Source organism: Phocoena sinus, chromosome 5 (assembly GCF_008692025.1).
Source record: "Phocoena sinus isolate mPhoSin1 chromosome 5, mPhoSin1.pri, whole genome shotgun sequence".
NCBI lineage: Eukaryota > Metazoa > Chordata > Mammalia > Artiodactyla > Phocoenidae > Phocoena > Phocoena sinus.
The window spans coordinates 5,096,391-5,240,569 of NC_045767.1; the positions used below are offsets into that span (position 1 = coordinate 5,096,391).

General features: G+C 42.2%; 1 protein-coding gene across 1 annotated transcript; it reads left to right on the top strand.

Annotated features, from left to right (window-relative positions):
- The first annotated feature begins 27,993 nt into the window (after positions 1 to 27,993).
- LOC116754535 (60S ribosomal protein L32-like) lies at positions 27,994 to 97,092 on the top strand. Its single transcript, XM_032633248.1, has 3 exons — positions 27,994 to 28,073; positions 67,833 to 68,056; positions 96,701 to 97,092. The coding sequence occupies exons 1-3, from the start codon at positions 27,994 to 27,996 to the stop codon at positions 97,090 to 97,092; spliced, it is 696 nt and encodes a 231-aa protein (XP_032489139.1).
- The last annotated feature ends 47,087 nt before the right edge of the window (positions 97,093 to 144,179 follow it).

Consider the following 144,179-nt stretch of genomic DNA (forward strand, 5'->3'; position numbering starts at 1 on the left):
GGAGAAAAATGCGGAGTTGTGATACTTGAAACATTTCTCAGCCTCTCTTGCCAGTGCTGGTACTGATGTTCTGAAGAACATTTCTGAAATGAACTCTGCTAAGGCTAGGTCAGTGACACCATAAAAAAGAATTTTGCAATTAAAAAGGCTTAGAGGGTTCACTGGCAAGATGGCTTTTTCTTTTCTTTTTTAAAAAACACGTCACTTAAAGAAGTGAACTCAATAGAAGTCTTTCCTTACATCAGTTTTACTATCAGTCAAAATGAAGGCATCCAGGCTGAGAAGAGCCATTTTAGAAACTCTAAAGGGCAGTGTTTTAGAACTCAGCCTTTGCTTGGGAAGCCATTTTTAATGTAATGAAGGCATCTGTATGGTGACTTCAGTGGTCCTTAAAGTTTGACAATCTATGGAGAAAGATAATAGGATTAGGAAATAAGATATAGATAAAACAGCTCATTGGAAAAGTCCTACCTTTTATGAACATCTATAAGCTTTACTATTTTAATGTACCAGATGGGTGGAAGTGATTTCACATATTACAATGAAGGAAAACAATCACTTCCACCAAATCACATAGTATTCAATGTACATTTACTACTTTTGACACATCTGGGTCTCAGGATTTAGATCTTGCTAGCTGTTTTTTTTTTTTTTTAAGATTTGTTTACTTATTTGGCTGCACTGGGTCTTAGTTGCGGCACGTGGGATCTTTAGTTGTGGCACGTGGGATCTTTAGTTGCAGCACGTGGGATCTTTAGTTGTGGCATGCGAACTCTTAGTTGTGGCTTGTGGGATCTAGTTCCCCAACCAGGGATCAAACCCGGGCCCCCTGCATTGGGAGTGTGGAGTCTTAGCCACTGGACCACCAGGGAAGTCCCACTAGCTGTTTAATAAGTTAGCCAAAATACCCCAAATCAGCGACAATGAAATGAATGAAAAAGGAGCAGGAGGGTCATTCGTGTCTGGGGTCCCCTTGGTGCTCTAAGGGGAAGCAGCTATTTTCCTGAGCTACCCCGTGATGATAAGTGATCATAGGCGTTGATGTCAGTTCAGCCTCTCTCTTGAATGGAAAGCAATTAAGATCCATAATGAGAGATTATCCCAAGGGAGGAGTTTTAAATCAGACAGTTGACGGGTTCTTTCCGACAGTTTGCCATTACCAGGACCACACACACACACACACACACACACACACACAGAGCAAAAATGACCACAGAACTCTGTGAGGGGACAAAACGGGAAGTTTAGAGAGTATCTGAGCTGGAAGATCTCAGAGAGCGTCCAGCCTGAACTCCCTATTATGCCAACAAGGGAACTGAGACCTCAAAGGGTTAAACGATGTGCCAAGTGCCACACAGATAATGACGAAGTGAGGGCTGGTACCTGAGTGTGGTGAACCGTAGTCTTTCTAGACAGAATGGAAAATTAGAAAAAAGCCCCATTATTTCTAATGCCGGTTATTATACGGTGTCTCCATATGTTTGAAGGAGCTATGACGTCTGCGTTTGAACGCAGGATCTCTTAGTCTTAGCTGTCTGATCTTAGGTAAATTATTTAACCACTCTGGGTTCCTGTTCCCTGATCTTTGGAAAGCGGTGAACTTTCCAGTTGAGAGAGTGGGCACTGGAGTCAGGCTGACAGGCTTCGATTCTCCCTCCACTTCCTAGTTCTGGGACCTCCTTAGTTCTTTAAGCTTTGAGTCCTTTCACTTTTTAATTTTTATGTGGTTGCTCTGGGTCTTAGTTTCGGCAGGTGGGTCTTAGTTGCGGTAGGCGGGCTCCTTAGTTGCGGCACGTGGGATCTAGTTCCCTGACCGGGGATTGAACCCCGGCCCCCTGCGTTGGGAGCACGGAGACTTAACCCCTGCACCATCAGGGAGGTCCCAAGTCCTTCACTTTTAACATGGAGAAAACAAAATACTTACTTGATAGAACTGTTGTGGAGAATTAATAATATACTTCATGGTATGTGTGTAACTGCATTGCATGTTGTAAAGTTTGATAAACATTGGCCATTACGATAATTATCTTAAATTTTGCCACAAAGGATGTAGGCCAGAGTCAGTAGACTTTATAAAGGATCAAATAATTAATATCTTGGGCTTTGCATGCCATTTAAGGGCTCTGTTGCAAATACTCAACTCTGCCCTTTGTAGCAAGAAAGGAGCCATAGACAACATGGAAATGAATATGCACGGCTGTGTTCCGATAAAACTTTATTTACAAAAACAGGCAGCGGGCTGGACTTGGCTTGTGGGCCATACTTTGCTAACTCCTGATAAAGGGCAATTAAGAACTCCTGCTCTATGGCTTCCGGAGGAAGGCATCTGTTGATACAGGTAAAGGAGCAGATATAGTTTTTCATGGAAAGGAGAACTAGATAAGTCCCCTTTAGACACGCTTCCTATCTTCAGACCCTGTTCATGGCAGAATTTACACATAGTAGGGCAAGAGTCTCTTTTTTGCCCTCTGCCCGAAGCTTGCTTTCTCCCAGCAGACACGGCCAGTCAGGCTCATAAAGAGACAAAGAACCTAAGAATCACCTCACAGTCAGAGCCACAATCCACCCAGTTTCTATGCGGTCCTTAGATTTCATGTCATGATGTCAGCATACAAGATGATGGATATTGCTTCCAAATGCTGTGTGGTTCTGATACTGGCATGATTTGCACAGTTCACTAGGGGTTTTCAATTTTTCTTCCCCTGCTATTTGTGGTAGAGCAGGTGGTCTCTGCTTTGCTTTGAGTCCTAGGACCCTTCATGAGAAGGTCTTCAGAGACAAGGTACTTTTGGCTTTGACCCCACGCTGTGATCTTTCTCCGGTTGTTCCTGAACCCAGCAAGCGGAAGGTCAGTTGCTCCCTTTCTGGAGATGATTAAAGGTGGCACTTTGCTCCAGAGTGGAGGTGTAATCTTATTAATCTGGTACCAGAGTACATCTTTCAGGCAGAAAAAAAGAGAAATTTAATCTTGGCTACTTTCACATGCAGTATCAAGACAATTTATTTCCTATCTACTGATCTAGGTTCTGGGACTGTAGGAAAGAAGCATCTTGGGCAGCGGCAAAAATTAGGGAATGAACTCTGCTAAATAAACATTCAGTGGCTTTATATAATACAAAGCACAGTGATTGCCAACAGCAGTCTAAATAGTCGTGAGCTAATCATTAGGGTGAGGCTCCAAGACTTTCTCAATGATCCAGGGTTAAGTGTTCCCCACAGAGCATGTGTGCAGAGGAAGCTATTTATGGGAAAAAAGATCGGGTCCTTGTGGTCTCAACAGAAACCAGTGACCAATATTTCCTGGTTAGTGTTGGGGGAAGGCAGTTAAAAAAAATACCACGACGTTTAGGAGAAAAGGAAAGTTCTCTCATATTTCTTTTCTTTCTTTTCCATTATGGTTTATTACAGGATATTGAATGTAATTCCCTGTGTTCTCTCATTTTTTTTTTTTTTTTTTGCGGTACACGGGCCTCTCACTGTTGTGGCCTCTCCCATTGCAGAGCACAGGCTATGGACGCGCAGGCTCAGCGGCCATGGCTCACGGGCGCAGCTGCTCTGCGTCATGTGGGATCTTCCCGGACCGGGGCACAAACCCGTGTCCCTTGCATCGGCAGGTGGACTCTCAACCACTGCACCACCAGGGAAGCCCTCTCATATTTCTTAAAAAATTAAAAAAAAAAAAAATTTATTTATTTATTTTTGGCTGCATTGGGTCTTCGTTGCCGTGCACAGGCTTTCTCTAGTTGTGGTGAACGGGGGCTACTCTTCATCGCGGTGCACGGGCTTCTCATTGTGGTGACTTCTCTTGTTGCAGAGCACGGGCCCTAGGCGTGCGGGCTTCAGTAGTTGTGGCACGTGGGCTCAGTAGTCGTGGCTCATGGGCTCCAGAGCACAGGCTCAGTAGTTGTGGCACACGGGCTTAGTTGCTCCGCGGCATGTGGGATCTTCCCGGACCAGGGCTCGAACCCGTGTCCCCTGCATTGGCAGGAGGATTCTTAACCACTGTTAAGGGAAGCCCACCAGGGAAGCCCTCTCTCATATTTCTGACATTAAAACATATTATTTCAGGACGTTCATAGACAGATATTGATAATTAATTTTCCCAGAATCCTCCTTACTGTAGACCTTTGACTCTCTTGGGGGCGGGGCATCAAATTTGTCATCTCTAATCAGAGTTCTGGGGAGTTAGTAGGATATTACCTTGCCAGTTCTCGATTACGGAAATTTTTATATTGTTTTCATTATGTGGCCAGTGTTTCTATAGGTAGTTTTTAAATTTTTAAATTTTTTATTTATTTGATTGTGCCAGGTCTTAGTTGTAGCAGGCAGTCTCCTTAGTTGCGGCTCACTGGTTCCTTAGTTGCGGCACACAGGCTCCTCCATTGTGGCATGCGAACTCAGTTGCGGCATGCACATGGGATCTAGTTCCCTGACCAGGGATTGAACCTGGGCCACCTGCATTGGGAGCGTGGAGTCTTAACCACTGCACCACCAGGGAAAGTCTCTCTACAGGTATTAAAATATATTTATTTTCTTGGGCATGATTTTATTTATTTATTTATTTTTTTTTTTTTATGCGTTACGCGGGCCTCTCACTGCTGTGGCCCCTCCCGTTGCGGAGGACAGGCTCCGGACGCGCATGCCCAGCGGCCATGGCTCACGGGCCCAGCCGCTCCGCGGCATGTGGGATCCTCCCAGACCGGGGCACGAACCCGTGTCCCCTGCATCGGCAGGCAGACTCTCAACCACTGCGCCACCAGGGAAGCCCATGATTTTATTTTTGTCTGTCCAGACAACAGAGTTGTCATGCCTTCAAAATGGACTCATTTTATATTCTTCAATGTGCTTTCTGAGGTAACGTCTAATTATCTATTAAATTAATTTCGTATTAATGGTGATGAATTAAAGTGCAATCTTTTCAAAAGACATTTACTTTTCAAACAGAGGATTCTGTGAGATACAGGACTTTAACCCAGAGAGCTGACTCTTCAATCACATATTTGGTGTGGAGGAGCTCTCTGTTTAGGGAGGTGGTGAAGACAGAGAGGGTGGAGAGCTCTACCTCAACTTCTCTGAAGCCCTCAGACACATTGCTGCTGCTCAGCTTTGAATAAAGCCAAGTGCTGCAATGCAGACAGGGTGGAGGCAGAGGGGAACAGACAATGTTGGAGAGCTCAGAAAAAGGGCTTCCTCCATCACGTCAGACATATCCAAAAAGTCCAAAGGATTAGGAGCCCTTATAGACTATTAGACTTGGCAAAAAGGTTGGATTTGATGATCCTGAAGAGTCGTTTCAGTGGTGTGCTGGGTGGGAAAGCTGTCTTTTAGATGTCTGAAGAGACAATGTATGAAGGTAAGGGAGATTTGGCGGTTAAAGACTGGATGAAACTAAGGCAGTATTTACAGGCAGTAGCAAGGCCAAGTCATGGAAACAGCGTGAGGAGAAATGATGCTCCTGGCAGCCTTGCTGGTGGCACCACAGATTCATGGAGGAGCAGGCACTGGAACCCGCAGCACCTGTTACCCAGCCTTGGGACGACTTTCCACACGACAGGAACACGAGCATGTTTGATGACAGAAGGAAAGGACCAGTGGAGGCTTGTTGAGGTTGCTGGAGGGGCAGTGGTTTGTTTTTTATTTTTTAAATAAATTTATTTATTTATTTAGGGCTGCGTTGGGTCTTTGTTGCTGCACACAGGCTTTCTCTAGTTGCGGCGAGCGGGGGCTACTCTTCGTTGCGGTGCGCGGGCTTCTCATTGTCGTGGCTTCTCTTGTTGCGGAGCACGGGCTCTAGGCGCGCGGGCTTCAGTAGTTGTGGCACGTGGGCTCAGTAGTTGTGGCACGTGGGTTCAGTAGTTGTGGCTCACGGGCTCTAGAGCTCAGTCTCAGTAGTTGTGGCGCACGGGCTTAGTTGCTCCGCAGCATGTGGGATCTTCCCGGACCAGGGCTCGAACCCGTGTCCCCTGCATTGGCAGGTGGATTCTTAACCACTGCGCCACCAGGGAAGCCCTGGGGCAGTGGTTTTTGAGCAAAAGACACTTCTTCTCTCTGAAGGCTGAGAGGGAAGCCCAAAAGGTGGATAAAGAAACAAGGGAGGTGGATGGACGACCAGTGCCAGGCTGTCATGCTCCTCAGGAGAATTCATATTAATGGGAAATGAAACCTCTCTCTTCACACACACACACACGCACACGCACACACACACACACGCTAACAAATAGTGAACAATGGAAATTTAATGATTCTTACTTGGGCTGATTCTTCCCCTTTTCAAGGAGTAAATCTTCAAATGATTGTTATGACTCACCAATCGTGGATTTAGGTAGGGAGAGGAAATTGTTCCCATTTTCCTGTTTCAGTCTCTTTTAAATTAGGACTATTCTGATACAATTCTTTGCCTCTAGAATGTAGATTATGGTGGAGCTAGCTATAGTTCATGGAGAGGTGAGATCACCATCCTCCTTCCCTTCCTTTCTTTCTCTTACAAACTGATTTCTAAGTGTTGGCCACATCCCAGGACTAGGATCTATAAAATAGCCTTAACGATTTTACCAGACTAGTAACCATTACAAGATACCTCTTGAAGGTAGGATAATACAAATAATAGAAAATCTACCAGCTCTATGTTAGAATCAAGCTTGGGGGCCCAGTGCACAGCATGTACACTTTGTAAATTTTCTTCCAATGCTCTTTGGGTTCAGCTTGTTAGGAAATGCTAGGGGAAAAATAATGGGTGCTTTACAATCACCATAAAAAGACCCAGATTCCTTTAATCGCACATTTCTTGTGATGACAAGCCTTCATTCCTGCTCTACCGGCTGATTCCCATCTGCGGTTCAGGACTGAGAGCTAAGAGCTAAGACGATCCTCCTTCTGTATTTATAATCTCAGGATAAGCCACAGACGCTAGAAATGAATGCGTAAGTTCACGTTTATCCAAAATTCGAACCTCCAGAGATCTCCTATTAGCAACGTGTATTTCTAAAAGCGCTGGGCAGTGATGAACAATTTTCATAATTGTCACCCAAGGCTTAGAATAATCCTGAGAGGCCGTCTGGATTATCAAAGAGAGGTGCCTTTTTGTTCAGTTTTAGTATTCGATTGCTTTCATTTGATTTTCTAATTTGCTGAAAACAGAGGATGGTTTATGAAACCTCAGCCAGAATATTTGATTAGCAGGGGCCACTGAACGTCTAGCCATTTTTTTCTGAATGGGAACAAAGGGAAAGCAAATCCTGCTTTATTTTCTTCCCCCGAAGAGGCCACAGGGATGGTGAGAAAGTCCCTTCTTTAAAGTAAAGCTGCTTGTGAAAAGAGAAAGGACTTGTCTCGCCTACCTTGCTAGCCACCTGCGTTCAATCACAAAAGGAGACATCGCCACACAAGGGTTAATTCCTAACACCTGACTGCTCCAGGAGACACTGCCAGCGAGTCTAGCCAGCGAGTCTAGCCGCTTCCCTGGTCTAATTATCCACTGAACGCTGGGGTGGGAGCCCGCTCGGCAGGAGGCCCTGCCCTACCTGCTTGAGTGCTTAGGTTGGAACACGCCTGGTTTTTAATCCTATACACGGCCCAGTCTTCTGCTAGTTGTTATTTTCCTGCCTCACCTCTGGACACTTCGGCGCATTCACTGGCAATACCATCACAGGAGAACTCGGCTTTGACGGAAACCTCTTTGAAATGATTTTTTTTTTCCTGTTCTGGCTTGTACTTGAATAATTCTCCATCAGCAGCACGTCTGATTGAGTTGGCATCACAAACCCTTTTGTATGCTATTTTTTTTCTTCGAGAAATATTAAAGCCTGAATAAAATTGGAATAGCTGCCTGGTAATGATCTCATTATATATAAATACAAAAGTGCTCGCGGCGGGGGGGTGGGGGACATAAGGACTCCCAGGCTCAGGTATGCGGCGAATACGTATTACCTTGCAGGTGTCCGCCCACGGCAGCCCTCCTCCACGCCGCCGCCACCACGCGTCCCTTTCAGCCTCAGGTTCAAGTTGCAGAGAACGAATGGCTGATTGAAGGTGGGAATAGGGTTTTTTTCTTTTCCCCTTCGTGACATATGTTAGGAGACGAAAGGAACCCGGGCCGTGTGTTTACTTCTCATTTGGGAGCTTCACATGTTCTGATTGGTCGGGAAGCCAAAAAAGGGCAGAAGGAGAGACATTTGGTCCTGGCTGCAAACCACATCCATTCTCAGTGTGAAGCTGCCTCGTTTGGTGAGGATAATTGTGACGAGGTAGGGACGGACGCTGCTCAGAGATGGTTACAAATCCCAGGCCCGCCACTCAGTTTGAGTTCTTAGGTAGCAAAGCACACACACACATGGCGGCAGTCGGAGTGGGGCGTGGGGTGGGAGAGACCCTCTTAACGTGGGAGTTGATTAGTGCGCAGCCCCAGTCATGTTTTCTGGCAGCCAAGGCGTAAGCGCCATGAGTTTAGCGCATCACAGAGGGCCACGTGTAGGGTTCCGATCCCGATATGGGCTCAGCAACGCTGGACAATTTTTACCCCCTGTGATTAGCATCAGGAAAAGCCATTGGATGGGGGAGATGGTAGACCCCATTGCTCTCAACGTCCGTCTTGGCTTCTAAAGGGGCATTCGTCTAAAGGAGGATTGCCATCTGCCATCTTAGACCAGAAAGAGAGTGGTGGTGGTGGTGGAGAAGTACCAGGCTCTTTCCTCTGGCATGAGGTTATAAGGCTGATTTTCTCTTTCTGACACCCATGTTGGGAGCTATCAAAAATACAGAATAATACTATGAACATAAGTCCTTGGCAAAAGGATGGCATGAATGGCAAAGATATTTTGCCCATAGTTAAAAGTCTTTCGTGCAATGCACGTGGTATGTTGTAGAGCAGTGACAACAAATTCCTGTTGACTGAGGGTTATGGCCATAACATCTAAAGAAGGGAGTGTTAGGTGGATTACACAGGGGCCTGTGTGGCCGGAGGGGAGCCCCTGGCATCGGGTGGGATCATTCTCACTGTGCAGAGGTTCAGGAAAAACGTTCTTGGCCACGATGGGATCCATACTGTACACATGCCGTTTGATACACTTCTAAGTTTTTCCTTGGTTCATTGTGTGTTGACATTTGTAATGTCTTAGCCTCAGGGGAAGAATCTTCCTTCTCTCCTTCCAGTGCCACAGCTACTGTTGGGATCTGAGAGAACGTTCCCCCACTTGTGCTCTGATCTCCTTGGGTGATGGCAATGGAGGGTGAATTCCATTGTTTGCAGAAATTGAGCACTGGGACCCCAACTTCTCGTAGTTTTCCTGTTCCTTGTGGAAGGATCTAAGAGAAATAAATCCCCATTTCAGTAATTACGTATCCCCTCCAGTACCCAGGCGTATCTCGGGATGCCTCCATTTTGATGATGATGGTGATAAAGAAACGACCGTTCTTTGAGAGTTTAACACATGCCAAGCACAGGGCTGCCTGCTTTACACACTTGGTCTCATTTCTGGGAGGTGGATACTATTACGTCATTTGCAAGATGATCTCACGGATAATAGTTTGATGTCTAACTGGAGAAGGACTGGTTTGTGGCGACACATACTTGGAGGCTGTGGAGGCCTCCTGTGGAAGCAGGAGGGGAGATGGGTTACACAGAAGAGAAATCTCTGAACGAATCCCTTGTTTCCTCAATCCCTTTGCACTTAGTTGACCAGTTTCAGCCTCCGTCGTTTGCGATACCACAGAAATATGAGGCACAATCCCTGCCTACAGGGCACCTATAATCTAGCAGGTGGATGAGAGGAGATTGTGAAAACACCACCACGTGGAACAGATCTGGGTTTGGCCTCTCATCTCCTATTAGCCTTTCTGGGCCTAAGCTGCTGCCCCTTCTTCCCTTTTTTTTTTTTTTTTTTTTGGTCAATGCCATGCGGCTTGTGGTATTTTAGTTCCCTGACCAAGGATGGAACCCAGGCCCTGGCAAGAGGAAGAGCCAGGTCCTAACCTGACCTATGCTTCCTTCTAAAAACTAAATGATTGGACTAGATAAGAAGTTTGCAAACTTTTTTTCTATAAAAGGCCAGATATAAATATTTTAGCGTTTTGGGGCCCTACAGTCTTTGTCTGACTACTCAACGCTGTTGTCATAGCATGCAAGTGGCTGAGGACAGTATGTAACAAATAGGCATGGCTGTATTCAGACAAGTTTTGTTTACAAGAACACCTGTAAATAAAAATCAGGTGTGCTGAATTTAGCCCCTGTCCGACCCCTGGACCAGTTGATGGCTATCAGCCCTTTCTGGCTAGAAAATGCAATCGTTTCTTCACCTTCCACGTTGATTTCAGCCTTGGAGTGTGGAGACATTTCTTTGGCTTTTCTCTTCTTGAGGAGGAGTATATAAAAAATGGCAATAGAAGTGGTCCTGGAGAGGCACCAGGAGGGATTCCCAGCAATGTTTTGATTGAAATCGCAATGGGAGGGAGCCATTAAAAGGGGGGGTGGGGAGAAAGGCCCCATTAATCAGAGATGGGCACTGCTGTTTTAGTTGGAGATCTGGCTATGAGCTCAGCAGGAACCCAAGGAAGACAAGACGGGGTAGGCTGGAAAATTGGCTTTTCCAGAGGGAGAAGGCTAAAGAATTCTTTTCAGAACAAAATTTCCATGCAATTTCTTATATAAAGCTTAAAATCCAAGGCATCGTCAATAATGAAATTTTGCTTGTGTTGGGAAACACAATCTAGCATAGCAACGTAACAGTCTTACCAAAGGACTCTAACAGTCCTAACAGTCTAACACAGTCTAAACGTAGATTTCATTTCTGTTGCAAATACCTATATCTCTCCATTTGAAAACTCTCTCATGTGGTTTTGCCATATATTTGAATAACCGGGGTTTCCAAGACATTTAAACAGATGCATAGTCATAGGACTCTTCCCGTTGCAAGTGACGGAAAACCTTGTTCAGTTTGACCTAAAACACGGGATGTGTGGGCTCAGAATACAGCACAGTCCAGAGGGATGCTGGCTTCCTCTGGGGGAAGTGTCTGATCCAGAATGTCACACGAGGTCATTCGTTTCCTGGCTCTTTCATTTCTTCTTTCCTTGTGTATCAGCCTCATGTACAGGTGGGCTCCTTTCTGGGTAATAGGATGCTATCCCAAGACTCACTTTCTTATATGACGAAATACAGCAAAGGAGCAAGGGCTTCTTTTTTGTCGAAAGCGATGGCACAGTCTCCTTGGCCCTGATTGGGCCATGTGCCCATTTCTAAACCAACTCCTGTGGCCTTAGCCAGTTAGGGCCCACTACACAGCTAAGAATGGTAAAGGGGAGGTTCCCCAAAGGAGAGTTGGATTACATCTATTGGACAGAGGTGGATGATTTTGGGTAACTACCAGCAGATGTCCAGTGTAGTGATACATTATAATTTTCAAAACACTCTCGTGGAAACGGTCTCATTTGATTTTACAACAGTCTCATGGGAATACGTGTGTCAGGTATTATTATTTCCATTTTCAGATGAGAACACTAGGGCTTAAATCACATGACTTGTTCAGAGTCACATAGGTGTTGTATTACATTTTTTCCTTCATGCTGTGATGTTTGACCACTGGACAACAGAACTGTTACCTCTCTTGTTTTGGACTAGATACCTATTAACATCACCTAAAATAGAATTAGCATTTACCATATCACACTGGCTTATACTGATTCTATAGCAAAGTAAGAATCTCACTGGTTTTTCCACATGATCGCTGGTAAAATGTACCTCAAATGGCTTTTTGAACCCAAGTGCAGGGCTACCTTTACTCCTGTGATATTTTATATTAAATGTCCCCCATTGCCAGCCTGGCAAGGATTTTTGAGTCATGTGGAATCCAAAACATTAACTGTCTCTTCCAGCTTTGTACCATCTTCAAGTTTAACAAATAGCCACTTCTATTTCATCTTTTAAGTAATTGCTGAAGTGAACAATATATGTAACGTTGACTAATGACTGACTTTAATCTGGAATGAAATCTCCAGGTGACACGTCACAGGACCCTACCTTTGGATTTGTTCAACATTTTTATAACTGATATGGCTGGAGGCTTAACTGATACGTTAGAAAGGTCAGTCACATCACAGATGGAATATATCTTCTCATTTGACCTCCCGTCCCATATTTCTGACATGAGCAACATTTCGATTGAGGACATCACCGTTTGAAATGAAAAGCCGAATGATTGACATGGAGTCAGCGATAACGACGATGTCGTGAAACCCCCGTATCATTTATCCTGGATAGAGTCAGGAAAATTGTGGCCATTCGGTCAACGTTACAATTACAGAAATGAAAATAAGAAGGGAATCACAGTGGTGCTCAAGCATCACCATCTGAGAAAATTTAGGAAGAAACAGACAGTACGTGTTCCCCTAGTGACCTAATTTTCTTCTTTCAGATTAGAAAATTGAAATTCTAGAACTCACGTGGAAGTGATACCAAGAATTCGGCCAGAAATATTATCTAGGACTCAGCTTCTCAGGCATGCACGTGGCAGGTGGGTTGAAGGCTCATCTGGTGGCAGGGATGGCAGTGAGGATTTTACCCATACGTGCTCCCGTCTTGTAGCTTTGGCTGGGGGTTAGTTCGAAGCACTTTGAAGGAGGATGAGAGATTTTTATGAAGACTAGAAATAATTTTATCCATTATCATCATCATTTAAACAGGTTTGAGAAACATCACTGGGCAGCTTAATTTCTCTAAAAGGACCTGTTTTAGGACTGGGCTCAGCCCTAGAGCGGGAGGTGTGCTTCTTGAGGTCCCCTCGGAAGGTCCGGGGGAGGCGCCCTCGTCACTTTCGCCCTGGTCACTTTCTCCCCGAGGACGGATTCCACCGCCAAAATCTTTGCAGCCCCTGGGTCCCAGCTGATGACCATGTTCTCCCAGACAATGACCGGAACACAGCTGTTCCTGCACTGCCTTCTCCCATCTCTGCTCCCTCTTCCCCACCCCGAGAGCTTGTAGAAACGCCACCCTCACGTAGGTATTTCCTAGAGAAATTTTGCTTTCAAACTAATGGATGGGTTTCACGGAAGATGAACAAAAGCAATTCTCTTCTTTCCCATTAAGTGATTAGCCTTGAGATCTGGAAAATACCGTTTCTGTTTAAAAGGAGAAATATTTAGAGAGCAAGCTTCACCTTTTCCCAGCTGCTCTCAGAAAACGAGAAAACAGTCGCTTGTTCTCTTGTTCAGGGCTCTCACCCGCCCTCTCCCCTCCCAGCGGCCCCCTTTCCCCATCACAGTCCTTCCTCAGCTACAAGCACAGAATATCGAGGTGCTAATAAGCTCAAAAATGTTCCAGCCTTGTGTTAAGCGTCAGCCACATTGCACTGCTCAAAAGAGGTTAAATGCTTGTGTGAACCTGTGTTTTCCACCCCCGGCCAGGCAGCCCTAAGCCGGGCTGATCCGACCTCGCCTGGACCTCTCCCCACAAGAGACTCGTGGCGTGGCGGGACGACTGAGGTGACCTCAGCCTCCCCAGCAGCTGCTGACTTGCACTTGGAAATTCAATCCTCTCAAGGTAATTCCTCAGCTTAGGAGAAACTTCCAGCAATGAATTCTGACTTTGATGCAGGGCAAAGGCAGGCTCCCTGGCTTCCACAGACGCCAGGCCTGGGGTGGGTGAGAAGCGGCGTGTTATCAAAGCAGTTTTACAAGTAGGACTTTTGTGGTCTCATTAGGAGGTTCCTAGCAATTTCTAGAACACCGTTCTGAATCTTCTTTCCCTTCGGAGGTTTTCTGCATCCCAAATGCCTCGGGCCCGTCTGGCCACCCCATAGGCTACAAGGTGGCCTGGCTTCGAGTGTCGGAGTAAAACTATGCTTCTGTCTCTTCTCGGCTGGAGCATCTCTCACTGCTTAGAGTGGCACTTTGGCACTAACATCGGAGGCCGAACTAATTGTAGAAGGAGATATGGGGGAACCATTTGCTATGGTACCTCGGTCACCTCCTGCAAGCTGGTGGAAGTGGACATCTTGGCATAAACAGATGGGGTACCAGGTTCGGAGAAATTCTCAACGCAGGGAAGTGGCCCAGAGATTCTGCAATAACCATCAGCTTTTAAGATTTTGGGGATCATTTTTCTCAGGCGGTAACCATTTCCCTTTCTTTTCCTTCCTCACTCCCCAAAGCCGCTCCCATCCCCAAGAGCAGGAAGTCCCCAGTGGTGGATGCAGGGACTGCCATGACATTCCTCTGCCTCCTCACGGGGACGGCTTTGTTGCGGGAAGATCTGAATGTCCTTGTTGTCCCCTAGAGCTTCAGCTCCGAGTTTCAGGATGTGATTTGGCACCTGCCAAATCCAATCGTCACTGAGCCCTTGATCATCTTTTATGCCCCGTAGAAGTATGTTTTTATTCATCCATTTCTTCAGGAGGTAAGAAATAAAGCTGTTCCATTCTAGGCATAAATTAGCATTTATAACAATGCAGTGCAAAAAATGTAATTTAAATAGAACTGATTAGAATTTTGATAGGCACCTAGGAGCCTCTAAACAAATGCTGATCAGGTAATGAGTGGAACAAGCCATTTATTTCAGTGCTACACTTCTCCGTTCGATGATTGGGTCACAGTTTCCCGAGCATCTACGGCGACTGTTCATTAATTATTCACTTCTCGCTCAGTAATTGTCCAATTTAACTACACACCGTGAGCTTATAGGCAAAGCCACAGAAGACAGCAGAGGGGAAAAAGGAACAACCTAGATAACAGTATATTTTCTTTTTGTAATAACATTCGCTAGTTCAAGGACTCAGAGAGAGGGTTAGCTATTGTTAGACCTTGGCCTTTGTCTCATCTACATGCAGTGGACAAAATTGCTCACCATTTGTTAAGCGGGGACGTTTAAGCTCCAGAGTGCCGAGCTTTGCAGATGAGGCTGTACAAGTTGGCATTCAGCCTGTCTCTGTGGGTAGAGCCTCACCTTTGGGTCAGCGAGCAACGTGCCGTAAGTGGGACAGAGAAGTTTCAGGATGCTATCATCCTGAATCACATGTTTTTCTTCAGGTGCCTCATCTTGGAAAATGTTCTGAATCAATCTGGAAGGTTCGTTTGCAGGGTTTTTCTCCTTTGATATTTTGGAGGTTCTTCTTTTATTAAGAAGATGAAAATGTTTCCCTCTTATTTCGTGAGTTCGACACACGTTCAGGAAATTCTGGGTGCGGTGGCTTCCCCAGGATATCATTACATTCCATGTTCTGCTTTACTTATTGATGATCTTCACTGGTAGTTAAAGTTAGTTTATCGTCCCTCTTGTCTTGATATAATCTTGGTATTAGTAGGATGTCATTTGCTAGAATGCAGGTTAGAAATGAAATCCCATGAAAGGCAATAAGTTAAACAATTGTTCCTCCCCCCCCGAGTCAGAACAAAGCATTGTTTTAAAGGAAGAATCTTCAGTTTATTATAGTTTTTTTTAAAATGTTTATTTATTTATTTGTCTGTATAAGGTCTTAGTTGCAGCACGCGAGACCTTCATTGCAGCGCGCAGGCCACTCTCTAGTTGTGGTGCGTGGGCTCTCGAGTGTGCGGGCTCCGTAGTTGCAGCACGCGGGCTCTAGAGCATGCAGGCTTAGCTGCCCCGCGGCATGTGGGATCTTAGTTCCACGACCAGGGATCGAACCGGCGTCCCCTGCATTGGAAGGTGGATTCTTAACCGCCGGACCACCAGGGAAGCCCCTTTATTATAGTTTTAATGTTGCCCTCCTTGTCCTGGGTGTTTTGTGGGTGAAGAACCTCCAGGGATGAGGCTCTACAAAGTGGAGCGTGCTTTGAACGAGCACCTGATATCTGGGGCAGGTGGGAGAACAGGGCTAGCGTGATCCTATGGTCTGGCGGGTTAATGGTTGGCATAGCGATTTGTGTGAGTGGCACTTGTCTTTCTTCCTGCTGCAGCCTGAAAAGAGAATGTCTTCCTTCCTTTGGGTCATGACTGGGTACAAAGCAAGCATCTAAGGCGGTACCTGGTGGAGGAGGCATCTACGCTGCTCATCCTTACAGAGTTCATAAAGCTGGGGTCTAGGTGAAACCCACATGCTGGCAGTGGAGTGACAAGCATATGTAGAGAATTTCTGTTGACGAAACAACAGTAAATATCTCTGGGACAGAGTCTTTGTTGCCCAAACTTACCGTATCCTTGGGGAAGAAAAAGTAAAAGTTTGTTATTGCCGCAAGAAGTGATAGCAGCCTGGCTCTATGTTTGCAGAATTCAACCGTCCTCTAGAATACCTGTTTCTTCGAATAGGTGTCAGGCCATTTTACAGCCGAGTAAACTAAGGCAAAGAGAGGTGAAGAGATTTGCCATACTCACAAAATAATTCTGAGGCCTAGGAGAAATGAGGACCAATGGTCCACCGCAAAGCGATTTAAAACCGCCTAGGCCTATGTGTATCCCTGTGCTTTTCTCTCAAAATAAAGTAAAAAGGAATTAGGTGTACTCTTAGAGATGGCTGGTACTGTTTTCGACAGTGATGATTTTGGTTCTCATGAACTTTGCTATTTAGAGATATGCTAAGAGATCTTACTACCTTGGAACAAGCAGATGGCAAACAGATAAAATATTGTGTTTGGGGTAATTTATTTTCTATGGCTTTGTTAACTGAGCAATTAACTGGATTACTTCCCTAGTGTGAACAGGGACTCTATTCATATTAAAACAATTAATTGGACAATTGTTGTAGGGTGAACGTTTACTCTCTTATTTTCTTCTCCTCCTCCTGTCACCTCTCCTTCCCCACATGTCTGGCTCTCTCAGAGAGAGCAATTTCCACCGCACAATGTCTACATGAAGGTTGGAAGCTCTCAAAAATCATAGCAAGGAACTATAGCCGCACATTTATTTTCAGCTGATCTTTGCATATCTTTGGATTTTTATGTTTTGCTTACTTTCCAATGACTGAGTTCCATGCTATAACATCTCCGTTATTTTGGTGGGTGAATTAGAGCTTATTGTCTCTCACGGCAGCCTTCGGCTGCCCTGGGTGAGACCTCCACAGCCTTACTTACCTTATCATAATATTGGAAAGCAATTTCTCTTGACTGCTGTGAACCAACACTAGAATTCTGAAATGCTGCCACAGTCATTAAGTGATTTCCAATTAGTTAATTGGTTTCACAGGCTGCTTCTTTCTAAACTGTACCTTAAATGAAAAGCGAAACCATTCATTTTTGAAAGGAAAAAGTATCCTGGGGCCTTTGGGTTTTAAGATCCTAAAACGAAGCATACTTTGGAAGAAACGTCACTGAAAACACCAGTCCTGCAAACAGAAAATATTATTATTACGGAAAAGAACGGACGGTCTCTCCTGGCCTTGCCAAATGGTCGAGGGTTTATGTTGCCCCCTTTAACTTTGAATCAAAGGAAGTGAGGTCGATTATCAGAGAGCAGCACAGAACATGGAGAGTTTCGAGATCAACATGGATTCTTCTCTAGGGAAGCTTCCTGGGCCTCTGTGTTGGGTCTTCAGGGCCATATCTGCCTGCCTGCTCTAGGATGTACTAACCCTCACTGAGCAATAGGGCAAAGTCCTTGTGCTTGGTTTATCAAGAAGCTGCTTTTTGGAAAGGGAACTCTATATGGTTAGGTATGTGGACTGACAGAAGGAATGGGGTGAAAGAAGGTGAGAGGTTTACATAGAATATCTCTAGTCAACACATGTTGTTAATGGTGGGGGCCATAAACAGGATTTTTGAGCAGTAACTGATTTGCACAGTAGAATAAATATTTATTCAATAGGGTAGATACGGTAATAATTACCCACTAGGGTAAATTAATCATCTGTTTTCCCTGATAGAAAACTTGGCTTTAATAGTAGGTAGGATGCATAAAATATGAACGCAAAATTTCCTCTCTGTTAATTAGACCAAAATGCAGCCAATCAAATAAGCATCGGAGTCTAGCGGTTAAAAGCATGGACTCTGGAGACATACTACCTGGGTGGAAATCCTGATCGTCACTTTCTAGCTGTGTGACTTGGGGCAAGTTGCTTGACCTCTCTGTGCTTGTCTCCGGGGAAATGGAGGACAGGGGTAATACCATCCTCACAGGGTTGTTATGAAGGGTGAACATAAAGGGTTAAAATTCATCAATCCCTCAGAATCGAGTTTGAAACATAGTTTGTTAAAGAAACCAAATTTTATCGTATGCCGTGTTTTGAAAGATCCATCTTTTGATTTCTCCATTGAAAAAACCCTCTCCTCTTCTGGGTAATCAGCCATGAGATCCAGTACTCAAAGGAGGGCGAGAGCTGAGATGCTGGTCCCTTGGGTTGGTCAGTCCATCTGTCGGTCAGCTATGTTCCCTGCCATTAGCTCTTTAAGACAATTTCTTTCCCCAAAATTGGTCAGCCTGACCTTTTTGTTAAAGAAGAATGTTTATGTCAGAGAAGTAGATTAAATTGGAATAGCAAAGGGGGCAGTGGCTGGAATACTGGGTCAGAAAGAGGCAAACAACTTCAGTGTGCGCGCAAGTGTATATGTGTGTGTGTGCGTGTGTGTCTGTATGAAAGACAGAGACAGAGAGACATGGTGTCAGAGAAAGACAGAGAGGGACACACAGACACATTCACACAGACAGAGAGACACAGGGACACAGACAGAGACAGAGAGAACACGCGGAGAGCAACAGAAAATCTTCGGTGAGTGGGAGACCGTGCACAGGGAAAGTCAGCATTTTGCTGAGATGGAATTGAGAGACGTGAGGAATACTGAAGGCCAGGAAGGGAGCTGAGGACAGAAAGCCCTGACTGGCGATTGTGCCTTTCCATCTGCTTTAGAGGTAGCTGGTTCATCATTTCAGCAGCCTGGAGTCCTTTAGTAATGACCTTATGGATTAAAATTTAAAACCAAATTAGATGTGTTCACGAAACAGCACTCACACTGAATTGATAACAAGATGCTGAAGTTGGGTTCACAGTTATCCCAGAGCCCGGGGTATGCTGTTCTGCTAGATGGTCCTGGTGCTTGTTGAAGCGGGTAAGACCACAGCCCCGCTTTCTTCTGTGTCACTTCCCGCCCTGCCTAAAGATAGCACTTTCAGGTGATACGCTGGCAGGCACAGGTAGCGCATTTACGGGCACACGTTGCCTGGCCTCGACAGTAACCCTGGTAGAAACTTGTCTGCTTTTTAAAAAATTTATTTTTAAGTTTCCTCGTGCAGCCTGTTCATTCCAGTCGAAACGATGGTTTGAGAAATACTAAGTCCAGAATCTCATAATGATACAGGAGTTTTGAGACCGTGTGTTTTTTTTTTTTTTTGAATTCTATTTAATTTATTTTTTTATACAGCAGGTTCTTATCCATTTTATACACATCAGTGTATACATGTCAATCCCAACAGTCCAATTCATCACACCACCACCCACACCCCCCACCGCTTTCCCCCCTTGGTGTCCATACGTTTGTTCTCTACATCTGTGTCTCAATTTCTGCCCTGCAAACCAGTTCATCTGTACCATTTTTCTAGGTTCCGCATATATGTGTTAACATACAGTATTTGTTTTCCTCTTTCTGACTTACTTCACTCTGTATGACAGTCTCTAGATCCATCCACGTCTCGACAAATGACCCAATTTTGTTCCTTTTAATGGCTGAGTAATATTCCATTGTATATATGTACCACATCTTCTTTATCCATTTGTCTGTTGATGGGCATTTAGGTTGCTTCCGTGACCTGGCTGTTGAAATAGTGCTGCAATGAACATTGGGGTGCATGTATCTTTTTTTTTTTTTTTTTTTTTTTTCCGCGGTACGCGGGCCTCTCACTGTTGCGGAGCACAGGCTCCGGACGCGCAGGCTCAGCCGCTCCGCGGTATGTGGGATCCTCCCAGACCGGGGCACGAACCCACGTCCCCAGCATCGGCAGGCAGACTCTCAACCACTGTGCCACCAGGGAAGCCCTCTTTTTGAATTATAGTTTTCTCTGGGTATATGCCCAGTAGTGGGATTGCTGGGTCATATGGTAATTCTATTTTTTAAGGAACCTCCATACTGTTCTCCATAGTGGCTGTGTCAATTTACACTCCCACCAACAGTGCAAGAGGGTTCCCTTTTCTCCACACCCTCTCCAGCATTTGTTGTTTGTAGATTTTCTAATGATGCCCATTCTGACTGGTGTGAGGTGATACCTCATCGTGGTTTTGATTTGCATTTCTCTAATAATTAGTCACATTGAGCAGCTTTTCATGTGCTTCTTGGCCATCTGTATGTCTTCTTTGGAGAAATGTCTATTTAGGTCTTCTGCCCATATTTGAATTGGGTTGTTTGTTTTTTTAATATTGAGCTGCACAAGCTGTTTATATATTTTGTAGATTAATCCTTTGTCCGTTGATTCGTTTGCAAATATTTTCTCCCATTCTGAGGGTTGTCTTTTCGTCTTGTTTATGGTTTCCTTTGCTGTGCAAAAGCTTTGAAGTTTCATTAGGTCCCATTTGTTTATTTTTGTTTTTATTTCCATTACTCTAGGAGGTGGATCAAAAAAGATCTTGCTGTGATTTATGTCAAAGAGTGTTCTTCCTATGTTTTCCTCTAAGAGTTTTATAGTGTCTGGTTTTACATTTAGGTCTTTAATCCATTTTGAGTTTATTTTTGTGTATGGTGTTAGGGAGTGTTCTAATTTCGCTCTTTTACATGTAGCTGTCCAGTTTTCCCAGCACCACTTATTGAAGAGACTGTCTTTTCTCCATTGTATACCCTTGCCTCCTTTGTCATAGATTAGCTGACCATAGGTGCATGGGTTTATCTCTGGGCTTTCTATCTTGTTCCATTGATCTATATTCCTGTTTTTGTGCCAGTACCATAATGTCTTGATTACTATAGCTTTGTAGTATAGTCTGAAGTCAGGGAGTCTAATTCCTCCAGCTCCACTTTTTCCCCTCAAGACTGCTTTGACTTTTCAGGGTCTTTTGTGTCTCCATAGAAATTTTAAGATTTTTTGTTCTAGCTCTGTAAAACATGCCATTGGTAATTTGATAGGGATTGCATTGAATCTGCAGATTGCTTTGGGTAGTATAGTCATTTTCACAATACTGATTCTTCCAATCCAAGAACATGGTATATCTCTCCATCTGTTGGTGTCATCTTTAACTTCTTTCATCAGTGTCTTATAGTTTTCTCATACAGGTCTTTTGTCTCCCTAGGGAGGTTTATTCCTAGGTATCTTATTCTTTTTGTTGCAATGGTAAATGGGATTGTTTCCTTAATTTCTCTTTCAGATGTTTCATCATTAGTGTATAGGAATGCAAGAGATTTCTGTGCACTAACTTTGTATCCTGCAGCTTTACCAAATTCATTGATTAGCTCTAGTAGTTTTCTGGTAGCATCTTAAGGATTCTCTATGTATAGTATCATGTCATCTGCAAACAGTGACAGCTTTACTTCTTTTCCGATTTGGATTCCTCTTATTTCTTTTTCTTCTCTGATTGCTGTGGCTAAAACTTCCAGAACTATGTTGAATAAGAGTGGTGAGAGTGGGCAACCTTGTCTCGTTCCTTATCTTAGTGGAAATGCTGTCAGTTTTTCACCATTGAGGACGATGTTGGCTGTGGGTTTGTCATATATGGCCTTTATTACGTTGAGGAAATTTCCCTCTATGCCTGCTTTCTGCAGGGTTTTTATCATAAATGGGTGTTGAATTTTGTCGAAAGCTTTCTCTGCATCTATTGAGATGATCATATGGTTTTTCTCCTTCAGTTTGTTAATATGGTGTATCACATTGATTGATTTGTGTATATTGAAGAATCCTTGCATCCCTGGGATAAATCCCACTTGATCATGGTGTATGATCCCTTTAATGTGTTGTTGGATTCTGTTTGCTAGTATTTTGTTGAGAATTTTTGCATCTATATTCATCAGTGATATTGGTCTGTAATTTTCTTTTTTTGTAGTATCTTTATCTGGTTTTGGTATCAGGGTGATGGTGGCCTCATAGAATGAGTTTGGGAGTGTTTCTTCCTCTGCAATTTTTTGGAAGAGTTTGAGAAGGATGGATGTTAGCTCCTCTCTAAATGTTTGATAGAATTCACCTGTGAAGCCATCTGGTCCTGGACTTTTGTTTGTTGGAAGATTTTTAGTCACAGTTTCAATTTCATTACTTGTGATTGGTCTCTTCATATTTTCTGTTTCTTCCTGGTTCAGTCTTGGAAGGTTATACCTCTCTAAGAATTTGTCCATTTCTTCCAGGTTGTCCATTTTATTGGCATAGAGTTGCTTGTAGTAGTCTCTTAGGATGCTTTGTATTTCTGTGGTGTCTTTTGTAACTTCTCCTTTTTCATTTTTAATTTTATTGATTTGAGTCCTCTCCCTCTTTTTCTTGATGAGTCTGGCGATTGGTTTATCAATTTTGTTTATCTTCTCAAAGAACCAGCTTTTAGTTTTATTGATCTTTGCTATTGTTTTCTTTGTTTCTGTTTCATTTATTTCTGCTATGATCTTTATGATTTCTTTCCTTCTGCTACCTTTGCCTTTTGTTTGTTCTTCTTTCTCTAGTCCCTTTAGGTGTAAGGTTGGATTGTTTATTTGAGATTTTTCTTGTTTCTTGAGGTAGGAATGTATAGCTATAAACTTCCTTCTTAGAACTGCTTTTGCTGCATCCCATAGGTTTTGGATCGTCGTGTTTTCATTGTCATTTGTCTCTAGGTATTTATTGATTTCCTCTTTGATTTCTTCAGTGATCTCTTGGTTGTTTAGTAACGTATTGTTTAGCCCCCATGTGTTTCTGTTTTTTACGTTTTTTCCCCTGTAATTGATTTCTAATCTCATAGTGTTGTGGTCAGAAAAGATGCTTGATATGATTTCAGTTTTCTTAAATTTACTGAGGCTTGATTTGTGACCCAAGATGTGATCTATCCTGGAGAATGTTCCATGTGCACTTGAGAACAAAGTGTAATCTGCTGTTTTTGGATGGAATGTCCTATAAATATCGATTAAATCTATTTGGTCTATTGTGTCATTCAAAGCTTCTGTTTCTGTATTTATTTTCATTTTGGATGATCTGTCCATTGGTGTAAGTGACGTTTTAAAGTCCCCCACTATTATTGTGTTACTGTTGATTTCCTCTTTTATAGGTGTTAGCAGTTGCCTTATGTATTGAGGTGCTCCTATGTTGGGTGCATATATATTTATAATTGTTATATCTTCTTCTTGGATTGATCCCTTGATCATTATGTAGTGTCCTTCCTTGTCTCTTGTAACATTCTTCATTTTAAAGTCTATTTTATTTGATATGAGTATTGCTACTCCAGCTTTCTTTTGATTTCCATTTGCATGGAATATCGTTTTCTATCCCCTCACTTTCAGTCTGTATGTGTCCCTAGGTCTGAAGTGGGTCTCTTGTAGACAGCATATATATGAGTCTTGTTTTTGGATCCATTCAGCAAACCTGTGTCTTTTGGTTGGAGCATTCAATCCGTTCATGGTTAAGGTAATTATCGATATGTATGTTCCTATGACCATTTTCTTAATTGTTTTGGGTTTGTTTTTGCAGGTCCTTTTCTTTTCTTGTGTTTCCCACTTAGAGAAGTTCCTCTAGCATTTGTTGTAGAGCTGGTTTGGTGGTGCTGAATTCTCTTAGCTTTTGCTTGTCTGTAAAGCTTTTAATTTCTCCATGGAATCTGAATGAGATCCTTGCTGGGTACAGTAATCTTGGTTGTAGGTTCTTCCCTTTCATCACTTTAAGTATATCTTCTGGCTTGTAGAGTTTCTGCTGAGAAGTCAGCTGTTAACCTTATGGGAGTTCCCTTGTATGTTATTGGTCGTTTTTCCCTTGCTGCTTTCAATAATTTTTCTTTGTCTTTAATTTTTGCCAGTTTGATTATTATGTGTCTTGGTGTGCTTCTCTTTGAGTTTATCCTGTATGGGACTCTCTGCACTTCCTGGACTTGGGTGGCTATTTCCTTTCCCATGTTAGGGAAATTTTCGACTGTAATCTCTTCAAATATTTTCATAGGTTTTTTCTCTCTCTCCTCTCCTTTTGGGACCCCTATAATGCGAATGTTGTTGCGTTTAATGCTGTCCCAGAGGTCTCTTAGGCTATCTTCGTTTCTTTTCATTCTTTTTTCTTTATTCTGTTCTGCAGCAGTGAATTCCACCATTCTGTTTTCCAGGTCACTTATCCGTTCTTCTGCCTCAGTTATTCTGCTATTGATTCCTTCTAGTGCATTTTTCATTTCAGTTATTGTAATGTTCATCTCTGTTTGTTTGTTCTTTAGTTCTTCTAGGTCTTTGTTAAACATTTCTTGCATCTTCTCAATCTTTGCCTGTATTCTTCTTCCGAGGTCCTGGATCATCTTCACTATCATTATTCTGAACTCTTTTTCTGGAAGGTTGCCTATCTCCACTTCAGTTAGTTGTTTTTCTGGGATTTTATCTTGTTCCTTCATCGGGTACATAACCCTCTCCCTTTTCATCTTGATATCTTTCTGTGAATGTGGTTTTTGTTCCACAGGCTGCAGGATTGTAGTTCTTGCTTCTGCTGTCTGCCCTCTGGTGGATGAGGCTATCTCGAGACCGTGTCTTTTGAAAGCGAAATGTTTTCAGGAACGATGAGTTCCTCTGCTACCTTCTCCAGCAGCAAACCCTGTTTCCTACTGCATAGTTGTTCCAGAGAGAGGGAGAATCTTTTATTTCAGTTTTCTGCAATAGAATGTAGTTTTTTCTCCTCATATACTTTTTAGAACAGGAACTGCTCTTTCAAGTTTGCTAATCAGTATAAAGGCAAGAAGACATCAAAGGGAACGCTTCTTGGTTTGAAGACACAGCAGGTCTTTTTCTTGTAATGAAGTGCATTGATAGATTTATTTCTGTGGTCCATGAAGGTAGTTATGACTCAATAAATATCAAATCAATCAATCAGCCACATAACCTCTCCCTGCCCTCAAGGAACTTATGATCTGCTGAAACACGATGAGTATCATGTACCTGTATCTTTTAATATTTTTCTGACTTTCACTTAATGGGAATAAAATCTCACGAATTCCCAACCAGGGAGCCTGAAGAGGTTTGGGCTCCTAAATTCATTTACAAGCCAATGAGAAGATTTGGTTGGAGTTGTTACCTGAGCCTGAATAATGCTTGTGAAATGGCTCCTTTATGAAAGAGAGCTAAGTGCTAAAATAACACGGGGGCTGAAGAAAGTGTGGCTGCTTGTGACGGTCCAGAGGAGTGTGTGCTGTGTCTCCAAGGGTAGGGAGAGTGGGGCAAGCACACTGGGACAAGACTGTGCCATCTATTAATCACAAGATTTAAAACCACATTTCACTTACATGGGATTCCATGCTAACACGGGTGGCTTTTCCATTTCAGAAGGCAGCAGGAGCCCGCCACAGAGTCAGTGGGCATCTGAAAGCCTGATTAAATGTGGTGAGGGTACGCACGGAATATTTTAGTCTCTGGATGCTATTTAGATTGAGACAGGAGCATCTTGGGGGAACAGAGATGCATTAAAGCTGCACGCGTAACGGACCATCTCTTACTTCCAGAGAGGCTGCATGTTGCTGTGTGGGCTCCAGCGGCCCCCGGTAAAGCTCTTGGCTTCTTCCTGACCTGTGCTAAACCTGCTCTCTGGGCTCAAGACGCATTAGAGATAAACGAAATGCACTTGTTTGAATCGATGGCGGACATTAAGCGGCTCCTGGGCTTTACATCAGGGTCTCTGGTAGGCGTGGTTATCCGGGTCTCTGGTAGGCATGGTTATCCTCTGGCTGCGTGCTCTGGGGTTTGGGTGACAGGATATTTATTTATTTATATTGGAGGATGGTTCCTTTACAATGTTGTGTTAGTTTCTGCTGTACAGAAAAGTGAATCGGTTATACATATACATACAACCACTCTATTTTAGATTTCCTTCTCATTTAGGTCAACACAGAGCATTGCGTGAAGTTCCCTGTGCTATACGATAGGTTCTTATTAGTTATCTATTTTATGCCTAATAGTGTGTATGTGTCAATCCCAATCTCTCAATTCATCCCATCCCCCCATCCCCCCTTGGTAACCGTAAGCTTGTTCTCTACATCTGTGACTCTATTTCTGCTTTGCAGATAAGTTCATCTGTACCATTTTTCTAGATTCCACATATAAGCGATATTACATATTTGTCTTTCTCTGTGTGACTTCACTCTGTATGGCAGTCTCTAGGTTCGTCCACGTCTCTGTAAATGGTACCATTTTGTTCCTTTTTTATGGCTGAGTAATATTCCATTGTATATATGTACCACATCTTTATGCATTCCTCTGTAGGTGACAGGAAATTTAAAACTAAATGGGCCAGACGTTTAACACCTGGAGGCACTTGGTCTTGTGACTGTTCCTAGGTTCTCGAGCCTTTAGGAAGCTCCCGATCGAATAGGAAGGAGGGTGCCATCCTCCCTCAATGTTTTATGCCTTCTCGCTGCTCTGCCTCTTACCTTGTCCCTTACTTAACCCTTAGGGTTTGTAGGGGCTTCAAATGATGCTACCAAGTACAAGGCCAGGTAGAGAATATTCCATTGATCTTAGCTCCTTCATCCTTCATAGTTTGTCCGGCCAACTGTAATTCTTAATCGTTTGGTCATGGATCTGTTGGAGAATCTGATGAAAGTGATGGTCTCTGCTCCCAGGGAAAAAAAAAAAGATACATGCACAAAATTTCATACAATTTAAGGAAATTCAGGGATCCCTAGAGCCCAAACGAGAGCCCCTTAAGGATGGTGAAACCTGGGGCTTCCCTGGTGGTCCAGTGGTTAGGACTCCGTGCTTCCATTGCGGGGGGGCACGGGTTTTATCCCTGGTCAGGGAACAAAGACCCTGCAAGCCGCGAGGCATGGCCAAAAAAAAGGGTGGTGATCCCTTGGTTAAACCCCTCCTCTACAAATAGCCACATTTGTAAGACATTGGCGAGGCTGAAAAGAGACCTGGCACTTAGGAGGGGCTGAACAAACACTGGTTAATCTCGCCTCTGTCTAAATTGCAATCACAATATACACCATGCCTGGTGGAAATCTAGCTGTAATTTTCCCCTCTGTTTAGTTTTGAGAAGCTGTCATGGACAAGTGACAGAAATACCTCTGAGCAGAGAGTCTGGTCCTTGACTGACATGTCTTCCAGCTGGCCTGCCCTGCCTGTTTTCAACAAATTTGGCCTTTTCAAAGACCTTCCCTTTCTTATCCCACTCTACCCTGCAGTCCTGTGCGGGCTGCTCCCCAGCCAGGCGATGTGTTTTGCTGACATCTCTGTCTTTGCTCTCTGTACGGAATGTAGAGCAATTATCCTTTGGTTGGTCCCCGTGTCTGTATTCTGGCAGGCTGCCCTGCCTTCCATGTGATAAGTGTTTTGCAGACGGTGCAGCCTGACCTCTGCCAAGCCTAATGTCACCCTCATCGATGCCCCCTGGGTCCAGGGGTTACCTCCACCTGCCCCTTCCCTTCTGAGTCTGCCGGTGCAGCTTCCCCTGGCACTACGTTTAAAAGCACAAAACACTGTGCAAGTCTGACTGTGATCCAGTGCCTTGGAACAATGTTAGCAGTGAAAGTGAACCTGGATAATTCAGGCACCTCCGAATGTTTTTCTTACAGCCTGCATTGGTTTGTCTGACTGTGTACAGCAAGTAAATGAACTGGATAATCGCTACATTTCGATTCCACTCCGTGCTGTGTAGCCTGCGCCTCTGGAAACAAAAGTTTTCTCTACAACAAAGTCAATCCTCAAGAACAACGATGGCCCCCGGGAGGGGGATGAATCCCTTTGTCAGTGTGTGCCAAGGTATGGCTAATCCAGTTGACTCAGAAAACACCTTTCTCCCATTTGATTTTCACTGGATAAGAGCAAGCAAACAACAGGGACAACAGCAACAGAAAACTATAAAAACAACCAACCAAACAAAACCCAAACCACCATCACCTCCCTCCCAACCACCTCTCATTGATGTGCCCCTTCCAACTGTGCATTCAGATCACCTGGAGGTCTTGGTAAAATGCAGATTCCGGTTCAGTGGGTCTGGGGAGGGATCAGAGATTCCGCATGTCTAACAAGCTCCCGGGGCTGCTGGTGCCGCTGGTCCATGGGCGAACCTCGAAGAATCGAGACAGTAGCCTCATCCTGTAAGGCACATGCACTCAAAAGTCAAGTCCGTCCCAACACGTGCCAACCTACGTGGCCCGTTAGGCCCTCGGCTTGGCGTGCTCTTCATCACAGCCTGCGTCTATTTCTTACAGCAAATGCAAGTAGCAAGGCTCTGGTCTTGAGAGAAGGGCAAACAAATTTTCATGAAATCAAGGCAGAAAGCACCTAAATATAACACATGGCCCTCACAGACACCTCCTTGCCTGTAAGTCCTCATTGGCTTCTCGGTAGTTATTTAAAGTTCTCGGTAGGAAATTGTTCATCACTCAAAATTTAGGACAGCTTAGAAAAGTGCAATGACTGTAAAATTTCAGACTCTGGAGTACTTGTCGCAGCAAAGAGCAAATTCTTGGAGTTTGAGTTTAAGACAAGGAAAACTCTAATCACAGCCACTCGTTTTTGTTTTTTTTTTTTCCTCACTCCTATTAAATACCATTCTCTTTTGGTTTTATGTCTCTTAGAAAACCACCTGAACTCTTTGCTGGAAGGAATCAGATACATTATGTAAACATTTATTCTTTAAACGCGGAATGTCTCCTATGTGTGAAAAAACTGTGGTAGTGACTTGCTTCTGAGTTAATAAAACAAGCCATTAACCTCTGTGAGTTTCCATTTTCACATCTGAATGATGAAGGGCTGGCCTGCACAATTCCGGTTGTCTGGGATCGTGAATTCTAAGTGCTGGGATACACTGAAGCAGAACATTCTGCCTGTTTTGTGGCTTTTTACTGTCCAACACGAAGGCTTTTCTTAGCTCTTTCTGTTTCATGGCAGATTGGGGAAGGCACACGTCCTTCTCTGTGTATCTCTCATGGTTTATAGGGTGATAAGTGAGGAAAGGAATACGGTTCCTTGTAGGCATGTTGCTTTTTTCTTTCTCTTTTGCGTGGAAGAGTATTCCTATCAAAGAAAAATCCCACATAGAATTCCTATATACAAAAGTTAGAAAGGTGAAGGGGTCCAAAGTCCATCTGGGGGCCGATGCTTTGGCCCTTGAGGAGGTTCCAGAGATACCCTAGGTCCCTGTAGGAGACGGATGGAAAACCGTTGCTCTAAACTGAGTTCTCTAAGGTCCAAATTCCAAACCACTCAGCTGTTCCTATGTAAATAAAGCTGGTGATGGGAAATCTAATTTAGGAAAAAAATGTGTAAGGAACAGTGTGGAAATCTGAGTGGGCCTCGGTAAATAGAAATAAGGAGGATAGAGAGGCTGTCCTTCTTCTTTTTTTTTTTTTTTAAATATTTATTTGGCTGTGCCGGGTCTTAGTTGCAGCACTCAGGATCTTCGTTGCTGCCCATGGGATCCCCGTTGCGGCATGTGGGCTCTTGGTTGCGGCACGTGGGATCTAGTTCCCTGACCAGGGATCGAACCCAGGCCCCCTGCACTGGGAGTGCGGAGTCTTAGCCACTGGACCACCAGGGAAGTCCCTAGGCTGTGTCCTTCTGAGGATGGTGAGGGAAAGAGGTGCGACCTGGCCACTGTATGTAAAGCTGACCAGACCAGGTCTTAACAGCTCATGGTTCTTTCCATGCAAGGGGTGGATGTGAGTTTTTTAACGGAGAGGCTGGCTTTTGGACTTGTTCTTGAAACAGGAATGAGGGGCAGGCAGGGACTGAGAGAGAGAGAGAGAGAGAGAGAGAGAGAGAGAGAGAGAGAGAGAGAATCTGAACAAGAGAGAGAATGAATGAGAGAGAGAGAGAAATGTAGCTAGCCTACACTCCCTGGGTCTGGTGGGCAGAAAATTAAGCAGAGCCGCTGGGAGCCCATGATGGATGGCGTGGAGGGGACTTTCCTGTCCAATGTAAGTCTGTCCATTTACATTGAGTTGGTTTGAAAGTCCCAGTGTGCAAACCACAGGGGCTGAGTTTAGACTCTCAGTCAAGTATCTGCCTTCATTGCCTTTGGTGTCTGCGAAACGCTTAACCACTGAGTGAGAAGAGGAATCCTAGTTTTGACTTAGGCCAGTGGAGCGTAAGTCCTGCTATAGCCTTCGGGCAAATGGCTTTTTATTTCATCTGTATATAAGGTAAAAAACCTCATATATATATGTGTGTGTGTATATATATGTATGTATGTGTGTGTGTATGTATTTTTTTTTCCTTTTCTTACAGGATGACTAGAAGTGAAGTGTTCCTTTCCTGTTGTTGCGAAGGCTGCTGTCCAGTTGAGTTGCTTCTCCAGCAGAAACTCGGTGTCATTAACCTTTTCTCCATACTGTGTGAGCTGTGGAACACGAAACTGCCTGGATTGATCACATTGCCACTTCAAAACGGAGGCGGGTAGGTGTGTGGGTTGATGAACCACTTTGGATGTTTGCGTAGTTATCACAGCATTGCCCCTCGGTGGCTGGATTACATTTTGGATCGGCCTGTTTGTGAGGGGCTGGGTAAAATCAGGATGGAAGGAGAGAGATGGGGCGAGACTAAAGGGAGAAGGTGACTCTACCTCAGCCACGCGGCAGCCATAATTGCGAGATGGGCTATGTTTCTGTGCTTGTCGGAAGGTGGGGCATGATGTGTGCCTGGGGGCAGAACCAGGATGGAAAAGGGATTGAAAATCCTGTTACATAAGGAAGAGATCAAAGACCGAGTGTATTTAATGGCAAAAGAGAAATTCTACTTTCGGGTGTGTCCTATTTTTTGTCTTCAATTCTTAAAAGGCTGTTGAAGGGAGGGGTATGGAATCTCCTGTATGGCTTCCGAGGAAAAATTGGAGCCTCTTTGACTCCATTTGAGGTGAAATGTTTAAATGGAATGGGTAGCTGCTAATGGAAGTGGATTTCTCCTCAGGCCGCCATTCAAGCCAATGCCTTAAGGGAAGTGCGTGACCTGGGACGAAGTTGGCTTGGTTGACCTCTAGAGGTGCTTAGAAGGCTGTCAGACAAAGAATCCATCCCATTTCATAATTTTCTCCCCGTCTCCAATAACAACTCATGAACAATTTCTGGCCTTGCTGAAACTAGATACCCTGCTGTGGATAGAATCTAGTTTGCTGTGGAAGTGGAGTTGTACAGAATTGGCTTTTTTTCCCTTTAAGAAATAAGAAGATTAAAAGTCTCAGTTTCTGGGGGCTTCCCTGGTGGTGCAGTGGTTAAGAATCCTCCTGCCAATGCAGGGGACACGGGTTCGAGCCCCAGTCTGGGAAGATCCCACATGCCGCAAAGCAGCTAAGCCCGTGCGCCACAACTGCTGAGCCTGCGCTCTAGAGCCCGTGCTCTGCCACGAGAGAAGCCCGTGCACTGCTACAAAGAGCAGCCCCCGCTCGCCACAACTAGGAAAGCTTGTGCACAGCAACGAAGACCCAACGCAGCCAAAAAAAAAAAAAATCTCGGTTTCTGTGTCCTTGTGGTACAGGAGAAGGAACAGAACTTGGAATCTAGAGTGGGATCCTAACTTAAACATTTTCTTGTTGTGTGATCTTGGGCAAAGTTTCAGATTTGTAAATCGGAGCTAATGCTATTACCTTTGCATGGTTGTTAGAAGCATTAAGTGAGATGATGTTGGTACAGTACCCGAGACAGGGCTTGGTACACAGTAGTCACTCAATAAATGGATTTATTTCCATTTATTTCCTTTAGTCTCCCAGACAACTAAAATAGAACAGTTGGACTGTAAGAAAAGGAAACTACAGGCCAATATCCCTGATGAATATGGATGCAAAAATTCTCAACAAAACTGCATTCAGCAACACATTAAAGGGATTATACACCATGGTCAAGTGGGGTTCACCCTTGAGATGCAGAGACGGTTCCACACATGCAACTCAGTAAACGTGATTCATCACATTAATAGGATGAAAGATGAAAGTCATATGATCACCTTTGTGAGATAAGTGGCCATGAGGCTGCTCGGCGTGTGACTCACTTAGGGTGGATGCAGGTCATGGGTCCAAGACCCACGGGAGGGACGGATGAATGGTGGGGTGGAGGGATGGGATGGCAGAGCGCTGGATGCCAGTGTGTCGGTAGTTCAGACTAGAGCAGGGATCTCCTTTTGCGGTCCCATTTTCTTCAGAGCAGCATGTGTGTGTGTGTGTGTGTGTGTGTGTGTGTGTGTGTGTGCGTGCGTGTGCGTGAGCGCACATATGTTTTTCTTCTGCTTCTCCTAGGCTCAAGCCGTCTATTGCATAATTCCTCTAGTCCAGTGTTCCTCAAACTCCAATGTGCGTACAAACCTCCTGGGGATCTTGAGAAAACGCAGACGCCAGTTCAGCATATCGGTGGAGGGGCGTGAGATTTTGCATTCCTAACAAGCTCCCGGGCAGTGCTGAAACTGCTGGTGTATGGACTGCACTTTGGGTGGAAAGGTTTTAGTTTGTGACACTGCTGCCTGTAGAAAGCCTCTGAAGCCATCTCTAGTTGGGTGATGACTTTGGAGCCTGCCTCTCCGATCCTGCTGGGATTCCTGGAGAATGCTTCCTTATCATTGTCTTTTTTTTTTTTTCTGCTAAGACCTATTATTTATGAGTACTATCTAGGTATCTCTTTTTCTCCAAAGATGAGGTCTACCCGCAATCTATAAAGCCCATATTTGGGCTTCTTATAGTAACACATCTTTTTCTCAGAGTGGTGCTAACACCGCTGGTGGTGAAGCCCTGGGTACAAACCTGTTTTAGGAAAGAAATTCATCTTGTTAGAGGGAGCCGAGTACTTACAAGGCAGATAACGTTCTGCAGCTTGCTGAATCGATGAAGAGAAGCACCGAGATTCAGACTTAACCTATCTTTCATTCTTTTTTTTTTTTTTTTTTTTTTTTTGCGGTACGCGGGCCTCTCACTGTTGTGGCCTCTCCCATTGCGGAGCACAGGCTCCGGACGCACAGGCTCAGTGTTCACGGCTCACGGGCCCAGCCGCTCCGCGGCATGTGGGATCCTCCCGGACCGGGGCACGAACCCGCGTCCCCTGCATCGGCAGGCGGACTCTCAACCACTGCGCCACCAGGGAAGCCCCCTATCTTTCATTCTTTGAATGAAGTCTATCTTCTGAATTACATGAGCCGTGTGAAGCAGAGAAAGAGAGCGATGGTTCTAGAAACAAAGACAGAGTTCTTATCTTTTAATACAGGAGACAATGCCTCGGGATATTATTATTTGTGATGTATGGGGTGCATAGCAATATGACCGGTGTCTCACCACAGCAGACAGACGACTCTGAACCTCTGCCTTTGATGAACTCTTGTAGCTTCCCAGGGGCAATTTTCCACTGTAGAATAGCTGCTGCACCACACAGTTTTGGCTTAAAAAAATCATACTGAATGAGCTGCTAGGAAACTTGGTTTCTGTTTTCAGTCTTACTGCTGACTTATTCTGACTTTGTCCAAACTCCTTCAGTCTTCTGACCTGTTAGTAAATATTGCTATCAAATATTTGCTTTTGACATACCTTGAGATGTTTATTAGCTAAATTAGTCTCAAGTATTTGTGAAAACTTGCTTTTCCTTCTGAAGATATATCAGATTTCCCTGACAAGGGCAAACTGTGTAACTGAATAAAACCAACTAAACAAACAAAACAGAGAAGACAACCAGATCATGCTCTGTAAGAAAGGAGTAGAAGAGAAGACAAATTTCCTCCCCCACTCCTTTCTTCTGACTTTTAAAAAACTTTATTTTGAAATAATTTCAGATTTATAGAAAAGTTACAAGAATAGTATAAAGATTGCGCAAATGTTAACATTTTTACCACATTTGCTCTCATTCTCTCTCTCTCTCTATCTATATCTATAGATCTGTGTTTTTTTCTGACCCAACTGAGAATAAGTGGAAGACAAAGTAGATGCTCCTTTATGCTTAACTGCTGCAGTGAGTATACTGAGGATGTACTTACTCACAATATAGTTATGAAAATCAAGAATTAACCTGACAGCACTATTAAATCTATGGACTTTATTCAGATTTTGTCAATTGCCTTAATATGTCCTTTATAGTATGACAAAAAAATAATCTTTGGTCCAGATCCAAACCAGGCTCATGTGTTTTATATAATTGTCCTGTTTCTTGTCTCATTAACCTAGAGCATCAACTCAATCTTTCTTTCTTTCATAGTGAAGCTAAATTCTTTTTTTAAATTGAAATATAGTTGAAATACAATATTGTGTTAGTTTCAGGTGTGAACTACATAATGATTTGACACTTGCATACATTATGAAATGATCCCCACGGTAAGTTTAGTCTGTCCCCATATAAAATTATTATAATATTATTGACCATGTTTCTTGTGCTGTATATTATACTCCCGTGGCTTATTTATTATATACCTGGAGTGTGTACCTCTTAATCCCGTTCACCTATTTCACCCACCCCCAGACCTCCCTCCTTCCTGGCCACCTGCTTGTTCTCTGTATCTATGACTCTGTTTTCATTTTGCTTTGTTTGTTTTGCTTTTCAGATCCTACATTTAAGTGAGATCACGCAGTATTTGTACTTCCCTCTGTGACTTATTTCACTTAGCCTAATACTCTTTTTTTTTTTTGCGGTATGCGGGCCTCTCACTGTCGTTCGTGGCCTCTCCCGTTGTGGAGCACAGGCTCCGGAAGCGCAGGCTCAGCGGCCATGGCTCACGGGCCCAGCCGCTCTGCGGCATGTGGGATCCTCCCAGACCGGGACACGAACCCGCGTCCCCTGCATCGGCAGGCGGACTCTCAACGACTGTGCCACCTGGGAAGCCCTTAGCCTAATACTCTTTTGATCCATGCTTACTATTGCAAATGGCTAGATTTCATTTTTAAATGGCTGAGTAATATTCCATTGTGTATATATGTATATACATATATGTGTGTGTGTATGTGTATATATATGTATGTATATATATATGTATACATACATATATATACACATACACACATATATGCATATCTTCCTTATCCATTTGTCTGTTGATGGACACTTAAGTTGCTTCTATATCTTGGATATTATAAATAATGCTGCAAAGAACATTGGAGTGCACATATCTTTTCAAATTAGAGTTTTTGTTTGCTTTGTGTAAATACTCAGAAGTGAAATTGCTGGATCATATGGCAGTTCTATTTTTAATTTTTTGAGGAACGCCCATTCTGTTTTCTATAATGGCTACACCAATTTACAATCCCACCAACAGTGCAAGGGTTCCCTTTTCTCCACATCCTTGCCAACTCTTGTTATTTACTGTCTTTTTGAAGATAGCCATTCTGACAGGTGTGAGGTGGTATCTCGTGTTTTTTTAAAAAATTATTTTATTTATTTTATTTTGTTTTTGGCTGTGTTGGGTCTTTCTTGCTGCACGCGGGCTTTCTCTAGCTGTGGTGAGCAGGGGCTACTCTTCCTTGCAGTGCGTGGGCTTCTCGTCGCAGTGGCTTCTCTTGTTGTGGAGCACGGGCTCTAGATGTGCAGGCTTCAGTAGTTGTGGCACATGGGCTCTAGAGCACAGACTCAGCAGTTGTGATGCATGGGCTTAGTTGCTCCGTGGCATGTGGGATCCTTCTGGACCAAGGCTCGAACCTGTGTCCCCTGCATAGGCAGGTGGATTCCCAACCACTGTGCCACCAGGGAAGCCCTATCTCATGGTTTTGATTTGCATTTCCCTGACGTTTAGTGATGTTGAGCATCTTTTCATGTGCCTGTTGGCCATCTGTACATCTTCTATTCAGTAGGCGGCCTTTTTGTTTTGTTGATAGTTTCCTTAGTTGTGCAAAAGCTTTTTAGTTCGACATAGTTATATTTGTTTATTTTTGCTTTTGTTTTCCTTGCCTGAGGAGACAGATCCAAAAAAATATTACTAAGGCTGATGTCAGAGAGTATACTGCCTATGTTTTTTTCTAGGAGTTTTGTGGTTTCAGGTCTTACATTTAAGTCTTTAATCCATTTTGAGTTTATTTTTGTATATGGTGCAAGAAAATAGTCCAATGTGATTCTTTTGCATGACAGCTGTTCAATTTTCCCAACACCACTTACTGAAGAAGCTGTCTTTTTCCTATTGTATATTCTTGTCTCCTTTGTCATAGATCAATTGACCATATAAGTGTGGGTTTATTTCTGGGCTCTGTATTCCATTCCACTGATCTCTGTGTCTGTTTTTGTGCCAGTACCATATTGTTTTGATTACTGTAACTTCATAGTGTAGTTTGAAATTAGGGCGCATGATACCTCTATCTTTGCTTTTCTTTCTGAAGATTGTTTTACCTATTTGAGGTCTTTTTTGTTTCCATACAAATTTTAGGATTATTTGTTCTAGTTCTATGAAAAATGTCATTGGTATTTTGTTAGAGATTGCATTGAATCTTTAGTTTTCTTGAGGTAGTATAGTCATTTTAATAATATTTAATTCTTCTAATCCATGTACATGGTATATCTTTCCATTTGTTTGTGTTGTCTTCAATTTCTTTCATCAGTGTCTTATAGTTTTTCTGAGTATAAGTCTTTTACCTCCTTGGTTAGGTTTATTCCTAGGTATTGTATTCTTTTTTTCTTTTTTTTTGGCAGTACGTGGGCCTCTCACTGTTGTGGCCTCTCCCGTTGTGGAGCACAGGCTGTGGACGCGCAGGCTCAGAGGCCATGGCTCACGGGCCTAGCCGCTCCGCGGCATGTGGGATCTTCCTGGACTGGGGCACGAACCCGTGTCCCCTGCATCGGCAGGCAGACTCTCAACCACTGCGCCACCAGGGAAGCCCATATTCTTTTTGATGCAATTATGAATGTGATTGTTTTCTTAATTTCTATTTTTGATAGTTCGTTGTTAGTATATAGAAATGCAACAGATTTCTGTATATTAATTTTGTATCCTGCAACTTTACTGCATTCATTTATTAGTCCTAAAAGTTTTTTTGGTGGTGTGTGTGTCATCTTTAGGATTTTCTGTATGAAGTATCATGTCATCTGCAAACAGTGACAGTTTTACTTCTTCCTCTCCAATTTGGATTCCTTTAATTTCTTTTTCTTGTCTGATTGCTGTGGCTAGGACTTCCAGTACTATGTTAAATAAAAATAGTGAGAGTGGATATCCTTGTCTTGTTCCTGATCTCAGAGGAAATGCTTTCACCTTTCCACTATTGAGTATGATGTCGGGTGTAAGTTTATCATATATGGCCTTTCTTATGTTGAGGTATCTTGCCTTTATACCCATGTTGTTGAGAGTTTTAATCATAAATGGATGTTGAATTTTGTCAAAAGTTTGTTTTTTCCTGCATCTATTGAGATGATCATATAATTTTAATTCAATTTTGTAACTGTGGTGTATCACACAGATTGATTTGTGGATACTGAACCATCCTTGCATCCCTAGAATAAATCCCATTTAATCATGGTGTATGATCCTTTCACTATATTGTTGAATTCAATTTGCTAATATTTTGTTGACGATTTTTGCATCTATGTTCATCAGTGATATTGGTCTGTAATTTTTTTCTTTTTGTGATGTCTTTGTCTGGTTTTGGTATCAGGGTGATGCTGACCTCATAGAATGAGTTTGGAAGTATTCCTTCCTCGCAGTTTTTTTGCAATAGTTTGAGAAGGATAGGTGTTAACTTTTTTTGAAAAGTTTGGTAGAATTCATCTGTGAAGCCATCTGGTCCTGGAATTTTGTTTGTGGTGAGTTTTTTTTTTTAATTAATTTTTTAAGAAATTATTATTTTTTTTTTTGGCTGCATTGGGTCTTCGTTGCTGTGCGCAGGCTTTCTCTAGCTGCGGCAAGTGGGGGCTACTCTTTGTTGTGGTGCGTGGGCTTCTCACTGTGGTGGCTTCTCTTGTTGTGGAGCACAGGCTCTAGGTGCTCGGGCTTCAGTAATTGTAGCATGCGGGCTCAGTAGTTGTGACTCACAGGCTCTAGAGCGCAGGCTCAGTAGTTGTGGCACATGGGCTTAGTTGCTCTGTGGCATGTGGGATCTTCCTGGACAAGAGCTCGAACACACGTCCCCTGCATTGGCAGGCGGATTCTTAACCACTGTGCCACCAGGGAAGCCCTTGTTGTCAGTTTTTTAAATTACTAATTCAATTTCATTACCATTAATTGGTCTGTTAATATTTTCTATTTCTTCCTGATTAAGTCTTGGGAGATTGTACGTTTCTAGGAATTTATCCATTTCCTTTAGACTATCCATTTTATCAGTGTATAGTTGTTCATACTGGTCTCCTATGATTTTTTGTATTTCTGTGCTGTCCGTTGTAACTTCTTTTTCATTTCTGATTTTATTTATTTGGGCTCTCTCTCTCTCTCTCTCTCTCTTTTTTTTTTTCCTTGATGAGTCTGGCTCAAGGTTTCCAATTTTATTTATCATTTCAAAGAACCAGCTCTTAGTTTCATTGATATTTTCTATTGTTTTTTAAGTCTCTATTTCATGTATTTCTGCTCTGATCTTTATGATTTCCTTCCTTCTACTAACTTTGGGTTTTGTTGGTTCTTTTTCTAGTTCCTTTAGTTTTAAGTGTTAGATTGTTTATTTGAGATTTCTCTTGTTTCCTTAGGTAGGCTTGTATTGCTATAAACTTCCCTCTTAGAACTGCTTTTGCTGTGCCTCATAGGTTTTGGATTGTTGTGTTTCCATTTTCATTTGTCTCTAGTAGTTTTTTTTTTTTTAACTGTTCAAACTACTCTTTTATTTATTTATTTATTTATGGCTGTGTTGGGTCTTTTTTTCTGTGCAAGGGCTTTCTCTAGTTGTGGCAAGTGGGGGCCACTCTTCATCGCGGTATGTGGGCCTCTCACTATTGTGGCCTCTCTTGTTGTGGAGCACAGGCTCCAGATGCGCAGGCTCAGTAGTTGTGGCACACGGGCCTAGCCGCTCCGCGGCATGTGGGATCTTCCCAGACCAGGGCTCGAACCCAGGTCCCCTGCATTGACAGGCAGATTCTCAACCACTGTGCCACCAGGGAAGCCCTCTAGTAGTTTTTTATTTTCTCTTTGATTTCTTCAATGACCCACTGGTTGTTTAGTAGCCTATTGTTTAGCTTCCATGTTCTTGTATTTTTTTGCAGTTTTTTCTCCTCATAGTTGATTTCTAGTCTTATGCCGGTATAGTCAGAAAAGATGCTTTATATGATTTCAATCTTCTTAAAATTATACTGAGACTTGTTTTGTGGCCCAGCATGTGATCTGTCCTAGAGAATGTTCCATGTGCTCTTGAAAAGAATGTGTATTCTACTGTTTTTGGATGGAATGTTTTAGATTAAATGTATCTATTAAATCCATCTGGTCTAATTTGTTGTTTAAGACCAGTGTTTCCTTATTAATTTTTTTTGGTGTGGCTGATCTGTCCATTGATGTAAGTGAGGTGTTAAAGTCCTCTACTATTATTGTGTTACTGTCAATTTCTCCCTTTATGTTTGTTAATATTTGCTTTATCTATTTAGGTGCTCATATGTTGGGAGCATATATATTTACAATTGTTATCTTCTTGTTTGATTGTTCCCTTTACCTTATGTAATATCCTTCATTGTCTCTTGTTACACTCTTTGTTTTAAAGCCTCTTTTGTCTGATATAAGTATTGCTATTCTAGCTTTCTTTTTGTTTCCGTTTGCATGGAATACCTTTTTCCACCCTCTCACTTTCAGTATGTGTGTGTCTTTAGATCTGAAGTGAGTCTCTTGTAGGTAGCCTATATATGTCTTTTTTTTTTTTTTTTTTTGCGGTATGCGGGCCTCTCACTGTTGTGGCCTCTCCCGTTGCGGGGCACAGTCTCCGGACACGCAGGCTCAGCGGCCGCGGCTCACGGGCCCAGCTGCTCTGCGGCATGTGGGATCTTCCCGGACCGGGGCACGAACCTGTGTCCCCTGCATCGGCAGGTGGACTCTCAACCACTGCGCCACCAGGGAAGCCCGAGAACATTCTTTTTTGAAGCACACAAGCATAGTTTGGTGAGCAAACTCCTTCTTTGGATTCTTGGCCCTTTTCTGCTCTTCTCTTTCATGGTGTCCTCAGATTCTTGTTTACTGGCTCCTCATGGAGGATGTCATCAGAGTGGTTGTAGCCTGGGAAGACTTTAGCACAACTTGAGTAATATAGCTTTATATTATATAAGTGTAATGTTGACCCATTTCAAAGGTCAGAATGAAACATGAAAAAAAGGTTAAAAATGGCACTTTCAATTCATCAAAATCTGTCTCTTTTGCAATGAAACTAGAATTCATGATTACATGACATGATATATAAATATACACACACAAATATATATATCTCAACATCCACGCACGCATGCACACATTTTGTACAAGTTTTTGTGATCACATATCTGGGCATCGTCCCCTGTGGGTGTTAATTTCTAACTGTTTAGATACTCTTTTATCTGTATCCCAGATTAGAAGCGCAGCTGTTCTCCAGTCTTAGACACACTTGCTTGATCTTGGAATGACATTAGGGGGTTTCTTGTGACTGTTTTGCTGAGATCATTAAGAAAATCAGTCTTAAAGATTGGTTTAGGCTGGTTTTCCTTTGGTTCTCGAGTGGACTTTCTCTGGACCTTTCTGACCTTTAACGCTATTCATTCTTTGCTTCTCCTGATCTTACGGTGCCTTTAAACCCCAGAGGACAACTAGACACTGATGATCCAAAGTTATTTATGAGCTTAATGGCTGTATTAGTGGTTTTCCCATTTTGCCTTTCTCCCTGCAGCTTTTAACCTGAAAGCATTTTGGAACAGGGTCTGTTTTCCTATAACTGCCTTCTTGTACTGGTAGAGCAAAAAATCAGAGCAGTGATTGAGTCCTCAGCACTATTATGGCACTACAGAGTAATAACATTTATCACACTTCTTTTTCAGCCCTTTAGAGAGTGACATTTCACAGTGTAGTTTTGCTTCACAGATCTTTCCCTTGTGCGTTTTAACTTTCAGGGTAGAATTCTCTCTTATGGCTTCACCTTTTCCCTCTTTTGTGTATCTGTAAGAAGTTGCACAAATCAGCCTCCTCTCAGCATAGCAAATGGAATCAGGTCGTGCTCCCAAGTGCCCTTCACCTCGAGATTCCTGATGGTTTCTTCCTTATTTGTCGTGAACAGGCTCAAATTGCCTCACCTCTAGTTGGCCTTTCCACTTTATGAAACAAGCAATAGCAAGACAGTTCTAAAAACTCCCGGATGACCTGCATTTTGCTCTTTTTATTATCCCCTAAGAAATATCTCAGTAATTGAAATCTAGAGTAGCAGAGTTTTGTCATCTTGTCATTTAGCGTCCTACTTATGTTTGGCTTATTTATACTGTGCCTTTAAACCCCAGTGGGCAACATCTGCCTGAGGGACCTAAAGAAATGAAACCAAGAATATTGTCATTAATTCAAAGGCAAGAAGTTAAGCAGAGGTCTTAGTGCCCACGGTGGTCTGAGAGTCAGAAGGAGGAAAAGGAAGAGAAGAACACGCGAACATTTTAGTAGGCAACAGCAGAGATGCGAGACATCTGTGCCCAAGATTCATACTGCGTGGTACATTTTATTTATTTATGGGGACATGGGTGTCTGTTTTTGTCCCTCTATAGTAATTTATCAGTGAGTTCATCTTGATTTAGTAGTGCACTGAGGACCCGCACTGCTAATTCCCCTTGATTTCATATGTTTCTTTTACCTTAACTCATAAAGCTTCAGCGTTGCCTTTATCATCCATATGTGTTTCTTTGCAAGTCCGACTTGTTTTGATCTATAGCATGAGCCCTCTTTCCCCACTTCTTTGTCCCGTCTTCACAGATTGCTTTCCTCAGTATGACATTTCAGTCATTTGATTTTTCCCAACAGGTTCCCTGATGCCAACCAGGTCATGATACCCTAGCATCACTTCAAGACCTTCCTGGTTATTTCCCTTGGTTCCTAGTATTTGTGGATCGGCACCTAAGAGATTTACTGATGATTTGTCTCCTCTTTTAGGTTTTTGTTTGCTTAGATCCAAACCACAGGTGGTAAATTAGACGGCCTGAGGATATCTGGAATTGTGTGAAATGGGAGCTTTGTTCTGCTTGGTAGAGAGTGCTGGAATGTTCTATCACAAGCATCGTCACAGAAGGCCCATGTCTGGAATTGCTCTACAGAGAAGGATTCTGCTGGCCTTTGTAAATCAAATACCATCTACCTAATTTCCCTGAGAGCTTCCAGATGGGGAGAGTTGGATTATCAATTTTCAAAGTGGTTTATCTTTTAAAAAGAGGAACACACCTGTAAGAAACTCATATTAATTTCGGTTGGAAGGGTATAGAAGACTTTTTTTCTTGTTTCATTTATTTTTCATTGGTACTATATTTGTGGGATCTGAGCCACACACACATACGCAGACGGACACCTACGTATATATAACGGAGAGAGAGAGAGAAAGAGAAAAAAATTCCCTTTTTTAAATTCTCATGCTACTGGCATTAAAACACTGTCACGAGAACTTCAGCTGTCCCGATTTACATTAGTGACATCTATTTCGGGTGTCAGACAAGAGAAAGCTGTACAGAATTATTTTTTTCTGGTCTTTTTAGCTTTCTTTAAACAGTTTCTATGATTCCACATGGAGAGAGGTTTTGTGGCTGTGTATGACATTAGAAAAGTAGCCTTGTTAGGAAAAGTAGCCTTGTCCTTAAATTGAGTATAATTCAGGAATTTCCCCATTATTTAAAATTATAATGCCGTGAAGGGCACTCATAATTCTCTATTCTGTTGCTTTACTCTGTGAAGCGTGTGTGGCTGGGTTCTTTCAGGGCTGTTCTAGTTGAGGTCTGTGAAGTTGATCCCACCTCATATCGTGATGGTGGATGAAAGACTTTCTGCCTGTGGGTAGGGAATGCCTGTTAATGCCCCCGCCCCCCGTCCCCGCCCCCTCCCCCTTGCTATTACCATCCCCCCACCCCATTCACTGCTGAGGGTACATTGACCATAAACCACTGTGGTGTCTACTTTTCCACTGTTCCCTCACCTGTTAAATAAAGGAGTTCAATAAGTCACCCAGTCCTAAAATCAAATTTAAAATGGGCTTCTATTGCAGTTGGAGGGCTTTGGGTAGCTATAAGGAAGAATTTCCTGATGCTGAGGATATCAACTTGCTTGAATGGTTGTATAATCACATTCTCAACAGACCTTAAGACATATTTTAATCTCTGTCAGATACCTGAAGGCAGAGGAAAGAACCGTTTGACACCAGGTCCGTAACTCAGTTCTGTAGTAGGGGAAACCACAACAGGTAATACCACTTTGTAATTTCTGATAACGGTACATGGATTTCTGCCCAATATTAATGTTCTATTGATTCAAAAATGTTCCTGGAATCCAGTGAAATGAATCCAAGCTGATAGACAGGATGACTAAGTAAATAATAGCAAAGCAGTAACCAAAAATGTCAAGAGAAAAAATTATGGGGAAAAAATCCCTAATGAAGAACGTATGTTTAATATCAGAGGTAAATAATAAAAAGTCAAATTAACTTACTTAAAAAATCCATTTTTGAAAAGGTACAAAAATTACAAAAAAAGGAAAAAAAGTAGAATTAAAACCTGATCTTTGCACAAGAGACACCATGGGGTCAGATTTGAGGGCACAAAGGGAAAAAATAGTATTAATATTATTTCTTTCAAGACATTAGTAAGTGAAGTCGTACGCAAAGGTGATCTGTACGTCCAAAAGTTCCACATGACTTATCTGGCACCAGGGTTAAAAATAATACATATATGCCTGTTGGAATTACCAACAAGTAGAGTGCAGTAGCAGAAACAACCTTTGTCCCTCATCTCCAGCATTTTATATATTCCACCAATCCTTACCAATGGGATTTATGAAGTATTATAAAGAATTTAATTATCCGATTATAATAGTATATACACTCTGAAATTAGGAATATGCTGCAGGCGTTGACTGAAAATGCATAAGCTGATGGCTTTTAACAAGAAGGGAAGACAAGATTCAAAAACAAAACAGACTCCTAAGTGTTGAGCTATGGCTTCTTCTCAAAACGCCTTCTCACAGATTTTTTTATTTTTAAACTGAGAGAAAAGTACTGATTTACCATTTCTGTAAGGGGCATAATTTATCTGCACTGATTAAAATGATCAAGTGATAGCTCGTTATATCCCAGGTAAATGCTTCCTTTGTGCTTTTCAGACACGAATTTCTGACATGATGTGGGAAAAGCTGACGAAGTCAGTCTCTGGGCTGTGTTTTTATCCAGAAGGTGGCTTGAGATGGATTAATGGCAAATCACAGTAAATTATTTATCAGATAATAGGTGTGGTAATTGTTCTTATTTATGATCAGCATAACTTGCCTTGTTCTCCTGTCATGCTTTCAATCAAACCCTCCCCAAAGATTTGCAGGTTAAAATATACAGCCAAAAGGCCATTCCAACAGTTTTTACTCATAATGGCACACTGATTATCTCCTAATTGAAAAATGTAAACTAGGGGCTTTGTAAGTCATGCGAGTGACCCTTGCATTTCTAACTCAATGAGGAGAGTCATTCTGTACCTCATCCCTCCTGCCACAAGGAACAGCACAATTTTCAGTACTTTTGATGGTCTCCTGAATTAATTGGAAATAACTTCTTTGTTTTCCATGGAGAAGGGGAAAAACCCACATACCCAAATTTGCTGAAAAACTACGGATGTAGGATACCACCGTCTACTGTCCTGACGGCAGCTAATCCGTCGAAGCTTAATTGTAGTTATCCACCAGGTCTGGAGTTGGAGAGGAATACTGATTATCGCTGCGTGCGTTTCCATAAGCAAGACTGTGTCTTGAGCCTGTTGCAAAGTTTCAAGTAAATTTATTTCTACCGGCAGCTGTAATGGATCTTTGGTCATGGACTATTTCTGGACTTGGTGCAGTGGGAGAAAATAATTCCAACGTACCCATGCAGAATTTCTCCAAAGGTTGCCAGGGTTTGCAAAAGGGGACTGACACACTCTGAAGCACCCCACACTCTTTTTGTCAGAGGCACCTGTGGTTCAGATGGCCCTGGGTTATTTTACTGTGGTTTACCTCTTCACCCAGAAACTCATACGCAGCTAGGCAGCCCAGTAAGGGTTTCCCAACTTCCTTAACAAGAGCAGTGACTGCTACAGAGACTGTGTCTCATCCCTCCCCCGCTTCACTCCCCTCTCCTCCTTTCTCCTCCCCTCACTTGTTTTGGGTGTGACCCAAGGTCGTAGCTCGGATAGGACCCTCTACTAATGCTCCATTTCCCTCTGGCGTGCATCCTGTTACACAGCTCACAGCCTCTTTCGGGCGTGTTGCTTCCTTGTGACCCTACCAACCATGTCTAATTCCCGTGTCTGTTCCTTCCTGGTCAGTCTGCTTCTCCTGTACGATCTGGGGATTTTCACGTATTTGGGTTGGATCACGGCCTTTCCGAAGTTGCTCAGCAACCTTCACAGCTCCCATCTACAGGCCTTCTGCTGATACCCTAAGCCACGCCCTTCTACACCCACTTGCTCTGTTCTTGTTATCTGGGCTCCAGCTCCCCTTGCCTCTTACTGTGTTTTCACACCTTTGCGCAGCTCTCTTCAGATCGTTTGTATAGTTTCTCTTATTCCCAGTCTTGCCCTCATCCTTGGAAACTATTTATTCTTTCTTTTCTAATGTTCCACGGGGGTGAGCTGGATTTACCTCTACTTCTTCAGCTAAGTTAGCGTAAGAGCATTCATCCTTCTGCTTTACCTCTTGTGGAATTTAGACACTATTAGTGTCAAGTCCCATGGTAGAGGCCACTTTCTGACTCTCAGTAAACTGGCCAGGGGGCCTATTTTCCAAAAGGGTCTTGATTGTTATCTCTGTGACTTTGTCAGTTCATTGAGAAGTTGCCCTGTCTCACCTAGGAATAGAAGTTTTTTTGTGAACTGTGTAGTGATGGAATATTCCTAGGGTGCCTTACGGAGCTCTTCTAGTCCTGGGACTGATTGAGATTCAGTGACTCTGACCTTGTGTACAAGGCAAGCAGTTGTTTTGGTGATCAAATTCTTTAAACCCCCAACTCAGGACACATGGACGAACAATAGAACAGAATATCTGAAATCTTGAAAAATCTAGGATGTCATATTAGTTATTTATTGCTGTGTAACAAACTACTCCAAAACCTACTGGCTTAAAACAACAAACATTTATTATCTCATACAGTTTTTGTGGGTCAGGAATTCGGGTGCAGTTTAGCTGGGTGGCACTGGCTCAGGGTCTTTCAAGGGGATGAAGTCAAGATGTTAGGGCTTCCCTGGTGGCGCAGTGGTTGAGAGTCCGCCTGCCAATGCAGGGGACGCGGGTTCGTGCCCCGGTCCGGGAGGATCCCACACGCCGCAGAGCGGCTGAGCCCGTGAGCCATGGCTGCTGCGCCTGCGCGTCCGGAGCCTGTGCTCCGCAACGGGAGAGGCCGCAACTGAGAGGCCCGCGTACCGCAAAAAAAGATGCTGGCTGAGGTTACAGTTATCTGAAGGCCTGACTTGGCGCTTCTAAGAGGACTCACTGACATGGCTGTAGGCAGAAGGACTCTTTTCTTCACCACATAGGTTTCTCCACAGGGCTGCTTGAGTGTTCTCACAATATGGCAGCTGGCTTCCCCCAGAGCAAGTGATCCCAAAACAGCAAGTTAGAAGCTGTAATGTCTTGTGACCTAGCCTTGGAGGTTGCACTTCATTATTTCCATAGTATCCCATTGGTTACACAAATCACCCCTATTTATTGTGGGAGGGGACCACCCAAGGGCAGGATACCAGGAGGCAGGGATTATTGGGGACCATCTTGGAAGCTGGCTACCATAAATGTGTAGACTCTTTTTTTGTGTCTTATTCTGCCCTTGTTATCCTTCCAACCATGTTTAGAAGATTATGAAGAACACTGTACCTTGCTCAGCTCAGCTAGAAGACAGACACTGGGGCATATTATGTCCTTTGAGCACATGAATCAGAAAACAAAGGACTCCAGCAACCATCATGGTTAAAACAACGTGTTTTCATTCCTTCTCTCTTTCGTTCTTTCTTCCACCAAACTTGGTGCTTCCCAGTGTATACTTCCCAGAGTACTAGTCTTGTGAAGTGCTCTACCAAAAATTACTTTGCAATCAAAGTCATAGATTCACAATTTTCATGAAGACTCTGAGAATTCTTGCAATAGAGATACTTATTTCACTGTTTAACCCAGCATTTCTCAAGTTTATTTGTCCATAGGTTTTGAAATTTTGTCATACCTGAAAACGTCCGCTAAACCTAGTGTTCTTTAAAATATACATTTTGAAACACTGGTCTGCAGAGTTAGATGTCCATAACCAATATTATTCCAGAAAAGATTTAAGATGGTTGTAATACAAAAGCGGTACATTGAACCTACCTGGAATTGTATAGTGGAGTAGGCCCATTAGATTGAGCCCTTGAAGGGCAATCTTATATCCACAATACCTAACTCAGTACCCGAAACTGTTGGTTTGCTGGGGAATCCTCCTTTGTCTGTCCCCTTTACTATGCTCTAAGAGCGTGTGCTTTGATGTTTCTTTACCCCTGTATGAAATCTCTATTGAAAACTGGCCCTCAAAGTCTTTCAAAGAGCGTTAACCTCCTTCCCCCAGGAGGAGAAAATTTTCTCCACCTACCTATAAACTCCAAGAAGCATTGCACTGCTGAGATGAAGCATCTCTTAGCTGGTGTATTTTATGGCTGAATTGTTTGTCTTGGTATGTAAGCCTCTGGGGCATGACCATTTCTCCTTATGAGTCTGGTATAGCACTCAGCACACTGTCAGTACTCAACCCAAAGTAAATCATCATAATAATGGTCATAAACATAAATCAAGGGAGCACAATTCAACTTATTTATAGCCTTACAGGAGAAGCACAAGAGAGAAAGTGCAGTTATTTTCCATCATATTATCCTATATCATTTCCAAGCAAAATGTCATATTGTCCACTAGTGTGTAACCAGGTAATGAAGGATTCTGGAGTAAGCTGCAAATTCCATGAGGCCAGAATTAAATGATGTGAGGCTAGAAGCTCATGTTTTCTAAGTTTCTATAATTAAAATCTGAATTTCTAGGGCTTATTAAGGTAATATTTAACATATAATTATCTTGACATTTTAAAAGGGAAAAGTGTTTAAGACAAATTATGTAGTAATATTTAATCACAAAAATCTACTTGTTCTGTTCCTTTCTTCAAAGGTCTGTTCTCTGATTTCTAAGGTGAAAGCTTAAAACTTAATAAAGATTTTAATGTAATGTTTAATCTCATGGATAATAGTGGATTAGCTAGTGGGTTATCCCTCCCATATAACATACAGGCTGCTTTTACTACATTGAAATCCGGGCCAACCTTATAGTTGGGCTTGTTATGCCATATGACTGAATATCAAACTATAGTAGCCACGTTTTCCACTTTTTTGTTTAACTTGAGAGATTTGGAAAACACACCTACACACACACGCACACCCTGCCCCCCATACTCACCCCCCTCAAATGTAAAAATAACAATCCTAAATGTATCCGCCATCAAGCAAGGTACTTGAACATTTTTATAGACTCCTTTTCAGGCTTTATCCTAAGCATCCACTTTAAAAAATATCTGAGTAACACATGACTGTATTTTCCTTTTTTTTTTTTTTTTTTTTTTTTTTGGGGTACGCGGGCCTCCCGCTGCTGTGGCTTCTCCCGTTGCAGAGCACAGGCTCTGGATGCGCAGGCTCAGCGGCCATGGCTCACGGGCCCAGCCGCTCCCTGGCATGTAGGATCTTCCCGGACCGGGGCACGAACCCGCATCCCCTGTATCGGCAGACGGACTCTCAACCACTGCGCCACCAGGGAAACCCCTCCTTTTTTGTTTTTTTATGAAGGCATTTTAGATAAAGCTGAAGTCGTCTTCAATGACCATCTAAATCTTGCCCTCCCTCTCGTTAGTGGCACTCCCTTTTTTGGTATTTGTAATCATGAATTTGGTTTGTATTCTTCCAGATGATTGTTTTTTGTGCTAACATATATATCTGTGTATTTCTATGAAATATATAGTATTGTTTTGTAACATGAAAAGCATTATATTTACATTATATTTTATGTATTTTTATGCAAGTTACTTTAAAACAAAACTATCAATGGTGATGTACACACATATTCATACTCTAGTTTATTCATTTTATCTACTATATAATATTCCACATCTTAAAAATACATTTTATTTAACAGTTCCATGATTTCTATTGCAGTGAACACCTTTGCATATACTAGAGTGTTTTTTTTTAGCATTTAAAAAATATTTATTTATTTTTGGCTGCGTTGAGTCTTTGTTGCTGCTCCCGGGCTTTCCCTAGTTGCGGCAAGCGGGGGCTACTCTTTGTTGTGGTGTGCGGGCTTCTCATTGCGGTGGCTTCTCTTGTTGTTGAGCACGGGCTCTAGGCTCATGGGCTTCAGTAGTTGTGGCTCACGGGCTCTAGAGTGCAGGCTCAGTAGTTGTGGCGCACGGGCTTAGTTGCTCTGCGGCATGTGGGATCTTCCCGGACCAGGGCTCAAACCCATGTCACCTGCGTTGGCAGGCAGATTCTTAACCACTGCGCCACCAGGGAAACCCACCCCCCCCCACAACCTTTTTGTTTTTTTAATTAGTAGATATCTAGAAGTTTAACATCTGGGTCATGGGTATGAACATACTAAATTTTAACAGGTGGTGCAAAGTGAATGTTCTAATTGACCAGGTCACCACTGGTAAATAGATCCCTCCTTCCCCCAGGTATTCTCAAATGTTAACATTTCTTCTTATCTGCCAATGCATGGTATTCTCAAATGTTAACATTTCTCCTTATCTGATCACTGTAAAATATCACTAGTGATTTAATTTGTATTTCCCTGGTTGTTAGTGAGGGCAAACTTATTGTCCTATGTTTCTTGGCCATTTGTATTTCCTCTTCAACGAATTGCCTATTATATTCTTTATTTTCCTACTGGATCATCTTTTTTCTTATTAATTTTTAGCAGTTCTTTTTATATTCTGGATATAAACATTTTGTCTTTCATATTTGTTTTGAATATCTTTCACAATCTGGTTCTTGTCTTTGAACTTTGTTTCGGCGTCTTTTGGTTAAAAGTAGTTTAACATTTTCAGGTAATCGATTTTATTTATATGTTCTTTCACGGTTTTTACTTTTTTTAACTTTAGGGAGACAAGTTTAGTTGCTTTTTTGTTCTCTAGTACATGAGTATGCAGTCATGCTGGATCTTAGCTTGATCAGATGTGAAATCAATGTAGAGTTGAAACTCAGTCGATACTGGTCCTAATGGACTTACTCAATGGAGAATCTCAGAAAATATCTAATGCGTGTACCCCATTTTAACAAAGTGAAGGTGCTGTTTCCTTTGCTCATCAATGATTTTATGCCTGAGCTTATTATATTTAGCAGTTGGCTTCTCCTCCTTTGATTTTCAACATCATCTAATTAGACATTTGGCCATCTCCACTGAATGGCTTGTTAATTCTGTCACTAAAAATTTAACAGCAGTTATTAAGTGAAACAAGAGAAAGCTGTGTTCACCAAGATATACTCCAAATTCGAGGGAAAATGGGTTTCAGAATTGGAATTAACATGGTTATGTCACATGAGAAAAATCTCTCTTGGACTTTCCTGCTTTATTTACACCTGGCCCCCTCTGTTCACACATTAAGTTTCTTGTGTCCCAAACACCTTACAGCACATTTATCCTTGTCTGTTTATTGGCTTATGTTCAGAGTAAGGTATCAAGTAGTGAGACTTTTAGAAGTTTGACAAGGTCTACAGTGACTGCTGCCCCAAATTTTAGCAATGGAGATAGAATACAGAATCTTAGCGAGATGGACAGACTCCTGGTATACCACTGTACCCTGGGACCAGCCTTCAGATTTGTTATACATGCTAATTTAAGAACATGTGGTGGATAGTGACTGCTTTGATAGTTTTAAGCTTACTTTAGGTATCATTGGATTGACAGGGTGGCATCAAAAACATCTTTTTCAAATGGTCATGAAGAACCTAGGGGCAAGACGGGAATAAAGACGCAGACCTACTAGGAGAATGGAGTTGAGGACATGAGGAGGAGGAAGGGTAAGCTGGGACAAAGTGAGAGAGTGATAGTGTATATATGTCTATATATACACTACTAAATGTAAAATAGATAGCTAGTGGGAAGCAGTCACATAGCACAGGGAGATCAGCTCGGTGCTTTGTGACCACCTAGAGGGGTGGGATAGGGACGGTGGGAGGGAGACGCAAGAGGGAAGAGATATGGGAACATATGTATATGTATAACTGATTCACTTTGTTATAAAGCAGAAACTAACACACCATTGTAAAACAATTATACTCCAATAAAAATGTTAAAAAAACAAACCAAAACAAAACAAAAAAACCCCATCTTTTTCTTTTTTTAAAATATTTATTTATTTATTTTAGTTTTGGCTTCGTTGGGTCTTTGCTGCCGTGCGTGGGCTTTCTCTAGCTGTGGCGAGCGGGGGCTACTCTTTGTTGCAGCGCGTGGGCTTCTCATTGTGGTGGCTTCTCTTGTTGCGGAGCACGGGCTCTAGGCGCGTGGGCTTCAGTAGTTGTGGCACACGGGCTCAGTAGTTGTGGCTCACGGGCTCTAGAGCACAGGCTCAGTAGTTGTGGTGCACAGGCTTAGTTGTTCCACAGCATGTGGTATCTTCCCGGACCAGGGCTCGAACCCGTGTCCCCTGCATTGGCAGGTGGATTCTTAACCACTGTGCCACCAGGGAAGCCCAAAAACATCTTTTTCAAGGCAAGTTTAAATGTAGTTATATGGCTAATATTATATAGGATGTTCTTAATGAAGAGCTTTTGTATGTCTTACATTGTTTAATCCTTACAACAATCCTGATAGGTATTACTTTTAGGTATTATTTTTTAACAACAGATTTTTCAAGAATAATTCAAATAGCATACAATTACCTTTTGACGTGTGCAGTTCAGTGGTTTTTAGTATGCTCATGGAGTGGGGAAACTGTCACCACAATCAATTTTAAAATATCTTCGTTACCCCTCCCCAAATTCCCATACCCATTAGCGGTCACTTCGTCATGTCTCTACCCCCCAACTCTAGACAACCATTAATCTACTTTCTGCCTCTATAGATTTGCCTTTTATGGACATTTCATATATATGGAACCATTAATACATAGCCTTTTGTGACTGGCTTCTTTCACTTAGTAATATAATCTTTTCAAGGTTCATCCGTATTGTAGCGTGTATTAATACTTTATTCTTTATTAATAGCTGAATACTATTCCATCGTATGGATATACCCCATATTTTTGTGGGAGATTTTAAAAATTGAAGTACAGTTGCTGTACAATATTATATAAGTTATAGTTGTACAATATAGTGATTCACAATTTTTGAAGGTTATATTCCATTTATAGTTATTATAAAATATTGGCTCTGTTCCCTGTGCTGTACAATATATCCTTGTAGCTTATTTATTTTATACATAGTAGCTTGTGCCTTTTAATCCCCTATCCCGATTTTGCACCTCCCCCCTTCCTCTCCCCGCTGGTAACCACTAATTTGTTGTCTATATCTGTGAGTCTGTTTCTGTTTTGTTATATTCACTAATTTGTTTTATTTTTAAAATTCCACATATGAGTGATAACATACAGTATTTGTCTTTCTCTGACTTACTTTACTTAGCATAATACCCTCTAGGTCTAGCCATGTTGTTACTGATGGCAAAACTCATTCCTTTTTTTTTTTTAAAAATAAATTTATTTATTTTTGGCTGTGTTGGGTCTTTGTTGTTCTGCGGGGGCTTTCTCTAGTTGCGGCAAGAGGGGGCTACTCTTCGTTGTGGTATGCAGGCTTCTCAGTGCGGTGGCTTCTCTTGTTGTGGAGCACAGGCTCTAGGCACACGGGCTTCAGTAGTTGTGGCATGCGGCCTCTAGAGCTGAGGCTCAGTAGTCATGCCACATGGGCTTAGTTGCTCCATGGCATGTGGGATCTTCCTGGACCAGGGCTCGAACCCTTGTCCCCTGCATTGGCAGGCAGATTCTTAACCACTGTGTTACCAGGGAAGTCCGGTAGTTCTATTTTTAGTCTTTTGAGAAACCTCCATGCTGTTTTCCATAATGGTTGCACCAATTTACACTCCCATCAACAGTGTATAGGGTTCCCTTTTCTCCACTTCTTTGCCAGCATTTGTTATTTGTATTCTGACAGGTGTGAGGTGGTATCTTGTCGTGGTTTCGATTTGCATTTCCCTGATGACTAGTGATGTTGAACATCTTTTCATGTGCCTGTGGCCATCTGTATATCTTCTTTGGAGAAATGTCTATTCAGATCTTCTGCCCATTTTTTAATCAGGTTGTTTCTGGTTTTGATATTGAGTTGTATGAGCTGTTTATATATTTTGGCTATCACCCACGTATTAGTTATATCATTTGCAAATATTTTCTTCCATTCAGTAGGTTGTCTTTTCATTTTGTTGATAGTTTCCTTTGCTGTGCAAAAACTTTTAAGTTAAATTAGGTCCAGTTTCTTTATTTTTGCTTTTGTTTCCTTTGCCTTAGGAGACAGATCCTAAAAAATGTTGCTATAATTTATGCAAGGAGTGTTCTGCTTATGTTTCCTTCTGGGAGTTTTATGGTGTCATGTCTTCTATTTAGGTCTTTAATACATTTTGAGTTTATTTTTATATATGGTGTGAGAAAATGTTCTAATTTTATTCCTTTACATGTAGCTGTCCAGTTTTCCCAGCACCACTTATTGAAGAGACTTTTTCTCCATTGTATATTCTTGCCTCCTTTGTTATGGATTAACTGACTATAAGTGCATGGATTTATTTCTGAGCTCTCTATTCTGTTCCATTGATCTGTGTATTTGTTTTTGTGCCAGTACAATATTGTTTTGATTACTGTAGTTTGTAGTATAGTCTGAAGCCAGGGAGCATAATACCTCCAGCTTTGTTCTTTTTTCTCAATATTGTTTTGGCTATTTGGGGTCTTTTGTGGTTCTGTATAAATTTTAGGATGATTTTTTCTAGTTATGTGAAAAATGGCATGGATATTTTGATAGGGATTACATTAAATATGTAGATTTCTTTAGGTAGTTTGGACATTTTGACAATATTAATTCTTCGAATTCATGAGTACTTGTATTTTTCCATTTCTTTGTATCAGCTTCAAATTCCTTCATTAGTGTTTTATAATTTTCAGAGTATAAGTCTTTTACCTCCTCGGTTAAGTTTATTCCTAGGTATCTTATTCTTTTGATGCAGTTATAAATTTGTATGTATTTTGGCTGCACTGCACAGCATGCGGGATCTTAGTTCCCTGACCAGGGATCAAACCCATGCCCCCTGCAGTGGGAGCATGGAGCCTTAACCACTGGACCACCAGGGAAGTCCTGACGCAATTTTAAACAGGATTGTTTTCTTGCTTTCTATTTCCAATAGTCCATTATCAGTGTATAGGTAAGCAACAGATTTCTGTATATTAATCTTATATCCAGCAAATTTACTGAGTCATTTATTAGTTCTAATAGTTTTTGGGTGGAGACTTTAAGGTTTTCTATATAGTGCATGATGTCACCTGAAAATTCAGTTTTACTTCTTCCCTTCCAATTTGGATACATTTTATTTCTTTTTCTTGTCTGGTTGCTGTGGCTAGGACCTCCAATACTACGTTGAATAAAAGTGGTGAGAGTGGACATCCTTGTCTTGTTCTTGATCTTACAGGAAATATTTTCAGCTTTTCACCATTGAGTATGATGTTAGCTCTTGGTTTGTCATAAATGGACTTTATTATGTTATGTTCCCTGTATACCAACTTTGATGAGAGTTTTTATCGTGAATGGTTGTTGACTTTTGTTAAATGCTTTCTCAGCATCTATTTAGATGATCATGTGATTTTTTTACCCTTCATTTTGTTAATGTGGTGTACTACATTGATTGATTTGCAGATATTGAGCCATCCTTGCATCCCTGGAATAAATCCCACTAGATCATGGTGTATGATCCTTTTTATATATTGTTGAATTTGATTTGCTAATATTTTGTTAGGGATTTTTGCAACTATATTCATTAGAGATATTGGCCTGTGATTTTCTTCTTTTGTGTTGTCTTCTTCTAGTTTTGGTATCAGGGTAACTGTGGCCTCACTGAAGGAATTTCCACTTCAGTATTTTTGGCATAGCTTGAGAAGGATAGGTATTATCTCTTTTTTATATGTTTGGTCAAATTCCCCTGTGAAGCTGTCCAGTCCTGGACTTCTTTTTGCTGTGAGTTTTTAAAATTACAAATTCAATTTCACTACTAGTGGCTTGTCTGTTCAGATTGTCTGTTTCTTCCTTATTACGTCTTGGAAGATTGTGTGTTTCTAGAAATTTATCCATTTCTTTTAGTTTGTTCAACTTTTTGCATATAGCTGTTCATAATATTCTCTTATGATATTTTGTGTCTCTGTGATATCAGTTGTTATTTCTCCTCTTTCATTTATTATTTTGTTTATTGATATGCTACATTTTGTTTATCCATTAATCTGTTGATGAAAATTTGGGTTTTCCCCACTCCGATAGGTATTATTACCCTCATTTGGTAAATGAGGAAACAGCCTCAAAATGCTCAAGTGATTTATTCATGGTCATATAGCCAGTCATTGCCAGAACTATAAATTAAATCCATTGCACACTTCACAATATAAGAATATCTCTTTTCATATTGTTTCACTTTCTCCTTGTTTTCTCTTAAAATTAAGGACAACCTGATATTTATGTGTAGAGGTATTGCTATTAATTTGATCTCTTTGCTGTTAACTCATTTTCACCAATCCCCCTGGGTAGGGACTAAGTTCTTGGGCACCATGAGTGTAACAAACTTTATACACATCTACAGACTCAACACAGACATTCCCCAAGCAGTTAATACTTTGGAATCCCACTCATAATTGTCATGCCAACCTGTTAACTTTTGATAGTTTGGTAGTTGATGACAGTTAAAAAATTCCTGGCTGACACATTAGTTATCATTTGAAAGTATGGAGGAGTAAAATGTCTTGAAATTTTTCCTAGTTCCAAATTTAACAGATTTAGAGAGCCCTGCTTCCTTGTTCAATATGTTACATGTGAAAGAATGTCTTAAATGTAAAAACAAACTTGATACTAATGGTGAACAATAAAGTTTGTAATTCCATACTAACTTTAAGATGACTTCATAGCTGGTATTGAGCAAAGTTATAATGGAATTATTGAAATTGAATCTGGACAATGCAATAAAAATCTCTCATATATGGAAGAAAACATCAATTAATTCAAACGATTCTCCTTGCTGTGCCATATACCTTATTAATGTTCAGATGAATTGGCCAAAACATTTGATGTTCAGCAGTATTCCTTGAAACGAATGATTTCTGTTATCTGGTTGTAGGGCAAGTAGGAGAAGGTGGATACATAGTCTTAAATGTTGTAGGGACTTTACATCAGCTAATTTTCAAGCCTCTCTATCTATGGCTGGAGAAACTAGGTCCTAAAGAGATGAAGGTCTTATTTAAAGTCACAAAGTGAATGTCAGTCTTCTTAAGCTTTGCCTGACTAACAACTATCCTTAAAACTCAGCAGATTGGAAAATAGTAAGCAGGTTCCTTAAAAAATTAAAAATAGAACTGTAACATGATCCAGCAATTTTACTTCTGAAGAAAAAAAAATACTAATTCAAAAAGATGTATGCACCCAATGTTGTAGCATTATTTACAATAGCCAAGATATGGAAGCAACCTAAGTGTCCATCAGATGAATGGGTAAAGCAGATGTGGGTTACACATACAATGGAATGTGACTCAGCCATAAAAGAATGGCATCTTGCTATTTGCAACAATATGAATGGATCTAGAGGGTATTATGCTAAGTGAAATAAGTCAGACAGAGAAGGACAAGTATAATTTCACGTATATGTAGAATCTAAAAAACAAAACAAAAGCATACCGTCAATACAGAGAACAAATGGGTGGTAGCCAGAGGTGAGGTGAGGCAGTGTGGGTATAGCAGGTGAAGGGTATTAAGAAGTACAAACCTCAGGTTATAAAATAAGTCATGGGGATGTAATATACAGCATAAGGAACACGGTCAATTATATTGTACTTGCTTTGTATGGAAACAGATAATTATTAGACTTATTGTGGTGATCATTTCACAAGGTATGCAAATGTCAAATCACTATGTAGTACACTTGAAACTAACACAGTATTGTATTTCAACTATATTTCAATTAAAGAAAGACTAGCAGATGCCTCTGGCAGGGCACATCCCCGACATCCTTCCTCAGTGCTCCTTTGATTTTCCAGAATTTCCGAGAATATTGTAATTATTTGTTATGTGGACTTGGTTAAATGTGAGTTTGGCTATCTTCTTGTCTATGTATTCCCAATGTCCAGATCACACCTGAGAACACAATAGATGCTCTATAAATATTCATGTTTCTGTGATACTCTATCCAATGTCCTTTCATGTTTTTCTATCTCATGGTCCAAGCTAGAGTTTGTCCATGTTTTTAGTGATGGGACAATTTCCTCCCTGCTAACATCTTACAGAAAACACCAATGTGTAAGACAGATAACAGAAGAGCTGGCTTAGTTGAAGCAGGAGTCAGGGAGCCAGATGTCCGGATTTTTGGTTTTCCCTCTCATGGCTCTGCAACGGGGGTTGGGGGTGAAGAAGGCATGTCTCAGAGGGGTGCCAAGGCTCCAGGAATCACAGCTGAAAACCCACCATTCCAGATGCTCAAAGAGAACTAGAATTAAGATCATAACGAGGAATAGCTATTGCATATTCATTAGTTCGTGTCCTGTTTTAGAAAGGTAATCATCTGTTAGCTTACACAAAACTCTAGGACTCTAAATTTTGCAGGAAGCTATATGTTCATTCAGTTCACTCACCAACTGTGTAACGAGTACCTACTATATACTGGGCTCTATTTTAATAGCTATCGATCCAAAAGAGTGAGCAAACAGACCAAAATATTTTCCTCCTTGGAGCTGACATTCTGATAGAGGAAGATAGACAATTATAAAAGACATAGGGCTTCCCTGGTGGCACAGCAGTTAAGAATCTTCCTGCCAGTGCAAGAGGTTCGAGCCCTGGTCCGGGAAGATCCCACATGCTGCGGAGCCACTAAGCCCGTGCATCACAACTACTGAGCCTGTGCTCTGGAGCCTGTGAACCACAGCTACTGAACCCGCGCACCTAGAGCCTGTGCTCCACAACAGGAGAAGCCACTGCAATGAGAAGCCCGCGCACCACAGTGAAAAGTAGCCCCTGCTCACCACAACTGGAGAAAGCCTGCACGCAGCAAGGAAGACCCAGCACAGACAAAACTAAAATAAACAAAAATAAATAAATTTTAAAAAAGAGACATAATTACACAGTATGTTGGATGCTGATGGTGATAGGTTTATAGAGAAACAGTGTTGAAGGGATACAGGGTGTGTGTGTGTGTGTGTTTGTTTGTTTGTTGGGGTGTTGCAGTTAATGGGGTAGTAATGGGAGGTCTAAGTGACCTTTGCCTACAGACTTGAAGGAGGTGAGGGAAGGAGCCATAGGCTTTTTGCGAACAGTAAGTGTAAAGCCCTAAGTGAAAGTATGCCCGGGAATCTGTATATCTTATTTGGAGGAATGTCTATTTAGGTCTTCTGCCCATTTTTGGATTGGGTTGTTTGTTTTTGTGATATTGAGCTGCATGAGCTGCTTGTAAATTTTGGAGATTAATCCTTTGTCAGTTGCTTCATTTGCAAATCTTTTCTCCCATTCTGAGGGTTGTCTTTTCGTCTTGTTTATGGTTTCCTTTACTGTGCAAAAGCTTTGAAGTTTCATTAGGTCCCATTTGTTTATTTTTGTTTTTATTTCCATTTCTCTAGGAGGTGGGTCAAAAAGGATCTTGCTCTGATTTTTGTCATAGAGTGTTCTGCCTATGTTTTCCTCTAAGAGTTTGATGGTGTCTGGCCTTACATTTAGGTCTTTAATCCATTTTGAGTTTATTTTTGTGTATGGTGTTATGGAGAAGATATACAGATTGCCAACAAACACATGAAAGAATGCTCAACATCATTAATCGTTAGAGAAATGCAAATCAAAACTACAATGAGATATTATCTCACACCAGTCAGAATGGCCATCATCAAAAAATCTACAAACAGGGCTTCCCTGGTGGTGCAGTGGTTGAGGGTCTGCCTGCCAATGCAGGGGACGCGGGTTCGTGCCCCGGTCTAGGAGGATCCCGCATGCCACAGAGTGGCTGGGCCCGTGGGCCGTGGGCGCTGAGCCTGCGCGTCTGGAGCCTGTGCTCCACAGTGGGAGAGGTCCGAGTACAGCAAAAAAAAAAAAAAAAAAAAAAAAAATCTACAAACAGTAAATGCTGGAGAGGGTATGGAGAAAAGGGAACCCTCTTGCACTGTTGGTCGGAATGTAAATTGATACAGCCACTGTGGAGAACAGTATGGAGGTTCCTTAAAAAACGAAAAATAGAGCTACCATACGACCCAGCAATCCCACTACTGGGCATATACCCTGAGAAAACCATAATTCAAAAAGAGTCATGTACCCCAATGTTCATTGCAGCACTATTTACAATAGCCAGGACATGGAAGCAACCTAAGTGTCCATCGACAGAGGAATAAATAAAGAGGATGTGGTACATATATACAATGGAATATTACTCAGCCATAAAAAGAAACGAAATTGAGCTATTTGTAGTGAGGTGGATAGACCTAGAGTCTGTCATACAGAGTGAAGTAAGTCAGAAAGAGAAAAACAAATACCATATGCTAACACATATATATGGAATCTAATTAAAAAAAAGAAAAAGAAAATGGTCAGCAGAACCTAGGGGCAAGACGGGAATAAAGATGCAGACCTACTAGAGAATGGACTTGAGGATACGGGGAGGGGGAAGGGTAAGCTGGGACGAAGTGAGAGAGTGGCATGTACATATATACACTACCAAACGTAAAATGGATAGCTAGTGGGAAGCAGCCGCACAGCACAGGGAGATCAGCTCTGTGCTTTGTGACCACCTAGAGGGGTGGGATAGGGAGGGTGGGAGGGAGGGAGAGGCAAGAGAGAAGAGATATGGGGATATATGTATATGTATAACTGATTCACTTTGTTATAAAGCAGAAACCGACACACGATTGTAAAGCAATTATACTCTAATAAAGATGTTAAGGAAAAAAAAGAAAGTATGCCTGGTATGTGTAAAGGGGGTGTCTTTCTTCCATCTCCTTTACGTGAGATTCCTTAGATTACAAGGAGCCATAGAAGAATTTTGATCCAGGAAATGATTTGGTTGAATTTCCTTAGTTCAGATCCTATAATTAGGCAGTAGATAGGAAAGTACTTTCATCATGAATGATCTAAGAATAACTCACCTGCTATCATGGACTTAAATTGTCTTTGGCCAATTATGTTGACTCACATATATACTGATTTGAGCTGTAAGTGAATTCCCTTCCCATTTGTCTCCCTATTCCTGTGCAGAAGGGAAGCATTAAGAACCTCCTTTCTTAGGGGGTCTTTAAAATAGGCCAGAGTCTCCCGAACGCAGATCAAACTCCCAAGTCTCATTACTACCCAAAGAATCTTTACAATAGACTGCGCCTCTCCAGGGGATCTCACATTCTCTCTATTAACCAGTAGGAGGTTCTTTGGTGCTGTCATCCCTTCAGTTTTCCCTGGATCAGATGCAGAGAAAATACTGGGGCGTCATAGACCTTAAAGGGTGTGGGAGAACTGTGCTCCATCATTTAGACCGTAAGCAGCATTATTAGGGGGATGACGAAGGAAACGAGTCCTGCGAGGTTGCTGTGTGATTCCATGACCACCTTTGCTACAGACCATATTTTCTAAAATACCTCACTAGTTTCTTTCAAGGGAGGTTGTTATCTGCTACTCTAAACAGCTTGCTTTGTAGCCAAGTCGCCTGTGGAGAGGACAGGTTACGAGGCTTCTGGAACAGGCTGGTGATAGTGGTGACAGAATCGCAACCGAGGGCCTTGAAGAGCTGTTCACACTTTAGATTTTGTTTGAAGCCCAATCCTGGCCCCATGGAGGAGAGTGTTTATGTTTTATTTAATGATAGCCCGATACTGAAAAATGGATGCTGTATAACTTTCTAGTGGGAGGCTGGGGAAGGGCGTCAAAATGATAGTGTAGAAGGGACTTTGACGTGGGGGAGATATACCCTGCCCTATCATTACCGAGTTCCTACTCTTCAATTGTTGTCACCTGTTTAAATGCCTGTCCTGTGGCTCCCCTGAGGACCAACCTTCAGTACATACTTGTTACTACTGGGGAGCTGTTGCTAGTGGTGTTTTGGGGGGGCAGGATAAGGAGATAGATGGGGGAGGAAATGTAATGTGTCATAAAAAATGACCCCATGTTTTTACAAATACACCTTCCCTTATGCAAGAGATGAATTCTTTTTTTTTTTTTTAAACATCTTTATTGGGGTATAATTGCTTTACAATGGTGTGTTAGTTTCTGCTTTATAACAAAGTGAATCAGCTATTCATACACACATGTTCCCATATGTCTTCCCTCTTGCGTCTCCCTCCCTCCCACTCTCCCCATCCCACCCTTCCAGGCTGTCACAAAGCACCGAGCTAATATCCCTGTGCCTTGCGGCTGCTTCCCCCCAGCTATCTACCTTACTACGTTTGTTAGTGTGTATATGTCCATGACTCTCTCTCGCCCTGTCAAAACTCACCCCTCCCCCTCCCCATACCCTCAAGTCCGTTCTCCAGTAGGTCTGCGTCTTTATTCCTATCTTACCCCTAGGTTCTTCATGACATTTTTTTCCCTTAAATTCCATATATATGTGTTAGCATACGGTATTTGTCTTTTTCTTTCTGACTTACTTCACTCTGTATGACAGACTCTAGGTCTATCCATCTCATTACAAATAGCTCAATTTCATTTCTTTTTAAGGCTGAGTAATATTCCATTGTGTATATGTGCCACATCTTCTTTATCCATTCATCCGATGATGGGCGCTTAGGTTGTTTCCATGTCCTGGCTATTGTAAATAGAGCTGCAATGAACATTTTGGTACATGACTCTTTTTGAATTTTGGTTTTCTCAGGGTATATGCCCAGTAGTGGGATTGCTGGGTCATATGGTAATTCTATTTGTAGTTTTTTAAGGAACCTCCATACTGTTCTCCACAGTGGCTGAACCAATTCACATTCCCACCAGCAGTGCAAGAGTGTCCCCTTTTCTCCACACCCTCTCCAGCATTTATTGTTTCTAGATTTTTTGATGATGGCCATTCTGACTGGTGTGAGATGATATCTCATTGTAGTTTTGATTTGCATTTCTCTAATGATTAATGATGTTGAGCATTCTTTCATGTGTTTGTTGGCATTCTGTATATCTTCTTTGGAGAAATGTCTATCTAGGTCTTCTGCCCATTTTTGGATGGGGTTGTTTGTTTTTTTGTTATTGAGCTGCATGAGCTGCTTGTAAATTTTGGAGATTAATCCTTTGTCAGTTGCTTCATTTGCAAATGTTTTCTCCCATTCTGAGGGTTGTCTTTGAATTCTTTTTATTTAAGATATTCCACGTGAGCTTTTCTTTTTTTAAACACCTTTATTGGAGTATAATTGCTTTACAATGGTGCGTTAGTTTCTGCTTTATAACAAAGTGAATCAGCTATACATATACATATGTTCCCATATCCCCTCCCTCTTGCTTCTCCCTCCCACCCTCCCTATCCCACCCCTCTAGGTGGTCGCAAATCACAGAGCTGATCTCCCTGTGCTATGTGGCTGCTTCCCACTAGCTATCTATTTTACATTTGGTAGTGTATATATGTCCATGCCACTCTCTCACTTCGTCCCAGCTTACCCTTCCCCCTCCCCGTGTCTTCAAGTCCATTCTCTACATCTGCATCTTTATTCCTGTCCTGCCCCTAGGTTCTTCAGAACCATTTTTTTTTTAGATTCCATATATTTGTGTTAGCATATGGTATTTGTTTTTCTCTTTCTGAGTTACTTCACTCTGTATGACAGACTCTAGGTCCATCCACCTCACTACAAATAACTCAATTTCTTTTTTTTTATGGCTGAGTAATATTCCATTGTATACATGTGCCACATCTTCTTTATCCATTCATCTGTTGCTGGACACTTAGGTTGCTTCCACATCCTGGCTATTGTAAATAGAGCTGCAGTGAACATTGTGGTACATGACTCTTTTTGAATTATGGTTTTCTCAGGGTATAAGCCCGGTAGTGGGATTGCTGGGTCGTATGGTAGTTCTATTTTTATTTTTTTAAGGAACCTCCATACTGTTCTCCATAGTGGCTGTATCAATTTACATTCCCACCAACAGTGTATGAGGGTTCCCTTTTCTCCACACCCTCTCCAGCATTTATCGTTTGTAGATTTTTTGATGATGGCCATTCTTACTGGTGTGAGGTGATACCTCATTGTAGTTTTGATTTGCGTTTCTCTAATGATTCCACATAAGCTTTTTATTAAAGGAACTCAATGGTAAATTATTTTTTAGAGTTTTTTTCTAATTAACATATTTTGTAAAACTGGATTTTCACAGTACAGCTTTCGTGAAAGCGGAAAGCAACTGTAAGACACTTTGTTAGATGTCACTTGAACTCGGCTTAGGGATGTGGAAAGTCCCTAGCTGTAGATACCAGAGAGATCAGGTTTGAATCTTGGATCCACCATTTGCAGACTCTGTGACTGGATAAATCACTTCACTCCTGAGTCTTCAGTTGATTCATGGGCAGAAATGGAGATAATGATTCTTCTCACTCTGGGTTGTTGCGATGTAAAGCCTCTGACACACGATAGAGGCTCAACGGATGTTATTTCATCCTTCTCTTTCTCCATTGGTGCATGAGCACACCTATTTAGGCTGAACTGAAAGCATCATCTTCGTTTATCAGAGAAATTTGCCAGTGATGGTGCAGAAACCATTTCTTCCTCACACTAATTTTCAGTGCTTTCCTTGGATTTTGGTGATTTATCCTCAAGTCTGAAATCACATGTGTTAATTTTCTTTTTTTTAAAAAAATCATTTATTTATTTACTTTTGGCTGCATTGGGTCTTCGTTGCTGAGTGCGGGTTTTCTCTAGTTGCAGCGAGCGGGGGCTACTCTTCTTCGTTGCGGTGTGCAGGCTTCTCATAGCGGTGTCTTCTCTTGTTGTGGAGCACGGGCTCTAGGCTTGTAGGCTTCAGTAGTTGCAGCACAGGGGCTCAGTAGTTGTGGCTCGCGGGCTCTAGAGCTCAGGCTCAGTAGTTGTGGTGCACGGGCTTATTTGGTCTGTGGCATGTGGGATCTTCCCGGACCAGGGCTTGAACCCGTGTCCCCTCCATTGGCAGGCGGATTCTTAACCACTGCACAACCAGGGATGTCCCTGTGTTAATTTTCTGACTCTGGCCCTTGCAGTGGCCTCAGGGATTTCCCCTCCTGGGGCCCTGCTCCCCTCTCAGTACTTAGGAGTGACATCACATTGGACTCATCACAGTTATCAACATGTCAACCTGTTGTGTGGATTCTGGGTTTCTTCTAAGTGCCCCAATTCCACAATTTATACTGAGTCAGTTCCTTCATATTTGGGAAGAAGCTTCAGGTAACCAACAGATTTACTAGAAGCTGGCAAATAGTAGGAAAAAACCTTTTCCAAAGTTTACGTGTTTACTGTATTTATTTTCTATAGACCACATAAGAATGCCATAATTCTAAGGCATTGGAGTCCACCACCTCTAAGCAACTCCAACAATGGTGGACATTGTAATAAAACACAGGAAACTGGCCCAGATATTATAAAACAAAAAGGTATTTGTCATTTTGACACTCTTTGAAGGTGGGTCGGATGCTGCTGCTTGGTCTCCTGTAGAGGAGACGTATCCATTTACTGTTAGGTTCCTGGACCATTTCCATGTATAAAGAAGGGATGCGTTGTGTGGAGACAGTTACTGATTTAAGATATTGAAGTTTTTGGACTTCCCTGGTGGCGCAGTAGTTAAGAATCTACCTGCCAATGCAGGGGACGCGGGTTCGAGCCCTGGTCCAGGAAGATCCCACATGCCACGGAGCAACTAAGCCCGTGCACCACAACTACTGAGCATGTGCTCTAGAGCCCGCGAGCCACAGCTACTGAGCCCACGTGCCACAGCTACTGAAGCCCACGTGCCTAGAGCCCGTGCTCTGCAACAAGAGAAGCCAGCACAAATGAGAAGCCCGCGCACCGCAACGAAGAGAAGCCTCCGCTCGCCGCAACTAGAGAAAGCCCAAGTGCAGCAATGAAGACACAACGCAGCCAAAAATCAATTAAAAAAAAAAAAGATATTGAAGTTTTTGTGTTTTAAAGTGTTCTTACTCTCTTGTGGGAAATCTAACGGAAGGCAGTGGGTTTCAGCATTTGCCACGTTAGTGGTGTTATCAGTTTTCCTAGGAACCACCTTGGCCTTTTTTTTTTTTTTTTTAATAAATTTATTTGGCTGCAGGCAAGCAGGGGGGCTACTCTTCTTTGCGGTGTGCAGCCTTCTCATTGCGGTGGCTTCTCTTGTTGTGGAGCACGGGCTCTAGGCACATGGGCTTCAGTAGTTGTGGCACGCAGGCTCAGTAGTTGTGGTGCACGGGCTTAGTTGCTCTGTGGCATGTGGAATCTTCCCGGACCAGGGCTCGAACCCGTGTCCCCTGCATCGGCAGGCGGATTCTTAACCACTGCGCCAGCAGGGAAGTCCCCACCTTGGCCTTTAGTGTTGGAGTTTTGGCTCTCCATGGGACATATCTGTATGCTAAACATCTGAGAATACTCTGTGTTTGTATTTTTTATCAGGGCAAACGAGAGCATAGTTATTTCATTTTGCTGCAGGAGCTGTAATGATCGAATAGGTGGATTCTCTGCTGAACTTGCTTCCATATTTTCTAGCATGATTTCTTCATTGGTCAGTAGAATGAGATTGCTATATTTGTCACTATCTGTGGAAAGGGCTGTGGAAGAGAACCAATTCCTCCTGCTCCAGTAATTCTCTAATATCGTTTTGTGACCAGTGCCTGATTTCTGTACTACTGTTCTCGAACTTGTATCCCTAAATTAGAATTGTCTTTCCAAAGAGTTACCTGGGAAGGCTCACCATTAACTCCAGTGATGCCACGAATGCTGATGTGTGATTGTGCGAACCGTTTCTGGACCTTCCCTTTGGAAACTGCCTTCAGAGGCAAAACCCTAGTCACAAAGAGAACAGTTTGCTCCTATCAGGGACTTTAAAATCTAAGAACAACAGGATTGATCTCTTTGAAAATCAACACTGAATGTGTAAGCTGTGATTTGTTTGCTAAAAACATCAGCCTCATTAGCTTATGGTCACAGCTGACAAGGATAGAAAAGAATATTTATAGGGACTTCCCTGGCAGTCCAGTGGTGAAGACTCTCTGCTTCCACTGCAGGGGGCACAGGTTCCATCCCTGGTCAGGGAACTAAGATCCCGCATGCCATGCAGCGCAGCCCCAAAATAAAATAAAACAGGCCTATTTGTTCTCTCATAGTAAAAAAGCAATATAAAGTTAAAAAAAAAAAGTTTTTTAAAAAATTATTTATAATAACATCTTAGCACAGCTACAGTCAACAGCTCATGCCAGAAATACAGAGTATCAGCTTTTCCTTGATCATCAACAGTGTGTCCTTTTCTGGTCATTATGTCATTCATTGGTACTTGTTTTGCTTCTTCCTTGATTTAAAAAAATTTTTTTTTCTGTTAAGTCTTTCTCCCATGAACCCTGAACTTGCAGTCTCACTTGTTTCGGGGAAGCTTTTATATCCCCGGTTCCAGGCATATTCTTTGATGGTTCAAAGCCCTCTGTTTGCTTTTCTCTTTTTCTAGCCAAGACCATCTTTACTTCGCACTCCTGAAGCCATACTTGCCCAGCCATGATTCTTCTATCAGGGGAAACTGCTCATCACTTTTGCCTTCCTGTGATATGCACTGGGTTTGTCCCCGTGCTCCTGCAGTTTTGTGTTTGAAATCTGAACTCATAGTAAGAAAGGACGTGTGTAACGGGGTTAAGATTGTCTAGTAGCCTTTTACATGTTATATTGGGGTGTGTGTGTGTGTGTGTATTCTCTTTTCTGGGTTCTTTTTACATATGTACTGCTGGTCAAGTTTCTACTGATTACGAAGGCTAAATAAAGCCTTCTTTTCAGAGGGAGATTATTTTGGTAAGGCAGGATTTAAGAGTTTGGTAGCATGCAGCATTTGCAAGAAGAAGGAAACTCAAAGTCCAGAAGACTGATAAGTGACCCAGTCAACCTGAGTCCCTGGGCACCGCACTTACCTCTTGCTTCAATAGTCTGCTTCAAAGCAATCTCAATCCTTCATCAAAGAGATTTCCAGAGCACTCCCAATGGGTTAACATAAATCTTACTGTTCTCACTTTTTTTTTTTTTCCCCTTCCAAGTTGCCTTTCAAAAAAAAAATCAGTCCTGTGTCTCCATTTCTTTAAATCTTTTATCCTCGGGCTGCTACCACTGGCTGTATGGATTACATATTAGCAGTTAAGAATATTCCACAAAGTCCTGGCTTGTTCTCACCCTGCAGTGCTTAAAGTCACCGCTGGCGATGAAAGGAATTTGAAAAGCACAGCCAGGCTATCCTGCCCCGCTCACCACAGACCTCTCTGCGGCTTATCGCGCTGAGGATGTTCTTTTGACCAGCCATCGATTGTGTTTGAAACTCACCCCTGATTCCTGAGATAGGAACCCCTTTGACAGAAGTTAACAATACAGCACATGCAGCATGGGCTAAGGAAAATATTTTTGACTTCGAGTTAAAGAAACGCTTTGTTCCAGCTCAGATATTTTTACACTTTCTTAGGGTCTCCCTTCTCTTGGGCAGCCTCCGTGGCCCCCTGCCAGCTAAGTCAAGTTCAAGCACCCACGGATGCTTCAGTGACTGCCATAACAGGAAAAAAGAGGCTCCTGGAGGGAGACTGACCGGAATAAAGAAGAACAGAGAAAGAGATGGAACGGAGAGAGGAGAGCATATCGAGTTGAAGGCAGGAGTGATTGGGAAAGGGCCAAGTCCTGAGGGAGCTGGAGGTATAGACAGAGCCCTCAGTGTCAAGGTCAGGGGCATCCAGAGAGAGGAAGAAATGCCGTGCGCCCAGATGTCTGTGTGCTTTACAATGCACAAGTATAAAGGAGCCATTCTGGGAAATGTTCTTGGCAGCTGGAGGTTTACATGTTACTCAGACCCCACCCTGTGTGATTCCTCTGTTGTTTTTCAAACCTAGGCTTTGCTTTAAAATATTTGAATTTTTATCCCTGCTTCAGGGTAACAGGGCAGATCACTCCTCTTTGCTGATGGGGGTTTAGCTCTGGGCCCTGGGGCTAATATTTAAACATCAAAGAAGCCAAAGGAGCCCTCACAGCAATCAGGCAGATTTCATTTTCACTTACTTCTAGCAGAAAGAGAAGAGGGGAGTCGTCTGCAAAATTATTGGGCCCAGGACCCCCATACCATTGAGCATTATTTTGAATGGACAGGACACTGATTGCTCAGTGCTGTGGGAAAGATGTTCATCAACTGAACAACGCCCAAAACAAGTACCACCTGCATCCCTGTGTTGAGGATTGAAGATTGGAAAGAAAATGTCACCCTTTCTTTTATCTCCAGCAGCACTTTGGAGGTACTTCCCTGGAGGGCTGATTTGTTCCTTCTTTCACTGGGTTGGAATAATTCCATTAAAAGTCTTTTGCTAACTCAAGTAAAACACTCTACCAAGTGAGTGGCATTTGGCAAACCTGTTCCCTTTTTTTTGATTATTCTGGTCTATTGATCTGTGTCTCTGGAGAAATTCTGGAAACTTCCAAGATGTCTTTTGGAGTTTAAACTATTATCTCCCTGGTGATAAACTTGAATCAGAGACTAATAAGATGAATTCCTTCCTTGCCTTGGTGATTGCAGTTCTCTCTTCACACCCATCAATTCTCCCGCTCTTAGAGAACTCAGAAACAAAGGAGTCTGTTTGTCACCAGTGGGTAACAAGGCAACAGAAAAATTCAGATGGGTCAGACAAAATTAAATGCCTTTGCAGGAAAAGTAAAAGGCACACAGTTGGTTGTAGGAAATTGGAAAGAAAGAATTTTACATGAAATGGTGGAAGGAGAAAACTCAGCTGTTAAAAACCACAGAATTATTGTTATCCTATGGTAAATGGTAGATTCCATGAGGTCTGGGTCCAGATAATCTGCCACTGGGAGCAAGGAAAAAAATAGAAGTGTCTTTCTTTGTATTTTACCTAGAAAACATCCTGATTGGCATTTGAATTCCTAGAGTACATGAGGAAAGAATGCAGTAAGCTTTTTCAGAGAGTCCACTTTCTTCTGGAGAGAAGATAGCAGAAAAATGAATGATGGGTTACTTCTAATTTATAATGATGGTTTCATCTCTCCCAGGTATTATTTTAGTTCTTGGATGATTGGTTCTCCCCACCTGAATCCTGATTGCTTTTTGAAGATGAGAAAGACCATAGAGGCCATACAGTCCATTTCTAGTCTTTTGCAACTTACACACTGCTTTTTTTTTTTTTTTTTTTGCGGTACGCGGGCCTCTCACTGTCGTGGCCTCTCCCGTTGCGGAGCACAGGCTCTGGACGCGCGGGCCCAGCAGCCATGGCTCACGGGCCCAGCCGCTCCGCGGCATGTGGGATCTTCCCGGACCGGGGCATGAACCCGTGTCCCCTGCATCGGCAGGCGGACTCTCGACCACTGCGCCACCAGGGAGGCCCTACACATTGCTTTTAATACTAGTCTAAAATTCTCTGGATAATGGAGATTCCAGTTTGTTTTAAATTTTTCCTTTACTCCATGGCTTGAATAACAAACACTCAGACAAAACTGATTAGTTCCTATCGCTTTTTAAGTTGTTGTTTGTGTTGAAACCCAGACTTCAGCTAAGTTATTTTGATCATAACTAGAGGCTAACTTTATTGGAATAAACCACACAGCCAACATGAGAAGTACTGCCAAAGTGTATGTGTCTTACATAACGAGAAACATGGTGCGTAACAAGAAACATATAATATGTTTCATAATATCGAAGTGAATTATCTCTTTGTGCTTGCTCTCAGATTTGGCACTGTTTTGTTTTTTAACTTAGGCTGTAGTTTTAGGTATTCTGGAGCTCTGACCACTTTCATTCATACTTATATAAAAATTGGAACGCTCCCCAAAAGAAATGATAATGTCTGTGCTACTGTTTTTAGAAAGACAATTTGATCTTTATTAAAAAGAGCAAGGATAAGACCCATGTATTAATCAGCCCCATTGCCTTTGTTCCAAATTTAAGATTATTGTCTTCCTCTTTGCTTCAGCATCTTCTTTGACCCAAGCTGCTCTCTCTCTCTCTCTCTCTCTCTTTTTTAATTTATTTATTTTTGGCCGTGTTGGGTCTTAGTTGCTGCGCGCAGCCTTTCTCTAGTGTCGGTGAGCGGGGGCTACTCTTCCTTGTGGTGTGCGGGCTTCTCATTGTGGTGGCTTCTCTCGTTGTGGAGCACGGGCTCTAGGCACACGGGCTTCAGTAGTTGCGGCACGTGGGCTCAGTAGTTGTGGCTCACAGGCTCTAGAGCGCAGGCTCAGTAGTTGTGGTGCACGGGCTTACTTTCTCCGCGGCATGTGGGATCTTCCCGGCCCAGGGATCAAACCCGTGTCCCCTGCCTTGGCAGGCGGATTCTCAACCACTGCGCCACCGGGGAAGACCCCATGCTGCTCTCTTTTAGACAGGGAAGATAAGGACAAAGGGCAGGATCTATGAGGGCAGGATATAGGGCAAGATACATGTGTTCTTTGGGGGCAGGAACCATATCTTCTTCAGCGTTTATTCCACCCTCAGACTGCCTCTCTCTGCCAAACACTTAGAGCCTAGCTTGACAATCATTTGATTTTGTTGATGAGATAAATGAGTAGGAAGATGGGGTTTGTGGCCAAGTCTAGACCAAGAGTTCCCAAAGTGTGGTTCTGGGTAACATTAGTCTAGATATATCCCATACAAATATTCTAAGAAAAAAATAGATTGAGATTATATTTTCTTTAGGGGAGTCAAATTGTACATTAGTATATTAAAGAGTCTGAAAAAAATCCAATAGGAAAGAAATCTGTCGTAAAGCAATAAACCCAGGGTTTCTCCAATCTATTTGACCATGAATCTTTTTTTCCCCTCTTTTAAAAACCTTCTTTCTTAATGTCCCACAGAACCATTGCTCTGATGAACACCCTAGATGAAGATGGATTAAATTAAGATGGAAAAATCTTGCCTTCTTCGTGCATTAAATTTAAGATGTATTTACTGAATATATAACCATGTCTTTAGGTATCACAAGAAGTCCCATAATAAGAAAAAGGAGACCATGAAGTAGGTAAAAGCCTTCATTTCCCATCAGGTCAGAAAACAAACAAAAAACAGTTGAAACAAGAATCTCGATGAAATATTGCTTAGGGAGGGACCAGGTACCACTTAAAGATATCTTAAAGATTGTATATGTCTATTATAGGAAGCCATGGTAGGCCTGCCTAAAATATTTGGTATTGCCGAGTCACAGCCTTAATATAATCATACAGAGAGAAACTGTGTACTTTCCTGGAATGAATAACAATTTAGCCTGGGCAAGCAATAGAGATTGACGATTTTATGTATCTTTGATTTTTTTATGTTTTTCTAGAGTACGAGCAGAGTGAAAAAAAAAATCAGGCCCTCTCAAGGTTTCTTCTTATGTTTGAAAGGCTTGTGAGGAGATTTACCACGAAGAGGCCAGCATACATTTTCCTGGTCCAGCTTTGTCTCGACTTGCTCTGTTCTGAGTAGCATTAGAGCTCTTGTTTGAGACAAATGGGCTCCATCATTTCTTCACCACTCAGACATGCAGCAGGAAGATGGCACTGACGTGAGCGAGGCTTCGACATGGCAGTCACCGTCCCTTTATTTCTGCTCTCCCTTCTTTTTGGGGAATGAATCGGGGTGTCGTTAGCTGCCTGCCTCGTGTTCATCACTGTCAGAGCTGGCAGGGTAACAGATAACAGCAGAGATTCAAGACCACCCAGGGGATGAAGCCTGACAGGACCTCATCTATCACTCCCATTTTAGGGGGTCTCTGTGGTAGAGCTAGCATCAAAGCTGTAATCGAAGCTCACCAGGTCTTCAGGGGCCGGGCAGGATTGCTCCGCCAAAAAAGCAACTTGAGCTGTCAAATCTGCTTTGTAAATGAAGTGCTTTTCTAGAGACAGTGTGTTTATAATTGTCATCCTGTATGTAGTCCCTCAACATCCAAGAGCTTCTCTCCATGTGCTCCCTCTTGTTATTTTCAGACAAATGAAACTTACACCATGGGGAGGAAAGGTGTGCCAGAAGATGGATGTCTTTGACCTTGGGCATACCTAAGCATACTCTGTTTCTGAGGTTTCTTTCATCTCCTCCAGCAGCTCAATTATTAAGGCTGGGTAGAAATGGCCTGACTAGGGGGCTACCTCTTCTCTTGTCCTTTTCCCTGTGTGAGTCTATCCTCATGGCTACTTCCTTCCTTCCTTCCTTCCATCCATCCATCCATGTCAGCGACCTCCAGATTTCCATGAACAGCTAGCTCAGTTCTCCAGTCTCCAGTCCAGAACAGTATGTCCAAATCTCTACTTGCACGTTCCACAGGCACCTCAAATGCATCATGTCCCAGACAGGATATATCATCTCTACTCCAAACCTGCTTCCATCTGCATTTTCAATCTCAAGAAATGCATCACCTTCTAGCAAGAAAAGGAGGAGAAGCATCCTAGATCTCTTGTTCAGCTTTACCCTCCTCCAAAATCCAGTTAAAATTAATTCTGTTGGAACCAACTCCTAAGCATCTTCAGAGTCGTCCCATCGTCTCCATCTCCTTGTTTCACCTGGACTTTTCAATAGGCTTCTTAACGTTCTTCCTGCCCGTCTCCCTCCACACCACAGAGAGCTTCCCAACATACAGAGCTGATCATGTCAGTTTCCTACTCAATAATGCCTCCCCAGTGCCTATGAGATGAGCTCCACCCCTTCCAGTGACATTCCAGGCTCTTCATAATTAGACTCTTGTCTATCTGACCACTTTCGTCTCCTGGACTCTGCCTTGAGCTTGTGATCTAGAAATGCTGAATTAGCCACACGTCTTAGAAGATGCCAGTTACTTTAATGTCTCTGTACCTTTTCACATGCTGCTTTCTCTTCCAGGAAGGTCCTCCCAATACATGCCCGCTCAGCAAATACTATTCATTTTTAAGTCTCAGTACAGGGAATTTGTCATCTGTGAAAACTTCTCTAACGCCTTCCCACTCACTGTTATGATTTTTCATGCCTGCCTTTCCACTGTAAAACAAGTATCATTTACCGAGTGCCTCGGCTTCTCAGGCACTATATTACTTTCTTTACATATTTGTATTTAATTCTCGAGTCTGTCTATAAGGTAGATGCTATTTGACCAATTATACACATGATAAAATTGAGGCTCAGACTAATGAAATAGTTTCCCCCGATTCATAGACCTAGTAGATGGTGGATACGAGCTTTAACTCCAAGTTTATGTGACTTTGAGATGCCGCTCTTTCCATTGTTTTAAACTGGATCTGTTCGTGTCTTGAGAATAAGCACCATATGTTTCCATTTTTATTTTCCTAGTGCCGAGCACAGTGTTTGGTACAGACTAGACACTCAAAATTTACTGAACGAATAAAACTCATAAAGGATTCCATATATTTGTACTCCCAAGGTACCTTATACACATTATCTCTGTTTTTCAACCCTGTGATAAGCAAAGATATTACCAGTTTTACAGTTGTGGAAACTAAAACTTGAGCAGTTAAATGACTTGACTAAGGTCATATAGGGGGCAGAAGCTGTGTTTCCTCATTCCATAGCCCACGTTCTTCTCAACACGTTCAAGCACTGATGGATTATGTCTGTTCACGTTGGTCAGGCATGGCATGAGAAGTTCTTCAAGCCTTCACTATTTCTGCTTGATTTCCTAGAAAGCCTCACACTTAATCACTGAAGATTTTTCAGGAAAAGCAAGTTATGCTGTATTCCTCGTTGAATGCCAGACTTCCATGCCGGCTGCCAATGAATGAATTCTCTGATGACCGTGAAAGAATCAACATCAAGGAAGGGATAGAGGGAGATGAAGAGCATACGGTTCAAGTCCAAATTCATTACCGTTACCGTGCCCTTCGTGCCATTCTGTGGTTTCACTGTGTTCTTTCCATGGAGCTTTTTCTAACACAACTCGGCAACTTCCGTCCCCTTCTCTCTAGTGAGCCTGGCCTCTCAAATCCCCTCTTGTGCATCCCGCCTGTCGTCCCAGCTCTCTGATTTTACTTACACCCTCTGCGCTGCCTGAAGTGCCCTTCTCTGCTGCTGTACACAGCTGAACCCGTACATCTCCCAAGGACAAGTTCCAGTTCCATCTCCTCTATGAATAATTTCCCATAGCTCCATCCTGCCCGCCCCGACCAAGCATAATATTGTCTGTACCTTATATTTTAGTCTTGGTTACATAATTTGTTTGCATTGCTCTATTCTATCTGGCATCCTGTAATTACTTCAGCATCCAAGTTTTATTCCCAGGAATATTGCAAACTCCTTGACAGGAGGGACTGTGCTATATATTTCTCTTATATTTCACACAGCGCAGAGCACAATTCTAGACAGGCCCTCAATAAATATTTATTGAATTAAATTGGCTATGGCACAGACTACATTTAAACCTGTACAGAGTTCCTTTTCATAAATTATAGGGGCCTAGACAAGAGGATCACTGGAGGGAACCACTGAAAATATTCAGTCTGGGCAAGGACACACGAGAATGCGGGGCTGCGATGCAGGTTCCTGGACGGAGAGTAGTAGGTAAACTGGGATTTGGAGCCAAGGGTGGGAAGAGGAAGACTCTGTAGAGTAGAGGAAGGGGAGTAGTAGCTGCGGTGAGAGCAGTGAAGGGAGCTCCGAAACAAGAGAGAGGCCTCCTTAGCAAAGAGGCTGCCGAGAACTCCTGTTTTTAGAAGTTATTAACAAGTTAAATAATTTGACAATGTGTTCTTAGGTAGTCAGGAGATTTGCTAACCAAATATCTTTAACACTGCTCTCCATAATTTCTGCACAGGTGGAATGAAGAGTTTTCAGAGTTTTATTCACTAAAAACACCTCTATTTCTTTCTAGTACTCCTGTCTCTCAATTCTCCCTCTCCCTCCCCACATCCAAGCCCCGAGAAACACACACTCACACACATACAATTGGATAGAATATCCAATTGAAAGAGAGGGTATTTGGGGTGATAATATTCTCTCTTAAGTGACTAGATTCTTGAAGGATTTCGTGATTTTCTTTTCTGTTTTTGTTTACTTCTATCTCGGATTTACATGTTTGCGGCTATGGAGGAAGCTCATGTGTGGAACTTGACTTATTACAGATAATATTGACCCTAAAATTACTGTTCAAACACAAAACGACATATCAAACCATTCACAACATTGATGTTTCCTGGGAATCTTTCAATATAATTTTTTAAAAATATGCCAGGTTTTTTTCTCTTGGCCTCATTTCTGTACTTGGAGCTTATGGTTTATTGCCAGGAACACTTTCCTGAACAGTTCTGAGAAGGTAGAAAACGAATATGCCATCAACACAGATTGGGATTAAATGGCAACTCAGGGGACTATTTTGTTAGTTTCCTTGCTTTCCGGTAGGAGAGAAATTATAAAACATTTCCATTCACTTTTGATTGCAATTGAAATCCTTAAATATCTCCAGGGAAACACGTGCCACCAGCCCACTAGGAAACAGTTTCTGATGCCCCATAAATACTATCAAATATCAAGAAATTGTTCTCCAGGAGGAAATGTTTTTCCACCTCTGTCTCTCTTTCCTCCCCCTTCTTTTCCTTGGTCTTGGTGCGTTATTGTGAAGCGATGATTTGTTTCCATTTGAAAGCTTTCTGTTTCTGCTGAGGAGAGAGTTTTATGGGATATCACAGATATTGCTAGCTGGCCGGCTCATCTCAGAGCCACACCTTCATCTCCCAGTTGAGTGTGACCACATGACAAGGTTCTGGCCAGTGAGAGTAAACAGAGGATGCTGTTTACAGACTCCCAGAGCCATAAGGTAATAAACTGGTGTTATTCAAGCCACTAAAGTTTGTGATACTTTGTTACAGCAGTGCAGCCACAGAGCAAAACAGTGTAGAGGTTTCTCAAAAAACTAAAAATAGAACTACTGTATGACCCAGCAATTCCACTCCTGGATATAGATCCAAAAAAAACAAAAACACTAATTTGAAAAGATACACGCACCCCAATGTTCACAGCAGCATTATTTGCAATTGCCAAGATATGGAAGCAACCTAAGTGTCCATTAACAGATGAACGGATAAAGAAGACATGGCATACACACACACACACACACACTCACACACACACACACACAATGGAATACTCCTCAGCCATAAAAAGAATGACATTTTACCATTTGCAGCAACATGGATGAACTTGGAGGGCATTATGCTAGGTGAAACAAGTCAGACAGAGAAAGACAAATACTGTATGATATCACTCATATGTCAAGCCTAAAAAATACAACAAATCAGTGAGTATACCAAAAAAGGAGACTCACAGACACAGAGAACAAGCTAGTGCTAACCAGTGAGGGGCAGGGGGCAGGGGAAACATAGAGGTGGGAGAGTGGGAGCTACAAACTACTGGTGTAAGATAGGTTCAGAGATAATACTGTACAGCACAGGGAATCTAGCCAATATTTTGCATTAACTGTAAATGGAGTGTAACCTTTAAAAATTGCATTAAAAAGAAATATGGAGGAAAAACAAATAAAAACTGCAAAAACAAAAATTGTTACACCAGTAATAGGAAACAAATACACTAGGTTTGCCTGTTTCCCTACCCCATCTCTTTATTCCGAATAACTCCCCACCATCTCCCTCTTCTCCCCACTCCACCTTGTGCTATGAGGCCTGTTAGTCTGGTAAATCCATTGGAAGTTTAGACAATAGAATAGAATTAGGCACTTCCTTAAATTCCCGTTCCTTTGTGTGACTCCTCTCAGGAGCTCAGTAACGGCAGCCACTTTCACACGTGAAGATGGCACTACTGAGCCCCTGTGGTCACAGCCCTCCTCACTTTGAACTCGTGTTACTGTAGCAACCTTCTCTGTGTTCTCCATACTATGTTTTATCTCTCTAACTGGATAAAACTGACCTTTCTCATACGCCACGTTTATCATGGAAGTCTCTGATCAAGAACCTACACTGGCTCTCTTTTTCCCTAATAAACTGAGACAGTCTTCTTTTTAGCTTTCAAAATCTGATCTTACTCTGGACTTCTAACCTGAGCTTGAACTTTCTGTTTGATTGGGTTACTCTCTTCCTATCTGCCACATCCCAAACCATAGCAAACCCTTGCCTAGCTTGGAATTATCTTCCCTTGGTTTTTTTCTTTTCTTTTAAAGTCCCCTCCCTCCCTCCTTCTTTCCTTTCTTTCCACTGACACTCTGTACATTCTTGAAAGTTTCACTTCAGTTACCAAACATCCTGACTCTTCTAATTACTGTTGACTTTCTGTTACCTGATTGTTGAACTGTACTTGGTACCACCCATGTGGTTTTATTTGTGAGTTAAAGCTTATATTCCTGTAGTTCCTTTTGCCTGTGATTCAGGACAGAGCACATGATAATAATGCACATGGATTCATACTTAATTGATCCCATTCTCTCTTGCCTCCTGGACTCCTCCCTCGTTACTGTGTAACCAATGCCAAAGATTCTCCATAGCGCTAACTGTGGACTGGGAGAGTGCGTTCAGAGGCTGTTAGTGGGACCAGATCTGAAACCTGCTGCAGTCAGGATTGTGTTCTATCCCCCTGAGCAAACTGTTTGTGGAAATGCTTGGCAAATACTGGTTACTTGATCGACTGAACAGACATTTTAGAACACGCTCATAGTCTTGTTCATCACATTTACCTTTCAGTATGTAAGCATCACCATCACCACCACCATCACCATCATCATCACCACCACCACCACCATCACCACCACCATCATCGTCACCATCACCACCACCATCACCACCACCATCAGCATCACCTTCATCATCATCACCATCACCATCACCATCACCATCACCACCACCATCATCACCACCATCATCACCATCACCATCACCACCACCATCATCACCACCATCATCACCATCACCATCACCATCACTGTCACCATCACCATCACCACCACCATCACCACCACCACCATCACCATCACCACCACCATCACCACCACCATCCCTGTCACCATCACCATCACCATCACCATCACCACCACCATCAGCATCAGCATCACCTTCATCATCATCACCATCACCACCACCACCATCATCATCACCACCACCATCATCATCACCATCACCATCACCATCACCACCACCATCACCATCACCACCATCATCACCATCACCACCACCACCACCACCATCACCATCACCATCACCACCATCATCACCATCACCACCACCATCACCACCACCATCATCACCACCATCGTCACCATCACCATCATCATCACCATCACCATCACTGTCATCATCACCATCACCACCATCATCACCTTCATCATCATCACCATCATCATCATCATCATCTAAAGCTTCCAGTATTTTCTTGAAAATGTAACCCAGGTATCAGAAACTTCTACCTTACTGGGGGTCATCTGTCCTTGATATTTAAATAAAATTTGGTTTATGTCTCCATTCCAGTGGGATACTCAATGTTTCTTCCATGATCTTTAGGCTTCCAGGGAAGTGACATTTTTCATAATCACTTCTGGCTGTGAGTTCCTACTTTGGTTCCAGATTCGATTTCCAGTCTGCATTCTGCCCTCTTGGATGTTGTTTCTTTTCCTGTCTGATATTAGCCTGCTGCATATTGCCCTTATCCAACGTCTTTTCTCTTCAAAGTCCCACCAACTTAAGCTGCTGAGTATTGCAGATTTTATGAAGATTTAGGGGTTGATGGTGGTTGACCTGGAGGGTTAGAGGGTCTGTGCTCATTGATTCTATTAAAAGCATATTAGACATTCCTGTTCTACCCTTTAGATAGACCTGCCTTAAAAATTACTGATCATCTCTTCTGCCATGACAGGGGAGCCCCTCTCCGCTTTAATTCCTCCTCTCTCCTTGTAGATTTTGATTCCTATCCATTTCTGGGGAAAACCATTTAGATATTCCTTTGTCCTGCCTCAGAAGATTCAAGCCAAGCCTTGTGGGCTTCAATTTTATAATCAAACATGTCTATGTAGGTGTGTTCCTAAACAAAGATGGTTTTCTCCTGGAGAAAATTTCTGCTAGTACTGCACTAATTTTTTTTTCTCTTGTACTATTAATGGAAAATGTAAATCAGAATTAATTGTGAAAATCATAAAATGTTACCATTCCATATCTTTGGGTATTTAGATTGTGGGTGATCATTACTTTCTTTTTTTCAACGTTTTTGTAATGAATATGTATTTATTCACAACTAGAAAAACGTGAACAAACTAATCCAAAACGAATACAAATCAAAGAAAAAATATTAAAACTGATGAATACATAGGTACATATTATTTATATTTTGAAATATTTATGAGTCCTTTCGTTTTAGAATCAAAACTTCTAAAAGAGGATAATTTTTAAGCACATTCTTTCTAAGGAGTTAATGCACTGTGGGTCTCCGATAAACGTGAAATGATGTCTACTTGATTCACTCCCTCAGCTGACATACTGACACTGCTTCAAGACATTAAACCATTTTATGAGGAAGCTTGATGGGTACAAGTTATTGCCCCATTATCGGTGTAAGACACAGAATAAAATACCCTTCAGTTGGGCCAATGGGAATAAGGCCCGTAAAGCAAGAATAACTTTGAAGAGAAGGAACTAAAGTGATCAAAATGGACACCAAAAATTTTGAAGGGACACAAATATTAGAGAAAAATACGATGAGACAGAGCAAGATAATGACTGAAACATGGGCCTTTTGGGCCAAAATTTTTTTCTGTTTTGTCCCTGCTGCTATCACTTTGTTAAATCAACAATTCAGTCTGGGCCAGATGCTCTAGTGATTAAGCTTTAAATAAGGATATTGAAATAATCGAGACAAATGATGGAGTCATCCATTATCATAATATATTTTCATAACGCCAAACAATCCCGCATTTAATCAAGAGACTGGCAGGACGAAGTTGATAATTTGCAGTTGTAATGTAATGAAAATGTTATAATTCATGGACGAGACACCCAGACTACATCATGTATTAGGAGTTTAACTTGACTTAGAACTCTTTCTGGAATTTAAACCGTCAAACCCGACCATATGCGTTGACTTTTATAGTGATTTAAAGAGTTGTTTGATGAAAATAGATGTTGACAAAGTTACAAAATTTTCTTTTTTCTTTCTTTCTTTTTTTTTTTTTTAAAGATTGCTGTTCTCTCTTTGGATACTAGAGCTGGGTGTTTCGCAATAATCCAAGAGTTTCTCTTTCCCCGTAATCCATGGATAGGATCTTGGCCTTGGCCTGGGATGGATTGTGGTCATTTTGCATGCTTGATCTTGGTGGATGGGTCAAGGCAAAAAGAGCCTCACAGAACATAGTGATTAACCTCTGGTGGTGGCAGCAAGATAATAGTGTAAGTTTGGAAATAAGGGACCCAAAGCCCTGATATCCCAAGTATCACCTGATTCCCCAGGGAAGTGCCTCATCTTCTGGATGTGGTTTGGCTCCAGCTTGGTGCTGCTGTTGTAGCTATTCAGAGCGCTGGTCACGATGCTGGACCTGAAGGGTGAGTGATTATCTTGTAAGGACAAGCTCAATCCCTGTGGAATCTCACAGGAGGATCTCAGCTACTGCACGATGCTGTTGATACTGAAAAAATGAAATAATGCCGAATTGTCGTTGTAGCGTAGTAAAGTGTCTTCTCAAATGAGCTGTAATTTGAGCAGGCAAGCGTTATCCACTCATAGAGAAAAGTAAGGAATTACTAACCGGCTTATGACGTACTCTTTAATTGGTTCCGCTAACTTTTAGTTACGGCATAAGGGAATAAACAGGGAATCCTGTTTTGGGCTTTGGCTAGGCCAGAGAGACATCATGAAATTTCCCTACATGATAAAAATGATTAGATGTACCACCATTTAGCAAACATAATAAGGCAATAACCCATAATCTATTAAGAGCTGCATAACCGTCCTGACTGCATGGTCAATGAACCAGTATGAACGTAAAACTCCCCGGGAATAAAGTGATCTGATGTGTGGGAGGGAATGACCTCCTTTAGGGCACCGAGTACCCTGAAGAGTGATTTACTCTCTTGTCCTACAAAAAGCCATTTGCCTCACAGGGGTGACATTTTTCTTACCCGTGAGTTTCAACGCAACTGCTTATGTAAAGGGAAATGAACATTTGAGGCAACTACCTAAATCCTATGGACCAGTAAAATGCTTTTTCTTCAGTTGCCTTGATATTTCAGTCAAATGTTTTTTGGCCTCAGTGCTGATTGCCTTAATTTTGCGTTTCGCTTTGGATGCGGAGACTAGACTGTGTCATAGGAGGGAAAACTAGTAAAAGTTTTCCAGAGTGTTTGAGATAACCCATAATGCTATGTTAAAAGAAAATTTGCTTGTGATACGCAGCCCAATGATGATGGATGCATTTTTATCTTTTAATATTTACTGTTTAAGCCAAGGTTTTAATATTTAGATCAGTAAACATGGCTTATTATCCAAAGGCTAAAAAAATGGAGTTTGATGTTTTTAGCATCACAACCTGGCCACTTCTCACCACCTCCTCTGCCGACACCTTGTCTGAGGTACCATCACGTCACACCTGGATGGTTGTAAAAGTCTCAAAACTGGTCGCTCGCTTCCGTCCTAATGCCGTGCTCCACTTGTCACACAGCAGCCAGAGTTTTCCTACAAGATGCAAGTCAATCTTTGCCATTTCCCCACTAGAAGCTCTCCATGGCTTCTCATTTTCACTCAGAGCAAAGGCCATGGTCCTCACCATGGCCAAAGGCTCTGCAAGATTGGTCCCCAGCCACCTCTCTGCCCACTTCTTGAGTCCTTGCCACTGTTCCAACCACACTGTCTTCCCGGTCATTCTCTGACTACTGGAAGAACTGTCTGCCCTTGTGATCTTTGCACTTGCCATTTCTTCCACCTGGAATGCATGGCTCAATCGTTCAGTTTCTCCAGGATCTCTGCTTAAATGGCCCCTTATCAGAGAAGCCTTTTGTGACCCCTCTCCATAAAGGAGATGCTACTCTCAATACCCCTTTCTTTCCCTTATTCTTCTTCATAGAATTATCATCATCTGATATTTCCTGGATTTATCTCTGGATTTGTTTATTGCCAGGCTCCTCCCATCCCTAAGCGTATGTACGAGGGCAGAGACTTTATATTTTTGTTTACTTTGCATGGCAGATTGAATTTTCCAAGACGGCCACAAGATCTCCTGTCTTCTTAGAATGTGATATGGACACTCCTCCAGCAAGAGATGTCGGGGGGCAGGGGAGGATGGGCGATGCTCTTCCACTTGAATCTTGGCAGGCCTGTGGCTACTGGCAGAAGCGATGCTATGTGATTTCCAAGGCTAACTCATAAAAGTGATGCAGCTTCCTCCTGGTCCCCTAGGGATTCTCAGTCTTGGAACACAACCACCATGCTGTGGGGAAACCCTGGCTCCAAGAATAGGCTGTGTTTTATTGATGCAGTGACATTAATCGATGAGGTCCGGGATCGACTACCAGACATGTGACTAAGGAAGCTTTTGTGATGACTCCAGGCCGCAGTCACCACCTGACTGCAGCTATATCAGTGACCCCAAGAGACAACTGACTTATCAACCTCCAGAAGAATGTGGCATAATAATAAAATGATTGTCATTTATTTAGATGTTGGGATCTCTCAGTTAGCAGCAATAGACAACCAGAACACTGTGTCCCCCAGAGCCTGAAACAGTGCCTGAAACATACTTCCTCAATATTTTCTGATTAGACAAATGGGGAAGAACTCTAGAGGTGAAAAGTATCCTGGTTTCTGGTTAGAATCTTCCTTTAGCCTTCTCTATTCTAATGGCAACTTCTGATTAGTTAATTTACATGTTGTGCATCCCCTTGTATATTTAGACATTTCAAGCTAGCAATTCTGTTTGAATTTTTGAGAATAGATAGCTCACAAGATCTGAATAAAGGAAGGTTAAGCTTAAGAGGCTTAAACATATGGTCTTTTTTTTTTTTTTTAGCGTTTTCTTTTTTTGAGTATTTAGTTACATGTACCTATCTTCGACAGAGAGAATGTTAGTAAGTCTAGAAAAAGGCATTCATGAGGAAGAGGCTAAGGTCTTGGTATTATCTGTTGATTGCCTTTATCTTTGCTGTACAGGTATTCCCCACTTTTTGAAAGTTCACTGTACACCACTTTGCTTTTATGAAAGACTTACATTGATACCTATTTTCACTAACCTAGATAAATCTGAAAAGGATTTTCATGTTTCTGAAAAGAAGTAAGAAGCAAAGATAGCGTTCAGTGTTTGTTTCTCAGGGGCTGTTGTAGAAGCAGTGGAAACCCTGAGTGGCAAGAGTGGCGCCACCAAGCCCTTTCCCCGGGAATCTCAATTTATTTTGTGCATCGTTAGCAAGATGTGTCCTAAGGTACTTGCTTCTTTGCCTTACGCCTTTTTGGCTTACAAGAAAGGTTTTGTAGGAACAGCTTTACTTTCAGATAGCAGGGGGAACCTGTACTTCTTCCCAGTTGTAAATACTCACATAGGGAATAGAAAAGCTTTAGCCCAGTTTACATTTTATACTATTACTATAGTAGAATTTCAGACAAGAGCAAGAAAGCAGGGCTTCCCTGGTGGCTCAGTGGTTGAGAGTCCGCCTGCCGATGCAGGGGACACGGGTTCGTGCCCCGGTCCGGGAAGATGCCACATGTCACGGAGCGGCTGCACCCGTGGGCCATGGCTGCTGAGCCTGCGCGTCCGGAGCCTGTGCTCCGCAACGGGAGAGGCCACAACAGTGAGAGGCCCGCGTACCACACACACACAAAAAAAAAAGCAAGAAAGCAAAGCTAAGCCAAAAAAAAAAAAAAAAAGAAACCATTTTCAAAGTCACCATAACTCACATGGAGTAAAATTGTTTTAAAATGGGCTCTTTTCTTACTAAGAAAGACCTATTACACCTGAGCTGTATTGTTTTCCTGTTCACTACCCAGTGTCAAAGCAATGGGGTGTTCTCAGACTCAACCCTTAAAAATGTCACCTGTGCTCAAGCGTAAAAGTCGCCCAGCTAGATTCAGTCACTTTCGATACGAAGGAGTCAAGCTTCTATCTTGGGGCATTTCAAAGAGGTCCCGGAACGCCATTTCTTTCTTCATTCTTTGACTGACACTCGCTCTTGGTAGGCCTTTGCATCACGACCCACAGCTTTTCCATCGCCCATCTGGCTGTTGAAGCATGAAACGGGGGTCTTGCAGAGATGTGAGGTAGGAGGCCAGGGTTGGCTGTGGGTTTTTTTCTCCGAAAACACGCAGGAGCAGCGTAGGAAAGGGGCCGCCTCATTTGCAGTATCATCCCGTTATGTGTACATCGCCCATCTCTGTGGCTCAGAGAGGAAACCTGAACAATGAAGGGTACCTCAGGGTAGGGGAACCGCCTCATAACTAATGCTTTCAACTCTCCCACCACTTTCTAGACCTCACCTCTGGGGAGAGCAGAGCCCTTCAGGCAGAGATCCTCATGTGTCCCGTGGCCCTTCATCTCTCTATAATCTCGGTGATTTTCTCTCGTATTCCTGGGGGCTGACAGCAAGTTTGCAAAACAGCGCGAACGAGGAAAGTCACGTTAGAAATTTAGTGTGGGTTAAGGCAGGGCACAAGGCGTCGGGATTTAAGACCAGGCATTCAGAGACTGTGTAGCTATGGCACAAGATTTGCGATGCGTATTGTTTATGCCCCAGTTGAGCTACCCCAGCTGCCTTTGCATGGAGCAGAGACAAATCTTTCCTACCAAGTGCCAACTAAAGAATGTCGTTTGTCACCCGGCTCTACATGGATTAGCCATTAGCCACTGCAGTCGCTGACCTCCAACACATCCTGAAAGGAATTCAGGGTGGACATCGGAAATGAGGCAGCCTGTGCTCTGGGATAAACTGGCAGAACAGGCCTTCGGATCGTTAGATATTTTGGAAGGCTCAGGGTCTCTTATAACCTAATCTCAGAAGTGACCGATTGTTACTTCTACCATCTTCTTTTTTTTTTTTTGCGGTACACGGGCCTCTCACTGTTGTGGCCTCTCCCGTTGCGGAGCACAGGCTCCGGACGCTCAGGCTCAGCGGCCATGGCACACGGGACCAGCCGCTCCGCAGCACGTGGGATCTTCCCGGACCGGGGCACGAACCCGTGTCCCCTGCATCGGCAGGCGGACTCCCAACCACTGCGCCACCAGGGAAGCCCTCCAGACTTCTAATTGTCAAGTCTGATGCCGTTGTGAATCTTCATTTTCACATGCTTCCCGTCTTTGTGTTTTTGAAACTTTTAGGCTTTTCTCTTTATCCCCTTTATTCTGGAGTTTCATATTGTGTACGGGTTTTTTTCTTCTTCCTACATTTGTGTATTATCCTGGGTATGTGATGGGCTCTTTCAATTTGGAAACTCAAGCTCTTCAATTCTGTGAAGTTTTTGTTTTTATTTATTTGGTAATTTTCTCAGTTATCTCTTTCTGGGGTCGTATTTGTTGCATGTTTAACCTGTATTGATTCTCTGCTTTTCTTAGTATTATTTTTTCTATTTTCTACCAATTTTTCTTTGATCTACTTTCTGAAAGATTTTCTCAACTTTATGTTCCAAAACTTTTATTAATTTTTAAATTTCTGCTTTTATATTTTTAACTTCCAAGAAGTCCTTTGTTGTTTGATGAATGTTTCTTTCCTTTTTTTTTTTTTTTTAACACTTTGTCCTTCCACTCTACTTTTATCATCTTGTCTAATTTTTCCCCCATTGGATGCTTTCTGAGAATGTATGACTCAATAATCCTGGACTGTCTACTAGTGCCAAAGAGTGATGCATGAAAGTTGATTGGAAGAGTATGTTCAGAGGCAGGGCTTGTCAAGATGTGGGCTTTAATTTAGGGTAATTTGTTGGTGTTCTTTCCTTGATGGATATCTCAGCTCTCAGTATTTATAGGTCTTTTTTTTTCTCTTGTATTGTTTAGTTTCCTCAGAGAAAAATTACCCAGTCTCTTGCTTACGGTGTGTTTGTTGGGGGATGGATAACAAACTAGGCTGCAGGATTCTAAGAGCAGAGCAGAGTAAGGAGGATGGGAGATCTCATCACACCTTATGCATGATTTCACCCTGTTTTCCTCAGCTCTGGCTGGCATCCCTGAGTCTGGAGCTTGTCTGCGTTTAGGCTTTCAGTAAATTGGCAACATGGAGGGAGACAGGCAGTTACCTCATTGTAGCAGCTAAGGGAGGGGACTCAGGGCAAGGGGTTTAGCTGCTTCATAGACAGACTTTCAACCAGTGCAGCTCTGGTTCAGACTCAGCCTCCCCCCAGCTTTCACAAGCACTTCCGGTCTCCTGTCTGGGGAACATGCACTTTGCTGTTACTGCACGTAGAGGGGAATTTATTAGAGCATCGGTTCTCAGAGTGTGGTCTGGGGGGTCTGAAAAGTCAAAAGAATTTTTATAATAATACTAAGATGAGATTTTCCCTTTTCACTCACGTATTCCCGTGAGTATACAGGGGAATTTTCTAGAGGCAACATGATGTGTGATAATGCAACAGATTAAATGCAGAAGCAGATATGAGAATCTGGCCGTCTTCTGCTAAGCCAAACATTACTGAGATTTATAAAAATGTGCAACAAAACCACTCTTCTCGCTATGTTTTCTTGGTTTGAAATATAAACTTATCTTTCATAAAATATGTTATTCACATTAACATGTACTGGATTTATTAATATTGTTAAGTGGATTAATAAAGAAATACTAAAAGTTTCAGCTTTGGGGAAATATATATATTTTTTAATGTATATATATACCTTTATATATAAAATATATATGTATATATTTCCCCAAAGCTGATACTTTTAGTATATAACCAACATGAACAAAAGCTCTTTGAGGTCTTCAATACTTTTTTTTTTTTTTTTTTTTGCGGTACGTGGGCCTCTCACTGTTGTGGCCTCTCCCGTTGCGGAGCACAGGCTCCGGACGCGCAGGCTCAGCGGCCATGGCTCACGGGCCCAGCCGCTCTGCGGCATGTGGGATCTTCCCAGACTGGGGCACGAACCCGTGTCCCCTGCATCAGCAGGCGGACTCTCAACCACTGCACCACCAGGGAAGCCCTTCAATATGTTTTAATAGTATGAAAGGGTCTTGAGACCAAAACATCTGAGGTCACTGTATTAGAATAATACTCTTGGATTCTTTCTTCTCATGCCTTCACTCCTCCCCAGGTGACAAGAGTGACTTAATCGGAGAGTTTGGGAGAAGAACTGGGCAGGCACGGCTCAGCCCTTTCCTCTCACTTTTCTTTTACGTGATCCTAACTTCTTACACTTAAGATTTGCCTGTCTGTAACAGAGCATGTGTTCTTAACAGTTTTTGGCCGGGGGTCAGCTTAGGGCCCGTGGCACTGTCCTGTGATGAGACATGAGTTGTCCCATCATGGCTTGTGATTCTTATTAGGTAGACCTGTCTAATTCAGGGGTGGAGTTGGCAAATCTATCTAGTTCAGGCAGAATAAGCTATGCTTTCTCAGAAGAGCTTTATTTGTGATAAAGGAGACATTTAACTTTTAAAGAAGTTTTGAATTTTGAGAGATTTTAGACTTACAGGCAAGTTGCAAAAAATAGTACAGAGAGTTCCTAGATACCCTTTGTCCAGCTTCCCCTAATGTTAATGTTTTATGTAACCACAGGACAGAGATAGAAAGCAGGAGATCACAGTACATTACAATAAACTAACCCACAGACCTTTTTTGAATTTCATCAGTTTTCCCACCAGTCTTTTTCTGGTCCAGGATCCAATCCAGGATTTCACATTAAAAGTGACATTTTGATCTCCTGCTGCCCGGTTCCTGCATCTGTGTCTTAACCGGTTGTATATTCAACTGAGAAAAAGCTGGGGGACGGGAGTTATTTATCAGTCAGCCTTGTCTCCCAGCACCTCTCAATGTTGAAGCTTTCTAGAATTCTATGGTGTGAAGAGATGAGTTCTTGTCTTCTTCCCCATGTTTTCCACTGTGGTACTTCCTACCTTCTCCCTTTGACTCACTCAGTTGCCTCAAGTCCACATCTTTTCCAGCTTCCAGAACTTTGTTGCTAACTCTCTTCTGCTCTTGTCTGCCCTTGTATTTCCTGTGGTTTGCTTTTTCGGTGACTTACACTCTTGCCCTCAGTCTAAGGTCAGTTGCCAAGCCCCACCTGTGCTCTGAGAACTTGGGAGTTAATAAATTCTTATTCCTTTAATATTGTTATTATTGGTTGGGTTTTAGAAAGAAGCAGCGATAAATAATAGTTTTAATCTACTTGTTTAATTAGAATCTGACCCTTGATATATAATCCCCAATTTGTACATTATTTTTGCTTTTCAATGGAAAACCTCATTTAAATACTTTTAATGGCTCTTGTACTTAAATGAAGCCCTATAGTCACTTTTAAAGCAAAACCATGGCAAGATTAGGGGAAAATTGGGTAACTTTAAAACTAATTTTATGTATACCTATTGTTTGTAATCAAACACATGTAGGCCCCGATTAGAATGCTTTTTGTAGCTTACCTTGAATTTCTTAGCTTGGAATCAAAAGACCCATGCCCAGGGATGGGTCTTATCCTTTAGGCTTGACTGGCATCATGGTGCCTGCAGCTACTCACTGCTCAGAGATCAACTGTAGGTCTCTCCTAGTCACCTCTTCCTTCAGTTTCTAAAAAGGAAGAATTGCTGGAAGGAACAAACACTATCTTATCTCTGGTTCCCAGTTCCCAACTTTTTCCTATCATTTTCTCACACTCAACTGAAAAGGAAGAGTGAGATTATGGCTATGTTATACTTTTCAATAAAATATTTGGCTGTCCTTAATTACTTTTCCTTAAAAGTAATCAGGTTCTCTATGTTTACAGTATTTATAAGAAGAGTAAAACATTCTCTTCCTATCTATTATATTAAAAATTTGCCTTGATACAGCTATTCCTTGTCTTTATACTTTTGCCTTTTATTTTAATTTACTATTTGCTTATTTATTTATTATTGAGGTATAGTTTATTTACAACATTATATAAGTTTCAGGTGTACAACATAGTGATTCACAATTTTTAAAGATTATATGCCATTTATAATTATTATAAAACATTGGCTCTCCCTGGGCTGTACAATATGTCCTTGCAGCTTATTAATTTTATACATAGTGGTTTGTACCTCTTAATCCCATACACTTACCTTGACCCTCTCCTCTTCTTCCCTCTCCCCACTGGTACTAGTTTGTTCTCTATATCTGTGAGTTTGCTTCTTTTTTGTTATATTCACTAGTTCGTTGTACTTTTAGATTCCACATGTAAGTGGTATCATACAGTATTTGTCTGTCTTTGTCTGACTTACTTCACCAGGCATAATACCCTCCAAGTTCATCCGTGTTGTTGCAAATGGCAAAATTTCAGTCTTTTTTATGGCTGAGTAGTATTCCATTGTGTATATATACTACATCTTCTTTATCCATTTGTCTGTTGATGGACACTTAGAGTGCTTCCATATCTTGGCTATTGTAAATAATGCTGCTATGAACATTGGGGTGCATGTATTTTTATATTCATAAATAATGTGCTATATTATTTGTTGTATATTTAAAAGTTGCATCCATGACTTTCTCATAGGGCGGAAGGTGAGGGATGAGAATGGGGGTGGAGAAGGGAATGTAGGGGACAGTTTCCTTGACTGTGATGCTTTAGTTCTTAAAAGATTAAGATCTGGAGCACATATGACAAAATATTAATGTTAATTTTGAGGGGTGGCAATGGGTGTTTATGACATCATTGTTACTCTTTGGCATTTTAAAAATAATTTTTTCAAATTTATAACCACTTTTTTTTTTTTTTTTTTTTGCTGTACGGGGGCCTCTCACTGTGTGGCCTCTCCCGTTGAGGAGCACAGGCTCTGGACGCGCAGTCTCAGCGGCCATGGCTCACGGGACCAACCGCTCCGCGGCATGTGGGATCCTCCCGAACCGGGGCACGAACCCGTGTCCCCTGCATCGGCAGGCGGACTCTCAACCACTGCGCCACCAGGGAAGCCCTATAACCACTTTTTTTAAAGCTGGATGTAGCTTGATTTTACTGGGAATCACAGTGACTACCTGGCCTTCTGTCATCTGAGAATGGATCATCTTCCATAAGTGAAAGGATTGTATCCAATTGAAACTTAACTTTTAGGTGTAAATGTTATTTCCTAGGCTGCACCTACCTTGGTAAACCTTGGGACGGTAGAAACGATAATTACAAAGCAGTACTTCTATGTATCTGTTCTCACTTGGTCTGCAGAAATTTCAGCGCTCTCAAATTTGGTAAAATGGTCTAGAGATCTCTAGGAAATGTCTGTGTCATAAAAACTTCAAAGCCATCTCCTGTCCTGGCTAGCTACAATAATGACTCCAGGTATGGCAGATGTCTTACTCAGCTGTGTCACCAGTGTCCGCCCAAGGCACCAGAGCTGCCAGTGTTCTAGTTGCTTGGTGATTCTGGCAATGAGGGCACTGACCTCTGCGCCCTTGAAATCTAGGTCATTGAATTGATCACGACCCCTGGCGACAAGGTGTACAGAGCTCCTGCTACCAATACCTCGCCATCACCGGCTCTAGTGTGGCTGATGTTTCACAGTCTGAAGATCCCATGGAGGCTTCAGAGAAGGAATTATTTTGGCTCTTCTTGGTGCAACCTGCAGTGGGTGTGGGCTGGAGGACAGTCTGAGCGACAGTCACCTGCTATGCTCTCATTCACTTCTCTCTTCCAAGCTCGGGCCATTGACTCTCTTATTAGAATGAGTTTTTTCCTGGGAAGAACCTTGATCATCATTTAAATAGACTCCTGGTGAGCCTGTCTCACTAGTCCCTGTGGAATGTCAGGATAGTAGAATACTTTCGAGGTGAACACACCTTAGACTCAAACTGGGACTCTGTTACAGGTTCTAAAGCGTGTATATTTTTTAAAACGTGGTTAAAAAGGAACCTTACCTAATATGGAATATTTACCATCCTGACTTTAGAAATTATTTTTATTATTCTAATGCAGGCAGCAGCAAAAAAAAATATCCTGGGTCTCTGAGAGTCATCTGTAAAATCAAAGCATAATAATGACTTTAGAATATACGCAAAACAGGACGCAGATATAAATATTGCTTAGGTCCAGAAGCAGGAAGTACAATACAAAACTGGCTCTATTAGCATGTCCAGAAGCTATTATGAGTTAAATTATTTAATATGTTATAAGAAAAAAACATGTCAATCAGAAAAGGAGGTAGATGATCAGTGATGGAAGTCCGCAAAGTCACGGATGGAGATTTGCCATTATATCCCAGCTCCGCCCAAGAGAAGTTCTCCTGGCCAGTGGACTTCATCTGTCTGGGGACAGGGACAGCTTTTTTGAAGTGATACAGCTGACAAGTCCCCACATAGAGCAATCAATCCCATTAAACGTCAGAACTTAAATCCAAGTACTGCTTATCTGATTCCATGGTCACTAAGTTAAGAGGGTACAACTCAAGGTCCCTTTGGCAGTTAAATTTCTTGTTTTAAAGACATAATTTGCATTTAGATGTACATACTAGTCTTTTGCAGTCAAGGTTAATTTGAGTACATCCATTGAAGAACGATCTACTTACTTTCAGATTGTGAAAAAAATCAACTAGTTGAGCTTGCAAAGTTGAGAAAAAGATTCTGGAGAACTAAGAATTCACTGAAGTGCCGACATGAGGATTCTTGGTAGTAAACTCCCACCTTGGTAGCACCCTACCGTGGCAGCTAGCCCGCAACAAAAGTAATGCAATTACATTAGAATATTTAGAATACAGAAAAGAATCAGTCACCATTTCACCGATATTACAGTTTTGATGTTGCTGTTAATTTTGAGTGTATTTACATGTAATCATTGTGTGCATGTGTGTGTGTGTGTGTGTGTATGCGTAAGTGTGTGTTGTATATATAATTTAGGTCCTGGCTTTTTTTTTTTTTATTAAAGTGGTAAATTTTATATTTTTAATTCTTTTTTTAAGTTATTTTTTGGAACTTTATTGTATTTATTTTTTATACAGCAGGTTCTTATTAGTTATCTATTTTATACATATTAGTGTATACATGTCAATCCCAATCTCCCAATTCATCACACCACCACCAGCACCGCCCCCCGCCACTTTCCCTCCTTGGTGTCCATACGTTTGTTCTCTACATCTGTGTCTCTATTTCTGCCCTGCAAACCGGTTCATCTGTACCATTTTTCTAGGTTCCACATATATGTGTTAATGTACGATATTTGTTTTTCTCTTTCTGACTTACTTCACTCTGTATGACAGTCTCTGGATTCATCCATGTCTCTACAAATGACCCAATTTCATTCCTTTTTATGGCTGAGTAATATTCTAAAAAATGGTAAATTTCATTTTATTTTGGTTTTTTTTATTATAGTATAGTTGATTTACAATATTGTGCTAAATTCTGCTGTACAGCAAAGTGATTCAGTTATACATATATATATACATTCTTTTTTTAAAATATTCTTTTGCATTATGGCTTATCACAGGACACTGAATACATTTCTCTGTGCTATACAGTAAGACCTTGTTTATTATCCATCCTCTATATAATAGCTTACATCTGCTGACCCCAACCTACCACTCTGTCTCTCCCCCAACCTACTCCCCCTTGGCAACTGCAAGTTTGTTCCATATGCCCATGAGTCTATTTCTGTTTCATAGGCAGGTTCATTTGTGTCATAGTTTAGATTCCACATATAAGTGATATCATATGGTATTTGTCTTTCTCTTTCTGACTTACATCACTTAGTATGATAATCTCTGCATGTTGCATGTTGCTGCAAATGGCATTATTTCATTCTTTTTAATGGCTGAGTAGTATTCCATTGTATATATGTACTACATCTTCTTTATCCATTCATCTGTCTATGGACATTTAGGTTGTTTCCATGTCTTGGCTATTGTGAATAGTGCTGCTATGAACCTAGGGGTGCATGTATCTTTTTGGATTAATTTTTGTCTGGATACATGCCCAGGAGTGGGATTGCTGGATAATATGGTAATTCTCTTTTTAGTTTTCTGAGGAACCTTCATACTGTTCTCTATAGTGGCTGTACCAGTTTACATTCTCACCAACAGTGTAGAAGGGTTCCCTTTTCTCCACACCCTCTCCAGCATTTGTTATTTGTAGAGTTTTGTTTTGTTTTTTTAAAGACACTAGTTTTGAGAGCAGTTTTAGTTTCACAACAAGTTTAAGAGGAAGGTACAGAGAGTTCCCATATTCTCCTGCCCGCACACATGCTTAGCCTCTCCCATCATCCCCCACCAGAGTTGTACATTTGTGACAATTGATGAACCTACATTGACTCATCATAATCACCCAAAGTCCATAGTTCACATTATGGTTCAATCTTCTTTTTTTAGCATCTTTATTGGAGTATAATTGCTTTACAATGGAGTGTTAGTTTCTGCTTTATAACAAAGTGAATCAGCTCTTAGTGTTGTACATTCTATGGGTTTGGACAAATGTATAATGACATGTTTCCACCATTAGAGTATAACGCAGAGGAGTTTCACTGCCCTAAAATCCTCTGTGCTCTGTCTATTTAACCTGTCCTACCCCTCCTCCATCCCTGACAATCACTGATTCTTTCACTGTCTCCACAGTTTTGCCTTTTTCAGATGTCATACAGATGGAATCATGCAGTATGGAGTCTTTTCAGATTGACTTATTTCCCTTAGTAATATGCATTTAAGGTTCCTCCATGTCTTTTCATGGCTTGATAGCTCATTTCTGTTGTTTAAATTTTTATTGGCGTATAGTTGCTTTCCAATACTGTGTTAGTTTCTACTGTACAGCAAAGTGAATCAGCTATTTATGTCAGAGAATGTTTTGCCTATGATCTCTTCTATAGGTCCTGACGTTTTAATTAAGTGTTTCTTTATGTGTTTCACAAACTTTTATTGAATTGCTGTTATTTTCTAGGTGTTGCTTAGGTGCTGGGTGGATAAAAGCTTTTACCTTCAAGGAATGTACCTTCTTAAATGAGGGACAGAAAAGAAACAAGGGAAAGATCAAACAGGTGGCATGTCTGGTGGCAGTCGAGGACAGGAAGAGTAAGTAAAGCAATGGAAGGAGGGAGAGAGTGATGGATGTGCTTCAGGATGGGGTGGATCAGGGAAGACTTCTCAGAGGAGGTGACAGTGAATAAAGGTCTCACTCAACTCTCAAGAGGATGCAGTAGTAAATGAAAAGAGGGAAGATCTAGATTGAATAAGACTTGGGATTACTGATGTCTGTTACTAAAAGCCAATTTATTTCTTCAGACTTAGGAGTGGGTTAGATATATTATGGCTATTAAATCTTTATTAGCACTGGCATTTTAGAATATTGGACATATTTATTATCTCAAAATGCAAGTGTGTATATTTGTATGCACGTTCATTGGAATAAAAGGGGAAGAGTAATGTGTAAGTGTGAATGCTTCCATGTAAGAAAGATTCATCTGGCCCTCCTGAAAGATTCCAGATCTTTCAAGAATCTTACACTCTCGCTGTATATTAAACACTAAAATAAAGGACCAACTTTAGTGTCGTGACATACTAGGTATAGTCACACTCCTCCAAAGACTTTCCTATCACTTATAAGATTTTCACTTTGTATTCCCCAAATTCGAGTCTAGGTTCATGTCCTTGATAAAGTTTTCACAGTCAGTCAACAAACAGCTGAATCAAATTTATTATGAGGTGATTTTTGACTCTGCTATTTCCTGCTAATCTCTCTTTTACCTAATCAACACTTATCATGCTCATATTATGTTCCAGCTATTGACGAATTGAGGCCAGAGATGGAAGACAAAATCCCTAACCTGACAGAGGATCATTTCCTCTAGCAGGAGAAACGATCAACATGGCAGGACAGATGCTGTGGTAGATAGAGACAGTATGAGGCGTGGAGAACAGGGGCCTGGGAAGGTGGCCTGTGAGGCCTCTAAGTTCCTCATTTTAAGAGGAGACAGGATATAAAGGACATGTACCATAATTTAGTTAGCAATTTCCTTATTTGTTGTATATGATGTTTGCTTCTAATTTTTCATTGATATAAAATAGAAACAGTTTCACTTCTAGGTGTATAACCCAAAGAATTGAAAGCAGGGACTCCAACAGATATTTGTACACTAGCACTATTCACAATAGCCAAAAGGTAGAAACAATAAAAATGCCCAATAATGAACAAATGGTTTAACAAAATCCCATATATATATATATATATATATATATATATATATATATATGTTATTCAGCCTTAAAAACGGAATGAAATTCTGATGCATGCTACAATATGAATGAACCTTGAAATATTATGCTAAGTAAAATAAGCCAGACACTGAAAGACAAATATTACATGGTTCCACTTATGTGAAGTACCTAGATTAGTCAAATTTAGAGACAGCAAATAGAACAGTGGTTACCAGGAGTTGAGGAGGGGGGGGAATGGGGAGTTATTGTTTAATGGGTACAGAGTTTATGTTGAGAATGATGAAAAAGTCCTGGAGATGGATAGTGGTGATGGTTGCTCGACAATGCGAACGTACTTAATGCCACTGACCGTGCGCCTAAAATTGGTTAAGATGGTAAATTTTTATGCATGTATATTTGATCACAGCTTTTTTTTTTTAAAAAAGGTAAGCTGAGATGACATTCCAATGTATATAGGAAATGCATATATCCTAATATGTAATGCAGATTTCCCAGAATTTGGATTATTTCCTTATTCTAGAACCCAGAAGAAATCTTACTGGATCAGAGTTTATGGCATTTAATAAATATCATCAAATTATTTTGTGAGAAGAACTGTGCAAGTTTACAGTTCTCCCAGGTACATATACAAGCACTGATCTCATTATTCATATGCCAATCCCTATCCCTGACTAAAGGAAAGAAAATCGTTTTGAAAATTCACAGTACCAGTGAAGAACTAAGCCTTGGGCTTAAGATCCACATTAAATTATAAGTAAAAATATGGTGCCTTGTTTTAGTACGCACTTCTTTATTAGTGAGGTTTATACTCTCTTGGTATCTTTTTTTTAAATTTATTTTTATTTTTTTAACATCTTTATTGGAATATAATTGTTTCACAATGGTGTGTTAGTTTCTGCTTTATAACAAAGTGAATCAGTTGGAGATAAAGGGGCGTATCCAATCAGATGGAGCTGAGCCGGGTGGAGAGCAGCCATCCCTGCTGAGCACTGCCGGGGTTGCAGATTCATGAGCAAAAGTAAGTTTTGTTTGTTGCTTTAAGCCCCTGTGTTTTAGGGTGATTTGTTATGCAGCAGTAAGTAACTGCGACAGTTTATTTAAAGAGAATAGAGAAGCTTCAGCAGCGCTCTTCCTCGGGCGCTGCCTAAGGAGGTGGCAGCCATCTCCTACTCGGCATCGTGGCCGCCCTCAGACCCCTCTTGGAGCCCAAGATGATCCAAAAAAAAAAAAAAAGGACCAAGAAGTTCATCCGGCACCAGCCAGACCGATATGCCGAAAGTAAGCAGAACTGGTGGAAACCCAGAGCCATTGACAGCAGGGCGCATAGGAGATTCAAGGGCCAGATCTTGATGCCCAACATCGGTTACCGGAGTAACAAGAAAACAAAACACATGCTGCCCAGCGGCTTCTGCAAGTTCCTGGTCCACAAGGTCAAGGAGCCTGAAGTGCTGCCGACGTGCGACAGATCTTACTGTGCTGACATTGCTTGCAATGTCTCCTCCGAGAACTGCAGGGCCATTGTGGAAAGAGCAGCCCAGTAGCCCATCGGAGTCACTGGTCCCAACGCCAGGCTGCGCAGCAAGAAAATGAATAGGCAGCTCGTGTGCACATTTTGTTTGTGTTAATAAAACCATAAAACTCAGCCGGAAAAAAAAACCTTCAGCAACAATCTTTTATAGCATCAGTGTGCCAGACACACGTGGGGTCAAGAGCTGTTTTGTCAAGGGCTCTGTAAACGCTGCAGTCGGAAGCCACAGTGCCTATCAGTGGGCTTTGGAAACGAAGCAGCTTGAATGCCTTTGAACTTTCCTGCACGTTATCGGAAACACACGTGTCACTTTTCTTAGCAGTATACTTACAATGTGCTCATAAATAATCTTGAGTACAGACAGATATTGAGAGTTTCTTCTTAAAGACCATTTAACTTTCACAGAGAACATCTTATGTAAAACAGTTTCCTGGTAGAGGCTTATATTTGTTTAATGGCAAACTATAGGATATTCTAGACTCTTTTTTTGATGAAGGATTCACGTAAACCGGAAATAGATTCCAGATACCTGCTAAGTGCTCAAACCAAATGTGCATAATTCAAATCTATTATTCAAGAGGTAGAGGAGTGTTTGGGAGGTTTTTTTTTTTTTTACATCTTTATTGGAATATAATTGCTTTACAATGGTGTGCTAGTTCCTGCTTATAACAAAGTGAATCAGTTATACATATACATACGTTCCCATATCTCTTCCCTCCTGCGTCTCCCTTCCTCCCACCCTCCCTATCCCACCCCTCTAGGTGGTCACAGAGCACCGAGCTGATCTCCCTGTGTGTTTGAGAGGTTTGATTCTCTCTCATCCCTCTGATTAATGCCATGGTTAAGCTCCCATGATTGGCAAGCTTTCCATGGATGGGCCCCAAAGGAGGGCGAGAAAATCTGGGTCTACCCAGGAAAATTGTGACTGACTGAAGCTTTACATGGGACCTTTGCCTCCATGGCGCTATTTACTGCTCTACCAGAACTTCCACTGGATGGCAAATTCCTTTAGGAAAAGGAGGCAGGTCTTACTACAGCCGTGGAAGCTGGCAGAGAGCCAGAATGTACCTAGCAGGCTGTTATCATCGTTAAGAATGTGAGCATGGACTCGGGGTCCAGAGAGCCTGTGTCTAAATCCCGCTGGTGCCACTCACTGGCGGAATAACTTCAGGCAAACTATTTAACCTCTCTGTGCCTCAGTTTCCTCCTCTATAAAAATAGGAATACTCGCAAGGGTTAAACGATTTAAAAGTCCCTAGAACAATGTGCGGCATAGACGTGGTAAGTGTCAGCTGTTACTCCTACTGATACTTCTACTATTACTACTACATATTAGTAACGAGCACCAGTGAAGTTTGCTGAGTGAATGAATGCCACTCAACTGTGTCCTAGATTTTCCCCTTTATGTTTCTGTAATTAAAAAGAAAAATTTATTTATTTATTCAGCTGTGCCGGGTCTTAGTTGCAGCACGCGGGATCTTTGTTGCTGCGTGTGGAATCTTTAGTTGCGGCGTGTGGGATCTAGTTGCCTGACCGAGATCAAACCCGGTCCCCCTGCATTGGGAGTGCGGAGTCTTAGCCACTGGACCACCAAGGAAGTCCCCTATGTTTCTATAATTTTTCTACTTGCTAGCTCCATTTACCATAGTTTTTTGAAGACCTCATCCTACCCAGGGCTACTGGACTCTTACATAGCCACAAGCTGAAGATTTGTCCATATAAATAGTTGGTTTGTTCACTGTCTGGCCTTCCAGAGCTCCAGGGCTCAGGTCCTCTTGTCCCTTCTGAACTTGATCCTTTCAGTGAAACTTCTTATTGTTCATTGTTCACGGTAGGAATATATTTAAGAGTGCACGGAACACGTCCTTTCCTGCCAGCTGTTCAGACTTCCCTCTTAACTCACATGTCGTTCCTTGTTCTCGTTCTTCCCGGATCCCTGATCATTTGCCTCCATCGGTGGGTCATTGATATCCATTTCTCCAGCTTACATGCTTTGATCTGCTCTGTTCAACTTTCAGCTTGTACCCCTTGGGTCTTTTCTGCTCACCCCAACCTACAGGCTGCAGGCGCTGTGCCTGATTCCTCACCCTCGGGTGACCAGGTCAGCCAGTATGCCCTGACAGTTACACCACAAAGAGCTCTTAATCACACACCTCCAGGCCACCCTCCCAACTTCCAATCCCATCAGGTCTGCAGACCCACCCCATCCCATCTAGAGAGCATTTATCTGAACCCTGCCCATCGTTTAGAGATACACACTGGAAAACACATTGTGTTTCTATCTCCTATTAATAGTGCATTGTGCTGTCGGTCTGTTTCCTCCACTTATATTAAAAGCATTCTGTTGGAAAGGATTGTGTGTCGTGTTGTATGTGGTGGAGGTTGTGTCTGTTGCAGATTTGTGTTCTAGGGTCTTGACACGAATCTCCCTCTTTTGTGGATTCAGGATCTGTTGGTGGAGATGAGTAGAGTGAAAAGTTAAGTTGTGGTTGAGTTTTTGTCATGTTTTGTCCAGCTTTGTATCCGTCTGCTTAACACTTACTTGGTTTGCTCGTAGGTTTCCATTGTAAACGGAGCATTGGCTTGGGGGTCAGAAGACCTTGATGCATGCTTTAATTCCTTGGACTCAACTCATTTCAGCTGAGTCTCAGTTGTCTAATTTGTAAGAGTAGGGCCATAATATCTCTCAGAATTGTTTGAGGGTTGAATGCAATCATTTTCATCAGGCTCACTGCTAGTCCAAAGGAGGGCTTTGTGAAAGTGAGAAAAAGGTGTTCCCACATCCTGGCAGACACAGTTTTGTCCCAGGATGTGCCCTTTGTGAGTGGAATGTGATCTATGTTCCCCACACATCCTCTTAGCTGGGGGGATGCCCTGGTACAGAGCTGTGTGCAGACTCCACGACTTTTAAAAGTGTAGTTTGTAATGATAAAATGTCACACATGTATTGGGAATTATTATTTATTATAAGTTCTGTTTCTCAGACCCTATCCTATCTATCTGCCTATCTATCTATCTATCTACCTACCTACCTATCCATCCATCCATCCATCCATCCATCGTTCTTTCTGTATATCTATGTATCTCTATCTACGTATGGATGTGTGGATGTATGGATGTATGGATGTATCTATCTCTCTATCTCCATCCATTTAATCATTCCACTTCTTTTCACAAAGGATCTGAGGTGGCATTGATTAAATTAAAGAATCACAGCTAATATTTGCATACTGCTTTTTCACTGATCTAAATTACTTTATGTCATCTTTATAAGGGTCTTATGGGGGGAGTGTCCTGTCTCTCACTTTACAGATGGGCTGGCTGGGTCTCAGACACACATAAGAAATGTCGGACTCAGGATGGAAGCCCAGATTTCTGGTTTATACCCATGTTATTTTACCAGTATCATGCCATCCAATCTGCTTGTCACTATGATAAAAGACGATATGACAGAACTATTTTTTATTTTCTGTACTAGATCTCAAAAATTGGAACTGCTCTTCAGTAACTGAAACTGAAGAAAGATCAACATCTATTATTATAAACACAACAGAGACCCACAGAATTGGTTTTCTCTTGGTTTCTGCACTGTCTCTAGATGTTAGGGAATTGAATTTAATTTCTACGTGAGAGAAGCAGCGCATTCAACCAAAGGTATGTGGAGGACATAGAAATGAGATAGGCTTAAAAAGGACTCAGATAGCCAGAGGAAAGGCAGAAAAAGACAACAATACCTACAGCTTAAGTAATTACTCACATCATTTATTGTGGCTACTGTATGTTGCTGTATAAATATATCACATACGATCTTATACAAAGGGGATTTCTATAAGTATTATGATTAAACACAAGTGGATTTCAGATAAATCTCATACATCTGTTTCATATCTCCCTTTGTTACAGGATTTCAAAATCCTTGTGAAACACTAAGGAAATGAAACAATATCTAGCCTCTTATCAAACGAGCAAGCGTATTGCATTGATGGCTATGAGACCTAGGAGCACAGAGGTATTTTTAAATTGCGCGTATGCCACTCGGAACCACAACCCTGGGCTACAGAAATCACCCACTGTTAGATAGTTTCTTAGAAAAGATGCGTTTCCATGATTCCTTTGACTGTAATTACTCATATAGTTTCAACCTCATTATTATTTTCAGAGTAAGAATTGTATTTTTTATTTCAGTGATATCAGATTTGGAGAAACGTCACAAAGTAAAACTGATCTATTTCCATAATTCTAGGCCTTGGGTATTCCTCCCCCCACCCCCGCCCCCCAGAGGATGAAGGTAATGGTTACCACCTCATCCTGGGAAAAATACCAAGTCAAGTGGCTTTCAGAACAAAGAGACCCTGGGTCTCATGTGACTGCTGTTGAAGTACAGGGAGGAAGAGATCGGCCCCTTCTTGGAGCAAGACAAACACCCACACTCTAGTCTAAATTTGTCATTGGTGTTTCAGGAGACATGATGTGATTTGTGGCAACACTGAGTCCAGATTACAGAGAGCAAGAGAGCCCATATGGTGCTTGGCATTTCAGCAAGAAACGTGAGTTAGATAGGAACTTATTGATTTTTTTTTTTCCTTTTTACAGCAAATTTAGAAAGTATATTGAAATAAATAACAATGTAAATACCACATAGTAAAACTTCAGGGATACAAAACGTTGCTTGCAGAAAGCAGCTAAAACAAGCTGTTGAGACACATTGAAAGCCTTAAGTTCTCATATTAGAAAAAGAAACACTGAAAAATTATTAACCTATGCTTTTCTTCTAATTTTTTTCCCCCAATCTCCCAATTCATCACACCACAACCCCCATCTCCTGCCGCTTTCCCTCCTTGGTGTCCATAACGTTTGTGGAATTGATTGATTTTAATCTCAAATAGTTCTCATGGAATTCTTCTGAGGATACAAGGGAGCTTTAGGGTAGTTTAATCCAACATTTTTGTTTTCTATGAATAAATTGGCTCCAGATTGGTAAGATGAGTTACTTGGTGGTGACACCAAAACCAAGGCCCTTAGGACACCAGTCAGGAAGTCCCTCACCACACCATTCAACCACTTTCTTCCTTCTTCGAGGGGAAGACAAATATATTTATTAAAAATCAGTATCAATAAGATTTATTCAGATTTTTTTTCTATTTTGGGCCCTGTGCTTTCTTTATTATTTCATTGAATCTTTCCGTAGCCCTACGACGCCAAGTTCTACGGTATTATTGCTGTTGTTCACCTACCTTACAGATGAGGAAACTGAGGCTTACAGAGGTGATGAAGGACCGTGATCTGAATCACACACCTGTGAGAGCCAGGATTTGAACCCAGTCTTATCTGAGAGACCACACTGTCAACCGCCACCTGAAACTACCCCCCTTGGCTGTCTTCTCTTTACTCTGGGTCTCCTTGGGAAGGAGTTCCTGTCGTGTATTAGCTGAAGTGATACAGCCCAGGGGGAGAGACAGCACTTCACTCTCTGAGTGGTCACTCGCTGTGTCCTTTCTCTTTTTTATACTCTTCTTTGTCCCTCTCTCTATAACCATCTTTCCTTTTACGTTCTCAAAGCCAGAGACTGTGTACGTGCTGACTGAAGCATTCCAGCTCGAATTCCCACTTCCAGCTCTGGGTTTCATCTGAAGTGTTCCTTCTCCTTTTATTTCTACATTTGATTGTAAAGGTCCTTAGGCTGTGTATACTTTTGGCACACACATAAGTATTAAAATCATAATATTACTCACTTAGATTGTAGGAGATTTATATGTAGTCATTCTTGACAAAGAGCAGGCCGTCTGATTGCTTTTGTGAGAGAGGTTAGAAGTGGGTTCCTCAGCTTTTCTCAAACTTATGTGCATTCTTTCTATTGAGGGCAAAGGAAATGTATTTTCCCTCTGACTCTATTAAAGTTTGGTAGCGTGGAGAATACTTGTTGCATTAAGAGCATTTCCCTATTTAGTTCGATGGTTTGCTGCCTATGGCTCTGTGTTTAAAAAGATGCACTGTTTCTGGGTGAGGAAAGTAACAATGAGTACTTTGTGCCCGAAAGCATTTCTACAAAGTGCTGGAGCTTGACTTACGGTGCGAACATTGTTTGGAGGATGATAAGTACGCAATGTGGATTCAACGTGGATCCCGGCAATCCAAACCGTGCGATTTCTTTGCGTCCAGGGTGACTTAGTCAGTGACATTTGTCTGTCCGTAGCCGGGATACTGGTTCGCTTCTAAGCATGGTTCAGGCATGTCCAACATAGCTCATGAACCAGGGGCTGGGCGAATTGAAATTTTCAATTTATTTTCTTGGGGGCTGTGTAGCTTCCCAAGAAAGTACACAAGCGGGGTTCCCTGCTGGTGTGCAGATGTGTCTGGGCGTCTCTGCTGACCCGGAGGGGTTGCCCGCTGAAGTCTGTTTGCGGGGGCACTGAGGAGACTTCTGGGAAAGCACCCATCTTAGGTGAGGGAGAGCCGGGTCTGGGAGATTGACTCAGGAGCAGGTTGAGATGTCTTGAGGACTGTATCCTACATGTGGCTTGGATTCGTCTCCTTGTCACAGCTCTTCTGCCCAAATGGCTGTACGCCCAGATTTGTTTGGTCAAGGCTACCAAACAATGGGACACAAATCATGCTGCTTAGGGGCCTCGAAGGGACTGTCCACAGAGAGGAGTGGTCCATTCTCCCTTCCTCCTCACTGTGGACCACCACCCACTTGGCTCTCTTAGGCCCCTTGGTTGTCTCATTCCAGAGCATTTGGTTCATTGACCATCGCACCTGTCTTCCCTGCTCTGCAGAGAGCTCTGAGAGAGCCAGCCAACTTCTGTCTTGTTCAGTATGGTATCCCCAGCCCTTAGCCTCTTAGAGGAGCTCAATCAACATGTTGTTGGATGGATGACGTTTGGGTGGAGGAAGGTAGTGATGCTCAAGGCTGCACTGGGGTACCTGGCAGAGCTGGGGGTGAACTGCTGGGCCTTGTATGGGAACGGGAAGGGCTGGGGAGTAGAGCTGCCCTGAGCGGTGGACCGACCATGAATCAATCAACCCTTCCAAGTCAGAGAGGAGAAGTAAACTGATACTTGTGTTTTTCTGGGTTGTTGGAATTTTTTGTTTGGTTTGGATTTTGTTCTGGTATGAAGTTCACGTTTGGGTTCTGTCTTAGTTTCTGCCCTGTGACTTCAAGTTTATAGCAGCCTCTTAGTTTACAAGAGCAGAGCCTTTGATCGGTTTCACTGAGTGAAGCCAGTGCCGGTGACCGGCTTGGTGACTGATGTCACTACTGTATCTGCCATTTATTTCTCCTGCACGTCCCGAGTTTCAGGAATGTCTCTGGTCGTCCATGCTGCTCACCTTGTGGACCCAGGATCGGAAGACTTTAACATCCTTGTGCCAGCCGTTCCCAGGTTACGTCATTCTGGTGCCACCTGGTAAGTCCTGCCCTTCTCTTGTTTATTTTCTTTTTTCTCTACTCTTTTTAAATTCACGGATCACATGTCTCAGTGCTCCTTCAACCTATAGCCAAGTACGGTTTTAACACCTGTGTTAAGAACCAGTCACGGTGACTGACTAACCCAGTGGCACATGCTAATGAGACTGGACATGGGCACAGGGAGGGAACGTATTCATAATGAGTCCATTAAATCTCATTTCCATCGGAAACTTGAAGACCTCCGAGGGATCAAAAGTTCTATGTGATTTTTCTGAGAGAAGAGAATTGTTCCGGCATTAAGGACAGTGGTCTGGAGATTACTAGACAGTTGGAAACCTAATTCATTCCTGCACAGGGACATATAGTGATGACATTTTGTGGATGTCGTTAGGACAATAAGGTCAGAGTTAACTTAAAGAAGCAGCCAGTGTCTTGCTATCTTCCCAGAACCTCTCTTGCTCTGTTATGATTCTGAACCTTTATGCATCCATGTACCCTTTTCCATCTGGCAAACTCCTACTCAGTTTTTAAGACTCAGTTCCTTAGCGAAGCTTCCACAAGTTCCCAGACACAGTTAGGCGCCCCTGTCCCCTACCACATGCTTCTATAGCATCCGTCAGCACACATACATATTATAGTATTTACCAAGACATAGGGCAGGAGTTGGCAAGCTTTCTGTAAAGGGCCAGATAGTAAACATTTTCAGTTTTGCCAGCCATATGGTCTCGGTTGCAACCATTCAACTTGACTGCCGGGTGTAAGTAGTCATAGACAATATCTAAATGAATGAGCGTGGCTGTGCTCCAATAAAATTTAATTATGGATTCTGAGATTTGGATTTGAGATTTGGATTTCATGGACTCTTCCGATGTCATGAAATATTCTTCTTCATTTGATTTTTTTTCCCCCAAACATTTAAAAATGTGAAAATCCTGCTTAGCTCAGGGACCGTACAGAAACGGGCATGGGTTTGGCCCGAGGGTTGCGTTTGTCCAGCTCTGATACAGAGCTTTTGTCCAACCACGTGTCTGCCTCTTCCATCTGACTGTCAGCAGTTGAGTTCAGGTAGTAGGATCCTAAGGTATAGGGTAGTTCCCGGCACCTAGGAAGGACGGACTCAACAAATTCTTGCTGAATGGATGCCTGTGCTGGAGTATGAAGTAATACTTCCCCAAATTTGTTGAGCACTTACGGTGTCAAGCATTGAGCCGAGCACTTTATATGCATTTCTCTTTTAATTTTGCTATCCAGAGACATTAAAGTCAACAGTTATCACTAGACTGTGTTAAACGCGTCTTTGTAGTCACATTTAATCCTCTCAACAACCCTTTGGTGAGTACCGATAACATCCACTCTTACAGCTGAGGGAAATTAAGCTTGGAGAGATTCTTTGCTCAAAGTTAGCGAGCTAGGGAGTAGGGTGGGGTTAGGAAAGAGCCTGGGTCCCCAGACTTGAGGGTCTCCAGTTCATGACCCCCATGCTGTAGAGCATCAAAGCTTGGATGCCTTCTTGATGGACTTGAGTATCAGGCAGCTTCTGGAACCATGGTGATGCTGAGACAGGCATGGGGGATGTCCTTTTCTCCTTCTAGCCGTTTGGCTATGTTTAAGGACTACCGTGATTCTGTTCCTAACTAGCTGTGTAATGTTTGGAATGTGGCTTAACTTTTCTGGGTCGGTGTCTTCCAGTAGTATAGCAAAGAGTTCGAATTGTATGCTGTCAAATGTGTCCTCTTACGATAAGTTTCTGTAATTTTGTTCTCTGCTGTCTTCTGCTTACATATTGCTATTGTCTGTCTCAATTCTCCCAATCTTGACTACAGAAATCCCAGGTCCCGTGGGGTTGCTTGGACTTAGAGGGGAGGAAGGGAGAAGGGAAATATTCATCTAGCCACAAATACATTTTTAAGACCACAGAATAGCAGCTTTTAGGATATTTGTTTTTTGGCTTTTTTTCTGATGGAAAGGTAGCTTTTCCAGGAAAAACAAGTAACATTATTGTCTATAACAAAATGACAATAGTGATAGCATCTTCTATTTCCAAGGCACCTTTTAAAAGTGCCTTTTTGAAGGCATTATCTAATTTATCCTTCCAGTATTCCTTTGAGACATGTAAGAAGCTTTTTTATTAGAAGATCCTTTTATGTAGCTGCAGAACGAGCCTTTCTTTGTTGTAAACTGAAAGGCACTGAGTGTCCCAGAGAGATTTCAGTAGCAGGACACTGGGTTGAGTGGTCACTCCTCAGATGGATGGTCACAATTCTTAAGGAAAAAAAAAAAAAAAAAAGCCAGGCTTCTGCCAGGGCTTTTAGAAGTTAAAAAAACATTTTTTTTCCACTTAATATAAACATGGCCTTTGGTATTTAAACATCTGATATCCTTGTTTGGCTGGTGAATATGAGTCTTTGGAATTAGTGGAGGTGGATATACCTAACTCATTCCCAATAAATATTTTTTATTATTTATTTTATTTTTTATAAATATTTTATTTATTTATTAATTAAATATTTATTTATTTATTATTTTTATATTTATTTATTTATTTATTTATGGCTGTGTTGGGTCTTCGTTTCTGTGCGAGGGCTTTTTCCAGTTGTGGCAAGCGGGAGCCATTCTTCATCGCGGTGCGCGGGCCTCTCACTATTGCGGCCTCTCTTGTTGCGGAGCACAGGCTCCAGACACGCAGGCTCAGTAGTTGTGGCTCACGGGCCCAGTTGCTCCGTGGCATGTGGGATCTTCCCAGACCAGGGCTCGAACCCGTGTCCCCTGCATCGGCAGGCAGATTCTCAACCACTGCGCCACCAGGGAAGCCCAGGAATATATTTTTAAAGGATAGAACGTAATAAAATTACAACATTCATTTTTATTTTATAATTTACATGTAAAATTGGCAACTGAACAGTCCACATTAAGAGATGAAGATTGTCTAACGTGATCTGGGACATTTTTTTTTTTTTTAAATAGTCATTGTCAAATACCAAATTTTGCCTGGAGGAGCTTGACAAAATGGTAAGCTATGTTTTTTAACTTGTTCAGATCAATTTGAAACGTTCTAGATAAACTAAGAGGAGCTCAGGAAGTGTTGCCCTCAAGTTGCCCATTCCTTTTCTGCAACTTCTCTTTGCAAGACTGTTGAGAGATCTGAGAAATTAAGCTGTAAGCAGGGTGTCTGGTTAGCAAATTTTCCAAAAGCAGACTACAGAGCAAGCATCACACGGCATCTGCTGACACATAGGTCCGTGCAACCTGGGCACCCCATTCGCCCAACCTGGAGTCATCAGAAATGTACTTAAGAGGGAGGCTTCAGATGGGTAAAAAATTTCTGCAAGCACGGGCCACACACCTACCAACCTTTGGGAACTGTTTGTGTAAAAGGCATCACTAACCTTCCAAGGGTAAGTTGCATTTCAAGAGCTTATTAACCACAGAAGTGTCCAGTGCCTTAGTTTTAGTGTGCTCAGAGATCCTTCTGGGAATCTGATGAGAGCCCTAGCCACTGTCCCCAGGAAAATATCACAAGCTGACACAAGACTTGCACATTTTAGCAGGCAACTTCGGGAGATTTATGGATTTACAAAACTCTAAGAAATAGAATTGGGGAAGCATAAGGATGAAGTGAAGCTTTTCAGAAGTCTGGGAGAACTGTTAGGGACATTGTGGGTAAGTAGCCCTGTTTTTTTTTTTTTTTTTTTTTTTTTTTTTTTTTTTAGTAGCCCTGTTTTTAATGTCTCAAGAGTCTTCTTAATTACGCACCTTCTTTCCTGAAATAGACATCAATAGGATGAATATAATTGTAACCTGAACAGAAAGATATCTTTTTTTGTTCTTCTTGCAAATTAAAGGATAGCTGAGTTATAGCAAAATACTCCAAGTTTATGCTTTGTACAGGAAAATATAGAAGAAATGATTGCCTTTTGATCTTTGAAACCCTCTTGGTGTTCAGCCACTTAAACCCAGGCATCCTACCTAGATGGTCATGAAGAATTCATGTTCCAAAGTAATGCAGTGACACTGCTGGCATTATAGCTGACCTTATGCTAATCTCTTCTATCTTGTGACTGTGATGTTGAGAAGGGACAGACATACTTAATATTTTCATAGTACCCTTGGACTCAAATATGTGCTTATTAAGTTCTAGAGTTTTGTCTCTGATATTTCTGTTGGTGAAAGAAATACAATGAAAGAGAGATTGCATTGCTCCGTGTGCCGTATACATTATTCATGACGCAGAAACATGAGTCACTTTCCCTTGCTGTGCTAATGCAGACCATCCATAAGGTAGAGTCGTTATCTATAGGCTCTTCTTTTTCATACCAATCTGTTCAATATGGTCAGACAGGGTTTCTCCTGTCAGACATACCCACCCCACACACTTTTTGCTTTAACTATTTGTATTGTAAGCATATAAAAAGACATAACGTGATATTTTCACACTTCTCCCCCCACCCAACTCTTTTACATGAGAATTCTAAATTTTTTGAATCTCTTAAAGCCTCTGGGCTGAAATAACAACCCATCAGCTGACAGAGCAGTAGAAATTTGGATGGGTCTTCTAATTATTTTTCTTTCTGCCTTTCACACTCCCTCACTCCCATCCCCATCTTCCTATCCCTCTCTACCATGCTTCCTGACCTCCTGGAATCTCTGGTAGAAATAAGAGAAAGTTTAGACCCAGCATGCAAATAATGGTTCCCTTTCCCATAAATAGAGATTGAATTCTAATTTGGCTTTACAAAATATTTTTGGCCAGTATAAGCATAAAAGATTTGCTTCAGAGCTAGACTCTTAATGGAGCTCTGCCACTTCTGGTTGAAGACATTGGAATTGGACCCACTTTATCCTCCTCCAGAGATGGTAACCTATCTGACTTAAACACTGTGATGCTGTTTAGGCTGAACTGTTACTAGTTGAATGCAGTGTGTTGAGAACTTGAACTAGGACTTGGAAGCCATTGGCCGAACTACTGACTTGAGAGCTGGAGTACCTATACTTCAGTTACTGTCAGGAACTCGATACAGCGTAATCTTTATTTAAAGAGGGTTTAGCTCTTCATCTACAAGGAGAGTATCCGGAGCGACAGCATCCTTCTGTCTGAGACTGGCTAGATATTCTCCAGTCTGTTTCCTTTCTCTGGGCACATATAGAGAGACTACATTTCCCAGCCTTGCTTACAGCTGGGCCGGGGCCATCTCAGTGGCCTCAGTGGGATATGAGGGGAAGTGATGGATGCCATTTTCAGTCCTGGTCATGAAAATCCCTTTATAATCAGCTGCGTGATGATAGGGTCCTACTGTGTGGATGAGAGTCATTGAGGGGTGCTGCCCTCCACTCACCACGACGATGGTGAGAAATAAACCTTTATGGTGTGAAGTCACTGAGAAGTTGGGTTTGTTAGTTACAGTGGCTAGTATTACTTATTAAAATTCAACAGTCACATTGCCTTGGAGAAGGCACTCTCGCGCCTTCTCACTTGCTTGCTCTGATGAAACCAGATACCATGTGGTGAGTTGCCCTATGGAGAGACCCACGTAGCAAGGAACCGAGAAAGGCCTCCAGTCAACAGCTGATGTGAAACCTAATCCTGCCAACAACCGCTGGAGTGAGCTTGGAAAGCAGGTCCACTTCCAGCTGAGCCCTCAGATGAGACTTTGGCCTCCACCATCCTACAGCTTGATTATAGCCTATGAGAGATCCAGAGCCGGGAGACCTAGCTGAGCCTTGCCCAGATTTCTGACTCAGAGAAACTGTGAAATAATAAATGATGCTTGTAGCCACTAAGTTTGGGGGTAATTTTTTTTTTTTTGCAGTGATAGATAACTAATATAGCACTCTATTAGATGGTCGGGGGATGATGATGGCTATGATTTCTTTTCTTTTCTTTTTTTAATATTTATTTATTTAGCTGCACTGGGTCTTACTTACGGCACACGGGATCTTCATTGCCACATACGGGATCTTCGTTGTGGCATGTGGGATCTTTAGTTGTGGCATGTGGGATCTTTAGTTGCGGCGTGCAGGATCTAGTTCCCTGTCCAGGGGTGGAACCCGGGCCCCCTGCATTGGGAGCAGGGAGTCTTAGCCGCTGGACCTCCGGGGAAGTCCCATATGATTTCTGTTTTTAAGGGGCACAGGGTTCTGTAGTGATTGCCAGAGTGGCTACAAGAACAAAGCCTTTAGGGATGAGGAAGAGAGTTCTGTTCATTCTGCCAGGGGTTAGGCTTAGAGGAAATTGTGTTGAGTGACTGGTACTGGGTTTGATTAGGATTTGACTATACAAGGTGTGGGAAGAAGACACTTCAGGCGTGGAGAGCAACACAGGGAGGTGTGAAAGACCCTTGCGTGTTTGGGAAACATCAGGTGGTCTAGTGAGGCAGGCGAATGAGGAGGAGATTAAGGAGTGATCTGTAAGGATGCGTGGGGGACACAAGGCTGCAGAGATTGCTTTAGATAATAGGATTTGTTCCTCACCCAGTGGTAAAGTCATGGACCATGGGTTGAAAATTTGTCTGTTGAAACTTGTATCAACCATGGTGTGAAGCGCACAGAGCCCAAATTCTGGGCAAGAGATATTTTATCATCCACATAGTTCATGCCTAGATAATACCAAACTCAGTCATTAAAATCTCATCACAGGGCTTCCCTGGTGGTGAGTGGTTGAGAGTCCGCCTGCCGATGCAGGGGACACGGGTTCATGCCCCGGTCCGGGAAGATCCCACATGCCCCGGAGCGGCTGGGCCCGTGAGCCATGGCCGCTGAGCCTGCGCGTCCGGAGCCTGTGCTCCGCAACGGGAGAAGCCGCAACAGTAAGAGGCCCGCATACCGCAAAAATGAAAAAAAAAAAAAAAAAATCTCATCACAGTATTTGGTTTGATATTAGAAATGGTTTTGTCTGATTTTTCACTGAGTTATTTCTGTGTGGAATAAATATAGTTAAAATGATTTTCAAGGTGATGGGTGCGTTAGCTAACTGTGGTGGTCATTTTGCAACATATACATATATCAACTCATTACATTCGACAACTTAAACTTATGCAATGTTATATGTCAATTATATTTCAATAAAACTGGAAGAAAAAAATCTTTGTAAACAGAAAAAACAAACAAAAACCTGTTTCAAGTCACCTTATCCCTTTTTTATTGGTTTCAGGGGTTTTTGGGCAGAAAGCTGTATTCCTCCCCTAGGAATAAGGACTGGGACCTTTTTTTCACTGAGCCTGCAAGTTCACTGGACCTCCTATTACTATATCCCTTTTTTAAAAAATAAAATGTTTTCTTTTTAAATTAGTTAATTAATTTTTGGCTGCGTTGGGTCTTCGTTGCTGCACGTGGGCTTTCTCTAGTTGCTGCAAGCGGGGGCTACTCTTCGCTGTGATGCAGGGGCTTCTCATTGTGGTGGCTTCTCTTGTTGTGGAGCACGGGCTCTAGGCACGTGGGCTTCAGTATTTGCAGCATGCAGGCTCAATAGTTGTGGCACACGGGCTTAGTTGCTCCACGGCATGTGAGATCTTCCCGAACCGATGTCCCCTACATTGGCAGGTGGATTCTTAACCACTGTGCCACTAGGGAAGCCCCTACTATATTCCTGAATATGGAGGTAGTGGCAGGGATTGAGCTACATATATATATATATATATATATATATATATATATATATATTTTTTTTTTTTTTTTGGAGTACTTTAAAAAAAATTTATTATTAGTTTTTGTTTTTGTTTTTTGCGGTACGCGGGCCTCTCACTGTTGTGGCCTCTCCCGTTGCAGAGCACAGGCTCCGGACGCGCAGGCTCAGCGGCCGTGGCTCACGGGCCCAGCCACTCTGCGGCATGTGGGATCTTCCCGGGCCGGTGCACGAACCCGTGTCTCCTGCATCGGCAGGCGGACTCTCCACCACTGCGCCACCAGGGAAGCCCCATTATTAGGGTTTTTTTTAGGCTGCACCACGCAGCATGCGGGATCTTAGTTCCCCCGACCAGGATCGAACCCGTGCCCCCTGCATAGGGAGTGCAGAGTCTTAACCACTAGACCGCCTGGGAAATCCCTACATATTTATATTTAAACTCACCTCCGCAAAGAATCCAAGTGTCAGGAAACTATTGAAACACTAAATTTCTAAAGGCTATGGTAAATGACAGAATAAGGTGTTTCACAAGTTGGTAACTATATAGCATCAACGAGCCCCGTATCTTTCAGATACAGGCATTATTAGAGGGGGGGAAGGCAGTTCAGCCTGAAACAAACACTGTTGTTTGTTGTCTTTAAAAAGGCATTCTCTGATTTGCATTAAATGGAAAAGTTAGGATTCTGTGCTTGTGCCCATTTTGTTGGGAAAAAAATGTACTGTAGAATCATTAAATATACCGCGTTTCAAATTTCACTAATCTTTCTTTCAACTCTTTTCCAGTTAAATGATCAAATAGTTTAGCGTTATCTGTTCTGCTCATGGTTTTTCTGAAGTGGTACATTTTCTCCTCCCTTGGATTTATTTACTTCATTCTTGACTCTTTCCTCTACTGGTAGCCAGTACTAATGGCCTTCCTGGAAAACAGATATTTGCTTTATTAGCTTCCCAGCTGGTACTCATATTGGGATGACGTCCGTTTCCATGAGCATCGACAGGGCTTTCGAGGGGAAATTCCCATTTGCTGCTGCGTGAAGCGGGGCTCCAGGGCTCCCCAGAGCTGGCCTGGTTTGGTTCAGTCACTGGACCTCAGGGATGTTGACTCTGATGATGAGTCTGGCTCGTGAGAATCACTTTTTGCACTTCTTTCTCAGTTGGGGACATTTATTCAAGAATCACTGCAATGGCAGGCTCAGTGAATGGGGTCACCTTGGTCTATATGAAACAGCGGCACACAACTATCAATCCTGAATCCGCGTGTGTGTGCTGCTTGAGAAGGGACAGACTCATTCCCTTGGCTGAGATTTATCTGATGCCTGATATCAATTACGCTTAATCTCACTCCCCCACCTGGAGTCCCTGCTGATCTCTAAGTCCTCTTTTGCACACTTCAAGTATGGTGGTTGCAGTTCCAGAAAGGAGAAAGGCTGAGTGGAGGTCAGGTCTGTAAAAATATGAGAGGCAAGCTTGGGTAGGTCTAAAGAATCACGTAAAATGTTACCAGCTCCTCTGTGTCCTACACTTTTGCAAAAATCACATTTCCTGAAAACTGATTCTAAATCCAAATTAAAAAAAGAAAGAAACAAAATCATTTCTTTTATTCTGATTCATATTGTATATAACATTCTACATGTGTTTGTACCAGTCTTACACATTGATACAAAGAATTACGGGCTATGCTTTTTTTCTTGGGGGGGGGTCAGTTATGTTTTCTCCAGTGATGTCACTTGTAACAAACAACTCACAACTGTCAGGGCATAAGACTATTAAAAGAGGAGAAAATCCCACGCCAACCTTGTTTTTTTTTTTTTCTCCTTTCATTGGGCATCTCCCTATTTGCAGCTCTGTACTCCATAGGCTACCTGATAGCTTTTACTCAAGAAAGTCGAGTTGTTTTGAAGGTTTGGTTGCTGTTTTCATTTCAGTATTCCAGAGCCAGATGCTTTATGTTCCAGTTCAGTATTTCCCACGTTCACTTTGTTGGTGAACTGTTCTCTGTGGGCCCCAGTAGGGCGTTGCCTGGGTGTCTTTCAGTGCCGACAGACACCACTTTAGTGTTAAGAAGGGCTCAGAGGCTGTATTAGTCAGGACGTGCTCTGAGAACAATCAACCACAAACATTTTAGCGTCTTAGAAATGGAGGTCTATTTCTTGCTCGTGCTAAGTGCCCATTGTAGGGTGGCCGTGGGGCTTTGCTTGCTGTTCTCATCGCTCTTCCTTGGAGCTACATATTCATTTGGTACATTTTTGCCTTTGGCGTTCTCACAGGTAAACACTTTACTAGATACTGTATCACTGTGTGATAGGGATTGTCATCCTTGCAGCCTCTGATGGTGGGTTCCCCTCTGTCTACTCCCTGACCTTGCCTTTTTAGTTTTCTTCTAAAGGTAGAGTGGAATTTCACTTATTGGTACCAATTTCTGAATTGGTCAGGATTGGCTAGGTTACGCCGTGGTGAAGGAAAACCTCAAAGCTGCAGTGGCTTAAATGCCGAACGATGATTTCTTACTCCTGGTATACATCTTGAGGGACACTGCCCTGTCCTCCTTACCTAGAGATCCAGGCTGAAAGAAACTCCCCGTCTGTTTCTATCACCGCCCAAGTTAGTGTCCTAGTCACCTAGTGCTGTGTAACAAACAACTTTCAAACTTAGTGGCTTTAAACAATTATCTAGTTGCTCACTATTTTGTAGCTTGGGGTAGGCTTAGCTGGGCAGTTCTGCTGTTCTTGCCTGGGGTTGCTTTGCAGTCATAGTCAGCTGGTGGGTTGGCTGGGGATGGCTGGCCTCCCTCACGTGTCTGGGGTTCAACTGAGATTACTGGAGCAGCTGGGACGGCTGGGTCTCTCTAACCACCTGGTCTCTCATCTTCAAGGAGTCTAGCCTGGGTTTCACTGTTCTAATAAAGAGTGAGAGGTGAAGTTTCATAGATCTCTCGGGGACAGTGCTCACATTGTCACTTTCACCACGTTCTATTGGTCAAAGCAAGTCATAGGGCCTGCTCGGATTCAAGAGAAGGAGAAACCTTCTCTTGGAAGAAACCGCAGAGAATTTATGGCCATTTTAACTCACCACAGCAGGAGAATGGGACAGCGGCGAATCGTGTACAGGCATGCCTCAGAGACAGTCGCGGGTTGGTTCCAGACCACCACAGCAAGGCGAATATATAATAAAGTAAGTCACATAATTTTTTTTCCAGTGCATATCAAACTCACGTGTACACCATACTGTAGTCTAGTAAGTGTGCAATAGCTTTATATCTAAGGAAGCAATATACATACCTTAATTTAAAAATAATTTATTGCTAAAAAAGGCTAACCATCATCTGAGCCTTCAGCGGATTGTAGTAGTGGCGTTAAAAATCACTGATCACAGGGGCTCCCCTGGTGGCGCAGTGGTTGAGAGTCCGCCTGCCGATGCAGGGGACACGGGTTCGTGCCCCAGTCCGGGAAGATCCCACATGCCACGGAACGGCTGGGCCCGTGAGCCATGGCCGCTGAGCCTGCGCGTCCGGAGCCTGTGCTCGGCAAGGGGAGAGGCCACAACGGTGAGAGGCCCGTGTACCGTAAAAAAAAAAAAAAAAAAAACCCACTGATCATAGATCACAATAACAAATATAATAATAACGAAAAAATTTAAACTATCGCAAGAATTACCAAAAAGAGACACGCTGATAGACTTAATCAGTGCAGCGTTGCCCCAAACCTTGCATTTGTAAAAAACGCAGTATCCGCGAAGTGTAATAAAGTGAAGAGCAATAAAACGAGGTCTGCTTTTACTTGTTCTTAAATCTTGTCCCCAGATATGACAACTGTCACTTCTACTCACATTTCGTAAACCAAAGCATGTCACATGGCCATGCCTAACTTCAGAGAGGGTGGGGAAATGGACTCCTTACCCTCTGCTAAGAAGATAGAAGGCTGAAAGTATTTGATAAATGTAAATAATGATGCTAATAAAAAAGGTCCAATTGTTGACCATTGTGGGCTTCTAGTGTTGGGGATTGACGGGTTTCTTAAACTGATTTTCAGTAGTGCGTAGCTTATGTAACAGAGTTAACCCATCAGATCCAAGACTCTTACATTATATTTAGGCTGTTTGTAAGACTTATGGAGTGCTCTTCAGTATGTGGCTCAAGCCTTCCTGAATGTTTAATCATTTCGTAGCCCTGCATCAACTATAAAAATACGTCACCAATTTTTTTTTGAGTGTGGCGTCAACACATCAGATTTTGTTTATTTAAAGGCTTTTCATAGTGTTTATCACTTACGGATCAGATGGGTCATCAGTGTGTCTTTTATTTCCTTAGTTCCAGGGCAAGAATCCAATGAATATGTGCATGAAGATGATTAAGCAGGGGTCACACACAGAGTTGGAATCTCATGTGTCACAAGTTTAAATTTTTTTTTTTTTTTTTCTTGCGGTATGAGGGCCTCTCGCTGTTGTGACCTCTCGTGTTGCGGAGCACAGGCTCTGGACGCGCAGTCTCAGCGGCCATGGCTCACGGGCCCGGCTGCTCCGCGGCATGTGGGATCCTCCCGGACCGGGGCACGAACCCGCGTGCCCCGCATCGGCAGGCGGACTCTCAACCACTGCGCCACCAGGGAAGCCCTTAAATTTAGTAGTAGTGATATCTTGATATGGACTTTGAAGAGACAACAATAATTGGGGATCCCTGTGGAGGTTGTACTCTTTCAGTCAGAGGTGGTTTGTGTTCATGGAATCAAAGGCTGGCGGGAGACTGAGGTAAGTTTTCTTGATTTGTTTGTTTGTTTTTGGCTGCCCCACGCGGCATGTGGGATCTTAGTTCCCCAACCAGGGATCGAACCCGCACCCCCTGTAGTGGAAGTGCAGCGTCTTAACTACTGGACCACCAGGGAAGTCCCTGAGGTGGGTTGATAAGAGTCATACAGCGTTCCTGACTATTTTCATGATGAATGAAATAAACCATATTAAGTAAATAGTTATATACAGCTAGATATACATATAAAACTTAAAAAGAAATTTCACAAGTATGACTTTAGATGGAGGGATGTAGCCTTCCATCCAGTCTGTTGGGAAGTCAGGTGGCAGAGGGAAGCAGGGGATCTGAGAGGCTGGTGCAGACATGAAGAGTGCTGTGGGCAAGAGTAGGGATTTGCATAAAAAAAGCATGAAATAGGGCTTCCCTGGTGGCGCAGTGGTTGAGAGTCCAACTGCCAATGCAGGGGACACGGGTTCGTGCCCCGGTCCAGGAAGATCCCACATGCCGTAGAGCGGCTGAGCCCGTGAGCCATGGCCGCTGAGCCTGCGCGTCCGGAGCCTGTGCTCTGCAACGGGAGAGGCCACAACAGTGAGAGGCCCGCATACCGCAAAAAAAAAAAAAAGCATGAAATAATGCCATGTGCACCAACATGGATGGACCTGGAGATGGTCGTACAATTGAAGTAAGTCAGACAAAGACAAGTATCGTATGGCATCACTTATATGTGGAGTCTAAAAAAGTGGTACAAATGGACTTATTTACAAAAGAGAAACAGACTCACAGACATAGAAAACAAACTTATGGTTACCAAAGGAGATAGTGGAGGGTAAGCGTGTGTGGGGAGATAAATTAGGAGTTTGGGATTAGCATATACACACTACTATAAAATATATATAAAATAGATAACCAACAAGGACCTACTGTTGTATAGCACAGGGAACTCTACTCAATACCTTGTAATAACCTATAATGGAAAAGAATCTGGAAAAGAATAAATATATGCATATAACTGAATCACTTTGCTGTACCCTTGAAACTAACACAACAGTGTAAATTAACCATGGTTCAACAACAAAAAAATCCTAAGGTTAAAAAAAAACAACAGTAAGGGCTTTGGAGCCAGTGGATCTGCTTCAGGACCCGACCCTGCTATTTATTGGCAGTGTGTCTCAGAGACAGTGAGTACCAGTGGCACAGACCAGCCACCTGCCCGAGCCTCCCTTGCAGTTGAGGTGTGGCCACGTGACTGAATGAGAGCTACTGGAATGAGGGCAGCGGGAGTAGAATGTGCCACTTTCAGCCTTGGGCCAGAAAGACACTCCTCCATCATATGTGACCCTCGCTCCCTTTCCCCTTCTGCCGTCTGAATGGAGAAGATTTGGGAGGCGGGGGGCTTGGAGGAGGGCGGAGAAGTTGGAAGTTGCCTGGGTTCTTGAATGACTTCACGCGGCGCAGCCTGCTTCCCTCCCACCCCATCGCCACTGCTGCATCGGACCACAGGTGCACAAAGCATCTTGCTTGGTCAAACCCCTGAGATTCGGGGGTTTGTTAGAGCAGATAGTGCTACGCTATTACTTGTGTAATATTAGGCAAGACACGTAGTCCTTATCAGCGCTACTTTCTATTTTTGTGTGTTTCTGTTAACTGGGTTTTTTTAAAGTCTTTGTAAAAAATTGAAGTATATTTGCTGTACGATATTATATAAGTTATAAGTGTGCAGTACAGTGATCCACAGTTTTAAAGGTTATACTCCTTTTATAGTTATTATAAAATATTGGCTATAGTCACTGTATTGTACAGCATATCCCTGTAGCTTATTTTATTTTATTTTTAATAGATTTTAAATTTTAATTTATTTTTGGCTGCTTTGGGTCTTCGTTGCTGCGTGAGGGCTTTCTCTAGTTGCGGCGAGAGGGGGCTACTCTTCATTGCGGTGCGCGGGCTTCTCATTGTTGTGGAGCACGGGCCCTGGAGCACATGGGCTTCAGTAGTTGTGGCACGCAGGCTCAGTAGTTGTGGCGCACGGGCTCAGTAATTGTGGCTCGTGGGCTCTAGATCGCAGGCTCAGTATTTGTGGCTCACGGGCTTAGCAGCTCCGCGGCACGAGGGATCTTCCCGGACCAGGGCTCAAACCCGTGCCCCTGCATCGGCAGGCAGAGTCTTAACCGCTGCGCCACCAGGGAAGCCCTGTAGCTTATTTTATACCTAATAGTTTGTACCTCTTACTCCCCTACCCGTATCCTGTCCCTCCTGCCTCCCCTCTCCTCACTGGTGACCACTAGTTTGTTCTCTGTGTCTGTGAGTCTGTCAACCCCACTTTCCTCATCTATCAACGGAGGCAACTAATGCCCACTTAATGGAATTTTTTGTAAGGCTCGAAAGACGTAAGGTTTATAAAGTGTTTAACATATTGCCTATAATATAGTAAATAATAAATGGTAGATATGAATAATAATAATAATAGGAATGTTAGAGTGTTTCCTTTCTGAAGTTGGAACAAACTACTTTTTTTCAGTTACTCCTAATGTACTATGAGATTTATTACAGTAAAGAGCTTTGGAAAGACCGAGGCAGAATTACCAGTTTAACACTTAGTCGGATACCTTAGGCTACGTGGAAAAAAACTAGAATGTCTTGATTTCTTTCTTTGGGGATGAGAAGTAGATAAAATAGCACAGACTGGATGAAGCGTATGAAACTGGGAACTCTTAATGCACCTCATTATCAGACACCAACGTGTGCTTGCTAAGACCCAAATGTGACCCCAGCGTCATGCCAGGCGCTGTTGAGGTGCTTCACGTGTATTAACTCCTAAATCCTCGCAGGGGCCATCTGAAGTGGGCACTCCTATTATGCCCATTTTACAGATGAGGAGACTGAGGCATGGAATAGTTAAGTACCAACTCGTCCAAGGCCAGCCCGGCTAGCCAACGGCAGAGCCAGGAATTGAGTCACGCAGCCTGGTTCCATGGTCCACGCTTTGGACCACTATCCCTCCACACTGCCGTAGACACAGGCAGAGCAGGTGCTCTATAAATATTTATTTGTTCAGTAAGTGAAGGTTGCCACTTGGCATATTTTCAGAGACCTATATCACCCATGTGGGAATTGGAACTCCTGGATAGCAATCAGATCCCTGATTCTTTTACGATATTAAAATATGATAAGAAGCCATGTGGTGGCGGAGGGGTCAGAGAGCCACATTAGATTTGCTGGGTGCTAAACTGAACCCAGCATTCCAGTTGAGGTCAGGAGAACCCAGCATTCAAGTTGAGGTCAGGAGATGGGCACAACCAGTGCCGGTGGGGTGCTTACTTTCTGGGTTGTAGAGATTAGGTCTCCACCCATACTGCAGGCAAACCTAACAAGATTTGATTGCCAAATAATCCTAAACTTCAGCCCTTTAAGAAGCTTCTGACTTGGGCAAAGCGTGCTCTTCATAGAGGTGTCAACCCACATCGCGCTTTCTCCCGCACTGTACCGCGGTTGTGAGAAAAAAGAAATGTCACTTGAACACGAAAGCACGATTTACACTTAATATTCCTCAAATGACTCTCGGAAGCTTATCTGCTTTTCCAGCAATTTTGTGATGGATGTCATTGCTTATTTTGTTTTACAAGCTACCCACAGTTGGTGATTTCTTTTTTATAAAGCTCATAAGATGAGTGACAGTATAGCGTTCACTCTCTGTCACCAAAGGTGTTCGTACACATCTGTCTGTAGGTAGATCTATACGAAGAGAGGAAAGAGACCAAGCTGACCTACGATTCCTTTTTTCCTAAAATTTCCTTGTGTCATAGCTCTGATCTTAAATCTTATTTGGCAAGTCACAGAATGTGCTAGTTTATCAAAGAGATTTTTAAAAATGGACCTTTTTTCCTGCCTTCTGAATTTCAATGAAAGCAGAGTATTCGTCTTCACTATTGATCTCTTCCATTGAGTAGTTCTTTTGATGATTACCACTTTTCTATATTTATAGAGAATCAGCACTTCATAAATGTCAAAAGGCACTTTGCTTTACAGAAGTGTCAGTGTTCTAACATCTCACGAAGTTAGCAATTATCACGAGAACCACGTGTGGAAACTGGAAAATAACTAATTACTAAGGGAAGTAATTTTTTTTTTTTTTCTTGGTAGAATCAGAGAACGAGGAAAAGTTCTTCATTCTCTGTCTTATTTTGATTGTCCTTTTGTCCATAGAGTCACTGTGGTCCGGGAACTTTGTCATCTTCCTTTTCCACTTGCTTTTCTTCCTCCAAGTTACTCTCTCCGGGGGCTTGAATATCAAGTGGGCTATAAAAATCTCCTGCAATGTGGGATGCTTGTACTGGGACAGAGGAAAATTACATTTGGAACATAGGAATCAGAAGGGCAGCCTTTTGGGGTCCTACGTAATTACTGTATTAGGGTTTATAAAGAAATTTCTCTATACTGTGATGACAGTATAAGTGAAGATTTCAGACAGTTTTCAGCATCAGGGGTAGAGGGGCTGTAAATAATGCTTAAGAGCTGTCCTGACCATTTACCCTCCACTGAATTGAGCACGTCCTGTAGACATAATCTGTGCTTGGAGGTTTTTTGCTTGTTTGTTTTTTCAAGTCCCCAGTAAGGCTAGTTTGAAAAGTTGTCATAGCAACACTGGCCACTGGTCTCAGACAACATAACAGGGTGAGAAGGTGACCTCCACTGGACTTCAGGCTTTGTTAGCTCACGCTGTTTTGTGCTGGAATGGCTTGTTTGGAGATAACATTTCATTGCAGCAAAAACACTCTATGTTGGAGACCCCTAGGAAAGCAGTATCTTGCTCTCAAAGTGGGTGCATCACACAAACCTCCCCCGGGCCTCTCCCGTTGCGGAGCACAGGCTCCGGACGCGCAGGCTCAGCGGCCATGGCTCACGGGCCCAGCCGCTCCGCGGCATGTGGGATCTTCCCGGACCGGGGCACGAACCCGCGTCCCCTGCATCGGCAGGCGGACTCTCAACGGCTGCGCCACCAGGGAAGCCCCTATGTCTAATCTCTTGGCCCGTGGATTGCCACTCGTTACATTTCTTATCGTGTGTTAATAGAATTATGCTAAATTGGAGCGAGTGGTGTCTTCTCAGTAGCTTTAGTTGGAATAGACAGCTTTTCAGCTCTGTGGAGTTTCTTGGTTCAGTCTGCCAGGAAGTTTGAGATGTCCTGGGTTTTTTTCAGTAGACTCCTCTCACCTACACGTGGCTGTTCTATATGTTACGGCTCTTGCATTTCATGACTGTGTTAAGTGACGTTACTCTCATAATTCAAAGGGACGGTATACAAAGCCCTGTGTGTTTTTCAGGAAACTGCAAAGGAATGTTGAATTCCATCCGTCTTCCTCACACAGAGTATGGCTTCAAGTTTTCTGTGTTACAGGTCCTGGGCTGTCACATTTATGTTGATTGACTTTTCATGTCTTTTGACGGGATGAAAAAATGTCTGCTTTCACATTTTTGCTCTTTGATTTCAGTGACCTGATTTGCTAGTGTTTCGAAAAATCCTCAGCATCTCTTTTGGAGTTGCATTCCTCTCGGTTCATCACCCTGAGTTCTCATCTGCCTCTACCTCTTTCATTCTTATTTTTCTGGCTTCTCACTTTGACCTGATAGGAACATGATAGGCACCTAATACATTTGGATTGTGTTGAATTTTAGGAGGGAGAGAGAGACAAGGCACAATTTGGATGAATGCTATTTTAGGAGAACCTCTTTCCGCTGACGTCTTTCAGAGGGTTATGGCCTTATGTCAGGGAGTAGAACAGAGCTGAGCTTCTCCAGCTGATAACTGACCATTCCCTGTTTGAAATCAGGCGCAGATGCGTTGGCTGCAGGCAGGGTGTTCGGACTGACACAGTTTTTCAGGCTGATCTGATAATTGAGAAGATTCATCTATTGGAAAGATGTCTGTGAAAGCTGTGGAGAGCTAGCAAACAAAACAAAATGAAGACAGTAATTCCGGCTCTGCAATAAGCCATTTCTGTGTTTGGGTATTTCCACCAGATTTATTGCCATGATTATTTTAAATACTCTTATGTAAATTGAACAAAGAATGTATTTTGCCTTTCATCCCAATGACTCTGGTGATATGTGGTCCCTGATTTTGATCAGCCGGGATAGTGCCATGTGAGAGAGAGCAATGTGATAATAAATGAGAAGGCAGCAGAGATAAACTGCCCTGTCCTGCCCAGTCACCTCCATTCTTTAAACACAGATTGACTCCGGGACATGAAAGGACTGCCAAGTAGTTAACCTGCGCAAACAGCAGTAGAGCTACAGCAGACGAACTGTCCTTTGACGAAAGCATCTCAGTGCCTCTTTAATTACATCCCCAAGGATTCGCATCTCTTAACCACCAGAATGGCCACGTTGCAGTGGCCACATGGAAAAGAAGTAAGAAGGATTAGAAACCAGCAGATTAAATTACTCGGGGACTGTGTTTCTCAGAACTCTAACAAAAGTGGAGAGGAAACCTGAGCACGAGAGGGAGTAAATCACAAAGCCTCTAAATACTGTTTCCGATCCCCCGACCTTCTCCCAAACTTGCAGAGCCCCACGTAACTCAAGAATTGAATTTTCATAATGGAAAAGATTTTAGGATGACATGTCACATTTCCACTTTCCCAGTGGGGGTAAACGTCCCATAGAAAGACTCGTCTACAGTACTGATTCACAGCTCTGAATGGCAAAATTGAAAGATTTCAAATACCAGTCTACCTAGTCATGGGGTCCATGATGATATCACAGGCAATGGAGTGTCATTTACTGTTTAAAAGATACCGTAGGAAAACTAAATACCGTGGGTGGTACTACAAGATACAGTGTCATCTGGCACACACTTGGTGCTCAATAATTATTTGAATCAAATATGAAGTGGATCATACAACCTGATCTTATAATTCAGAACAATCTAGTTCAGTTCAGTAGATTTCAGTTCAATTCAGCAACCATTTACTACCAATAATTTGCAAGGCGCTGTGCTGGGGGCTGCAAAGAATAGTAAGGTACAATCTGGTGGTGTTCTTTTTTTTTGTTTTTGTTCTGTTTCTTTTTTTTTTCAGTACCTGGGCTTCTCACTGCTGTGGCCTCTCCCGTTGCGGAGCACAGGCTCCGGAACGCGCAGGCTCAGCGGCCATGGCTCACGGCCCAGCCGCTCCGCGGCATGTGGGATCTTCCCGGACCGGGGCACGAACCTGCGTCCCCTGCATCGGCAGGCGGATTCTCAACCGCTGCGCCACCAAGGAAGCCCTCTGGTGGTGTTCTTGATGGTAGTGGATGTGATCACCATCATAAGACAAGTAAACAAATATAATAGCTATAAAACAGGCAATATTAGCTTCACAAGAGAGCTACCTAAAAGCGCTACCCCAAGAGCATAATGCAGATGTATGAATATTACTAGAGTACAGGTTACAGAAGCCACCAAATACTAGTCATTGGTCGTGCTCATTCAGTTAAGCGTAATGAAGGTCAGACAAGCTTGAATGCCTATTTGTAGCCCAGAATGTGTATGTGGTGGTTTTACGGAAACTTTCTCTCGTAAAGGGTGCTGCATGGGCCAGTGGGATGAACACAGATATTTTTAGCCCAAGTGACCTGTGTTCAGATCCCACTTCCGCTAATGGTTAGCATTGTGAAAACTGGTAAATCTCTCTGATTCTTAATTCTTTTGTCTCCAAAATAGACATAGTATTCCTATTAATATAAATTTGCAGGGTGGTTGTAAGGTTTAAGAGAGGCTACTTGTAACATGTTTAACACGGCATCTGGCACATAGAAAGCCCTCAGTAAAGATCCCTTCTCTATCTTTCTCTCTTCCACCAGAGAGTGAATGTACACAAGTCAGTCTATTAATCTGACCCTTTTGCCATAACTGTTCTAAGGAAAAGGGTAGGAACCATTTTCTGGGCTGTTTACTTTTTAGTAGCGCTAAGGAAACTTAAGAAAATTAAGGATCTGCAAATAAAGCAGTGGATGTTTCCCAAGATGGAGGGGACCCAATATGTTGAACAGCGTATTATTTGTGTTTGCAAAACCACGTGTTGGTATTCAGAGAATTATTTCAAGCCTCTTTCACGCACATGATCTCACGTTCCCCTCGTTCACTGTTGAATATATTTGAAAAGTAGCCAGCTTCTGAATTTGTTTGATGGATAAATATTTTATTCACAATATAGCTTAGATCTGTTTTCAATTCCATATATATATATATATATATATATATCTATATATATATATATCTTTTTTGCTAAAATTGAGTAACAGTGTACCTATGACTGAAGGTGGTGGTGGGTTATGTTTCTGAGCTTTTCCCCCCTGGAGTTTGAGGCTCTTTCAGGTGCTAAATGCACAGTGTTTTGTAGTTTCCCCTCATATCTTATCCTGGAAGTTTCTAGTTTTTCTTCTCTTCTTGAAGGTTTTCTTAAAACACAGATTCCTCTTTATCTCCATACTTTTCTTTTCTTTTTTCCTCCTGAGGTTCTTACCGAAGACAACCAGGTTGTAAACTCCCCGAAAGAAGTCTTTATGTCTTAAATCTCTTTGCTCATGCCAAAAGCCCAGGGAAGTCTCGAGCAAATCGACCGCTCCCTTTGTAACAGTCAAGTCAGTATTCTAGCCACCAAAGCGTCACGCGTCATGGGACATGGTTTCTAATTCTTCTGATGAGTCAGGAAACCACGAAACGCTATACTTGGAAAAGTCACAGCAAATGAATATTTTCATTCATTTTATACTATATGGATTAATCTGTAGAAGATCTTGAAATTCCAATAGATTACATAAGAGATCATATTTATTTTAAGTACAATACTATATTTTCCTATGTTAAGGAAGAATGGATTTCTCTTCTTTTTTCCCTCCCTTTCTCAACCCACACCTTCTTCCTCCTTACCTAGATCATTTCATGAAAGGGGGGAAGATATACTGTCACGGTGGCTGATTTTCCAAAATTTACGGCATTGCTTTCTCCAGCTATTTTCTGTCTGCATTGTTCACTTCTTAGAGCGATGTCGCATATTTAAATGGGATCACAAACAAGTGAAAAGTAAGTGACGACCCACCCTATTTTTATGTCATCCTCTCATTTTTTTTTTTTTGCGGTACGCGGGCCTCTCACTGTTGCGGCCTCCCCCGTTGCGGAGCACAGGCTCCGGACGCGCAGGCTCAGTGGCCATGGCTCACGGGCCCATCCTCACGCTCCGCGGCACGTAGGATCCTCGCGGACCGGGGCACAAACCCGTGTCCCCTGCATCGGCAGGCGGACTCTCAATCACTGCGCCACCAGGGAAGCCCTATGTCATCCTCTCTTAAGAGGTTTACTAGAAGCTGATAGTCTTCACTTTATTACATAACACGTATTTATGGGGTACTTAAATGTCAGGCACTGGGCGAGCTGCTGGATATACAGCAGTGAACAGGGGTCCTGTGAATGAGAGCTCACAGTCAGAGGGCAAAGGTTTTCCAGGCCCAGGGCAGTTTGTATTCAGTCAGGGGGTTTGAAGAAGTACATTTGGCTTCACAATTAGAAGAGTGTGGATTAGGACTTCTTCTGGTTAAATAAATTCCTCTTCAGTTGCTCAGCCAGAAACAAGAGTGAAATAATGCCGTTTGCAGCAACATGGATGGACCTGGAGATGGTCATACTAAGTGAAGTAAGTTGGACAAAAACAGAATTCACATGATCTCACTTACACGTGGAATCAAAAAATGATACAGGGCTTCCCTGGTGGCGCAGTGGTTGAGAGTCCGCCTGCCGATGCAGGGGACGCGGGTTCGTGCCCCGGTCCGGGAAGATCCCACATGCCGCGGAGCGGCTGGGCCCGTGAGCCATGGCCGCTGAGCCTGCGCGTCCGGAGCCTGTGCTCCGCAACGGGAGAGGCCACAGCAGTGAGAGGCCCGCGTACCGCAAAAAAAAAAAAAAAAAAAAAAAAAAAAAGATACAAATGAACTTATTTACAAAATAGAAATAGACTCACAGACACAGAAAACAAACTTACGGTTACCAGGGAGGAAGGGGCAGGGAAGGGATAAATTAGGAGTTTGGGATTAACAGATACACACTACTATATATAAAATAGATAAATGACAAAGACCTACTGTATAGCACAGGGAACTATATTCAATATCTTGTAATAACCTATAATGGAAAAGAATATGAAAAAATATATATATATAACTGTATCACTTTACTGTACACCTAAAACATTGTAAATCAATTATATTTCAGTTTAAAAAAATCCCTCTTCACATTTCCCTAAATTACCAATAATCAGGAGAAAACTTTGTTTCCTGAAGTTCTACCACGGATTAGCAGGAAAATGATTAATCATTTAAACTAAAAAAAAAAATTTTTTTAATCATTTAAACTTCCTCTCATTTAGACAAACTTTCCTCATTTGCTGGAAAAACTGGCTCCGCTGACTGCCATTTACTCAGCACAACCCCGAGAGGCATTAAGAGCTGCTCTAGACTCAGAAGAGTTCCCTTTATTGGGAAGTTGGTGGTAATAGTTCTCTAACAGGCATTCTTAATCAATGATAAAAATAACCTTTTAGATGCTTAAATCATTTGGCTGCCAAGGGCATTTAATTAGGCCCATTGCCAAATGCTAATTAATGATACAAGTGGAGGGTTTTATTTAAATTTGTTATACTAACATGTGGAAATAGAAACTGCAGATGGAGAGAAACTTGTCGAAGGTGGAACGTGTCAGGTGGAGGAACAAACACCAAACATTAAAATAATAGACCTGCTGAGTTACAGAAGGTAATTGAAATAGAAACCTTGCATAGAAGATAATTTATTTGTGAAAAGCTTCTTGTAATTGAAAGTACTCAAGCTGCTGAAAAATGTAGAAAATCATGGGCATTATTGTAGGCTAATCCTTATTGAATAGGATGAATTTAACTCAGTTGTGAGGGAGGTAAGTTCCAGAGAGCTGTGTGGTATAAACGCCGTCTCCCTTTCGTTAAATACATTTGCTTTTCCAGTGTTTATACGTCCAGTTGGTGTTATGGTCCTGAGTTTATTTCCAGCACCAGCTGCACTGATGTCATGTTTTAGGTCTTTCTGATTTGCAAAGAAAATTTATGGTAGGGCTATGGTATCCCCAATGGCTAATGGCTAACAAGATTTCTTCCAGGCTCAGTGGAGGGATGCTATACTGTACAGTCCAGATACGTCTGGGTTTCTATCAACATGTTTCCCCTGGAAAGCCCCATGGCTTGGCTTTCTGCCACTCATGCTCCTGACATGTCCCGGTGGGTTTATTGTGGATTAAAACGATTGGAGTAGCTAAAGGCAGAAGATCCACCCAAAGTTAAGAGGGCAGTGGGGGCCATATGCCTGCCGTTCTATTCTTACTGGACGTGAGCAAAAATGGGAAGGTCTATAGATATGCATTTTTTCTTGTATTAGTGGAAAGATTGGGTCTACAGATCTCTAAACTTGAGTCTGGCAACTAACCACTGAATGTGATGAAATTCTGGTTAAAGAAACAAGAGCTCTGAGTCAAGAAGCCGTTCATAAGGATCAGTTTGATGGGATCCACTTTGTGAGGTAGAGAAATAGCGAGGAGGGGCTGGAGGTCGTTGCCACATTGAGTGACAGTGCAGGATTGAATCTGCTCTCTTCTGGTTGCTTCTGAGATCTCCCAGCTTAGCGCCGTGGTTTATGCTCATGTCCCTTCTTAAAGTGAGTGTTCTCCAGTTCATTCGTCTCTTTACGTTCCTCCACTACATCCAGCTCAAATTCCACTTGCCCTGGAAAAACCTTGGAGCACTCCACCTAGCACTGATGCCTTATTCCGCTGAAGAAAGATCCCGGATACATTTATAATCCACCGGGAAAATGGCACTCATTGCCTAGAATCACGTGACTGACACTCACGGTATATTATCTCTTTCTTTTATAATTGCTTGGATGCCTATCTCGTCAAATTAGATTTCACATTCAGGGAAGGCAGGGGTGATCATTTGCATTTCCCACACCTTGGCACAGTGCCCAGCTTAGGAGAGTTTACACAGTAAACTATTGTTGATGAACCAGTGAAAGAACACAGAGGGTTGAACTCAAATGGCCAGTGTCGCCAATGAGCTGGTGAGTACAACGTGTCATTCTCACTGTGAAGGCCATCTGCCCTGTTTCTCCACCCCTCACTGTGGCTGTAATGCCAGAAAGGGGCCGGGATGCATCTCATTAAGTGAAACATTAACTTTTTACCACACGTCCAAATGGTATAAACATCTGGGAGTGCTCAAGATAGACACATTCAAATCTGCATTACCAAATGACTACAGAATGTCTGACAAAGCTTTTCAGTGTTCCTTTTTGCTTACAGGACATCTCAGTCAACATTTGGATTCTTATAAGTGCGGGGTGATGTAACTCCCGTGGCATTACAAGGAGATGGTATTTTTAGCTACTCTTCTCAAGACCTGGTATCTTCTACCTGGAACCCGAGGGATGAAATCGACCTTACAGACCCCTTCCCTTTACTGAGGAGGAAAGTGAGGCTTACAGAGTTTAAAGGACTTGTTCAAGGTCACTCAGCTTGTGATTGACAGCTGTCCAAATACAGTATCATTCACAGATGGCTGTGTTGTTTGACCATCAGATATAGACCAAACCCTTAATTTGGGGGGCTCTTTATATCATATTGAGCTAGTTTGATCTTTATATATCAAACCTTGAGAGTCTCTGGCAAGTAGACTATTTCTCAGATGAGGAGACCGCCTCACATGTAAGTTGAGGTTGTTTGTTTGAGATCAGCGACAACTAAGCCCATGTAGAAATGATCGTTACCACTGGCTGAGCTTTTATTTTGACGTTTAGCTCCGGTAAAGAAAAAGCATCTGTTTCTCTCTGCTCTTGCTTGGCTGGCCCCCCTTGGGACCAATAACAAGCACTGATCATGAAAATGGTTACGTGACTTCTCACCCATCTGTGGATGCAAAGCAAGGTGTGAGGACCCCAAGGACCCAGGGTTCTGGCTCCAGCCCCTCCTCTCTCCTGCCGGGCGCAGAGCTGTCCCACGAAGACCTCTCCAGGTGTGTGAGGGTCCCAGGGGAAGCCTGGCATGTGCTGACAGCTGAATTTCCAGGTTTAGAAATTAAGCTCTCCTTGTTTTCTGTGACGACCCCTTACACGCAGCCCTCCAAGCCATCTGGGGGAGCATTCCATTGCCATTTCTAATGGTAGCAGCTGTGAGGTCACTGATGCTTACGTCAAGCGCTGTCTTTTGATTCTTCTAACGATGACCATCTTTAGGTTTCCAAGTGGTGATGTTATCCACACAGAAATGGAGGATGGCTCTCTTCCCATTTCTTTGCTTCACTTTATTATTCAGGCCTTAAAACGTAATGACTTGGGTGTACAGTCACAGAACATCTCTTAAGAAACCAGTTCCTGGAAGTTCCCTGGTGGCCTAGTGGTTAGGATTCAGCACTTTCACCGCTGTGTCCCAGGTTCAGTCCCTGGTGGGGGAACTGAGATCCCGCGAGCCTCACGGTGTAGCCAAAAGAAAGAAAGAAAAAGAAAGCAGTTCCTCCAGACCGTAGCCCTGTCTTGGGGACAATCTGAAGTCAAGTGTGAGAATCTGGACATGTCCCATTATTACCTTCTCTGTGTTCTCCACTTCTTCCTCCTCTTCCCCACACTCCCCTAAAGCAAAAACTAACATTTCTTCCTCTCCTTCAGCAAAACACGAAGAGAATCCTGTGTATCAACTCATGCTAATAGTTGTGGGAAAGGGTCAAAGGGTTACTGCACCAAACTTGAGTCCGCTTGCCCGCGGGCAGTAAAGCCAATCTACTGATACCGGGTGGCGGTGAAGGGAAAGTGCAGCGTTTATTGCAGGCGCCAAGCAAGGAGTCCAGGAAGCTAGTGCTCAAAAGACCTCAACTCCCTGAAGGCTTTCAGAGAAAGGTTTTTTTTTTAAATAAATTTATTTATTTTTGGCTGCGTTGGGTCTTCGTCGCTGCGTGCGGGCTTTCTCTAGTTGTGGCGATTGGGGACTACTCCTCATTGCAGTGCATGGGCTTCTCAATGTAGTGGCTTCTCTTGTTGCGGAGCACGGGCTTTAGGTGCGCGGGCTCAGTAGTTGTGGCGCATGGGCTTAGTTGTTCCTCGGCATGTGGGATCTTCCCGGACCAGGGCTCGAACCCATGTCCCCTGCATTGGCACGTGGATCCTTAATGACACCACCGTGCCACCAAGGAAGTCCCAGGGAAAGGTTTTTGAACACTGGGTGAAGGAGGGGTGTTATGAGATGCGTGTTCAGCTTGTGGACATTCTTCTGATTGGTTGGTGGTGAGGTAATCAGGAGTCAACATCCTCAACCTTCCGGTTCCAGCTCATCCGGGGTCTACACGCTTGTGGGAAGCATATAGTTAACTTCTTCCATGTGGTGAGGGTTTCAGTCTCTGTAAAACAGCTCACAGGACAGGGCTCAGAACATTATCTATAGCCCTTGAGGAGGAACTAAAGGTCCTTGACTTTGTTGAATGGCTAACCTATAATTATTTTGTCTGGCTTGACTGTTTTACTTTCTTTATGCATTGTCTCACTTCTCTGATTAAGTTTACTCTTTGGAACTTGGGGAAGGCCTGGGAGGCTACAGTTTTTCTACAGACAAGAGGCAGGTAGAGGACATGGTAGGCCCCAAAGGGACCCGTTCCGGTTACAGCTGGCCCTGCTCCTTGGACAAGTGGGCAACACACAAAGGTGAAAGCTCTTATTTCCCCTGTTTTCAAATTCCTATCCTGGGCACATATTTTGACATCCATTATCATATTTAATTCTCGCAACAATTGAAAGTTAACACTATTATTCCAAATTAGAGTGAGGTAACCAAAGCTCAGAGAGATCTAGTCGGGGTTAAGAAACTCGCCCAAGTCAGGCAGTTATAAGTAAACGATCTCAGGTTCCACCCCACTTCTGGCTGACGCCCAGCTTTGGTGTTATGTAAGCGCCACCTGGGGTGCTTGCTAAGAAAGCAGATCCCGGGGCCCCGTCCCAGGGCCCAGCAATGGTCATCACCCCAGGTGATTCAACCACGGGAAACTATGGGAAAGACATCTATGGGGCCTGGAGCAGAGCAGCGTCCGCTAATGCAAATGGATGGGACTTTATACCGAACTCGACCCACGGTGCTCTTTCTGCCTGAGCTCTCTCATCAGGGGCAGAGGTCACACAGATTGTTAATATCCCTGTTTAGGAGTGCACTTGGACGAACACAGCGGTTCCTCGGGTCTTTGGACCATCAGCCTCAGAAGAGGGCATTTATTTAAAGATCGCAGATACCCTGGTACCTTCACAGATCCACTGTGGGCTTGGAAGCCCGGGAATCTGCATTTTTACCATGCCCCTACCTGGATGTTATGTACAATCAACACTAGATATGAAAACAAACAAACAATATGAAAGCCAGGAACAGATCCAGAAATAGCTCTTTCTACCCTGCTTCCAAAATTAGTCTGCGTTTGAACGGTAAATAAATGCGGAAAAATATACGACCAAAGCCATTTCTAGGCATTGTTTCCATTGAATTTGTCATCTGGGATGTGCTTACCTGTTCAAATCGATACAACAGAGAGGACGGTGAAAATAACACTGTAAGAAACAGACAAAATGAGAGCCTGTTAGGTTAATCCCTTTCTTCCCACTAGGTCAGTGAAGTGTCCATTTCCTAGTTGTTTATCCCCACGGGCTTTCAAAGCAGATCTGGGGACCGAGGTCCTGTGAGAATACAATTGATGGAAACTGCAAGAATTTTGGAGCATGGGGGCTGGAATTAATTAGCACCCTGAAAACAGCAGCCGTAGGCCCTTGAATTTTTGGAACATCTGAATGGTAACTGTTGATTTCTCAACCCAAAGCAGAACATCTGTTCTTTTACAGAGAGTCGAGCAAAGCTTGCAATGCAGAGTCAGGTGGGTGTAGCGTTGTTAGGAAATGATTGGATCATAGCTGTCCATTTGGATTTATTATTAGACAGCACTCAGTATAATTGCTTTCTCAAGAATTTTTAGATGTCTGACACATACACTGTACATCTTGTGGGATTTTATTGGTCCTTGATCCTCTGTAAAGTTATTCCAATCCCAAATGCCATGAGAAGTATCCATAAAATGTAACAAGCTGTCTGTATTCAGAATTAATTTAACCTTCAACACAATTCATTAATTCCCATCCAGTCATAATCTTTGTCATCTTGCATGCTTGAATCTTTGGGAGATACAGACAGGTCAGTGAGGAAAGGAGAGGAAGATGAAGCCAGGGAAAGGAAGGGATACAGATGGAGTTGTTTCTAGTCATTTTCTAGATGTAAGTGACTAAACCTAAGAATACGATAATGATAAGGTAACAGCAAAGCAAAGTCAAAACTTAAAAATATGATATCACTTATATGTGGAATCTCAAAGAAGATACAAATGAACTTATTTACAAAACAGAAATAGACTCATAGACACAGAAAACAAACTTACGGTTACCAAAGGGGAAAGGTGGGAGCGAGGGATAAGTTAGGAGTTTGGGGTTAGCAGATACAAACTACTATGTATAAAATAGATGACCAACAAGGACCTACTGTATAGCACAGGGAACTGTATTCGATATCTTGTAATAACCTATGATGGAAAAGAATCTGAAAAACTATATATGTGTAAGAAAACCCTTAAAAATAAAGAGAATTATTAAAGATATCAAGTATAGACCCTCATCTAGTGTACACATAAAGTGTCATCATTTTATCATTCATTCATTTTCATCTTAACTCAAGGCGTCAGAGAGACCTTGGGTGCATCCTAGCGTTGCCACAAACTTGTTCCGTGATCTTTGGGAAGTTATTTAAATTTTCTAGGTAAAGTGAGTTTATGTAAAATGGAGATAGTAATTCTTTCCTTGCAGGGTTCTTGTAAGGGTGAAAATGATAGAAGGTATTTATAAATGCCGGTTACTTCTCTTCCTTCTCCTACGTCTCGGATCAGCTATGCAGCTGATATGTTTGTGCTCAGACTTGAGAGAATTGCATTATTGAGTTGCTGTTTCACTAAATTAATCGGCAAGCGAGTGGCTGACTACATTGATTTTGTCTGGTGCCCTGCAAACGAATATGGTTCCTTGTTCTGAGCTGAAGTGGGCGGAGCTGGGTTCCTTTAGGAGCGAGGAACAAGGTGATGCTTGAAAAGCAGACTCATGTTCGTTTTTATGATCTAGGCTAGTTATGTTTTTTATTCCATTGTAAGAAAGTTATGAAAAATCAAGATCTTGTGGCCTTCGCTTTTGTTTCATTTTCTGCCATACTTTTGGACTACGAAGCAGTCTCCAAAGTGCGTGTGTGTGGGGGGAAGAGAGTTTCTGGATAGATGTGACCCGGGGCGGAAGCGCCGACTCTGTCTTAGGGTTCCGCTCCTTTTGTCTTGGGTTGTCCCTTGTTTTCCTTGTAGGGGCTGGTCTGCTGGTAGGCTTAAAAAAACACTAAAATGCTTCTCCATTACTATTTTCAAATTTTATAAACTATAGAGTTTATTAGACGGTGTAAAGGGGACTGTTGAGGGTGAAATGGAAAGAGAGCAATCACGAACCGGATTTATATCATTCGAGTCATTGGGAACTTGGCTTTTTCCAATTTATACGTTAACGGTTGGATGTCTAGCGTTAACACTTAGTTAGCTGGATGGTGAGTGATTAACGCTGTTGTGGGTGGAGCTAGCCCCTCTGACTCCTCTAACGGGCTCCCGAATTATGCCATTTATTAATTAAATGAAATCAGCCTGATGATTTTATTTCTAGAGCTTCTTTCAGTGGTGAGCACCATCTCTGTGACAGGAAAGCTCGAAAGATTTTGGATTTTACTTGGCGATGGTTAGGGCTAGGAATCGGAATTCCTCGATACTAGGAAGAGAGATGAAGTTTAAAAATAAAAGGTAAATGACATTTTATATTTTCGGCTTCACAGAAGATTCACAAAACACTCTTCAAGGATTCCTTATGCCTTAACCTCAGGTAAGAGAGAGCCATCTTTTTATAAGACAGAACAATACTATAAGCCCCTTCTGTGAGAGTGAAATAAGAGGCACAAGGACACTGTAAGCAAGGGTGCTTCTTGGTTAAGTGATAGAAATGAAATTAGCACCAGTATTAGGAATTGGTAGCCTGGCCTGCTATGGAAGAGAGGCCAAGGCTACTTCCATACAGATATGGAAATGGTCAACTCCCGGGGTTTCTGCAGTGGTGTCTATCTATCTGTCATTATCTATGTATCATTATTATTGTTATCTACCATTATCATCTATCTATCATTATCTATGTATCATTATTATCTATCATTATCTGTCATCATCTATCATTATCTACCATTATCTATCTATGTATGTATCTATGTATCATCTCTCTATCATTATCCATCCATCTACCTATCTATCTATCTTTCTATCTATTTATCAGTGGTCCAAGATATTGATTAAGCCTATGTTTGTTGCCATTCAAGCCGTAATGAATATAGCACTAATACTGGACTTAGAAGATATTGAAAAAAAATCTAAATTTAAAAAAGAAAGACAGAGTGACTCTACTGGCCCAAATAGTCTGGCAATAAAAACAAATCCATGCTCTTGATACTTCTTCCTCTGCCACCTTCCATGAGTTATATCGTTCTCTTTTGGCAGGGTTTTCTGTTTTGTTTTTTTTTTGAATGGGTGCCAGCAGGAAGACACACAGGTGTCACAAGTGTATTTCTTTCTGGAGCCTCAAAAGGAAATTTCAGGCAGATTTCGTTAGGAAATAGTATTCATTGCTATTCATTGCTAATTCATTGCAAATTAGATTGCCAATGCTTTGGGCCTTTTTAGTAAATTATATAGGTAAAACCTGGAGCTATACTAAACCCTTTGAATTTAATTTGACCGCTGACAGCCATCAATGGTTAAAAGATTTTAGAAAGCCGGAATGCTAATGCTTGAATGTGCTGGTAGGGGATGTTGTAGAAAAGACAGAGAGACAAATAAAACACTGGCCTTTTATGGACTGTTCAAAAACTAATACAATAAAAATGAATATACCGCATAATATTGCAAGAAGCGCTAATGTAATCAAGGAGCACACAGCCTTACGAGCCTTACAAGTTCATTTTCTACCTTCTGAGTTATTACTAGCACAATTTACCTCTCTGCTTTGCAGTCTTCATTCTGGGGAGGCTTGTCCTGCCCCGTGTTGCTGGCCTGTGTCCTTTTGCATGTTAATACCATATTCTCCTCTAACTTGATGATAACAGATTAGTATCTCTGACTTCCTTTTTTGTATAATGCATTTCCCAGCCAAGCAGGGAACCTGACGTTTGTCTTAAACAGCCTTAAACATTTTTCATCTGAAATTCAATTAAACTATTTCCTAGTCTGAATGTGCGCAATTACTTACCTTTCAGCAGAATGAAGTTTTCCCTTCCTGTGAAAATACTTAAAAGCAAGCAATTGAAGGAAGGGGGTTGGGGAGAGAGGGAGAGGGTGCGGGCAGGAAGGGGTGAACCGTGCTCTTTGGTACAGTCAGCTAATTGTTTCAGCCTTTGCTTTTCTGTTCCCCTTGAAGATGAGCTGTATTTTAATTACCTCAGGCAAGATTTGTCTTGATTAGATGGCTAGGAGGTGTCAGTGCTTCTGAAAGAAATGAAGCTGCAGAAGAAGGGGAAGGAGGTAAGAAGAGTGGATTGATTTTGGAAACTTTCTAGGTTTCTCCTGTCCTCCCTGCCCTCTTGCCGCCGTGGACCTCACTTCTGTTCAGGCTCCATTTCAGGCACCAAAGGAGCCTTGAGATCTTTTTTTTTTCTTTTTTTTCTTTTTTTGCGGTACGCGGGCCTCTCACTGTTGTGGCCTCTCCCGTTGCGGAGCACAGGCTCCGGACGCGCAGGCTCAGCGGCCATGGCTCCCGGGCCCAGCCGCTCCGCGGCACGTAGGATCCTCACGGACCGGGGCACGAACCCGTGTCCCCTGCATCGGCAGGCGGACTCTCAACCACTGCGCCACCAGGGAAGCCCAGCCTTGAGATATTTTTTAACACAGTGGGCTGAAATAGATAGGAACCTCTTTGTTTGCGATGAGGAGTGAGCGGATGAAAATTTTTCTGGAGAGTACCTGGAAAGAAATTAGGCAAAACCTCTCCATCTTTTTTTTTTCGTTGGAGTATAGTTGATTTACAATGTTGTGTTAGTTTCAGGTGTACAGCAAAGTGATTCAGTTAGACATACACATATTTCCATTCTTTTTCAGATTCTTTTCCCATATAGGTTATTACAGAATATTGAGTAGAGTTCCCTGTGCTGTACAATAAGTCCTTGTTGATTATCTATTTTATATACAGTAGTGTGTATATGTTAATCCCAAACTCCTAATTTATCCCTCCTGTCCTTCCCCTTTGGTAACCGTGAATTTGTTTTTGAAGTCTATGAGTCTGTTTTGTAAATGAGTTCATTTGTATCATTTTTTTAGATTTCACAGATAAGCGCTCTCATGTGACATTTGTCCTTCTCTGTCTGACTTACTTCACTTAGTATGATAATCTCTAGTTCCATCCATGTTGCTGCAAATCGCATTCTTTTTTATGACTGAGTAATTTTTTTTAAATTAATTTTTATTGGGGTATAGTTGCTTTACAATGTTGTGTCAGTTTCTACCATACAGCAAAATGAATCAGCTATACCTGTACATATATCCCCTCTTTTTTGGATTTCCTTCCCATTTAGGTCACCACAGTGCATTAAGTAGAGTTGCTTGCGCTATGCAGTATGTTCTCATTAGTTATCTATTTTATACATAGTATCAGTAGTATATATGTGTCAATCCCAATCTCCCAATTCCGCCCACCCATCCCCTTTCCCCCTTGGTGTCCATACATTTGTTCTCTACGTCTGTGTCTCTATTTCTGCTTTGCAAATAAGATCATCAATACCGTTTTTCTAGATTCCACATATATGCATTAATATACTATATTTGTTTTTCTCTTTCTGACTTACTTTACTCTGTATCATACTCTTTGGGTCCATCCACGTCTCTACAAATGACCCAGTTTTGTTCCTTTTTATGGCTGAGTAATATTCCATTGCATATATGTACCACATCTTCTTTATCCATTCCTCTGTTGATGGACATTTAGGTTGCTTCTATGTCCTGGCTATTGTAAATAGTGCTGCAATGAACATTGAGGTGCATGTATCTTTTTGAATTATGGTTTTCTCTGGGTATATGTCCAGGAGTGGGACTGCTGGATCATATGGTAGCTCTATTTTTAGTTTTTTAAGGAACCTCTGTACAGTTCTCCATAGTAGCTGTACCAACTTACATTCCCACCAACATGTAGGAGGGTTCCCTTTTCTCCACACCCTCTCTAGCAGTTATTAAAACCTCTCCATCTAAATACCATGGGAGAGAGCTACCATGCAGCGTGGCCAGAGCTCTCTGCTCTACTTCCTGAGATGGAAAAAGTTGCATAGACTGCCAGCCAACTCTAGGCGCTTGGTAGGTGATGTGGGCATAAAGATAAATAAATCGAAATCCCCTTACTCATAGTTGGTGGAGGAGACAAAAAATGGGTACCTTGCTGCACGGAAATTCTCTTGGAATGTGCAAAGCTGCTCCAGGAGCATAGAGGATGGGGCGCCCAGGTTGCCACTGGGGCATGGGTTGGGTAAGACTTCATGGAAGAAGTCATGCTCGTGCAGTCTCCAAGGATGAGTGACGGGCGAAAGGGTCAATCTATGTAACTAGGATAAGGACTGAAAGGTAAAGAAATGTTTAACAATTGGATGGTCCCTGGTAACATTAGTGAGAGAAGTTGGAGGAAGCAGTGGGGATGGAAGCAGCCTGTAGTGTAGGAGAGAAATAGCAGAAAGGGAAATCCTGTGGATTTTTTGGAGAAACTAACTTGCAGAGGAAAGGAGGAAGGAGAGATTCTTAATTAGGGTGTTTCAGGCTAGACTTACATGTAAAGCCAAGCAAAAAGTTGATAATCTGGATATCTCAGGCACCAAAGTATTGCTACTAAAGAAAAACCAGACTTGAGTGTGCAGTTTTCGAATAGCTCATACAATGAATGAACTCGGGAGACCGTTGCTCAATTTCCAATGTTTTACGTTTTGGTTTTCTAGCTGTGAGGCATGTGGGATCTTAGCTCCCCGACCAGGGATTGAACCCACACCCCCAGCATTGGAAGGCAAAGTCTTAACCACTGGACCACCAGGGAAGTCCCTGTAATGCAGCTTTTAAAGGGAACTATTCCTCACAGGGAATCTGTGAAATTATCTTCTCTTTACTCTGGACATTTTTTGAATTTTTTAAAATAACAGAGATCAAGGGCCTGGTTTAGTGGAATAAGTGTTTGTGATATAAACGAGTTTAGCTAAAGAAGCAGGTGTTTAACCGAAGGTAACATTTAGCTGTATAAAGAGGCTTTTTTTCAAACTCACAAACCACATTTGAGTTATTTGTTTTTTAAAAAACGGTAATTTCCAACTTCTTTATGAAAGTCGATATGAGACCCACATATTCCATAGTTTCAGTTTGTTTGTTTTCTCTTTTTTTTCTTTTGTGGTACGCGGGCCTCTCGCTGTTGTGGCCTCTCCCGCTGCGGAGCACAGGCTCCGGACGCGCAGGCTCAGCGGCCATGGCTCACGGGCCCAGCCGCTCCGCGGCACGTGGGATCTTCCCGGACCGGGGCACGAACCCGTGTCCCCTGCATCGGCAGGCGGACTCCCAACCACTGCACTACCAGGGAAGCCCTGTTTTCTCTTTATTATTAAACTGTACAGCATTTTCTGTGCTCTCAATGAAATGACTTTCCAAATACTGGTTGTGTTAGGGGAATAAACAAAGCTCTCTGTTCTCTAACTTCCCTCCCCTTCTTACCCCTCTTGATTGAGAAAAAACAATTCAAAGTTAAGTTTTGGAACCGGGTAAGGGAGGAAGGGAAGAACGTTCAGAGCTTTGGGTGTCTGTGTGTGTGAGTGGAATCGGTCCTTGGTCTGACACTGAATTCGGGCTGATTCTGGGATAAGCGTACGTGTTCACAATGGGATTCAAGTTTTCAATGTCCGGGACTACTGCCAATGAGTTGAAATGAGGTGAAAGAATGAAGAAAGTGTTAAAAATAAGAAGGAATAAAGGATGTTGCCAATTCTGGAAAAATTACTCAGCTGTGAAAAGGAACGAAACTGAGTTATTTGCAGTGAGGTGGATGGACCTAGAGTCTGTCATACAGAGTGAAGTAAGTCAGAAAGAGAAAAACGAATACCGTATGCTAACACATATATATGGAATCTAAAAAAAAAAAAAAGGTCATGAAGAACCTAGGGGCAGGACGGGAATAAAGATGCAGACCTACTAGAGAATGGATCTGAGGATACGGGGAGGGGGAAGGGTAAGCTGGGACGAAGTGAGAGAGTGGCATGGACATATATACGCTGCCAAACGTGAAATAGCTAGCTACTGGGAAGCAGCCGCATGGCACAGGGAGATCAGCTCGGTGCTTTGTGACCGCCTGGAGGGGTGGGATAGGGAGGGCGGGAGGGAGGGAGATGCAAGAGGGAAGAGATACGGAAACATATGTATATGTAAAACTGATTCACTTTGTTATAAAGCAGAAACTAACACACCATTGTAAAGCAATTATACTCCAATAAAGATGTTTAAAAAAAAGAAGGCATCATATTTTTATAGAGGGCATAATTTTCCCTATCATTACCACTAGAATCTCTTTTACTTAATGTAAGCAATTATTGAAGGCCTGGTGAGTGAATATGTGGTCTATATATGATACCTTCATTCATATTTAGGTGAATGCTATTTCTTTTTCAATCCTACTTCTTGAAATTTTTATTTTTTGGAAAATACCAGGGACATTTTGAGGTCCCAAAAGATCAATAAATGTTGAAGCTGAATTTTATGGGCTGTGGAAGTACTGTGAGAAGTCTGATTGGATTGTTTCTAGGTAGAAGGTGTACGCTTATCTTTTTAAAAGTTTAATGAAATTTTGGGTAAAGTTACCCCCAAATCAGGAAATGAATGTCAGAAATCATTATGTGTTGTTTTAATGGGTTGGTTCTCCTTCCCGATGCCTCCTGTGGAAAACACTGAGAAAGTGACTCTGAGGTTTGATTTGAAATAGTCACATACACAGAAGAAAACCACGATACCTCCAGACTCTGGGGGAGATGCTCAATTATTTAAAGAAAGAAAGTCTGAGTCAAGAAGCGAATATACAGGCCAAGAAAGATTTACATTGGTAATTTTTTTCTGAATTTTTATTTTAATAAAAATTCATTTTTATATTTTTAGGAAGCCGAGAAGCTTCTTGAACTTAAGGGAAACAGGGATTCCTGAGGATGATGGCTCAGTTTCGCCCCTTAACTTGGTGACAGCGACTTGCAATATTCACGATAAAGGGAATGTTAGGTTGTTGAAAACCAGCAAATTCTAAATCAGTTTCTCTTCAGAATGCCTGGTATTTTCTTAGGAAGATGGAATGTTTTCTGGGGAGGGGGACACAAATTGTGTATCAACTAGGTAAAAAAAATGTCTTACCACTTCGTGAAAGGAAAGACCAAAAAATTCTTGATGAAAAGTCTACAAGAGGCAATTCGACTCTCTTAGCGAAGGGACAGATTTTCATCTGTTATCCGGTGCAATAGAAGATATTTAAAGCGTTGCCATGCATCTGATATTACAATCTGCTCTCTGAGGCTGCCTTATTACTGGCTGTTATTCAATAAAGCATAAAAGGGTTTCAGTCCAATTTATCTTACTTCATATTTGTTGCAGGGTAAAAAAGCCCTGTGAACCACCGACCTACATTTATAGTCATTTCGAAAAAGACAGGGGCTTGAAAGAATCTTAAAAAGTTAATGCAGTTAACTGTCAGTCAATCTGTGATACTCCCTCAAAGATAAGCCGTTTTAGAGAAATGATATTTCTCATAAGGTCTAAAAAGTCCCGTCTTAACTTTCTTAGTTTCAAATTTAAAATGACATATGTGGACATATGGAGTGTCAGAGGCATCTGTTACATCAAATCGTGGACATTGCTAGGGTTTATGTATGTGTGTAAATATGTAGGAGTGTAGAATTTCTGTAGATTATACTGACTAAAGAAAGGTCACAGAAGGACACATTTTTCTTCCAAGTTTTAGAGACTAACGATTTTGAGGCTAATGAGTTTTAGGTTAATTGTCTCTTGCCTAAATAGATTGATCTGGAATACGGAATGGTAATGGCTATAAATAACACACATGTAGAAATTTTAATTGTATAGCTTAGTAGGGTAGTATGACAAAGAGAAATGAGTTCATTGTTTATTCTGTAGGGTTCAGGTAGTGCAGAAATGGGGTATTGCGTGAATCGAGTTTCATGTAACTCCAGCAAACATGTTATCTAGTAAATGGAAATTTTTAGATGATGAATATTTAAACAATGTTTCGATTCTTTCTTGGAAGAGAGTTGTATGTCCATGCTCCAGTTCAGCCAAATCTTGATTAATTGGAAGCCAGTTCTCCTGACTAGGAATTACCCAGGGCTTCCTCTGCTGCTGGTCATTTCACTTCTTATTAGCATAATCCTCAAGCAGATGGAAGGGAGTTGAGAGATAAAACTCGAATGAGCTTTGTTCCTTGCTAACAACTCTGGCAAACGGTTGACACTTCCGGCTAAAATGAAGTTTGGGTATTCTCCGTGGATTTTTATTATTTGTGCTGTCCTTGTCTCCACAGATAATCAACAGTTCACTGCGTAATATACAGCGGATGCAACCTGGCTCAGTCTTTCGAATCAGTAATTAGAGGTAATGCAAATGAACACCTTCACCTCGGAAAAAATCACTTTAGAATTCACCCAGTTCAGTTAAGTAGAGGAAATAACCTTAATTATAGGTTTTGTTTTTTTTTTTTAATTTATTTATTTATTTTTGGCAGTGTTGGGTCGTCGTTTCTGTGCGAGGGCTTTCTCTAGTTGCGGCGAGCAGGGTCCACTCTTCATAGCGGTGCGCGGTGCGCGGGCCTTTCACTGTCTCGGCCTCTCTTGTTGCGGAGCACAGGCTCCAGACGCGCAGGCTCAGTAGTTGTGGCTCACGGGCCCAGTTGCTCCGCGGCATGTGGGATCTTCCCAGACCAGGGCTCGAACCCGTGTTCCCTGCATTGGCAGGCAGGTTCTCAACCACGAGCGCCACCAGGGAAGCCCAATTATAGGGTTTTAATGATAAAGGATTCAAAGAAAAAGCAAGGCATTTCCCTCCTCCTGCAGGAAATATACATTCTAATTATCTTATAGCTACCGAAAGGAGGCAATTCAAGTTGGGATGACCCTACATTTGGATGAAAGTGCATACAAAATAGCGTATGTAAAAAACAACTCATGTTAATTCTCTCTCTCTTCTTTCTTCTTTCCCAACAGCTGTTATATAGTTATTATTGAGGAATGTTGAACTGTTTGACATTTAGAAGCAGTAATTTAAAAACCTTTGTCTTATTTATTATTTTAAAGAGCCCATAGTCCTTGTACAGACTTTAGAAGCTACACCAAACTCTTTACAAGTCAATGGAGAGTTTGATTGTCTTAATTTTGCTTACTTATATTTTTATGATACGTTCCTCAAATAGAACCACACTGTTTATATTTTTCCATAAATTTTTTCAGTTAACATATTGTGTCATTAAATGTTCTTCCATAACACTACTTCTAAATGGTACACAGCATTTCATACCAATATACTAGAATTTATTCAGCCCCCCTAATGCCAGACATTTGCTTGTTTCCATTTTTTACTATTGTAAACAAATACAGATTGGATATCCCTATAGCTAGATCTTTGCATAAGTCCTTTTTTTTTTTTTTCTTTTCTTCCAGGATAAATTCCTGATGAGAAATTGCCGAGTCCAAGAGTATATACACATTTTAAAGTCTTTCGAAAGGTATTGCCAGATACCTTCCTCCAGGAAGGTTAGGCTATTTTGATAATTTAAAGACACACCTAAGTCATGGGGCAGAGTTTCCAGAATATCTATATGGGCTGTCGTTTGAAATCAACAGGTAAAACATAAACCTGTATGGTGTGGACACAACCCTGATGGCTGTGGTCGTGAGTGAGTCATACCAGCCTCTTCCATTAGATCTTGCCTAGAATTTTGAGACCTTGAGAATATGCTTGGTTATCTCTGGGGCTTGGTGGGATCCATTTGGTCCTCAGGAGGGGCAGGGGTTCCCGTTTGGAAATGGGTTACTCTAGGTCTGCAACCCGTTTTCTTCCTCCTCACTCCCCCCAGGTGGGAATTTATTTCCATTTCCTTGAA

Excerpts from the sequence above, each read along its gene's own strand:
- LOC116754535 (XM_032633248.1), top strand. The coding sequence starts at position 27,994 with ATGTCTAACAAGCTCCCGGGGCTGCTGGTGCCGCTGGTCCATGGGCGA. Across the intron at positions 28,074-67,832 it reads CGAGACAGTAGCCTCATCCT|GGTCTCCCTTCTCTTGGGCA; the intron begins GTAAGGCACATG and ends ACACTTTCTTAG. Across the intron at positions 68,057-96,700 it reads AAGTCCTGAGGGAGCTGGAG|GAGGTGGCAGCCATCTCCTA; the intron begins GTATAGACAGAG and ends GCGCTGCCTAAG.